Source organism: Neovison vison, chromosome 3 (genome assembly GCF_020171115.1).
Source record: "Neovison vison isolate M4711 chromosome 3, ASM_NN_V1, whole genome shotgun sequence".
Classification (NCBI taxonomy): Eukaryota; Metazoa; Chordata; class Mammalia; order Carnivora; family Mustelidae; genus Neogale; species Neogale vison.
In genome coordinates this window covers 107,252,908-107,397,086 of record NC_058093.1, presented here as the reverse complement: position 1 = coordinate 107,397,086, position 144,179 = coordinate 107,252,908, and the positions used below count along the sequence as shown (strand labels likewise).

At 36.5% G+C, this 144,179-nt stretch overlaps 1 pseudogene; it reads right to left on the bottom strand.

The window, feature by feature from the left end:
- Positions 1-71,660: 71,660 nt before the first annotated feature.
- LOC122903536 lies at positions 71,661-122,146 on the bottom strand (annotated as a pseudogene).
- Positions 122,147-144,179: the final 22,033 nt, after the last annotated feature.

The window sequence follows — 144,179 nt, the reverse complement described above, 5'->3', positions numbered from 1 at the left end:
TTGCTCAGTAGGGAGCCTGCTTTTCCACCTGCCTGCTGCTCCCCCTGCTTGTGCTCTCTTTCTCTTTTTCTAACAAATACATAAATAAAGTCTTAAAAAAAAAAAAAGAATAAGTAAGTGAGTGAATGAATGAAGGAATAAAGTTATCTTTTTTACTAATATATACAAATAATAACTGAAAATATATTGTGGAGTCACATGTAAGAACTATAATCCTGAAACTACATAAAGATAACACATAATAAATTATTTTTGGCCTTGAATTGGTTAAAGTTTTCTTTTTTTCTTTTTTTTTAAGATTTTATTTATTTATTTGTCAGAAAGAGAGAAAGCACAAGCAGGCAGAGTGACAGGCAGAGGCAAAGAGAGAAGCAGGCTCCCTGCTGAGCAGGGAGTCTGACACATAACTTGATTGCAGGACCCTGGGGTCATGACCTGAGCTGAAGGCAGCCCCTTAACCAACTGAACCACATAGGCGACCCAGATGACCCAGGTTAAAAATTTCTTAAATATGAGTTTAAAGCATAGCCCATGGAAGAAAAAATAATAATAAATAAATAACATTTGATAAGAAGGACTTCATCAAAATTAAAATAGTTTTCTATTCAAAGGTACCATTAAAATATAAAAACAAGTCACAGATGGGAGAAAAATATTTGCAACACATCTTGTGGTAGATAAGGAGCTTTTTTTACAGTCAATATATGAACCCTAAAAACTCAAAATTAAGCAAAATAATAATCCAATGAAAACTGGACAAAGATTTGAATCTATAGGTTACCAAAGAAGACATATAATTGTTTTAAAAATTTATAAAAAGATCTTTAATATCATTAATTAACAGAAAAACATAGATAAAAATCATCAAAGTTAGATACCACTACACTCCCACTGGAATGACTATCAAAAAGGACAGTAATAACAAATGTTAGCATGAATTATTACTTTGCAGTAGGGGAAGATTTCTTAAAGAAACTGCAAGAAGCATAAACCTGACCATACAACAAAAATATGGTGAACTGGACTTCAACAAAATTAAAAACATTAGCTCATTAGAAAATACTAGTACGAAAATAAACAGGCAAACCTAAGCCTAGGAAAAATTTTATAGACAACTCCTATAACTGAAAAATAAAAAAGTAACAATAAAAATGAGGAAATTTTTTAAAATATATTTTAATCAAAAAGAGCAAACTTTCTAAAATAAGAAACATTAGCTCACATTCCACTGGTTCATGTAAATTAAAACAACACTCACTAATATGCCTAAAACCAAAAAGACTGTCAATGTAAATTTTTCGAGAAATGTGGAACAACTAGAATGCACAGACATTGCTGTGGTTGCAAACTATGGTGGAACTATTTTGAAGAATTTAAGAAACAGAACAAACGAGCATGGTGGGTGAGGAGAAGAGAGGCAAACCAAGAAACAGTCTCTTTATAGAGAACAAACCAGAGGTTGATGGAGGGGAGTCTGGTTGGAAGATGGGCTAAATGCATGATGGATATTAAGGAGGGTACTTGTAATGATAACTAGGTGTTGTATGTAAACGATGAATCACTAAATTCTACACTTGAAACTAATATTACACTGTATGTTAATGAATAGAAATTTCAATGAAAACTTGAGAAAGAAAAACAAAGAAAAGAAAAAGAAGCTAATGGAAATAGTTGTACACCTAACTCATTAAAAATACACTGTGCATAAAAATATATATAACACAATATACTATGTTCACAGTGACTAATTTAAGATGTGCAGAATACATATTTTATTTAAAATTAGAAGAATAATTCAAGAACATTCGCTCTAATGATAGATTAATAGAAAACTACCTTAGTTATTGCAATACCCAAACTACCATGCAATATAAGTAAACATTCATTTGTGACATAAAATTATAACAAACAGAAATAGAAAGATTTCTTCGATATTAAAAAAAGCATTTAAAAAATATTAGTAAATGGGGCACCTAGGTGGCTCAGTTTGTTGAACGTCTAACTCTTGATTTCTGCTTAGGTCATGATCTCAGGGTTGTGGGATCGAGTCCCTTATTGAGCTCCATGCTCAGGTGGGGAATCTGTTGCAAAGTCTCTCTCTCTCTGTCTTCCTCTTCCCCTGCTCTTCCTCTAAAATAAATAAAACTTAAAAATATATATTAGTCAGGGCACCTGGGTGGCTCAGTGGGTTTAGCCTCTGCCTTTAGCTGAGGCTCAATCTCAGAGTCCAGGGATCAAGCCCCACAATGGGGACTTTCTGCTCAGTGGGGAGACAGCTTCCCCGCTCTCCCCCTGCCTACTTGTGCTCTGTCAAATAAATAAATTCATATATATATATATGAATTTTTACATATACATATATATGTAAAAACAACAACAAAAACATCTCCTCTGATACTCAAAATAAAAAAAAAGAATGACCACTACCACTGTAGTAGGCAGAAAAGTGTGCCTCTAAAGATTTTCATGCCCTAAGTACCTGAACTTTTGAATATTTTACTTCATATGGCAAAAGGGACTTTACAGAGTTGATTAAGTTTGAGAATCTTGATATAGGGAAATTATTCTGTAATATATGGCTAAACCCAAAATAATCAATAATGAATACTTATAACTAAAAGAGGAATGCAGAAGAGTGAGTCAGAGATACAACATGAAAACTGGACCTGTCTTTGTTGGCTTTAAAGATGGAGGAAGGGGACCTTAGACAACAAATGTAGAAGTCCCTAAAAGCTGAAAACTGGTCTCATTTTATGGCTTGTAAGAAAATGGAAACCAGTTCCAGAACCACAAGAAATTGAATTCTGTCAATAGCCCAAAGTAGATGTTAATAATCTCTAGAGATTCCAGAAGGGAACACAATCTTCCAAAACCATCATTTTAGCCCAAGGGAGATTTGCATAGGAAGATTGACCTACAGAAGTATAGGATGATAATTTTTTGCTGTTTTAAGCCACTATATTTGTGACAATTTGTTATAGGAGTAATAGAAAGTTAATGCAATCACTAATCTTATTCACCATCATTGAAAAGTTATGTGGTCTTATACAAAGAAACTCAAAATGAATTTAAAGATCATTTACTAGAAGGTAACATTTTGCAAGATACAAAATCAATATTAGTGATTACTGAGCTCTGACAGGTTAAGGGCCTGCAAGATATCTCTTATTTCCTCAAAGCCTAAAAAAGGAGGGGTGGTCTATTGAGAATCAACCACTTTTATTAGATCTATCAGAGAATGACTTACATTTCAAAATCTAAGGGGAAAGAAAATTGAGATTAGTTTACTTGAAACAGAAGTCAGTGGAGCCATAATGAACCACTGGAGGCTAAGTGCAGACTAGCTTGAGAGTGAAAAATTCCAAGAGTCTTAACAGGGTCCTCACAATTTCAGAATTATTCCAGATTCTTATAGTAAAATTCTGAGAAAAAAAAAATTATCTCATGCAGAAGAAAGGAAAAAATAACTATTAAAAATATTTCTGAAGTGTTTTCCATAACAATGGCCTGTTTTGCAAGAGAAAGTACTTTACAAGAGAAAGTCCTTTATCAGAGGTTATATATCTGAGAAAGGCAATTATCCAGCTCTCCCTACTTCCCCCGGCTGTCCTATCTCACCCATGAGGAGAAATGAAGACTGAGGATCACTTTTGAAGGACACAGTTGAAGGACTCAGGCTCACTAAAAGACCACTTTCCTTTTCTGAACACCTTAACCATCATATCAGTAGGACACCAGTATAATAACAATGGACTAAAACTAAAAGATCTATAAAACACAGACTTTATTTAAGGTGTTAAGGAAACCCAAAATAATAGGAAAGAGGGGGAAAAGGACACTACAGGAAAGTTAACTCTCTTGCATTCACAGCTACAGCAACCACTAACCCAGCTTCTAGCCAGATTCATATAAAATTCCATGTGATGATCTATTAGCCATTACTTCAATTACCCATTTCATCATATTTATATCCAAATGAGAATTACAAGGCAAGCTAAAGACAACAAAATATAGTCTGAAAGAGACAAAATGAGCATCAGAACCAGACTCAGATGGGACACAGACATTGGAATTGTTAGGAAATTTGAAATGCTATGATTCATACCTTAAAGACTATAATGGAAAAAGTAGATGATAGACAAAAACAGATGCATAATGTAAGCAGAAAAATGGCAAATAGGAAAGAATCAAGTGGAAATTCTAGAAATCAAACTAATGAAAATAGAAAATGCTATTTGTTGGCTCATTGGTAAACAGGACATGGGCAACGAAAAAATTACTAAGCTTGAGGAAGTGTCAATAGAAATGCCACCAACTAAAATGCAAGGAGAAAAAAAAATGAAAATTAAAACAGAACAAAATAACCCCAAACTGGGATAATTAGAAAAGATGTTATATATACATAATGGGAATAAAGAAGGATAAGAAAAAAGACGAAGAAGAAGAAGAAGAAGAAGAGCAGAAGATTTATTTGAAGTAATATTACCTGAGAACTTCTAAAATTAATGACAGACACCAGCCATAGATCTAGGAAGCCCAGAGAATACTAAGCAGGATAAATATTAAAGAACCTACACCTAGGACTATCATATTTAAATTTCAGAAAACCAAAGACAAACAGAAAATTGTCATAAAAGCCAGGGGTAGGGTGCAAGAGAATCACCATACACATAGGGGAAGAAGAAGAAGAATTACATTAAGTCTTCATGTCAATAACCATGCAAACAAGGAAATGAAGTAAAATATTTAAAGTTTGGAGAGAAGTAAAAACAAACAAACAAAAAAAAAAATAAGAATTCTGTATCCAGAAAAATTACTCTGTCAAAGTCAAAGAGAAAAAAATACTCTCATAGAGAAAGAAAGAGCAACAACAACAACAAAAAAACTCCTATAACTAATAATGATAGCAAGGTTGCACTTATGAGGTTAAATACAAAAACTTGTTGCTTTCATGTATACCAACAGTGAAAATTTTAAATTTAAGATTAAAAACACAATAGCTTTTACATTAGTATCTGGAAGAAAGAAAGAAATAAAGGAAAAAGGAAGAAAGAAATTTAAATGATTTACTGGTTCCATATGCAGACGCAGAGGAGCAAACACAGTACAGATTAAAACACAGTTGGAGGGGGGGCTGGGTAGCTCATTCATTAAGAATCTACCTTCAGCTCAGGTCATGATCCCAAGATTCGGGGTCTAGCCCTACATTGGGCTCCTTGCTCAGCAGGGAGCCTGCTTTTCCCTCTTCCATTCCTCCTGACTATGTTCCCTCTCTCACTGTCTCTCACTCTGTCAAATAAATAAATAAAATCTTTTTTAAAAATTTAAAAACCATAAGTGACTCTTAATTTCACGAAACAAACTGTTGGTTGCTTGGGGGAAGGGGGTTGGGAGAAGGGGGATAGGGTTATGGACATTGGGGAGGGTATGTGCTTTTGGGTAAATTGGAAGGGGAGGTGAACCATGAGAGACTATGGACTCTGAAAAACAATCTGAGGGGTTTGAAGTGGTGGGGGGGTGGGAGGTTGGGGTACCAGGTGGTGGGTATTATAGAGGGCATGGCTGGCATGGAGCACTGGGTGTGGTGAAAAAATAATGAATACTGTTTTTCTGAAAATAAATAAATTGGAAAAAAATGGGAAAAAAAATAAAATAAACACAGCTGGAGGGCTGACATCATCTGACTTCAATACTTACTATAAAGCCACAGTCATCAAGACAACATTGTATTGGTGAAAGAAACACATGGATTATGGGAATAGAATACAAAGTCCAGATAGAGTCACACAAATATTAAGTCTTCTTAGATTATGAAGCAAGGTAATTCAATGGAAAAAGAAGAGTTTGTTTTTTTTTTTTTTCAACAAGTCGGGGTGCAGGGAAAAAATGGACACTATATTCAAAATTTGCACAAAGAACTTATACATTTTTCAAAATTAACTCAAAATGGATTGTAGGCCTAAATGTGAAATACAAAACTTAAAACTTTTAGAAAAGAACAGAGAAAATGTAGGTGACTTTAGGTCTGGGGATGTATTTTTAGACATGATACCAAACCAAGACCTCTGAGTGAAGAAATTGATGTTAGATTTTGTTAAAAACTTTTACTAAAAACTTCTACTTCACAAAAGATGATAAAAGAATGAAAAGAAAAATCCATAGCATGGGAGAAAATCTTCCCAGAAAACATACCTGATAAGACTGGTATCCAAGATATACAATGGAATCCTAAAACCCAATAATAGAAAATCAAACACCTAAAAAAATGGGAAAATATCAGAGCAGATACTGAAACAAAGAAACCATACAGATGGTACATAAGCATAAAAAGAATAAAATAAAATAAAACACTCAATGGCATTTGACACCAGGAAATTACAAATTGAAACAATTACGAAATATACTACACAACTATTAGAATGGTTCAAACCCTCAAAGCTGATGTTATAAAGTTATGCTGAGAATGAAGAACAACAGAAGCTATAATCCATTGGTTATGGAAATGCAAAATGCAATATAGCCTATTATATCAGTTTCCTATGAATAATGTTACCATATGATATAACAATCACACTCCTAGGTATTTATTTATTTATTTGGTTGGAAATATACGTCTGACTAAAAATCTGCACATAAATGTTCACAGCAGCTTTATCTATAATCACCCAAAAAAATGGAAGCAACAAATATGGTCCTCAAGAGGACCATATGAATAAACAAACTGTGATACATCAATATGATGGAGTATTATTTAGCATTGAGATGAAAGCTATCAAAACATGAATAGACATAGAGTCAAATGCATATTTCGTCATGAAAGAAGTTAGGTCAAAAAGACTATATACTGTGCATGTACATATTTATATGCCATTCATATGTCATATATGTATATGTCATATTTCTTTTATATGTCACACACATATATACATATATGTGTATATATGCATTATATATATACATATATATATTAAAAATTCTGCAAAAGATGAAATTATAGAGATTAAAAAAATAATGAGTGGCCAGGTTTATGGAGATGACTTGAGGAAGAACAGTAGTACACATAGAATATTTTCTGAAAATACTTTGTATGATAATGAAAGACATGATACTATGCATTTCACAAATTCCATAGGACAGTAAAACAAAACAAGTAAAACTCAATATGTGAAAATTTTTAAAATAAAATTATCTGAGAGTTTATGGGATTCTAGTACAAAAATGTAAAATGTGGAAGAAAAAATCTAATGTTATCTACAAATTTATAAAGGGAATGATGGGAAAGAGTGCTGACCTAAATAACTTTGAAAATGAGTGGCATCTGCAAGACTAAAGACAAAAGAAAATGCTAAACATTGTAATCCAGTTGATAAAATTGCTCCCTATTAGAGTATGGATTAACAATTTGGTACTGCTATGCATATTTAGTGGAGTTGAATAATTAATGAAGATACCATGGTTGGCTGAAGCCAGATATGTCACTCTTGAAGAAGAGGGTTAGAGATTAGAAGTGAGAGAATGCTAGAACGATCCACATGGTGATGGGTTACAGTTGGTAATATTAATATGAACTCATCTTTACTTTAATGTACATACTATTCCTTACATGAGAAAATATTTATAAATAGGTATGAGTATACAAATTAGTACACATACATTTCTTTTCTCTGTCAACTGAGAGGGTAGAGAAGCAATGACATCTCAGTAACAATGAACACCTACCTCCTAGTACTTGGTTTCTAATCACACTCTAAAAAGTAACCAGAAGTCCTTAGAGAAATGGTTTATTTCAAGACTAGGTAAGGAAATATACAAGATGAACCTGTATCATCTTGTAGTACCCTGCTGGAAGAAAGCACTCTTAATAAAACCCCTACATGTCTATATAATGGAGGCATGTCAACAGCACACAGGAGCCAATTGGAAGAGCTCCCAGTGGACAAAGCTGCAAAAATTTGAGCAAGAAAATAAAGTATTATCAATTTATAACCCAAGGTACAAAATAAATATCCATGAGTCCATGTTAATACAAATAAATTATTAAACACAAAAAGTGAAAAGACAAATCTCTCAAACCAAAATATTCCAAACAATTTATATAGATAGTCTGGTCTCAGAGTTGGAGAATAACCCCCTATGCCTTAAGTGTAAGCTGTACATAGTTATACACAGTGATTTCCCTCCAGAGAGTTCTGTATGCAAAGCAGGGGAGAGGGGTGCCTGGATGACTCAGTCATTAAGTGTCTGTCTCCAGCTCATGTCATGACTTCAGTGTCCTGGGATGGAGCCCTGCATTGGACTCCCTGCTGAGCTGGAGGCCTGCTTCTTCCTTTCCCACTCGCCCTGCTTGTTTTCCCGTTCTCACTCTCTCTCTGTCAAATAAATAAATAAAATATTTAAAAAGCAGGGGGGGAGGGGTACAGGAAGGAGTAACCTATACTGGATAAACCTGAACAACTCTACTGATGATCAGGCTACCACAGTTTATGTCGGCAGTCATAAATTATATAAATACTATGTTCCCTTGATATGATGCAACAAAAATGGCACCTTATCTCTGGCATCTTCTTCCCAATAACTGATAACTCTGTCTAATAATGAGAAAAGCCAGACACATTGTCATAGAGGGACATCCTATAACATAGCTGACAAAGTTTTCTTCACAAATATCTAGGTCATAAACGAGGAGTCTGAAAAAATATCACGACTAGGAAGATATAACAATGAAGTTTAATAATGTATCTTGAGCAGGATCTTGGAACAGAAAAAAAGCCTTATGTGAGACCTAAGGAAATTCAAATAAAATCAACTTCAGTTAATAACAATCTATTTTTATTGGTTATTTAACTGTAACAAATGTAAATATGGTAGGTAAGGCATTAATATTGGAGAAAATGTGGACTCAGGAATACATAGGAACTCTACTATCTGCTCACTTTCTTTGTAATCCTGAAACTGTCTTAATAAATAAAATATATTTATAAGCAATCAATATCAAATCAAATATATTTTATTCACTATCAAATATACTTATGAAATAAAATGATGGCATCTATTTTAGTTTCCAATGCCTAAAGATACTTCCAATAGATCTGTGAAAAGCTATAAAGTGTAGCTACATGTAGGAAATAGGAATTAAGAAAACATTTATAAAATAAATGTTTATAAGATATTGTATCTATATAATATATAGGTTAGATGAGTCAATGTACAAAGATGTTGAATTTCCCCAAATACATATATAAACATTTAGTGAAATTCTAGTTTTTAAAAAAATACAATAGAGGTATGATGTCTGTGTGTGTGTGCAGGTATGTGCATGCATGTATGTATATAGGTCTGTGTATTTAACTTAACCAGTTGATTCTCTAATTTATGTGGATAGTCAGTGACAAAACAAACTGTGAACATATGTTTCAACATGCATGAAGTATAATTATTAAACTATCGTACTTAAGAGAGTAAGAAACTGGCACAAGAATAAACATAAAAAACCTATGAGGCATAACAGGAGATTCAGAAAAAAAAAAAAAAAATGTCCAGAAGTTTAACATTGTAGATCAGTTTGGAAAAATGGACATTTCATTGAATCATGCTTGGAAATCGATACACATATTTAAAAATAAAATATATTTCAACTGCTGTCTCACCCAAAAAATTCCTACATACAGTTTTTCAAATCAATCTAGCTGAGCTATGTACATACGTATTAAATTCAAATTTGAACAAAAATCTGTAGAAGAAAAATCCCATTGAACAAAAAGGTAACCAGCACAGTGACGAAAGATATTTGCAACATAATAACCAACAGAGGAATGGTACTGGAGATACATAGCAGAATCCCTATGAAGTGTTCGGAATTGCCTCACAACCCAAAAAAGAATAAGTACTTAAAACAAAATGGAAAAAAAAAATCACAGAGGAGCAAAAACCAATGGTTCATAAACATAAGGGAAAATGTTTGACTCTCAGCATGGAAGAATCCCAAAATCATTATGCTGAGTAAAACATTTAAGTTACAGGGGAATACATGCAGTGTTGTTCTATTTATATGAAATTAATAAATAGTTTAACTAAACTGAAAGTGTTTTAAGGATACCTACATACATGCGTATATGTAATTTGTTAACAAAAAGTTTATGTGTGGAATGGGAACTGCATGTTGATAGGGAGGAATGCAGATAACCATTTTCTTGGTTATTTTATTTTATTTATTGTTCTTGCATACAACATCTATTTTATGAAAAAATAGGTAAATAGGTAAATAGGTAAATAACATATTACTATGTGAGTTCCAAGTTTATCATCAATAAATATAAAACTAAAAAAAAAAACCACAGCTATATGCTAAAAATATTCACTAAAACCCAGTAGATCACACTAAAACAACAAAAAAACTTGACATAAGATGAAAATATAAGAAAAATGCACAAAAAAGATGAAACTATGTCATGAAGATCAACACTAATGATTTTGCTACATCAGTTAAGTCATTAAACCTATTTCAATTAAAAATTAGAAATAAGGGGTACCTAGGTGGCCTAGTCAGTTAAGTATCCAACACTTGATTTCAACTAGAGCATGACGTCAGGGTAGTGAGATCCAACCTTGCAATCAGCAGGGAGTCTGCTTGGGAATCTCTCTCTCCCTCTTCCTCTGCCCCCTCCCAGCTCACATGTTCCCTTTCTAAAATAAATAAATTAAAAAAAAAAAATTAAATAAATAAATAAATCTTTAAAAAAAATTAAGAATAAGGACATATAAAAATAGTTTAAAAATGTGAAAGAACATTAAAATAGGTGTTAAGGGAAGAACATCTCAACTAAAATAGGAAACTGAGGAGAAAATGGAATATACATATTTATGAAAAATAAAACTCTCCATGGCAAAATTTCTAGGGACAAAAAAAGAATATTTTGATAACACATATGTCTATAATCTTTGTGAGGTGTCACAAATTATTTCAAATAATCAGCTAAATTACAAAGCAATTTCTTTAAAATGAATAGAAATGTTATAGAAAACACTTAAATGACAAAAAAAATGAAGATATGTTAACGCCAACAAGGAAATGGTGATTTGTACTCATTTTTACAACCAACCTCTCATCTTCAATATAAATTCTGTGATTTCTTTTAATATTTTTGTGTCATGTTTTAAGTTTCAGAAGAGTCAACAATGTTCAGTTTAGATCAGATACCACAAATTAGAAAAACTATCAAAATTGTGTTTTGTTTCCATAGGCTTAATTGTTTTACCCCTTAACCACACAACACACTTATTGAATAATCCAAACACGGTCAAACTTGAGTGGACCTAGCATCATTCTACTTCTCCCATAACTTACCTCTTGTTGAAAACATTAAACAAGCATTTTTTTGTGGTCTTAGGGGTTGCAACCTGGGAGACACAGAGCTGATGGGAATCAAAGTGTGCTCCAAATTGCGGTAGGGAGCAGAGGCTTATAAAGCAAAATCTATAAGGTTATATAACTTACTTTGATAGGATTTTGACTGGTGCTAGCAGAGTTTAAACTGACTGTCCACTACAAGACTGACTATTTAGCTAACAGGTATTACCTCTATCGAGGAAGCAGTCCATTGGCAATTCAGAATAGTCAAAAGCTCATGATGTTCTGAGAATTGGAACAGAAGGGGTGCATAGGCCCTTCTCCCTCAGTGTCCTTTAGACCCACTTTTGAGTAACTTTCTTTGCAATGCTTACTTGATTTTGAATCTTCTTTCACAAAAGTGTGAGTATAGGCAATTTTTTTTTTTTTCTAAATCAGTGTTTTGCCATCTGAAAAAATTGTTTTTGAGAAGTAAGGTGACATAGAAAGTAATTCCATTTTGGGGAGCATCTGGGTGGCACAGTCGGTTAAGCATCTACCTTCAGCTCAGGTCATGATCCCAGGATCCTGGGATCGAGCCCTATGTTAGCCTCCCTGCTCAATGGGAGCCTGCTTCTTTCTCTCCCACTCCCACTGCTTGTGCTTTCTCTCTCTGTGTGTCAATGAATAAATAAAATCTCTTCATTTTTTTTTTTTTGTGTGTGTGTGTGTGTGTGATTATATGGACTGGGTTTGGTGTATACTCTATGATTTTTTGTTCTACATTTTCAGGTCATAAGAGTTTTTAAGTCAAAATGAAAAATGTCATTCTGAAAGAGCACAGTCCCTGTTAAGGAATCAAGAGCACTGAAACCTCTATTTCCAAAACTGCAGAAAACAGAGAAAGAAAAGAAAAATCAGTCATAAAAGAGAACAATGGATATCCAACAAGGCTGGACAGAATACACATAGTGTAGGGCTGAGAAATCACAGTAACACATCTCCAGTTTGTTAAAAACTTGGTTGAGATATGGGGGAGTGAGGAAGCACGTAAGTGGGGAAGATGCATGTGTAAAAAATGTGGTAGAAATGAGATTTAATGGGACACCCAAGTGGCTCAGTCAGTTGAGTGTCTGACTCTTGGTTGTGGCTCAGGTCGTGATCTCAGGGTCCACAGGATCCAGACCTATGTTGAGTCAGCTTGGGATTCTTATTTCCCTCTCCCTCTCCCTGCCCCCCCTCTTTCCCCCTCCCTCTCTCTCTCTCTCTGTCTTTCTCCCTGCTCTTGTGTGCATTCTCTAATAAACAAATGAATAAAGTCTTAAAAAAAAGAAATGAGATTTAATTCTCCTCCTGTCTTCATGTATAATTAAATATATTTTTCTTTTTTATGCTTTCAAGGAAATAAGGCAGTTTTAAACATTATATACATAAAACACATATTAATTATATATTAAATATATAAAATTTTGTATTAATATATATTAAACATATACAATTTCATATAAATATAAATTTATTTTATTTATTAATATAAATTAAATTAAATATAAATAATAATTTATATAGAAATATATTTATATTAAAATAAATTAAATATGAATAAATTGGTTATATATATCCTGTACTATTAGTAGCTTAGAGTATAGTTAAGAGATCCATACACGGGGATCACCTAAGTGGCTCAGTCATTTAAGTGTCTACTTTCAGCTCAGGTCATGATCTCAGGGTGCTGGGATCATGTCCTGCTTGGGGCTCCATGCTTATCAGGGAGTCTGATTCTTCTCTCCCTCTGCCTCTGCTTGCAGCTCCCCCTGATTGTGCTCTCTGTCTCTGTCTCTCTTTCTCTCTCTCTGTCAAGTATAAAGACAAAATCTTTAAAAAAAAGCATATTCACGGATCAGACCAACACAAATATGAAGCAGCATTCCATAGTGTCTAAAAGGTCATGAAATTGCAAGATGAGCATTTTGTGAACTAGTGTGTAAATGGCAGCTGTAAGGACAGAGGCCTGAGGTATTGATTAATATAAATAATTTCCATAGATATTAAGGCATTTTAGGAAGGGGGTGATGATGAGGTTTTCTTTTCTAGGCTAAAGTGCAACACATGAAATTATTAGGTAGGTCATTTGGTAACCCCAAAGTTTATGTAAGTTCTTTTATGATATCCATCTATATTAATACCAAATCCCTGAAGAAGACTTATTCATTTCTAATAAATGCTGGTTGGGAAATGAACAGTCCCCCATTGGAACCTTGGAAGAAGGAACAGCTGGGCTCTAATCGAAGCTCTGGGCATGACAAAGAGTCTTGGATTATTTTTTCTATTATGTTTATTGAGACATACCTTACATTGAGAAAAAAGCACCAGTTTTTCCTTGGATAGTTCAGTGAGCTTGGAATGTATTAGTAATATAAACACCATTGCTGGACTTCTGCCACCAGCCTCCATTGATGTGTTCATAGTTGTGACTGGCCCTTGAATCCACAGAAGTACGCACCAACACCCAGGATCCCCACAGCTGCTAGTACAATCACAGCTGGTCCTGGCTCCTGCTTCTGGCTCAGTCCTCACTGTTACATTATGTCTCATTATGTCTGCAGCTACTAGCCCCTGACACTACACAGGTACCTAAAGCCAGCTCCTGGAGTCAAGTGTGGTCTCTGGCTACTACTGCTGTCTGTTCTGGTCCCTAGTCACTGGAGCAAGAGATGACATTGAAGTCACCAGTGGTCTTTGCTGTTCCTGCAGACTCCCCCCGCCCCACAGCTCTTGACAAGAATCATGCAATTGATGTCATGGACCCCAGCAGCATGAGCCAATGAGACATCAAAGCCCTGTACCTACAGCTAGCAAATCCCCCCACACATGGTATCCCACATCACTAGCCTTGGGATTACAGTACACTCCAACATATCCCACCCACAGAAGAAGATCATTCCTTACTAAAGTCAGATCATAAAGTAAAAGAGGTGACTGGATCTTCAAATGCACAGATGCTTGCATAAGGCTTCAGGGTCCTGGGATCGTGTCCCGCATCGGGCTCTCTGCTCAGCAGGAGGGAGGGAGCCTGCTTCCCTCTCTCTCTCTGCCTGCCTGCCTCTCCGACTGCTTGTGATTTCTCTCTGTCAAATAAATAAATAAAATCTTAAAAAAAAAAAAAAAAGAACCAGGGAAACATAATACCACCTGTAACTGTCCCTCAGAACAACATACTGCTTAAAATATAACTTAGGAGAAATTATACTAGTTACCAAGCATGCTTAGATATAATCTTAAGAAAAATATGTTCTGGCAACAGGACTCATTGGGAGAGGAAATATACGTCCTTGAAGCCGAGCAGCTGGGGATGCCTGGCTCGCTCAGGGTGGAATACATCCTGCTTCATTTTTCTGTTATCTCCCCTTTCCTGGAGAGCATCAGGAGTTAGTCAGACAATCCTTTCATTTGAGCTTGCTCACTGTAGGTCACGTACTATGTGACAAGATGTTTTGCCTTTCTTCTTACTTATCTAAATGACTCATGGTCAATGTGTAATCTACTCTGGCTTTGTTGGTTGTTACTCACTTTCTAATATGAGACTAAGGAGTTATTCAGGGCAACAGTCTTTTCTGCTGTTGCCCCCTGCTCACATTCTCTTGCAGCTGACTTGTTTGTACCTTATTCTTCTCCCATGCACCATCAGGAGGCAGCAACCACCAAAGGAAACAGTAAGTTTCCAGTAACTAACCACAAAGGCATAGATATACCCAAATTGCCTGACAACTAATTCAAAGTAATTGTTATAAAGATAATCACAGAGCAACAGGAAAACACAGATAAAAATATATATATGATGAAATCTAGAAAACAATATACGAACAAAATGAGAAGTCAATAAAGAGATAGAAAATAATGAAGAAAAAGTTTTTGGAGCCGAAGATTACAATGATTAAACTGAATAATTCAGTAGAAAGTTTCAATATGTGACTGGATCAAGCAGAAGACAAAATCAATGAACTTAAAGACTGATCATTTGAAACTAACCAATTATAGGAGAAAAAAAATAAAAGAATAAAAAGGAATGAAGAAAACCTATGTGACTTATAGGATACCATTCAGAGAAAAAAAATCCGTACATTTTTTGAGTCCCAGAAAAAGAAAATAATCAGAAAGCTTATTTGATGACTTCCCAAATATAAGTAGCAATATGGTTATCTAACTTCATAAAGTTTGTAGGTCTCCAAACAAATTAAACTCAGAGATTTTCTCCAAGAAACAATATAACAAAAATGTAAATGTTCAAAGGCAAAGAAAGAATCCTGAAAGCATCAAGAGGAAAGAAGCAGAACCTTGTCACTTATAAGAGCTATGGGGTAATTTCTCAGCAGAAACTTTACAGGCCAGGAGAGAATGAATGATGCATTTGATGTGATGAAATGAAAACAAAAAACTGCCAACCAAGAATACTTTATCTGGAAAAGTTATTTTTCAGAAATAAAGGAGAAATAAAGACTTTCCCCAGACAAACAAAAGCTGAGGCAGTTCATCACCACTAAACCTGCCTTACAAGAAATGCTGAAAAGGAGTTTTTCAAGCCAAAGTGAAAGGATGGTAATCCATAACATGCAAACTAAAAATATGCAATGCATGGATAAAAGTAAATATATAGTAAAATTCAGAATACTCTTATACTGCAATATGGTATTGTATAAATCACTAATTCTATTATAAAAGACTGAAATATTAAAAAGAGCTATAGCTACAATCTGTTAATGAATACACAATATCAAAAGATGTGAATTGCAATACCAAGATCATAAAACATGGAGGGACTAAAAAGGTGGAGGTTCTGTGTGTGAATTCTGTGTGTTTAGATGAATAATAAACACTACAGGAGGTTGTTTCACACCTGGAAACTGACATCATCAAAGGGGAATTGAAATTCTTTTGTCAGTATTTTGGCCAGTTTCTGGATTTGATGTTGCTATAGTTACATTCAGCATACCACAGACTCCAAACATATCCAGGAGTGGGCTGCTGATATATAATTCCTAGGATGGGAAGTGAGATTCCATTATTTATATAAAAGTGCATTAGAATTTCAGTATCATTCTCAGCTTTCTCCAGACGTTACATGCCTGCCCCCTCGGTATTCCCTTCAGATGATTGTTCCTTTACTAGCGCCATCCTGCTTTTGGAGGAAGTGTTCTTGCTTGGCTCTAGAGGTCCAGTCTCAGTCTTACAGAGGCTTTGTGAACCAGAAATTCAGGAGTGAGAATTTTTCAGTGTTTCTTCCATTTGATCTCAGCCAAAGTCTGCCTTGTGTTTGGGAAGGGAAGAGAAGTTTTGAAGGGAGTTTTCTACCCCTCAGCCAGTGGTAGATTGTTGTTGACTTCTTCCTTATGTCATTTTGAATCATGTTCCCAATAGAACTTCTCATCCTGACTCCCAGTGCCAGAGATTTTTTTTTCTCTTTCTTTTCTTTAGTAGTTTATCTTCACCTATGCCCTGGGGTTACAAAAGTTTCCTGATTTTTCCTCCACCTGCTTGAGTCTTTCACTTATTATAAATGAAGGCCATGAGAATGGATGGGATTTTGGTTCTCTGAATCACCAAAGATGACTCTAAGTAATCTGCCCCATCCCCAGTTTTTCTCCTGACTACCCTGTGGAAGCCTCTGGAAAACAGTTCATGTGTGAATACTGACGACCCTTGGACTGGGAATTCTTAGTTATTTTAAAATATCATGCTAGCCTATACTTAACCTACAAGAGATCATTAGGATTGTAGCTATTTTATTCTTACTTAATTTTATAGTGGCCAAGGCTTTCTCTTGTGCTCTGCCACTAGGAAAACTATTGGATATCCCATTCTCCTTAGAAAGAGTCCTCGCTCTTTAAGAGTCAAATCAATTGGTTGCCCCACAGGCTCAACTTTCTAATAGACTTAAGAAAAATTAAGATTTTTATTATGGATAGGGTAGAAGCAATATTGTGGATTTCTAAATTATAGGCAGAACTGGAACTCTATACTAATGTGTTTTTTAATGTAAATTTCAGAATAATCTAAAATAGATAAACTTTTAAAATCTAAAATGAATACATTTATAAAAAACAAATGGAAGGGCGCCTGGGTGGCTCAGTGGGTTAAGCTGCTGCCTTCGGCTCAGGTCATGATCTCAGGGTCCTGGGATCGAGCCCCGCATCCGGCTCTCTGCTCAGCAGGGAGCCTGCTTCCTCCTCTCTCTCTCTCTGCCTGCCTCTCTGCCTACTTGTGATCTCTCTCTGTCAAATAAATAAATAAAATCTTTAAAAAAAAAATGGAAGTTTAAAAATACATGCTATTCATTTATTTTTAGATTTAGGTTTCAGTTTATCTGCTGCCTTTTGCAGTTACTGACATTAAAGGATAAGCATGACTGGCGTTTTTCTAAGGTAAAAGAACTGAGTTGGTTAAGCAACTGCCTTTGGCTCAGGTCATGATCCTGGAGTCCCAGGATCGAGTTCCACATCAGGAACTCACCTGCTGACCTCTCTCCTCACACACTCTCTCTCTCTCTCACAAATAAATGCATAAGTAAATAAATCTAAAAAAGAACTGAGAAGGAGAATTCCACTTGTTTCCCTGAAATTGCTTTTAAATACTAATCAGGTCCATTAACTTGCAAAGATAATAAGGAATACTTAAAAGATAACTATCTTGATTGTCATAGAATTTCTTGAAGGGAATGTTTTTCTTATGTGAATTTCTATTTTTAACTTTCTTTTTAGTGTGGTAAAAATACATAGAGACATCTACCCCTTAACAAAATTTTAAGTGTAAAGTACATTATTATTAACTATAAACATGTTGTTTTATAACAGATTTCTAGACTTTTATCTTGCATGATCAAAACTCTATACTCATTGAAAAGTAACTCCCTATAACCCGAAAATTGCACTACTAGGTATTTACCCCAAAGATACAGATGTAGTGAAAAGAAGGGGCACATGTACCCCAGTGTTCATGGCAGCAATGTCCACAATAGCCAAACTGTGGAAGGAGCTGAGGTGCCCTTCAAAAGATGAATGGATAAAGAAGATGTGGTCCGTATATACAATGGAATGCTTCTCGCCATCAGAAAGGGTGAATACCTGCCATTTGTATCAACGTGGATGGAATTAGAAGGAATTATGCTAAGTGAAATAAGTCAAGCAGAGAAAGGCAATTATCAAATGGTTTCACTCATATGTGGAACATAAGGAATAGAGCAGAAGACCACAGGGTAAGGAGGCAAAACCTGGAGTGGGAAGAAATCAGAGGGGGGGACAAAACATGAGAGACCCTGGACTTCAGGAAACAAACTGAGGATTACAGAAGGAGGTGGGAATGGGGTAACCAGGTCATGGGTATTAAGGAGAACACATGTGGTGATGAGCACTGGGTGTTGTATGCAACTGAAGATGTACTATATGTTGGCTAACTGAACATAATAATACACTTAAAAAACAAAAAAACCTAACTCCGTATTGCCCTTCATGTCCATCTCCAGGAAACTGCCTCTGTTTGCGAGTTTGACTACTTCTGATACCTCATGTAAGTGGATCATGTAGTATTTATCCTCCTGTAACTGGTTAATTTCACTTAACATAATGTCCTCAACATGGATGAAACTTGACATATTATATTTAACATTTGATCTCAATCCCTAATTCTAGTAATTATAAAATATCCATCTCTCTTATGTTAGAGGAAATTTGCTTGGTAAAACTAAATATTGCTTATTTTTTAAAGGTTTTATTTATTTATTTGAAAGAAAGAATGAGCAAGAGACTGAGAAAGAGAGAGAGAAAAAGAGAGAGAGAAGTAGCAGGGGGAGGAGTAGAAGCGGGCTCCCCTCTGAGCAGGGAGCTCTACATGGGCTCCATCCCATGACTCTGGGATCATGACCTGAGCCCAACACAGACAGTTAAGCGATTGAGCCACCCGGGTGCCCCCAAAATGAGAACAATTCTTAAACATCTCAACAAGATTAAAATCAGAGTAGAAGTTGTGGGCAATTTTAACAGTAGTTAAATTGGTGACCAAAAATAAAATTAAGTCAGTCAATTGAGGAAAGAATATGGGAAGAGAAAAATCCAACCTTCTAAAGTATTGAAGTTGATAGCATCAAAATACATCACGACTGGAACTAGTTATGGTTAAAACTTGTTGGTCTGACATCATCACCTGTTTCACATTACCATCTCTATCAAATAAGCAAATATACCAGATACTAGTCTGATGTAATATGACGTGAACAAGATTTGTAATCATCAACCCTGATTTAAATCCTGTATTCAGTTGTTAAATGACTTTAGATCAATTATTTACTCATCTGCATTATGGACACTAACACCCTAATTCCCAAGGTATAAAGATTAGAAAATAATAATCATTTATATAGAATATCTACTACATTTTCAATTGCATGAAAAAATCAAATTTCTTTGTCTATTTTAATTTAATTTTATTTTTTGTATTTTTTTTTTTAAAGATTTTATTTATTTATTTGACAGAGATCACAAGCAGGCAGAGAGGAGGAAGCAGGCTCCCTGCTGAGCAGAGAGCCCAACACGGGACTATTAAAAAAAAGTTTTCAAAGGCCTTTTGAGGTGCTTTATTATTCTGCCTGCTTTATTTCAAAAAGAGGCACCTGGCACAGGTTCACCTCTGGATTACTCAGGGTCATCAGATAACCTCTCCTTTCTTTGAAGTCCTCTATCAATTACTGTCAATGCAATTCAAGTAGCAATTAATCACTTCCCACCTTATGGCATCTCTTCTCTTGTTTTCCTATACTGCTAATCAGCAGCTTGATTTTCGAATTAACTGTTGATAACTTTCTTTACCTGTTAATTTGTAAGCACCTTGAAAGCTGGGATTGTCACTAAGATTTTGTCTATCCAGCAAAGTTTTAACAAATATAATAAACTGAAAGTTTACTGCTGAAAGTTGTTGCTATGTTTTAAAATAAACCGTACTTGTTCAAATCTGTATTCAGTAAGACACTAAAGTGCTCCAAATGTATACAAAACGTTTGTTTCTGCATTGAATATTAATCACTGAATTATGTTTATGCAATTTTTAATATTTCTGTCATTGTGCATTCTTTAATGTATCTGTCTCAGTTCTTCTAACTGAGTGATTTCTAAATTGTCTTCTATTACCATGGATTAGCTCAGATATCTCTAATTTATTTTATCACAACTTGCGTCTAGTAAACTGTCTAGTGAGACACAGTCTGCCACCAAACAAGTGCATATGCATTGTGAAAGTGATTTTTCTCAGTATACTTGGGCCTTGTATTACTGATTCCTTTTCTGGATGAGATTTATATTATTATTTTTCAAAATGCACTTTGGGGGCACCTGAGTGGCTCAGTCCTTAAGCATCTGACTTCGGCTTAGGTCAGGATCCCCCGGTCCTGTGATCAAGCCCCGTGTCAGGCCCCCTGCTTGGCGGGAAGCCTGCTTCTCTGTCTCCACTTCCCCTCCTTGTGTTCCCTCTTTCACTGTGTCTCTGTCTGTCAAATAAATAAATAAAATCTTTAAAAAAAGTGTAGTACTTTGGTGATCTGTATTGAATCATTTGGAAAAACTCTTAAAAATATAGATTCCTTGGTCATATCTAAATATTCTTTTTATTTTAAGATTTTATTTATTTATTTGACAGAGAGAGATCACAAGTAGGCAGAGCAGCAAGCAGAGAGAGAGAGGGAAAGCAGGCTCCCTGCTGAGCAGAAAGCCCTATACGGGGCTCGATTCCAGGACTCTGAGACTATGACCTGAGCCAAAAACAGAGGCTTAACCCACTGAGCCACCCAGGCACCCCATATCTAAATATTCTAATTAATGGAATAATGTAGTAATAATAAACTGCAACTGCTATCTGAGAAACCACAGGTAACTCAATGTTTAAAAAATTTCTCTGAACTTAACCAAGCTTATGGTGCTAATCTCCACTTCCCTAACCAATTCTCATGTGTTTCTTCTTCAATGCAATTTTTAGTGAGACATTCTTTGCATGGATGATAATGTTAATTGTGGAGTTTTGATTAGTGACATTCAAGGAAGAGTAAAAAAAAAGAAAAAAGAAAGAAAGAAAGAAAGAAAAAGAAAAAGTAGAGACATAGATTATACCAGAACAAGTTTCTGCTATTTCTCTTTGTAGGATGCTTCATTTATTTTTTTCACATTATTTTATGTATTTTATTTGTAGACATATTAAATTTTTCATTCTTTCTACATATATTTATTGATTTGTCAGGACCTATCCTGTGTTCCTCTCTATATTTTTCTACATTTCTTTCTGTCCTAAATATATTATGGTTAAGGATACATGTATGTGTGTGTATGCGCGCGCGCACACACACACACACACACACACAGCCCACAGTCTTTGAAGTCTTTACTACATACAGGTTTTAACCCAAAGGTTTCATATACCTTCATAATTCTATTCAAGTGTCACAAAAATTCTCATTTCAGATGGGAATTCAATATGGAAACTGAGATAAGTAAAATGAAATTACCCAATGTCACATAGCTAGAATTTATCAGAACAAAAATTTAAACTCAGGATAGCATAGCAAAGCCATGTTATTAACTTTTAACTCTTCAGAAAACCATTAGAGACTTCTACATTTCTCTTCCACACATTAAAAACAATTCCTAAACAATATTTTTTGTTATCTATGGCATCATTTACAAAAAAAATAAATTGTTATGTGTTAGCAAGGAACTAAAATGTTATCTGTTTCTGACAGCTACGGGCCTATATGTTGGAAGGAATAGGAACTAAATTCTTAAAAAACTAAGGCAGTTGCTAAAATATAGGTATAAAAATAAGATGTAACATTAATTAATAAATATAAATTTCTGAATTCATCAACCTTATACTTTCTTGCCACTTCTCACAAAATACTGCATGTATCCCAATGCTTATATTAATCCCATACCTCCACTTCTCAGGGTGGATCTAGTTTTGATTCTTGTCAGGTTGCCACATACTGTTTTCTTAGAGAAATAATTCCCTTTCCAGTTGATGTATAGAAGATGCAGGTTAAGTGATAAAGCAAAGAAGAAGCTTTCTTCGAAGGATTCTGAGAATCTTATGCTTTGACAGTCAAATTGAAAAGTGGATATGAACATAAATTGTGTTCCAACATGAGTGGGTTAGGACAAATTCAAAGATATAGAAACAAACATATATGCACACAGAAAGAGGCAAAAAGGCAAAGAGAGAGAGAGAGAGGACTAGCTATGTAAAAGCAAATTCAAAGATGATGTAACATTCCAGTGTTCTATGTATGCCAGGATCTTCATTCAAATTTGCCTATGCATGACATAACTCTCCCCTCACACATGTCTTACCCAATTTCCCTCCTCTGTCCCTCAAGGTACAGTTCTACAGCTCAATACTCAACTTTCTTTCAAGAGGATTTTCAAAATTCCTGTTTCTTCTCCCATGAGTCTGGATCACTAAGACGTATTTGCAGTCATTATTTGACTACTATTTCTGACAGTGACTGAGACAGGAATTCTGCACATCATATATTACCTGTTTTACACTGACCCATACGAAAGTGACTCATCGCGGTTTTTCATGTTTGACTATAAATTCTCAGAAGCTGGGGACCTTCCGATTCGACTAGGAATAGTATGCAAAATATGTATCCCTAACTCTTAGTTCAAAATAGATGAATATAAGGAGACCCATATGCTTATAGATATGAGTTTCAAAATATTTCCTGTATATAACTCATGTGCTATTGTGGTTAATTACACTTGATAGAACAAAAACATGTCCATCTTCCTATACAAATTTCAACTAGTGACAAACAAGTTTTAATCAAAACAAAAGCTGATTTAACAAGACTGAAGAGAAATTAGTGCATATGTATTAAGTGATATTGTTGGGTTTTTTTTAACCTTAAAACAATGTTCTACACATAAAATCACCGAAAAGTAGAGGTAAGTTTTTCATATAATAGTGTGAAAGGTAGAAACCAAGTCCATGAAGTTAATTAGTATATGCAAAACTATTATTAGTTACCTAATAATGGAAGAGATAGAAATATGATCAAACATACTTCTACAGCATTTCACCACCTGATAATGTACCTACTGACTCTTACATTGGTAGACAAATGTGCTATTTACTCTCTCTGGGTTATAAGAAACACAGCCAAAATAAACCCAAATACATATTTGTCCTTTTTGCTTTGTTCTGTTTTATGTTGGTTGTGACTGTTGTTATTGTCATGTTGTGGTATGTGGTGGTAAAATGTCTCTTTTCTGTGTACGGAGGCTAGATGATGTGGTTAGTGGAAATCCAATCCTCCTAGGACAGTAGAGAACTAAAATGTTGGACTATTGTCCTCTAGGAATAGATACCATTTCTATTTTTCTGTATGTGGGTGTATTTATGGGTGCTTGCTATTATATTTATTTTTCATTCCTTGGATCTCAACTTTGAGGGCTTTCATTAAATATGGGTGCCATGTGTGCCCCCAAAATTAGAGTGAAGCTCTCCTGTAGCATGATAATTATTTCTTTTCCTCATGGGAAATTCACAAATCTCTCTTCTAGTTAAAAGCACTACTTACACATTTAATGTCTATTAAAAATAAAGGACAGGAAACTGTTCCTACCCACCATCTGGAATTTAACATTCTAGAAGAAAGCAGGGAATGCCATATCTGAGTGTTTTATTTTTTTTCCCCCATTATTTTATTTGGGCTGAGAAGTTCAGAGAATCCATGGATAATGAAATTTTCTGGCTGGCATAAATAGAGATTTGAGATGATTTAAATCCAAATTTCCCTAATGATTTTGTCTCCAAAGCCCTTCTCACTGTGACATCTTATTTATAAATATCTCATGGATTTAACAATGTCATTATTATTGTGGGATACAGAAATGATTGAGTTTTTAAACCTCTCTTCTTTTTACAAACTGTAAAATGGGGCTAAACTGGTATCTCATGATATTGTTAGGTGTACTCAATTTGTTAAATTTCAAAGCATTTTATGTAGTATCTTTCACATAGAGTTAAATAAATACATATAATTTAGGCTAAATACATGACCAACAATGTTTCTAGAAAGTTCACTTAAATAAAATGATTTATAATATTCATAATGCAAAGAAAAAATACATGCTGCATTTTTAAAAAGTAGCACATGCTATTTAATTATAAGTACTACTTTAAATTTTTCTTTTTCTAAGGGCATACATTGTTAAGAAATAAATTTAACATAAAATGCTATTTTGCCATGCAGATCCAGAACTTATGTTAAAGTATAGATTAAACTTTTATCCAATAGGGCAAAAAAATACCTTTGGATTTTTTGTTGTTTTCTTTAAACTTTTTGAGTTCTTTTTATAAATAATGAATATTAAAAATAAATATTTTCTGATTAATATTTATAAACAGTTACTTAAAGGTAACATGTTATGGCTTTGAGCATTGTATTCTTGCTAAAAATTTAGCTATAGCTATCTGTATATGTTCACCATTTAGCAAAGGATTTTGTAGTACTAGAGTAGTAAATGACTTTGATCAAATGAATGAATCTAGTGTACATTTAGAATAACTTGAGGCAAGTTTGCACAATTATCAACTTTATGCTCATCTTTAATTTCTTGCATTTGTATTACTAATACTCCCCATCTTTTAACCACTGAACTCTGGTGAATTTCAGAGCAAATTTAGAACTGCAGATAAAAAAAAATTATAGAATAATAAAAATGACCTTAAATAATAAACTGCATTACCAGATATATGTCATACTAAATAGGCATATTCAATTGGTGGAAAAATACCAAATTCCAAGTGTTGAAGAATCATTTGAATGAATGAGTGATTGGTGCATCCCAGTTTAATTGCCCCAAGCTATGTACATCCGAACTACAGTTCTTGCTTCTTCATCACAGATGTGGCAATGGGAGACTCCATTCTCACCAAGGGTTATCTTTTCAGCACCTACCATAGTGCCTGATGGTGATCCCTGGGTAGTGCCCCAAAGCAAAGAGTACTTCATAGAACTACTGTCTTCCTTTTGTTACGTACATTCTTGGAGCCTAGAGACCCTACCTGTAGTAGTAGTTGATACAATCTGTTTGCAATATAGTGTGAAATTTTGGCATGCAGTGATTTAAAATATAACTGCATGACTGATCTAACTACAGATTGCAAATAGGTTACCATGCTGTTTTTAACTGGTAAGCCCTTCTCCACTTGCTTACCAAGCCCCAGCAATAGGAATCAGATGAAGACTGGGGAAGGAGAAATTAAGGCTAGCTTGGGACTCATTTAATTATTTGCCTAATCAGAGAAAATGGATTTAGATGATTTTCTACATGATCAAAAACTAGAGAAGTGAGGAAGTGAGTCATTTTCCATGTACAGCCAGGGATCCTGTTAAGGACTGAAATATGTGTCCCCCAAAATCCATGTACTGAAGCTCTAACCCCAGGTGGGACTGTATTTGGAGATAGGGCCATTGAAGTGGTAATTAAAGTTAAATGAGGTCACAAATTTGAAGACCTAATCCGATGGGATTGGTGTCATTATAAACAAAAGGAAGATCAACAGAGATTCTCTCTCTCCTCATGAAAGTCCTCATGAGGACAAAGCAAGGGGACAGCCATTTACAAACCAGGAATAGATCACCAGAAACCAACCTTCACTATACCTTCATGTTGAACATCCAGCCTTCAGAATTGTGAGAAATAAATTCTGTTGTTTAAGCCACAGAATGATATTTTGTTATGACAGTCTGAGCAGCTGACTAGTGCAGTTCACAAGAAGAGAGGATAGAAGTGATTCCAAGCACAGATCTTTAGAATGGCTAAATGACTACCCAGCCAGAGATTAAATTCTAACCTGGTCTTCTGCATGGGGGGTGGATTTTGCCTATGGCAGAAGACTTGACCTTCTATACCATGCGGTGAATGGTTCTAGCAGGAAATTGTAAAGCCTCTCCAGAATATTAACAAGTCTAAAAGAAACTAAAGAAACTTTCTACTTTGCTAATCCTGTGGGTTCAACTAGAGAATAGACTAAGGTTTATTTGCTGACAAAGTCTCATCGTTGCCAAAAACCTTGTCAAGATTAGGATTAACATTGGGAGGTCAGTTCTTTACTAGGGCATCTACAAATTGATGTGTGTTTTGTTTTGCTGTTTTCCTCAGTGCACCCATTCCTCTAACTAGAAAATAAATTCACTTTTTAGTTGAAAATTACCTTCAGTCCTATGTTGATACCATATTTTGTTTTTCTTTTGGAAGCCCATAGATTTGCTATGAGCTCTGCCAAATGATCAAGAGATAATACGGCCTTCCGCAGGAAAAGGAGATAATATAAAAATTAAAAGACTGAAGAGATTTTCCAAGGGAGCAGGATAGTCACACTGCCTCATAGCATGAAAAACAAAAACAAAACAAACAAAACAAACAAACAAAAAAACATGGTACCACATAGGAGTCCAGGCGAGAAAAAGGACAGTAAAGTAGTTATTAAAAAGGATTACCCAAAAGTCAATTTAATTTAGAGTAATATAGTTTATTTGGCAAAGATAACCTATCTAGTCATTGCCTTGATCTCACTGTTGAAGGTATGACAAAAATTCATCCAAATACAAAATGAATTTTAATATAGCATATCAGAATATGAACTTCAGCCCCACTTAATTTTAAAGCTTTTCTCCTGATTGGTTAGGGACTCATGAAGAACTAAAGCCTTATCCAACACCTATATCTTACAGTGTAGAAAGAAATATCATCTCCAATTGTCATTAATCTGAAGAGAATTGTTCTTTGAGAGGTTATAGTTACCCAACTTCCACCTCACAGTTTCAATAAATTCAGACAAGTTATAGCTAGAACATGATGGAGAATTCTATTGAGAGTAGGCAAAGAAACTACAAAAAGAATGCATTTATTTATCCAATTTTCAGTGTGTTCAAAGCTAGCTACAAGAGACAAGATTTTTGTTATTGTTGTTAGAATAGTGGCAAGTGAAGGCAGTAAAGTAGTCAATAGGAGTTAGTAGAGAAGCCAAGTTCGTGATGAAATCAAGTATTTATCTTAATCCATAGAAGTGGGTATTTTGGAATCAATAACTGTGACTGCCTAAGGGAGCAGGGCTTGAGGAAGCACAGTGGGAGCTCTGAAAATGCCATGACTTAGCCACAAGTAACACAAATCCAATTTACTGGATACTTGTCACCTGAGAGTTTTTCCAGTGCTGTCGCAAAGATGGCAATGTCAATGGTTAGGCCACCAGAAAAATGGAGAAGTCATGACAGTGGAAAAATTGGCTTTTCTTCTGTTAAATCAGTGGTAATAATTAGAGAAGAGAAATCTCGGGAAAATAGCCTATCAAACTGCTAAAAAAAGATTACTATGATTCCAAAAATCATATAAACTCTATAAACACAAAACTGTAGTGAAAGCACCTGCATATCTGAAAGAATAGATGTTTACATCCCAAGAACTGCCAACAAAATAAAAGATTATGAGTTTATTACACACATTTTATTGTGAAGTGTTAACGAACTAATCTGCGTTCATTTTTATCCAAGAGATTGTCTATTGTGCCCTCTACACAATGCAATAAGCTCTCAGGATTCTGATTAAACATGGTCATCTCTTTTTGCTTAAATGAACCATCCTTAAGTACCATATGAATGAAATATATTCTTACCTATTCATTATAGTTTAAATATGATATGTCTTTTCTATTCATACCCTAGAAAAATAATTACAGCTAATTTCTTCCTAAAATTTTTGGGGGTATTATTAAGTGTTACCTTTGGATGTATTACAGGTGTTTCATATAAATTAAACAAATTGTTTCTAATAAGACAAAGGTTTAGGGGTGTTATTCAGTACCTTAATGACCCTTCACATGTATTGATGCCATAGGCATTTTTATATCATAATCTCCCTCACATTTCAAAGTGCTGTTCCAGTCCTGAGCTCTTTATAAAGCATTTGGTTGTTACATGTTGTATTAAAGGCTGTCAAGACTGGTTTTATTTTTTCTAAAGTCTCCCTGCCCTTACAATAAATTTTACATACTCAAAAATTTGCTTTCTCACTTCAAGAATGACGATGCAAGTCTTTAGCAGACCTGCTTCCCAGTTAAGCAGCCATTTCATTGGTAACATAGAAAGTATATTTAAAAAAAAACAAATGTATCTGGAACTTTTCCTAAGAGCACATAGAAAATGAAGAATGCTTATTTAAGAAAATATATTAAATATTAGTAAGAACAGCAAGAAGTGTGTGTGTGTGTGTATGTGTATGTGGTATATGATCCATGATGTGTTCCTGCATCCGCCTTCATACCCACTCAATGTGAAGGAAACGCTACACTACATGTCTATGGCCAAGGTGATGGGTACATTTTTCTCCTAGTACCTAACCTAACGCCATGGTTTTAGTCTACTAGGTGTAGGCAACTGAAGTCTCTCATCCTCCTCCCCACCAATATGTTGCAGAAGTTCTACTCCAGGTAGCTGTGGCCAAGAGGATTGGAGTTTCCTTGTCTATCAAAACCCAGTCACAAAGTGTTGAGAATACTGAGAACTCATTGGCTTGCATATAGGTTGCTGGTTCCATGATGAAAGGGCCAAACCAAGATGATCAGGGGCTACCATCCCCATGTATTATCTAACCCATAATGTAGGTGTGTCCATCTGGAAGAAAGCCATTGTTTCAAGCCCAGTGTGATGACATAGAGGTTCTTTCCAGGGATGAGACACACTAAGAACAGAGATTTCTGCAACTTTCCCTAAGGGTACCAACTTTATTTGGTACAGAGCAAGCAAAGTTTATGCCCAAAGAACACCTTGGTGGAGGTTATTAGAACAATGATAGTTGTAGCAACAAGCAAACCAACAGACTGACTCAAAGTTTAGTAAAGAGAACTAAGGAAAGAGACAGCTAAGAAGCCCCTCCTAAGACTGGAGGAAGCATTGGAGATTGGCAATGCCTTGCCATTGCCAAGTTGTTCACTTGAAATTAATCACATTGTGGGGCAATTTGTGCCCCCAAGCTGTTGTTAAAAACAATAAAACAGTTAGCTAGCTGTTAGTGGAGGGAAATAGCTGGGTATGAGGCAGACCAGATAGAAGTTTAAGTTTGTTTGTTTGTTTACTTATAAATGCAAATTCTTTTTTTTTGATTATTTATTTATTTGACAGAGAGAGACCCAGTGAGAAAGGAAACACAAGCAGGGGGAGTGGGAGAGGGAGAAGCAGGCTCCCCACGGAGCAGGAGGCCAGATGGGGGGCTCAATCCCAGTACACTGGGATTGTGACCTGAGCCAAAGGCGGATGCTAAACCACTGAGCCACCCAGGTGCCCCCAGAAGCTTAAGTTTAACAGAAAGTTCAGGAAGAGATAATCTAAGAAACTGACAGACTACAGTAATCCTTCATGTTTAGAAACTGCCCAATCCCAGCCAGTGTCTCTGGGGAGTGACATCAAAGTTACACACTGTCAGGAAAATAGACCTTGCTGGATGAGTCCAGCCAAGTTACTACAAAAATCAACATCAACAGGCCCCTGGGGGTGGAGTATAGGGTGGGGTTGGGATGTGATACCCAGAGTGGCTATAATTTGTTTTCTAAAATGTCCAGTTTTTAATTGCTCCACTTGCTTATGTTTTTGAATGAAACAGGTAAGAACTAAATGCACATAGGTGAATATTTAAAAAATATACATTAAAAAAAGATAGCTGGGACAGTATGAGGATTGTGGTTTGTAACTAAAGTACATATATTTAAGAAATATTTAAAAGAAATTTAAATAAAGCATACTTTATTCCTAACAGGAAAAATTAAATACATAAATACATACATGCATACATACATAAAATGTCCAGTTTTTTTTTAAAGATTTTATTCATTCACTTGACAGACAGAGATCACAAGTAGGCAGAGAGGCAGGCAGAGAGAGAGAGAGGGAAACAGGCTCCCTGCTGAGCAGAGAGCTGGATGCAGGACTAGATCTCAGGACCCTAGGATCATGACCTGAGCCAAAAGCAGTGGCTTAACCCACTGAGCCACCCAGGTGCCCAAAATGTCCAGTTTTTAACAAAAAGTAAAATAGCATGAAAAGACCAGGAAAGTGTGATCCATACACAGGGGGAAAAAAAATGCACACAATAGAAACTTCCTTTGAGAGTATCCAAATGCAAGGCTCAGCAAAGGTGTCAAAGAACCTTTTATGATTATATTCAAGAAATTAAAAGACATTATATTTAAGGACTTAAGTGAAGATGATGATAATGTCTCATAAAAAAGAAAATAGTAAGAAAGATAAAAATTACAAATGAACCAAATGGAAAGACTGGAGTTGAAAGTATGATAACAAAAATGGAAAATTCACTAGGGAGGATCAGTAGATTTCAGCTAGAAAAGTCTATGAATTTGAAAACAGAGATTATGCAATCTAAAGAACAAATGAAGAAAAGTGAACAGAGCCTCAGAAATATATGGAAAACTATGTGAACCAAATTTTGCATAATGAGGGTACTAAAAAAGAATAAAAAGACAAAGAGGTCAAAAATGTATTTGAAGAAATAATGGCTGAACACCTCTGTGCATCCAAGAATCTCCACAAGCTTCAAAGAAATCTATCCTGAGACACATCATAGTTAAAACATTGAAAGAGAAAAAAAAAAATTGAAAGTGGCAAGAGAAAAAGCACTCATTATATATACATTAGAGCCCCAATAAGACTAACAGTTGACATCTCATCATGATTATATCCTTTCCCAAACGTGCATGAGTAATTTTAATAATAAATGACTATTTAAAATTAAAAGACCATGCAACAAAAGTTATACTTCTAGATGATAGTACAAAATTGCTTAACAACATTTTATAGAGTTTTGTACATTTATAAAACAACAAATATATAATCTGAATATATAAGACAATGGTCTTGATTTATGAAAGTGTTATTCTTGAATGAGTATAGAAAATAGAAGATGGTTTCAAAAATATTTATAACATATGATAGCATTTTAAGTGTTAAGTACTAGGTATACTGGTACAGAAAATATTCAAGTATATGAAATTTAATGGAATGGTAATCCTTCGTTAGATAAGAAATTTCCACAGAATCTGGAAGCAAAAGTCCCAGTTTGTTCATATGTTGGACTATACCTAAAGACTATACTGGATCTATTTCCCCCAAAATTGAAAGAGCTGCTGTGTTTTGGAATCCCAGATTAACTACATTCTCCTTCAGGCAATTCCAGAGTCTCTGCACACTCTTCCACTAATGCAAAGATACTTTATAAACTTTATAGTTCTAGCATATCCATAACTCCTATGCATAGGGCCCCTACTCCTTCATTACAAAATACAAGTAGACACTCAAAGTACAACATATATTTGAAGGAAATTACTAAAGACAAAATGTTAAGATCAATGAATGTAAAACTGGTACCAGAGGTTAGAGAGCAAGGAAGGAATGCATGAGTTTTAGAAAACATGACTATGGAAAGGATTTTTCGGGAGCTAGAACTCATCTGTATCATCTGGTAATTAGGAAAAGTAGGCTTACATATATTTGTACAGAGTTTGTAATTGTGAGTATCTGACATCATTCATTGGTCAACACCCTGTGAGCTAATTAGCACAATGAATGACATCTCTGTCCAAACACTACTTAAACACAAACTAAAGGGACAGAGATATTAGTGAGGACACACAACAAAGAACATTCTTTCCAAAAAATAGTTAGGGAAAAAAAGAAAGAGAATAGAACAGAATATGAGAGAAAAGGAAATATTCCAGAACCAGCAATGATTCCAGAACCAGCAATGATTCCAGCATGTGAATTTAAAGGAAAAGTGGTAACAGAAAAGAGAGAGAGAATAATTAATATGCAATAACAGTAATTCTTATGTGGTTAAAATAATTTACATGTAGTAATAATTTATATGTGGCTACAAGTAAGTTTTTCTTAACTAAAAGAGATATGGGAGGAGGAGTCAATATGGCAGAGAAGTAGCAGGCTGAGACTACTTTAGCTAGCAGAAGATCAGCTAGATAGCTTATCTAAAGATTGCAAACACAAATCCAATGGGAATCGAAGAGAAGAAGAACAGCAATTCTAGAAACAGAAAATCAACCACTTTCTGAAAGGTAGGACTGGCGGAGAAGTGAATCCAAAGTGATGGGAAGATAGAACGCGGGGAGAGGGGCTGGCTCCCGGCAAGCGGTGGAGCAACGGAGCACAAAATCAGGACTTTTAAAAGTCTGTTCTGCTGAGGGACATCGCTCCAGAGGCTAAACCAGGGTGAAGCCCACGCGGGGTTAGTGTGGCCTCAGACCCCGCAGGGTCACAGAAGGATCGGGGGTGTCTGAGTGTCACAGAGCTTGCAGGTATTGGAGCAAGAAAGCCGGATACAGAGACAGAGCCAACAGTGAGCTCCCAGCGTTGGGTTACCTTGAACAGGTTGCAGGCTCAGTGAGCTCGGAGCGCAGTCAGAGGTCAAGCAGATGGCAACTATTAGGCACTGTTCTCTGAGGGTGCACTGAGAAGCGGGGCCCCGGGCTCTTGGCTCCTCTGGGCCAGAGACCAGGAGGCCGCCATTTTCATTCCTGTCCTCCGGAACTCTACAGAAAGCGCTCAGAGAACAAAAGCTCCTGAAAACAAACCCGAGCGAATTACTCAGCCTGGTAAGGGTGGTGCAATTCTGCCTGGGGCAAAGACACTTGAAATCACTACAACAAGCCCCTCCCCCAGAAGATCAACAAATCCAGCCAAGACCAAGTTCACCTACCAAGGAGTGCAGTTTCAATACCAAGGAGAGCAGCAGAATTCCAGAAAAGGAGAAAGCAAAGCATGGAACTCATGGCTTTCTCCCCATGATTCTTTAGTCTTGCAGTTAATTTAATTTCTTTTTCTTTTTCAATTTTTATTTTCTATTCTTCTGTTAATTTTTTGTTAATTTTACCCTTTTCTTTTTTAATGTTTTTTAACTAGTTTACCTAATATATATATATTTTTTCTTTTTTATACTTTTTCTTTATTGGTTTTCTTTTTTTAATTGTTTCTTTTCTTTTTCTTTTTTTTTTTTTTTCCTTTCTGAACCTCTTTTTAACCCTTTCTCCCCCTCACAATTTGGGATCTCTTCTGATTTGGCTAAAGCATATTTTCCTGGGGTTGCTGCCACCCTTTTAGTATTTTATTTGCTCCTTCAGATACTCTTATCTGAACAAAATGACAAGGCAGAAAAATTCACCACAAAAAAAAGAACAAGAGGCAGTAACAAAGGCTAGGGACCTAAGCAATACAGACATTGGTAATATGTCAGATTTAGAGTTCAGAATGACAATTCTCAAGGTTCTAGCTGGGCTCAAAAGAAGCATGGAACATATTAGAGAAATCCTCTCAGGAGATATAAAAGCCCTTTCTGGAGAAATAAAAGAACTAAAATCTAACCATGTTGAAATAAAAAAAGCTATTAATGAGGTAAAATAAAAAATGGAGGCTCTCACCACTAGGATAAATGAGGCAGAAGAAAGAATTAGCAATATAGAAGATCAAATGACAGAGAATAAAGAAGCTGAGCAAAAGAGGGACAAATAGCTACTGGACCGTGAGGGGAGAATTTGAGAGATAAGTGACACCATAAGGCAAAAGAACATTAGAATAATTGGGATTCCAGAAGAAGAAGAAAGAGAGAGGGGAGCAGAAGGTATACTGGAGAGAATTATTGGGGAGAATTTCCCTAATATGGCAAAGGGAACAAGCATCAAACTCCAGGAGGTGCAGAGAATGCCCCTCAAAATCAATAAGAATAGGACCACACCCTGTCACCTAATAGTAAAATTTACAAATCTTAGTGACAAAGAGAAAATCCTGAAAGCAGCCCAGGAAAAGAAGTCTGTAACATACAATGGTAAAAATATTAGATTGGCAGCAGACTTATCCACAGAGACCCTGCAGGCCAGAAAGAGCTGGCATGATATATTCAGAGCACTAAATGAGAAAAACATGCAGCCAAGAATACTATATCCAGCTAGTCTATCATTGAAAATAGAAGGAGAGATTAAAAGCTTCCACTACAAACAAAAACTGAAAGTATTTGCAAACACCAAACCAGCTCTACAGGAAATATTGAAAGGGGTTTTCTAAGCAAAGAGAAAGCCTACAAGTGGTAGACCAGAAAGGAACAGAGACAATATACAGTAACAGTCACCTTACAGGCAATACAATGGCACTAAATTCATATCTCTCAATAGTTACCCTGAACATTAATGGGCTAAATGACCCAATCAGAAGACACAGGGTATCAGAATGGAAAAAAAAAAACAAAAAACAAAAAACAAAAAACAAAAAAACATCTATATGTTGCCTCCAAGAAACTCATTTTAAGCCCGAAGACACCTCCAGATTTAAACTGAGGGGGTGGAAAACAATTTACTAATGGACATGAGAAGAAAGCAGGGGTGGCAATCCTTATATCAGATCAATTAGATTTTAAGCCAAAGACTATAATAAGAGATGAGGAAGGACACTATATCATACTCAAAGGGTCTGTCCAACAAGAAGATCTAACAATTTTAAATATCTATGCCCCCAACGTGGGAGCAGCCACCTATGTAAACCAATTAATAACAAAATCAAAGAAACACATCAACAATAATACAATGAGAGTAGGAGACTTTAACACTCCCTTCACGGAAATGGACAGATCATCCAAGCAAAAGATCAACAAAGAAATAAAGGCCTTAAATGACACACTGGACCAGGTGTACATCACAGATATATTCAGAACATTTCATCCCAAAGCAACAGAAAACACATTCTTCTCTAGTGCACATGGAACATTCTTCAGAATAGATCACATCCTGGGTCACAAATCAGGTCTCAACCAGTATTAAAAGATTGGGATCATTCCTTGCATATTTTCAGACCACAATGCTATGAAGCTAGAACTCAATCACAAGAGGAAATTTGGAAGGAACACAAATACATGGAGACTAAACAGCATCCTTCTAAAGAATGAATGGGTCAACCAGGAAATTAAAGAAGAATTGAAAAAATTCATGGAAACAAATTATAATAAAAACACAATGGTTCAAAATCTGTGGGACACAACAAAAGCAGTCCTGAGAGGAAAATATATAGTGGTACAAGCCTTTCTCAAGAAACAAGAAAGGTCTCAAATACACAACCTAACCCTACACCTAAAGGAGCTGGAGAAAGAACAACAAAAAAACCCTAAACCCAGCAGGAGAAGAGAAATAATAAAGATCAGAGCAGAAATCAATGACACAGAAACCAGAAAAACACTAGAACAAATCAATGAAACTAGGAGCTGGTTCTTTGAAAGAATTAATAAGATTGATAAACCCCTGGCCAGACTTATCAAAAAGAAAAGAGAAAGGACCCAAATAAATAAAATCATGAATGAAAGAGGAGAGATCACAACGAACACCAAAGAAATACAAACAATTATAAGAACATACTATGAGCAACTCCATGCCAACAAATTTGACAATCTAGAAGAAATGGATGCATTCCTAGAGACATATAAACTACCACAACTGAACCAGGAAGAAATAGAAAACCTGAACAGACCCATAACCAGTAAGGAGATTGAAACAGTCATTAATAATCTCCAAACAAACAAAAGCCCAGGGCCAGACAGCGTTCCGGGGGAATGCTACCAAATATTTAAAGAAGAACTAATTCCTATTCTCCTGAAACTGTTCCAAAAAACAGAAATGGAAGGAAAACTTCCAATCTCATTTTATGAAGCCAACATCACCTTAATCCCAAAACCAGACAAGGATCCCATCAAAAAAGAGAGCTATAGACCAATATCCTGGATGAACACAGATGCAAAAATTCTCACCAAAATACTAGCCAATAAGATTCAACAATACATTAAAACAATTATTCACCACGACCAAGTGGGATTTATTCCAGGGCTGCAAGGTTGGTTCAACATCCTCAAATCAGTCAATGTGATACAACACATCAATAAAAGAAAGAACAAGAACCATATGATATTCTCAATAGATGCTGAAAAAGTATTTGACAAAGTACAGCATCCCTTCCTGATCAAAACTCTTCAAAGTGTAGGGATAGAAGGCACATACCACAATATTATCAAAGCCATCTATGAAAAACCACCGCAAATATCATTGTCAATGGAGAAAAACTGAAAGCTTTTCCCCTAAGGTCAGGAACACGGCAGGGATTTCCACTATCACCACTGCTATTCAACATAGTACTAGAAGTCCTAGCCTCAGCAATCAGACAACAAAAGGAAATTAAAGGCATCCAAATCAGCAAAGAAGAAGTCAAATTATCACTCTTCGCAGATGATATGATACTATATATGGAAAACCCAAAGACTCCACTCCAAAACTGCTAGACCTTGCATAGGAATTCAGTAAATTGTCAGGATATAAAATCAATGCACAGAAATCAGTTGCATTTCTCTACACCAACAACAAGACAGAAGAAAGAGAAATTAAGGAGTCAATCCCATTTACAATTGCACCCAAAATCATAAGATACCTAGGAATAACCTAACCAAAGAGGCTAAGAATCTATACTCAGAAAACGATAAAGTACTCATGAAAGAAATTGAGGAAGACACAAAGAAATGGAAAAATGTTCCATGCTCCTGGACTGGAAGAATAAATATTGTGAAAATGTCTATGCTACCTAAAGCAATCTACACATTAATGCAATTCCCTTCAAAGTACCATCTATCTTTTTCAAGGAAATGGAACAAATAATCCTAAAATTTATATGGAACCAGAAGAGACCTCGAATAGCCAAAGGAATATTGAAAAAGAAAGCCAAAGTTAGTGGCATTCCAATTCCGGACTTCAAGCTCTATTACAAAGCTGTCATCATCAAGACAGCATGGTACTGGCACAAAAACAGACACATAGATCAATGGAACAGAATAGAGAGCCCAGAAATAGACCCTCAACTCCATGGTCATCTAATCTTTGACAAAGCAGTAAAGAATGTCCAATAGAAAAAAGACAGCCTCTTCAATAAATGGTGTTGGGAAAATTGGATAACCACATGCAGAAAAATGAAATTGGACCATTTCCTTACACCACACATGAAAATAGACTCAAAATGGAAGAAGGACCTCAATGTGAGAAAGGAATCCATCAAAATCCTTAAGGAGAACACAGGCAGCAACCTCTTTGACCTCAGCAGCAGCAACATCTTCCTAGGAACATCGCCAAAGGCAAGGGAAGCAAAGGCAAGAATGAACTATTGGGATTTCATCAAGATCAAAAGCTTTTGCACAGCAAAGGAAACAGTTAACAAAACCAAAAGACAACTGACAGAATTGGAGAATATATTTGCAAAAGACATATCAGATAAAGGACTAGTGTCCAAAATCTATAAAGAACTTAGCAAACTCAACACGCGAAGAACAAATAATCCAATCAAGAAATGGGCAGAGGACATGAACAGACATTTCTGCTAAGAAGACATTCAGATGGCCAACAGACACATGAAAAAGTGCTCCACATCACTCGGCATCAGGGAAATACAAATCAAAACCACAATGAGATACCACCTCACACCAGTCAGAATGGCTAAAATTAACATGTCAGGAAATGACAGATACTGGCAAGGATGTGGAGAAAGGGGAACCCTCCTACAGTGTTGGTGGGAATGCAAGCTGGTGCAACCACTCTGGAAAATAGCATAGAGGTTCCTCAAAATGTTGAAAATAGAACAGCCCTATGACCCAGCAATTGCACTACTGGGTATTTACCCTAAAGATACAATTGTAGTGATCCGTAGGGGCACGTGCACCCGAATGTTTATAGCAGCAATGTCCACAATAGCCAAACTATGGAAAGAACCTAGATGTCCATCAACGGATGAATTGATAAAGAAGAGTGGTACATATACACAATGGAATACTATGCAGCCATCAAAAGATATGAAATTTTGCCATTTGCGACAATGTGGATGGAACTAGAGGGTATCATGTTTAGCGAAATAAGTCAAGCGGGGAAAAACAACTATCATATGATCTCCCTGATATGAGGAAGTGGAGATGCAACATGGGTTAAGGGGGTAGAAGAATAAATGAAACAAGATGGTATTGGGAGGGAGACAAACCATGAGTGACTCTTAATCTCACAAAGAAACTGAGGGTTGCTGGAGGGAGGGGTTTGGGGAGAAGTGGGGTGGGGTTATTGACATTGGGGAGGGTATGTGCTATGGTGAGTACTGTGAAGTGTGTAAACCTGGCGATTCACAGACTTGTACCTGGGGGGATAAAAATATATTATATGTTTATAAAAATTAAAAAATTAAAAAAAAAAACCCTAAAAAGATATGGCCCTTCAGACTGAAAAGCCTGAATACCAACCAATAAGGAGGTATTTTAAGGCTCATTTTAATGAGCTATACATAGACATACTGTTATGTAATTTAACAATAAAAAAATGTTCTACAGGCTTCTGGATAAAATAGAATAAGATAAGAACATGTGGGGAGGCTATTGCTTAAACATCCCAGGCACAGGTTAATCTTTTTGGCTCAGGTCATGATCTCAGAGTCACGAGATCCAGCCCTCAGCCCTTAGTGATCCACACTCAGCAGGGAATCTGCTTGAAGACTCTCTCTCACTCTCTTTCTGCCCCTCTCCCTGCTCACATGCATGTATTCTCTCTCTCTCTAAAATGAATAAATAAATCTTTAAAAAAGAGAGTGTCCATTATTTTCTCATGTCTAATCATTGACATTAAAGCTGGTATTAAGAGGATACTAAGAGTTAGCTAAAAGTTTCTTTCTCTACTTCCCATGACCCACCAGCAAAAAAGGGCACAGGAGATTTTAAGGAAAAATAGTTTTGAACATGTGCTTCAGCTTAAGTGTTACTAAAATAGTTATTCAAAATGTTGCCATTGCAAAGAAATCAATGTATTTCTGTTTCATACACACTTTCTGAGGAGGATACTTGAAGATGTACTTCAGCTAATAAGGAGTAGCTACCACAAAAGTGAAACACATGGGTTATAATAGTTCAGTGTAGAAATCTCAGGATGTCAATAATTCGGACAAGAACTTTATTTGGTTTGAATTAGAATACCAATTCAGGTGCTCGCTTCAGCAGCCCATATAGAATACCAATTCAGAGGCCTCCATGAAATGTGTTTTTCAGGATAAAAATAGAATAATGTCAATAATGTATATAACACAAAGAATGTTTTAAGATATCCTTAATATGGTGAGTACAGGAAAAATAATAAAAGTGAAAAACTATTTTTAAAAACCTCAGGGGGAACTAGCAAGCAAACAAAAAAAAAAGCACAAGAAGTTCTTCCACAAATAAAGTAAACCAAAGACTGCCATATTTTGAGTATTTGATGGAGTGAAAAGACATCTAAAATACTTGCAGTTGTTTCCACTGAATGTCCCAGGGTTTTTACAGTAGAATTCTAGGAAAGGAAATATAATCCTAGGAATCCACCTGCTTTATCCTGATCATTATAGATACAAAACTAACAATAAACTACAACTTAATGATTTCTATTAGTTATAAACAAAATATAGACTAATGTGAAGAAGACTTAATTATGATTACAGAGGAGAAGAATATGAATAATGTCATCCTTCTAAAAATGTAGATAACTGGGGTACCTGGGTTGCTTGATCTGTTAAACGTCTGCCTTCAGCTCAGGTCATGATCCCATGGTTCTGGGATCATGCCCCACATTGAGCTCCCTGCTTAGCAGGGATCCTGCTCATGCTCTCTTTCTCATTCATTTTCTCTGAAATAAATAAATAAAATCTTCAAAAATTGCAGATGTCAAGTGTTAACAGGTAGAAATGGAATGAGAATATTTTATGTAGGCCAGGATGTTAATATGTCAATTTATAATGGAAAGAGTAAAGATATATTATAAAATTGATGAAATAGGAAATATAGGCTTATGTATATTATGTGTACAGTTGGAGTGTGTGTGTATTTGCGTGTAATGAAGATAGCCAAAAGAAGAAAAGTAGAGAACAAGGTTGAAGATATTCAACTTTCATACAAAAAGTCGTAAGAATGACTAAAGTTAATGAATTTTAAGAAGGCATGCAAGATAACTATTTAATTATTTAAGGTAGTAAATAATTGTTAGTTAATTAAAAGGCTCCAATCCATTGCCCATGAACCACTAAAGAAGAATTCCAGGTTCTGCTAGGGACTTTGGTGAGCTCCATTTGAAACATTCCATTTGAATACACCTTCTCCCTGAATGACCCAGGACAATCCCAAGGAAGTGTATCCCCTAAAGAGAAGGGGCCCTCAATATCCTGGAAGGCTGGTGAAAGAAATATCCTTGGTACTGATAGGTATAAGAAATTAGAGGAAAATCAGTCCCTGTTGTGTTTGTGTCCTGTTACCAACAAAAATGCCTCTCTGATTCAAGAGAATTACAATTCAGTTCAAGAAAATTATTTTGCTCATACAAAAATGGCAAGCTGGCCTCTTGGAAGAAATGGAGACTAAGTGTTTAGATTTTTGCATAGCAATTTGACGGAGTGATTTCGTGTTTGTTGAATGAAACAATTAAATGTTTGTTTGTAAGGTTTATGTTTTTCATTCATCTTTCTAGTGCTATAGTGTATAGACATGTCAGTCTATGATGGATTGGGGGCAAAAGATCTTGTCCATCATCACAGGTAGCTTAAAAAGCACTGCTCTGCAGCATTCAGCTGCCATCTGTCTGGTTTATTTCAATTTCAAATCACTAGTGCCTAGAATGATGACTGCCATAGACCAGTGACTCAAGCAATATTTTAAGTGAATGAAGGAAGGAATGTTTCAAACATGGCATAGTTAATAAATATTTATTGAATGTTCAAAAATTTAAAACTGGCTTCCTCCAGGGGGAGGGAAGGGGAGAGCAGATGCATGAAAAAGGGGACTGCCTTTCATTATAGCTTTTTATTATTGCTTAATTTTTTACCATCAAACTGTGAGAAAGAAGGAACCTTTCAAATGGAGAAGAGAATTTCTCTCACTGTAGAAATGAAAAGGAGTCTGAGCTGGCTCTATAGGTGTAAGAAGACCTGGATCAGAGGGGAAGAGTGCTTTTTGTTTTTTGTTTTAACTTTTTTCAGTGTTCCAAGATTCATTGTTTATGCACCACACCCAGTGCTCCATACAATAAGGGTCCTCCATAATACCCACCACCAGGTTCTTCCAAGCCCCCACACTCCTCCCCTCCAAAACCCTCAGCTTGTTTCTCAGAGTCCAAAGAGTATTTTTGACTGTGATGTCCTTTTTAGGGACGGTTATGGTGAATGCATATGAAGGTAAGATATCTGAAATACAAATTAGGTATTACCATAAAAAAGGGGTCATTGTGACTTGTATTTTAGACAAGTTTCGTTTCCTTTCCACACAATAGTAAGTAGCACTCGGTAGAATGCCAGACATAGATGTGTGTGTATGTGTGTATGATACCATAGTATTACCAATGGATTTCCAAGATTTCATAATATCTATGAAATATCATCCTGGGCAGATGCCATGTCTTTTTTCTTTCATTATATTGTATGACAACTAACATTTCTGAAATGGAAACTTTCTTCACAGATCAGCTGTGGACAAATCCAGAAAAGAAAAAAAACTGCAGTCTCCATTCCTCTGTATGCTAATATGAGGGATTCCAGCATGGCAGCAGTAATTTTGTATTTTTAAAAAACAAAAGGATTACCCCTTCTCTAAAGGATATGAAGATAGGCTATTGAAGAAGTTATTTATTTGGTTCTAATCCCTTGCAAAACAGACTGAATGAAATACTACAGAGCATTTCTTTGTTATCTGCTGTTGTTGCTAGTTTTGTGGTTTGGGCTGATATGTATCAAAAGTCTACTAGGTGTAGGACTCCTTGGGTCTCATTCAAATGGAGAGAAAAAAGGAAACCACCTGTTTTTGAGCCTATTTTCAACAAGATGAGAATCATTTAGAAGAACCAGTAACCACCACATGAGTAAAAGAAAAACCAATCATCTTGCAGTGAGGGATTACAAACCATTGTAAATAGACCTTAGAAAATGCAAATTTGAATGTGGGGCTCTTCAGGCTTATTCCAATTTACCATTTTACCCTCTTCCTCTTTTTATGACACTCAGGAAAAAATTGCTTCCACTCTAAAAACTATTGTATTATACGTTTATGCAACATGAAAAATGTTAATTCTTCAGGGAGATTTTCCCTTAGGCCTTCAATTTGATTTTGAAATGGATGAAGTGAATGACAGTATTTCATTATTGAAACCCCCCTAGGAAGGTATTTTGGCTGCCTAGTAAATCGTGGATGTCATGTTGATTTTCTTTTTATTACTCCACTAAAGGATGGTATTGACTCCTTATGAAAATTGGGAATGAAGAAAAATAAACTATAAAATGTCTGTCCTTAATCTTTTCTCTTCTGAGTATTAAGAAGCAAAGAAGAACTAATAGAGTCACAGGATGATTGTTACTACGGTTGCTTACCTTAACTCCTGACATTTCAAAATACCTACATAGCAATATGGGCAAATAATAAGGCAACGTTTCAGTTACTCCTACTGAACTTTAAAAACTATTTTCATGTTCTTTACTATGTTTCACTATTCCTATAATCCCTAAATTGCATCTAACAACGAGTTTTCATTTATCATTGAAAGACTAGAGAGATCGAGCAACTTGTGCAAGACCACCCCATCGACAGGGTGGATATACGGACTCGGTAACTCAGCCTCAGTCTCTAAGCCCTAGCTTCTTCACAAAAGACATCAGGACGCACCCCCAGCAAGTTAAGCCTTCCTGTTACATCATTCATAAGAAAGTTATGCTTTCATATTGCAACGTTCATTTGTCATAGTTATTCTCTCTGGCTGTAGTGAGTTGCCAAGTCTGTGTGTTGGCAGTATTTCTGTAGTTCATATTTTTAAAGGATCATGTGTCACTTTTACTCTTCAATGAAGAACTACAGTCCTTCAAGCCCCTGGGCTTGCTTCAAACACCTCTTTCCTCTACTAGATCCCACAGCTGAATTTCAAATCAATGCCTTCCAGATGATGTCCAGTCCTATTTCTTTACATGGTACTTGATGAAAACAGGGCATTATCAACTGTCTCAACTCTGCCTTCCAGGTGGGTAAGACTGAACATTTATTTTACATTTTGGATGTCCTGTCCAAATCAAAGCCATGAGCATATTGACATCTTAGGATCTCGAGCATGCTCAGGAGTACATCATTGTCAGTCATTCTCACAGGACACCACCCAGACCATCATCAACTATAGTTGGAAACTTGTTAGAAATACAAATTCTTGGATCTGTCCCCAGACTTCAGCAAGTCTAGAGGTGTGGCTTGGTGATCTATGTTTTAGGAAGTCCCCAGTAGATTCTGATGTACAGTGAAGATTAAAAACCAATTTTCTCTTTTATTATGTGTTGGCTCATTCAGGGGAAATCAGTTTGAACTTCTGTCCATACAGTTTCCTCTTTTTTTTTTTTTTAAAAGATTTTATTTATTTATTTGACAGAGAGAGATCACAAGCAGGCAGAGAGAGAGGAGGAAGCAGGCTCCCTGCTGAGTAGAGAGCCCAATGTGGGACTCGATCCCAGGACTCTGAGATCATGACCTGAGCCAAAGGCAGTGGGTTTCAGATCAGGCTTTAATTATGGTTACTAGATCCAATCCTACATCTGGCTTTGCAGGCTCAGCATGAACTCTGCTTGAGATTCTCTCTCCCTCTCCCTCTGTCCCTCCCACTTGTGCTCTCTCTCTCTGAATTTCAATGTACATAGTTTCACAGCCTCTTGAATGTTGGTCTATTTTCTCTTGTTTCTCAATAGGAGTTCTGAAAGGTCAGTTTCTAAAAATATAGGTGTATATATACACTTCTGCACAGACACACATAAAAAATAGGCATTGAATTTAGTCATTTTATTAATGATGTTACTTTATAGAGCTACTCTAATCATAAAAAAGGGAAAAAATTGTTTCATTATGAGAACTGTTCACATAGGAATACAAATGTTTTTAGATGAGCAGGACTGAATGTGTTTATCTGGTATAATCCCTGACCTTTAATATATTTCTTTTTGTTTTTTGTTTACAAGTGCTGCCAGTGGTAGTTTTATAGGAGATAAAGAGAAAGATCCCCTAAAGGCATCTCTCCATCACTGTACCATAGAAAACAATCTGAACATTTGGCATTAAGAATATTCACCAAAGGTGAAGTAAATCCTATAATTTTCTTATTCATGGGCTTTAATTTCCTTGACAGAACTATGGCTTATAGAAATGGCCTTGATCCTGGAATAGCAAACATATAAATTATTTATAATTTAATATATCCTTGCTACCTGTTTATTGGAATGAAATGCTACAAACACAAATAGAAATAGGTGAGCTAGAAAGGAATCTCATATCTGGCCATATGATTGGATGAGACAAAGGATGGGATCCATTTATTCTCCAAATTAGAAAAAAACAGGACTATAATTGAAAGTCTAGTAAGTGTTATTCGGGTTACATTTGATGAAGAACTGAAATGCTAGGAAATTAGAGAATACACCAGAGCATTTTAGATATTATCTGGTTATGCCCCTCATTTCACAAATGAGGCAACTAAGACCTAAAAAGGAAGACATATTATACATTTAATTTTGTTCTTTCTAGGCTGTCCTATTTCTTAGGATTATACTCTCTAGTAATATCCTAGGACTGCCAGAAGGAATTACCCTAAGCTTTGTAGTTTAAAACAACAGAAAATTATCCTGGCATAATTCTGGAGGCTAGAAATCTGAAATCCACTTGTTGGCAGCCCTCAGAAGGCTCTAGGGAAGAATTACTTCTGTCTCTTCTAGCTTCTGAACAGAATGTTTCTAAGCTTCAGACATTTCTTAGTTCATGATGTGGGTTAGAAACATCAGTATTATTAACACATCCACTAAACTGTATGAAATCAAAATAAAAATCCAAGTGGGGATATTTGTTAAAAATTACAAACTAACTCTTAAACTTATATGAATGTGCAGAGGACCTCGTTTTGCCAAATTAATTTTGGGGAAAAAAAGAACAAATTTGGAGAACTATAAAACCTGATTTCCTTTTTTTAAAAAGTATTTTATTTATGTATTTGTCAGAGAGAAAAAGAGAGAGAGAACAAACAGGGGAACAGGAGAAGAAGAGAGAGTATCAACTTCTCTGCTGTGCAGGTAGCCAACGCGGGGCTCAATTCCAGAACCCCAGAATCATGACCTGACCAGAAAGACAGATGCCCAACCAACTGAGCCCCCCAGGGACCCCATCTGATTTCTATACCTATTATAGAGCTACAGTAATCAACACAACATAAGTTGCTTTAAAAACAAATAAATTAGTAGATCACTGCACATACCAGAGGACCTAGAAAGGACTCCACACTTAAATGGTTGGTTGTTTTTCATACAGTTGTGTCATGATTACATTTTAAAAGAATGGCTTTAGCTACTTGAGAAAGACACTCCTTACTGGTAGGAGACACATATATACCTCAGAGGGCAGAAGAAGAATTATCAATTGTAATTTTAGTAAATATTTTAGGAAAGGGAGGTCAGGAAGCTATTATCAGGTGTTGGCTAGAAGGAACAGAGAAATCTTTTGGAAGCAATGAACTTTCTCAGGCAGGTGTTCTATTGGGCAAGTAGGGTCATTTTGGGATGACTGCCTTCTGTTGCTTGAAGGCAGGCCAGAAGTTGGTCATCTCTTAATGCAATGGTTTGGATGGAATCATTGAGTCAAGAGTTCTACCGTTCTCAGCCATAAACTAGAAACAAAGTCTAAAGCAAGGGGGAATGGATACATAAACTCCTCAGCAGTGAAAAGGAGCCAACTTTTAATTATAACACATGACATAATTAAAGCTCAAAATCACAAAGCTCTGTAAAATAAGCCAGGCACCAGAGTGTATCCTGTATGGAAGACAACCTGTGTGTTTCTATTTGCATTGAAGTTCTACAACAGATAAAAGTAATCTGTGATGGTAAAACATCAGAAAAGGGGTTTTTCTGTGGAGGAAAAGGGGTTATTTTCTGTGCTGTTTTTACTGGTCTTCCACTTTTAACACTTCTTACACTGATCTGTGATTGTCTATTAACTAGCTTTTCTGAAGAACTGTTTGTGTCTTACCTTCCAATCCCCAGGAATTCTCTCCAGCTCTGGTGCAAGGTTGTTGACAAAGTTTTAGTGATGCCCTACTGTGTATAACAGTCTTTGATAACCATAAACAATTTAATTAAAAATAGAAAAATGTCTCTTCAAAATAACTCTGAAAAGTTTCCACAGGATGATATCCATTAGGTGCCATCACAATGAGGAAATGAAAGGAGGAGGGAAAAAAAAAAAAAAAAAAGATACTGCTTTACACTCTCAGCTTCAATTTATTTAGAGAGAAATTTATTTTGCAAATGATGCAAAAAGATGAATGCTCATTTGGTAAGAAGATATATAGAAATTCCAGAGCTAGCCACTTAAGGAACCTCTGACGAGAAAAGATTACAAAGCACTGCACATATGAATGGAAATATAAAACATACCACTTATTTCATAATTTTAACAGTCTGGCCAAGGTGAAGGTTTCCAGACCATTGCTTAGGCAAATGTTATCATTTTACTCCTTTCCTTCTTTATACCTGAATGAAGATTCAGATCAGGAACACACAACTGTTAAGTATTAGGACACAGCTAAAAAAGATACAAAACATAGTGTGGCTAATGAAAAATCATAAAAGTATACTTGTTTGTGAAGAGGCCATCAAAATCCATTCATTTTACCATCATACTCGGGGTTTTCTTTTTTTTCTTTTTTTTTTGTTTTCTTTTTTCTCTCTCTTTAGATGCTATTTCTAAACCATCTAAGGAAGTGAATGAACAACAAAATGCACTGAGTATTGATCTCACCTGTGCCTTTTCTTATAATCACTCTGAATGGACACTTTGGGTTCAACCTCTTTCCCAGTTGATATCATAGGAGGAAATGGAATCATTTGCCTTTTGAACTATAAATCATGAAGAATACTGGGTCTGGGTTTGTCTCTGATCCACGTCTCCCTGGGATGGATCTCAGCTTCCAATACTTGAGAGGCAGACACAGATACAGCCACCAACATCCTTCTCTCATTCATTTGCTTTTGTGTTAGCTTTGGACTGGATATTCTGATGGATGGGCAAGCTCTTGATCTCATACATCTTTTAATGCTTTGCCTTGCTTGGAATTCAAGAAGTCTGCACAGTTTCTTAGATGAGAATACAAGTCCTGCATTGCTTCAAAACCCTCAATTCAGAAGACCTAAATCAACAACAACAATGACAACTACAAAAATGTGCCACCATCTATTGAAGGGAGAAGCCCAGAGAAAATGCACATTGCACAAGTGGTATGTTGACTCTTTAGATAAATGGGAGCCCCTTAAAAGCAATAAATTAGAAGGGAACCCCAGTAGATTCTAAGAGATAAATATGGGATGTCAATTTTAAGGGATGTCAACTGTGAACTGGGATGTTCTATACCTCTACTTTCTCCCTGACAGATAAATAGACTGGATATTTAGAGAATTGTAATCTAACATAAAAGATAGTATTCTTTATAGTTCATGTATTCTAGTATTATAACTATTCTAAAGTGTACAAAATGTTACTGGTTAAAAACATTAGTAACCACCATTTAGAGAAGAACTAGTTGCAGAGGTCTTTAATAGCAAAGAGGTATTTAATAGCAAACAAAAAGTTATGAAATAATATAGATTATATCTATCAGACCATTGTATAAAATGGATATCCAGGTACCTGGATGGCTTGGTGGGTCGGTTAAGTGTCTGGCTGCAGCTCAGGTCATGATCCCAGGGTTCTGGGATCCAACCCCACATCTGGCTCCCTGCTCAGTGGGGAGTTTTCTTCTCTCTCTGCTCCCCCTCATCCCTGGCTCCTGTGTGCTCTCTCTCTCTCTCACTCATGAAATAAATAAATTCCTTTTAAAAAATAAGGTGGATATCCAAAGGTCCATGACAGGCTCTATACCTACATGTAACAGCAAGAGCTCCTGAATATAACTGAAAGGGGTTAGAGCAGTGACTCAATATCTAAGCAGAAGGCTGGTGCTTCTGTGAGTAGTCCCTCCCTTACTTCTTCTATTCTGCACATGCCTTATATCCCATTCATTTGACTTTTCTTACAGGCTGCTCACCCTTGGTTTATAGCACTGATTGGCATGAACTTTAGTGACCGTGGTTTATTTAAACAATATCAGTCTCCAATAGTTCAAATTCCAGTTACATTGTACTATTACATAGTAACAGTGATTAACCGCATGGAGTACAAACTTTGCTGCTAGCTCTTCAGTCCACAAATCACTGTATAAATACCACACCCATATCGCCATCAGTGATCAACCACGTACAATCCTTTAATGTCTGTGGTGATTAGTTGTTGTGCTTCTGCTCCTCAGTTCATACATGTACAACAAAGCATGTCATTGTGTCACCTCCTTGTCTCTCAGTGATAGCCTCATATGACATTATACAGAAATAGAAAATTGAAAGAAAAAACTGACCAACAAAGAAGAAGTGCAGAAAAAAAAAAACCCAAATGTCTTAATACTAGAATAGAAATTTGAAGCAAACATAAAATCCATTATAGAAGAAATAGCTGACCATAAAATTGTTGAGAGATTCTAGATATTCAGCTAGAGGAGTTTAGCAAAGATGTATTTGTCAACATAAATGAGGAAAGTGGTCTTAATGAAAAGCATGAAGATATCTCAAAGAAAGTGGTGGTGCCTAAAAACTTCACATTGAAGGGACTCTCACATAATTTCACAAAACTAAAGGAAGGAAGGATAAAATGTTTGAACCTGATGCAAACATAGAGGGTACATAACAGTTTGCATGGGCACAGAAAAGATGCTTATTCTATATCCTAAGTTATGTGATGGAAGAAGGCAAGTACTCTTTATTAAGATTTTATGAAGAAATAAACTTTTTATTTCTCAATGTTTCTAATATTTTAAATCAATGTACTAAATGAATATTAGTTTCACTATTTTGTTAAATCTCCCTTTACATTTATAACCAACAGTAAAGTTTACAGGGTTTTGACAAAACATTTAAGATTAGTAAATTGCCCCATTGAGTATTATGATCCTTTTGGATGGTGTCAGCTCCCAGGGTGATTTGTGTGATTCCCACTATAGTGCAGTAAGTGCTCCCTCTGCTCAGAGTTCATGTTAATGCATATGTGTTTTCTTCCCTTCTCGTCTACCCAACAAATGTTTTCTCTTGCTTCAAGACCCATCCCCAGAGTCACCTTAAGGACATTTTCATTAACTTCTAGATAATGCTAAATTCTTCCCAAATTTTGATTTTTTTTGACATGTTTTTCGGGTCCCTATGAGAGTATCTAATTTTATATTTTTACAGGTGTTTCTTCTCAACCTTGTGAATTTCAGAAATGTACATCTGTCTATCATTAACATATAGCAACTAACCTGAGATAATGGGCTCTTAGGAATTGTTTATAAAATTGAATGTCTTTGCCTTTTTCTTTTTATTATGCAACTCCAAAAATTATATATCTTATGTTAGCAGTTTTGTGTGTTCATAATGAGCCCTGTCGACAATGTGCTCTTGTGTTACACAACCTTAAGATCCAAAACTATGCCAGACTTACACTTCAGAAATGGGTCTAGCACATTAATGTCTTTGAAGGACATTATATTAACCCTTGGTTTTGGCAAGGTGAATGAATTTCTTTGGTAAGCTTGCAAAGTTGTGCAAGTGCAAATTTTGACAGAGTTGTAGGGATGAAAGCCTGCTTGGAGTACATAAGTGAACAACACACACAACCACAACAATAAAAAATAGAAGGAAGTCTCTTATTTAGAGACTATAGAAAGAAAACATTTATCTATAATCATAGTCTCCCAAAGCATCACTAATGGGAATAAGGGGACTTTTTTAAAAGACATAACCAAACAAAGATAAGAACTGAAAGAGAAGCAACAGGTCTGGAACAGCAGTTAATCTGAAAAGTAAAGGAATCTGTGGTAAAAGATTGAACAGATACATAAGAAATGGAACCCTAAACCCTTAGGTATAACTGAGAAATAACTTATGTGCCGTACTCTTTTGAAAAGGAAATGATACTCTGCCACATAATGCTAGAAGGATAGTAAAGATGTGGGCAAAAAGAAGGGGATTTTGTTGAAACGTTCCTTAATAACAATCCTTTCAGACACAGGTTCATCCCCTGAGAGTATACCCAGACGTATAACTCCATGTATGACTGAAGGTAGTGGTGATGTTCTGAAAGTCAGAGGACTAAATAGACATACATGTAAGACATGCTGAAAGCTGCAGTACTCTCTTTCAGTTAACTTCAGAATTTGGTTGGAGGGTCATGCCTTCACTTTCTAGCAGGAAGCTAGAAAATCGTCCTCTGTTGATTCTGACCAGTCCAGATCTCCGTGCTATTATGCTAAACATGTACCAATGTCAGTGATCTCGTGTTTTTATGTGTAAAACTTAATAATATATATAAAAAATGCCCTCCAATATGAAAAGTGAAAGTAATAAAATAAATATCATTCGATATCTAAGAGGAAGAAAACCTCTAAAAAAATTACTATTTTTAAATAGATAAGAAACAATATGAAGCCGTGTAAAATAAACCACTAAATAAGAAAATTAAATGTCCAGGAAACAGGAAAATAGGTTTTAAAATTTAAAAATGTGGTAGGATAAAATGAAAACAGCTTGGAGAATTGGAAGGTAAAGGTGAAATCCCTTAAAAATAAGGATTGATTCAAAAATGGAAAATAAGAGAGAAAAAGAAATGAGATTAAAAATATATATTTATGTAAACAAATACATATTCAAAGAAATCATCTGACTATCCAGGAAATCAAAATTCTATATAATAAGAGTTCTAGAAAGGAAGATCAGAAACAAAGAGCAGAATGGGTTATCAACACACTATTTCAAGATTGATAGATATGTTTCTGAACTAAAAAATATACAAAGTATTTAGCATGGTTGTTTAACAGACCCACACTAGTGATTATTATTCTGAAGTTTGTAACACTAGGTAGAAACAACAACAACACAAAAATCTGTTAATCTTTTCAGAAGGAAACAAAAGTAATATAAATACTAAATAACAGTTATATGATGGGGGAGGCACCTGGGTGGCTAGGTTGGTTAAGCATCTACCTTCTGCTCATGTCGTGATCTCAGGGTCTTGGGGTCCATTGAGCCCTGTGTGGGGCTCCCTGCTCAGCGGTGAGTCTGCTTTTTCCTCTAGCTCTGTCCCTTCAAACCTCCCCTACTTGTGCTCTCTCTCTCTCAAATAAATAAGTAAAATCTTTTTAAAAAATTATATCAGGAATTTTAACAGAAATTAGCTTGATCTCAATCATGCCAAAACTCTAGAATCTAGAGTTTTCCTTCAAAAATGAAGGGAGAAAATCTAGTCAGCAAGAAGGTATACTAGGAAGATCACTCAGGCATGATATATAAGCCTTTTCATTTGTTGAACTTAGTTTGTCTTTTGTTTAGGAGTTTTCCATCAATATTCATAGGGGTTATTGGGTTGTAGTTTTGTTTCTTTGTACACCTTTATCTTGCTCTGTTATCAGTGCAATGTTGGCCTCATGAATGAAATTGAAAGTGTTCCTTCCCTCTATTTTTTGGAAGAGCTTAAGAATAAGGGTTGATTTCTCTTTCAATGTTTGGTACAACATACGAACACAGAAACCTGGTCCTAGGCTTTTCTTTCTTGGGAAATAGTTGATTGCTAGTCTGATACTACTAGTTAAAGGTTTTAGTATGATTTTCTATTTCTTTATGATTCAGTCTTGACAGACTGTATGTTCCTAGAAATTTGTCCATTCATCTAAATTATTCAGTTTGTTGGCATAGAAATGTTTATTACATTACTCTCTTATAATCCTTTCCATTCTGTAAAATCAGTAGTATGGTTCCTTCTTTCATTTCTGATTTTAGTTATTTGAATCTTTAGTATTTTTCTTGGTCAGTCTAGATAATGATTTTCCCATTTTGTTGATCTTCTCAAAGCCATTCTTTTGTGTTTTTTTTATTGTTTTCTAGACTCTATTTTACTATTATAGACTCTATTTTACTATTAGAAACTCTGCTATAATTTTATTGTTACCTTTCGTCTGCTAACTTTAGGTTTAATTTGTTCTTTTTCAGGTTCCCTAATGTATAAAGTATACTCTTTGGTTTGAGACCTTTATTTTATTTTATTTTTATAATGTAAGCTTTTACAGCTATAAACTCTAAGCACTCCTTTTGCTTCATCTTGTATGTTTTTGTCTGTTGTGATCTCATTTGCATTTGGCTCAAGATGTTAGTATTTTCCCTTTTGATATGTTCTTTGATTCATTGGCTGTTTAAGAGTATGTTGTTCAATTTCTACATATTTGGAATTTTCTAGTTTCTTTTCTTCTGATTTCTATTATCATTCTGCTACAGAACCTGGACTGGATTCTGGCAGAAGATCCAAGTGGCACTCAGAGACCTTGAAGGATCAGAGGTTTATTCAACACCGGTGGTCTCAGAGGAGAGCAATCTCTCAAGGTATGAGTCCCGAGCAAAAACAAAGCAGGTAGTTTATGCACTTTTACTTCTGTATCTGTGCCATTCTTGTGCCCACAGCTAGTGGGGCAGGGGCTGAAAACCTGGAATGGCCCTGGGGCCAGGACTGGCATAGCCTGCTGGATTGGTGGGCCACTTTAGAATGCAGATTTCCCTTACCAATTTAAGTATATGTGCTGCCGAAGCGAGCACCAGATTTCCCTTACCAATTCCGTTATGGTTAGAAGTATATTCTATGAATTCAGGCTTTTTAAATGCATTTTGACTTATTTGGTAGCCTAACATATGAGCTATCCTGGAGAATTTCTATATGCACTTAGAAAAATGTGCATTACACTGTTATTTGGCACTGTTCTACATACAGTTGTTAGGTCCAATTTGTCTATAGAATTCTTCAAGTACTCTATTTCTTTACTGATCTCTGGTAGTTCCATCCATTATTCAAAGTGAGTCACCAAAGTCTCCTGCTATTATTGAGTAGCTATATCTCTTTCTCCCTTTAATTCTGTCAATATTTCATATGTTTTGAAATTCTGACATTTGGTACATATATATTTACAATTGTTATATCTTTTTGATGATGACTCTTTAATCATTATTTAACCATTTAATAAGGTTGTTTGATCTAAAGTCTATCTGATCTTAGTAAAGTCCCATATATATGTATACTAATTCTCTTTTGGTTACTGTTTTCTATTATTTGCATGAAATGTCTTTTTCCATCCTTCCACTTCCAACCTATGCATATCTTTAGATCTAAAGTGAGTCCTTTTAAACAGCTTACTTGGATCCTGTTTTCTTTTTCTTTTCTTTTCTTTTTTTTTTTTTTGATTCTGTCAGTGTTTTTTGTCTGTTTGGGAAGTTTAACCCATTTATGTTAAGTCATGACTGATAGGGAAATACAAACTTTGGACATTTTGTTGTTTGCTGTATATCTTATACTTTTTTTGGCCTGTCATTACCATTGTGTTACATTGCATTAGCTGTGTTTAGTTGATTTTTTTTGTAGTGACACATTTTGATCTCTCTCTCATTTCATTTTGTATACATATATAGATATATGTATATAAATCTATATCTTTCTTGGTGGTTACAGTGGAGATTACATCCAAAAGTTGTAATAATTCATCTTAAATTAATACCAATTTAACTTCAGTCATATGAAAAGCACAATACCTTTATGCTTTCTACTTATGTTATTAATGTCACAAATTGCATCTTTATATATTGTGTACATGTGAACATAAATTTATAATTCTTTTTATTCAATTATCTTTTAAATCTTATGCAATAAAAAGTGGATTTACCAATCAAAACTACAATGCTACATTTTTTTAATATTTGCCCATACATTTGCCTTTACCAGAGAACTTCAATAGACTTATCTTTAAAGACATATAAATTGACAATTAGCTCATGAAAAGATGTTCAAAGTCACTAATTATTAGGAAAATGCATACCAAACACACAACGAGAGGCCACTTCATACCCACTAGGATGGCTATGATGAAACAAAAAACACATAAACAAACAAAAAACAGAAATACATATTTTTGAGGATAAAGAGAAATTGGAGCCCTTGGGCACTGCTGATGGAAAGTCAAATGATGTAACCAGTATGGAAGCTTGCATGGCACTTTCTGAAAGAATTTAACCTTGGAATTGCTATATGATCCAGCAGTTCCACTTCTGGAAATATACCCAAAAGGAATGAAAGAAGGGATTTGGCAGATATTTGTCTGTCCATGTTCATAAAAACATTGTCCACAATAGTCAAAGTGTAGAAACAACCCAAGTTCTTATCCATAGATAAAGAGATAAACATAATTACGACATATGCTACATGGATGAACATTGAACACCTTCTCCTAAGTGAACTAAGACACTCAGAAAAGAACCAATGTTGCATATTTCCACTTATAAAAGGTGGCAATGAAATTTGTAGATACAGAGAGTAAAATGGAAGTTGCCAGAATCTGGGGAAACAAGCACGGGAGAGTTAATATTTAATGAGTGTAGAAGTAATGAATTGTGAAGTTCCAATAAATATAAAATTAACATGCAAGACAAAAACAAGCAAAAACAAAAACAATAAAACAAAAACTCTAATGCATTCTTTTCTAGCAAATCATTGGAGAGCGACTATTTTAAAAATGTTTAAAATGAGTAAACTAATAAAATGGGAGAAGTCCTGAGATGGAAGCTGGAGATCCAACATAGGCAGCAGAGAGAGGAAATTTGCAGGAGGGCAATGAAGACACATTTCTGCAAGCCTGCTATGGGCAAGGAGCAAAAGACCTGCTGCATAGTTGAAGAAGGTTAGAAGTTATGGGGCATATCTCTTCAGAAAGATAATGTGAATGTAATAGTTGAAGCATCTGAAAGTCCCTTGAGATTCTGATATGTGGCAAAGTAATCATGTTGAATTTGTGAATATAGAAATCAAAATGATAAAACAAAATAGAAGAAATCCACCACCATACAAATGAAATAAAGTGAATGCAATCATAGTTTAATTCTGAGCTTAGTAGTAAATAGAATATAATAGACATAAAATATTAAAATAGGAGTATTTACTTTTCTACCCAATTAGCAATATGACACTTAGGAGGTATGGGAATAAGCATAAACTATATGTATAATGAGAGAGAAAAAATATATATAGTTTTTCTTACTGGGAAGAAAACTGATGAATAAAACTTACAAATCAGTAACGGCAACATCAGTGTTATTTAGACACACGAAGATAAACACAACAAGTTGATGGGAAGACAGAGAACCTTAGCCTAGTGCACAAAGGTGGATGAACATGGTGATGGAAACTTGTGGTATTTCTCTGATCAGTTTCTGCTTTCGGAGAAATAGCAACCGACCCTCCCACTGAGAGGAAGGATTGAGGAAAAAAGGGCTGGTGAATTAGGACAGAGAAGAGATTCTGAAGTAATCATCTAAGGAAATGAGAGAGTGGTGGACTGGGTGGAACAATGATAAAACACTCATGTGCTTATACTTGTTTTTTTTTAAGTTCCCCTTTTATAGTATATCTAGGTGCGTTAGTTAACCGGAATGAAGTAAAATGGTTTACACTTTAACAATTTAAATTAACCATTTTAATTTCTATTTAAAATAGAAATTTTCCAGGGTGCCTAGGTGGCAGGGCTCAGGTCATGATCTCAAGGTCATCTGACTTTGGCTCAGGTCATGATCTCAAGGTCCTGGGATTAAGCCTCACATAGGCTCCCTGCTCAACGGGGAATCTGCTTCTCCCTCTGCCCCTCTCTTCTGCTCTTGCTCTCTCTCTCTTTCTGTGTCTCTCAAATGATAAATAAAATCTAAATAAATAAATATATTCCATGATGTGGAATTACTAAAAATGTCTCTATTCTCTCTTGCTCATATTGTTTGGTTGAAATTCAATTTTACACTTATAATGTCTGACCAAAAGAAGTTATACACAATGGTTGTCTAATTGCATTTTACATTTAAGGATGTGAATTTGAAAGGGATGTTTCTATTAAGTCCAAATAGGCTAACCAGTTCTCATGGACAGACAGACTGGGCCATCCTCCCCAGCCACCATGACTGGGAGGGCTTTCCTGTAAACTGGGTGCTATTTCCAAATGGGCTGAGGATTTCTTGGCTCTTCCTCCTCGTGTGCATCTCTTCTGTTTTTAATTTATGCATTTCCAGATTATTTTGCAAAGTTTAGCATATAAACATGCATCGTCTATTTTTTTCCCTTCCTTTGTTTTTAGAGTTAATCTGTGAAATTTACAAATGCAAAGGTAAAGCCTCATAAAACATTTCTCTTCCAGTCTTCAATTACAAAGCACAGATATCTCAAAAAACCAAGCACTGACTAATGAACAGGGTCATATTGACCTCTCCTCTCCTTATAAAGTGTTTGTTTATAAAATGTTGTTGCTAAGGGCAGGAAAATATCCCAAACTTAGTTAAGGGGGTGGGGAGAAATTCTCCTTTTAAAATCACGCACCACAAAACTTCTATTTAGCTATTCACAGCAGGAAACTCAGTAAAAATTATTTAAAGCACATTAATTCAAATCAGCACAGCCTACCTCCGTGAGAAAGTTGTTGCATAAAGGGAACAGTTCCTCTAATTAAATCTAAAAACTCTACAGCTGTGAAACTATAAATTTTTATCTATGCTAGCAGTAGCTGTAAAAGTGATTCTAAATTAAAATATTAACTTTTCCCCCCTACACACAATAAAAGACTTAAAGCTTCCATAAAATGAATCAGATTGTTTTGGCCTTTCTAAGTGGATGTCCTGACTTTGGCAGACTTTTCCTACCTCAGAATACAGCAATTACTATTTGCCAAAATGCTTTATGATTTCTTCATTTTTTGCAACTGTTTTATAGCATGGCTCAATTACAAAGGAGCTCACCATTTTGCCTGCCTTCCTTCCTTCCTTCTTTCCTTCTTTCTTTCTTTCTTTCTTTCAATCAGTTGTTACTCCTGATCTATCAGTTGAAACAAACAATAACATCTGGTCTGTTGCTGGGTGAATAGTTAATTCTCCTCTCTCCAGGATTGGAAAATCTGTTTTTAGAACCTGAAGTATGGACTTCACACATGTTCAAATGTGCATGTCCAAAACCTTGGCTGCTAAATCTCTACTAAAAAGGGAGGAGAACATCCCCCACAAGGACTGGTTTCCAGAAAGTCATCAGTGAGAATGGTAAATTACAGAGTCTGAACCATGGAAAGCTGACAGATAATTAAAAGTTACCATTTGCTCATCTGATACTAAGTTTCAGTTTGCTTGACACATTTTGTTATTTTGGTAAAGCTTCTTCCTTTACCTACACATCAGGGTATATTTGGAAAGTATCTGAAGATCTTTGCAGGCTTTACTGTGCCTTGTTAAAATAATCCCACCTGTGTAACATCTAGCCTTTTGAACTCCACTGACTCCAGACCTTCTATCCTCTGTGCCGCAAATTGGAAATTCTACTAATAGTGTCTGAGGAGCGTATATGTGTTGGGAGGAGGAGGTGGAAGCGTGCATTGGTATATCTATGCTCTAGTGCCTTCTGGCAACACATCCTCACCTCGAATCGATCAGTTTCTGAGAATCAGGGAGACCTTCCATAGATTAATTTTGAAGTCACTGTAGTTGGAAACGAGAGGCCTGGCAATCTAAAAGTGTTCCCCAGAGCCTCTTCCACTTGCCCTTTCTCTTGGCAGGAGGAGTAGGAGATAACCCCATATGTGAAAATGCATGTTTGGTTTTTTTTGGTTTTGGGTTGTTTTTTTTTTTTTTTTTCCTGATTAATGATAATGGTATTACATCTTTACAATCATTTGTTATCACACTTTCATCAAATTCTGGTCCTAAAGTAACTGAACTCCAGGATTATCTTATGAATTAAACTCCAAGTGCTCATCACTCCTTTATTCCCCTGCACTTGAGTCAGAGAACACTTTTTACTCTAATTACCGCTTATTTTATTTATTTTTTTTTTTACTAATGGTCTTAGGTCAATGATGTTCCACAATGTGGAATTTCCCATTCTAAGGTGTATTTTCATGTTTATATATTTTAAAATATATGGTGCCTCATACTGTCAATGGGCACATTTACCAACTCATTTATCTCCCACTGTAATGTTGCCAAATTATTGATAAGCTTTAAAACTAATAGCACTTCAGAACCAAGACTGTTCATGCTTCTCTTGTTTCTATTTTTTTATGTTCTACTCCATCATACTGATAGCAGGAATAATAGTGAATTGGTAAGGGCACAGGTTTTGAAATCAAAGAAAGCTTTGGTTGAATCCAGGTTTTATGTCCTTGTACATTATCCTTAAATCCATATGTAAGCTGTGAACGCGAGTTAACTAATTCAGGGCATCGCTTTGGGCATTGAACAATGTCATTTGCAAACATGATGATTCCCCTTCCTTTTCCTCAGAGGACAAATTAATCAGTCCCTTAAAGGCCCAGTGGATGTTTAGTACTTGTCTTTTGTCTTATGTTCCGTATTGTAGGTATCCAACAGTGATGATTACTAGCTACAATGTAAGTCTAATTATTTAATGGTTGTTTAAGCCTCAAACACATCTGAAAATACTGCAGAGAACAATGGTAGATAGGTGAATGACCTCTGAGAAATTATGTAAGATATAATTAATTTATATGCTAGTACCAACTCACTTTTCCAGTAGAAGATGTTTGAATACTTTCTCTTGTTTTTTTTTGTTGTTGTTGTTTTGTTTTGTTTTTAAGATCGTATTTATTTATTTGAGAGAGAGAGAGAATGAGCAGAGTTGTGCCAGAGGGAGAGAGAAAAGCAGGCTCCCTGCTAAGCAGGGAGCCTGATGTGGGGCTCGATCCTAAGACCCTGAGATCATGACTTGAGTGGAAGTTATATGCTTAACTTACTGAGCCACCCAGGTCCCCATCAAATACTTACTTCTTTAAAGTACAATACTAGCAACCCCACTGCCTTTATGTTATGTATTTCTAGTTCACTCTGTGGTAAGTACTTGGGAACTATGGATGACAGGATAGAGCTGAGATAGGTAAAGGGGATAACTGCCATTCAAAACTAAAGGAAGACAAAAAATTTTTGTTCTGTATTTTTATCCTACTATAGAATATATAAGAAACTTACCTGCAGTTCCTAAATATGGGAAGAAAGCAATCTTAAATACCCTAGTTACCCCTGGTAGTATCCCAGCATGACAAGTCAGAGCAAGCATAGAAATTATAGTCATCCCTGCCTTATCAAGAAAAGGTTATGTGGGTTTCATATACTCATTCAAGAGTCAGGAAGGTGTGGAGTATGTCTGAGAAAGACGTCTATTCAATGTGGTTAAAATAAATTTTGTACACTTCAACTTTCAGTCATCTGGAAAATTCTTTTATGTGGACTATCTTAGTCTTTGGTAAGGGCATATGAACAAGGTACTAGTTTGCTTACTTGATGAAGAAAAATGAATTAATTGCTTTAGAAAATTATTCTGACCATATGGGCATGAACAATACATGAGAGAAGCATTTGGATATAATAGAATGGTTCTGGCTTTTGAAATCCTGAGCTTTGTGCTTCAGCTATCTAGTATAAGCTGAATTCCTTAATATTTCAAAGCTTCGCTTATAGAATAGGAGCAAGAATCCCTAATTCATAAGCTATATTTTCTATGAGGAAAATATTTGAAATATATAACACACCTATCACAAAGAGTTCCACATTTTAAACTCTCATTAAATAAATGGTGGTTGTGCTGGTAGACTCAATTACTATTAATTATCATCATTTTTAATCTTATTCCAATCATTGTCAGCATAATGTAATTCCCAGTAAACATACCTTTAGAGTAACCAGATATTGAAAGAAATCTAATTTATCTGCCCCAGATTTCCCTGTTTCAACCCTATTGTACTATCCTATCACAACAAGGAAATTAAGGAAAGTAGAATGTTTGATGCTGGAGTATGGACACAAGCTATACCAAGCTTCACAAAAAGGCATTGCTACTGGAATGCTAAAATTTTCTTATAATTTTGGTATGTGGAAATTCCTAAAGGTTTAAGAACATTAATCTGCCAGGCCCAGTGAGTGAACTGTTTTGTTTTGTTTTTATATTAATTGCTGTTGCTTAAAGCCACTACTTTCCTTTTCTTTTTTCTTTTCTTTCTCTTATTTTTTGAAGATTTATTTATTTATTTGAGAGAGAGCAGTGGGGGCAGGGAGCAGAGGGAGAAAGAATCTCAAGCAGACTCTGCACTGAGTGCAGAGCCTGACAGGGGGCTCCACCTCATGATCCTGAGATCACCATCTGAACTGAAACCAAGAGTTGGACACTTAAATGGCTGTGCCACTGAGGTGGCCTTAAACCACTACTTTTCTGAGTGATTTGTTACACATCAGAAAATTAATACAACCTCTGGGATCTTTGACAAGTGGTTTATTTCTTTTTAAGCTCAGTGTCCTTACTCGCAAAATGAGAGATGTAATATCTAGCTCACAAGTTTTGCTTTATTTTGTTTTTGTTTTTGTTTTTATCAAGATTGAACATCGTGGGTATCAATAGGACCTGCTACATAGCCTTAAGTACTCAATAAATGCAAGTTGTCCTTACTTCCCCTAATTTATGGGATATGTCCTGCTCTTCCTAAAATAACTTCTACTTGGGTGCCTGGGTGGCTCAGTGGGTTAAGCTTCTGCCTTTGGCTCAAGTCATGGTCTCAGGGTCCTGGGATCGAGCCCCGCATTGGGATCTCTGCTCAGTGGGAACCTGCTTCCCTTCCTCTCTCTCTCTGCCTGCCTCTCTGCCTACTTGTGATCTCTGTCGGTTCCTAGTCCAGGGAGTAGGATAAGTGCATGTTCAGTTCCTATTCCAGGGAGTAGGATAAGTGCATGTATAATATAAAGGTTTGAGGTGCTATAGAAGAATAGGATTTTAAAATGGCCTGAAATGTCAGATGATTTCCTAAGGCAATAAAAAACCATTTGTCCAAATATCAAGGGCCAGTTGCAATGTAGGAGGAAAGCACTGGCAGCCTTTATATCATATCTTTGTAGGTTTGAAGACACAGAGGGAAAATAATAAAACAATATTTCATGAAAAAAAGCATGTTCAGGAAATAGAGTGAAAGATGAATATGTCACTAATGTGTCCTATGCAAATATAACACAGTATTACACAAAGACACACCCTAAAGGAAGCAATTAAGGTAGAGACAGTGACTGAGCTTCAGAGATCTGAATGTTCTGCTCCAAGATTCATTGTGAGAATTGGCCATTCCACTCATTGCTTCTCATTTACAAGATGGCTTCCACCATCCCCAACCCCCCAGCTGTTCTGTTTCATGTTAGCCAGAAATGGGAAGTGGGAAGGGTCAAGGAAGACAAAGAAGACCACTCCAGGATTTACCACCTACACTAATTATACAACTCAATCACATTGACCAGAAGTGTATTACATTTTACTATAGGTGCACTCACCTTTGAGGAAATGGGTTTCTTGAGATCAATACAAATGTATGCATATTACAGTTTTGCTATTAAGGAAGAAATGAATGTAAATATCACATGAGGCAGCCAAGGATGTCCACCATACTTGTCAAGGAGAACAAAAGTACATATGGTCAATCCTTATCTGTATTAGCTCTGTTCTACAAAGTTGCCATATACTGAATTAATGAAAACTGAAGCATTGCTCTTAAGGTAAAAACAGGGTTCCTATGAGCCGCTGGCCATGACATTTTCATCAACTGTTCAGTACAACCTTCCTTTACGTCTATGTATTTTTAAAGCACCTTATTTAGTATATACTGTGGTTACTTAACATTGAATTCATTTCCAAGAGTACTACAATGAATTCCTGAACAAAACTTAGCTAACACATGTATTTTTTTTTTCCAATAGACACATCACAGCTTTCTTGTGCTTAGATATATGAGGCAGTATAGGAATATGAGGCAGAATTCAGCACTAGGTAGGCTTGCAGGCTTTTTTAAACAGAAAAACCATTAACACAAAAATGTTGGGGAAAAAATATAGCACTAAATATGCTGAGAAAAGGATGCTTGTTTATAGTGTGAGATCTGAAATAAGAAGGCAGAGTATTACCCAGTTTGACCATCCTTGGGAATATTTTCATAGGATAGCTCAAATTTTTGAGGCTCTGCACATGTCTGAGAATGACCACAAAAGCAGCATGAGTTTTGAATTGGGGGATTACAAGTAAAACTTAGTGATTAGGTGAATTCACAAATATGGAATATGTGAATAATGAAGATCAAGTGTATTTATTGGGGTATGAGGAGAAAGATCAGAACTGCACAAAAATACCAATTTGCAAGTACTCAGTAGATACAAGCAAGCACTAAATACTTAATTACTCATGCTAAAACTGTGCAAAGGTGCTCTACAGAAGAGGACAGCCACAAAAAGTAGATGGATGTGTCATTTCTCTGTGAATCTTCTGATTCCATATATGATGAAAAAAATAATATTGGTGCACATAAAGGTTTCAGATAATTTTGAAATAAATATGTTGTGTATTGCCTTTTGGTTTTCAGGTGATCCTGTGGCTATTTTACTTTTTTACAATTCCATTCATTGAGACTAAATATTGGAAGGGATATAGTCTGTCAGAAATAAGATTAATGTGTGTGTGGTCTGTCCAAACATCCTCCAAGTTATCTATCAATGTCAAGGGAGCCTAACCTTGTCTGACCATCTCTGAACAAGTAAATGCAGATTTCAGTCCTGATTAAGGGGACAAATATCAGTTCTTGCTTTATTTGGCCAGCCAGAACATGGGACTGGTAGCAAAGAGATACTCAAATTCCTGGGCTGTGTTTGCATTATGTAGATATTACCATAATGACCTCTAAATCTCCTTCCAACTCCAAGACTTTGTTTTCTCAAAGATCTATCACACACTTGGTTAAGTGCTTTATACAGTATAGTACATCTATAATATAATAGATATCTCTTACACTCAAAGATGTTAATTATTATAAACAAAAAATAACTAGAGGGAAATCAAACAATCTACAATAACATTTTTTTTGTTACATGCAAATGAGACTAATGAAAATAATCTTTATGAAGGAGGTGAGCCTTGATTTCTGGCCTTAAAAAGAAACAACATTATTGGCTTAAAAATAATGACGATTTATTTTTTATTCAAAAAAATATATACTGTATCCACATTATGTACCAGTTACTCCTTGAGGTACTGGAGATGGAAGTGTGAACAAAGCAGAACTCATGGATAAAATAAAATAAGACATGTGGAGTCACTCATGTCTACAGAGTTACTGTAAGATACTTTGTACATAACCATTAATTCTTATAATAACAATGTAGATTAAATACTGTATTCAATGAATAGAAAGAAAATTACATTCAATGAATTATTTACCCATGGCCATAAACTATTAAGTTATTAAGTGGTAGTAAAGGCATGACTGTAAGTAGTACCTAGAGATCTTTGTCACTTTTTATTTATTTATTTATTTATTTGCTAACCAAATGCAGACCCGAAACCTAATGCTAATTGAAATGACTATGGGACACAACTAAGTTTATGTTAGTTGATTCCTAAGGTCCTAGAAAATCAGAGGGCTGGTGGGACAGATCTGTAGGACAAGGGTTCCAAGGGAGAATTGTAAGGTAAAATAAATGTTTTTGTTGAAATAAGGGAAAGTAGAATTATTTGATGATACATAGTTGGCATCCTCAGTATTGTTTAAATATTTATTTATTTATTTATTTATTTATTAAACATATAATGTATTATTAGCCCCAGGGACACAGGTCAGTGAATTGCCAGGTTTACACTTAACAGCACTCACCATAATGCATAACTTCCACAGTGTCCATAACCCAACCACCCTCACCCTACCCCCCTCCGCCCTGACAGCCCTCAGTTTGTTTTGTGAGATTAAGAGTCTCTTATGGTTTGTCTCTCTCCCAATCCCATCTTGTTTCTTTTATTCCTTTCCTACCCCCTAAAGCCCCCACATTGCCTCTCAACTTCCTCATATCAAGGGGATCACATGATAATTCTTTCTTTTTTTTTTTTTAGCACTTTTTTTTAAAAGATTTTATTTATTTATTTGACAGAGAGAAATCACAAGTAGATGGAGAGGCAGGCAGAGAGAGAGAGGGAAGCAGGCTCCCTGCTGAGCAGAGAGCCCGATGCGGGACTTGATCCCAGGACCCTGAGTTCATGACCTCAGCTGAAGGCAGCGGCTTAACCCACTGAGCCATCCAGGAGCCCCTGATAATTGTCTTTCTGATTTACTTATTTCGCTAAGCATAATGCCCTCTAGCTCATCCACGTCATTGCAAATGGCAAGATTTCATTTCTTTTGATGGCTGCATAGTACTCCATTGCATATATATGCCACTTCATTATCCATTCATTTGCTGATGGACATCTAGGTTCTTTCCATGTTTTGGTTCTTGTGACATTGCTGCTATAAACATTCAGGCGCACGTCCCCTTTGGATCACTACATTTGTATCTATAGGGTAAATGCCCATTTCTTATTATAGTATTTGGCTTAAAATCTAATTAATCTGATATAAGGATTGCCACCCCAGCTTTCTTTTGAAGTACATTAGCATGGTAAATTATTTTCTACCCCCTCACTTTAAGTCTGGAGGTGTCTTTGGGTCTAAAATGAGTTTCTTGTAGACAGCATAGGATGGGTTTTTTTCTTTTTTTTAATCCATTCTGATACCCTGTGTCTTTTGATAGGGGCATTTAGCCCATGAACATTCAGGGTAACTATTGAGAGATATGAATTTAGTGCCATTGTATTGCCTGTAAAGTGACTGTTACTGTACATTGCCTCTGTTCCTTTCTGGTCTACTACTTTTTGACTCTCTCTTTGCTTAGAGGACCTTTCAATATTTCCTGTAGGGCTGGTTTGGTGTTTGCAAATTCCTTCAGGTTTTGTTTGTCATGGAAGCTTTTTATCTCTCCTTCTATTTTCAATGATAGCCTAGCTGGATTGCATGTTTTTCTCATTTATTGCTCTGAATATTTCATGCCAGCTCTTTCTGGCCTGCCAGGTCTCTGTGGATAAGTCTGCTGCAGATCTAATATTTTTACTATTGTATGTTACAGACTTCTTTTCCTGGGCTGCTTTCAGGATTTTCTCTTTGTCACTAAGACTTGTAAGTTTTACTATTAGATGACAGGTTGTGGACCTGTTCTTATTCATTTTGAGAGGGGTTTTCTTTGCCTCCTGGATTTTGATACTTGTTTTCTTTGCCATATTAGGGAAATTCTCTACAATAATTCTCTCCAATATACCTTCTGCCCCCCTTTCTTCTTCTGGAATCCCAATTATTCTAATGTTCTTTCATCTTATGGTATCACTTATCTCTCAAATTCTCCCCTCGTGGTCCAGTAGTTGTTTGTCTCTCTTTTGCTCAGCTTCTTTATTCTCTGTCATTTGGTCTTCTATATAGCTAATTCTTTCTTTGCCTCATTTATTCTAGGAGTAAGTGCCTCCATTTTTTATTGCACCTCATTAACAATAATATAATAATATAATTTAATATAATATAATAAAATAATAAAATAATTTATTTTATTTCAGCTTGGTTAGATTTAGTTCTTTTATTTCTCCAGAAAGGACTCTTATTTCTCCAGATAGGGTTTCTCAAATATCTTCCATGCCTTTTTTGAGCCCAGCTATCACCAGAATCATCACTCTGAACTCTATATCTGACATATTACCATATCCATATTGATTATTCCCTAGCCTTCAGTAGTGCCTCTTGTTGTTGTTGTTGTTGTTGTTGTTTGTGGTGAGATTTTGTGCTCATCACATAAGATAAGAATGTATGAAAGATATATTCTTTCATATTCTTTTCAGATATATGAAAGAATATATGAAAGAGAGAATAAGATACTAAAAAGGTGGCAAAGACCCCAGAAAAATGTGAGTTAACCAAATAAGAGGATAACCCAAATTGTGGGGGGAAGATAGGGGGTAAAAAGAAGTTCAAAAAAAGAATTAAAAAAAAGAAAATATAGATATTATATTAGACGGGTGAATAGAAGAGAACCACCCACTTAATTTTGGGAGTACTTTGGTCTCTTAGAAGAACCTCCCAAAATTTTATAGAAAGAAAAACATATTTAAAATGTATATATATATATATATATATATATATATATATATACACACACACACACACACACACACACAAACACACACAAAAATAAGGGTAAACATGATGAAGGGATAGAATATGGCTGTAAAGATAAATTTTTTTAAAAAATTCTAAAAAAGGAGTTGATGAGATAAGTTGGTTAGGAAAAGAAAAGAAAAAAGAAAATGGATATAATTTGCTGAAGCTGGAGACTTGAAAAATGCCCTGTGCTAGATTTAGGGTATATTTTGATCTATTAGAAGAAATTGTAACCCAAAGTTTTTTAGAAGAAAAATCCCTGTCTGTATACAAAAAATTAAGTTAGATACAATGATGGATAAAATATGACTATAATAATGAAGGTTCAATAAGACCTTTTTTTATAAAAGGTATTGTTAAGATAAACTAGTTAAAAAAACGTTAAAAGAGGAAAGAGTAAAAATTTTAAAAATTAGAGTAAGAAAAAAATTAAATTAAAAAAATTAATTAACTTTGCAAGACTAAAGAATTATGGAGAGAAAGCCATGAACCCCATGATTTGCTTTTCCTCCTCTGGAATTCCGCTGTTCTACTTGATAAGTGAGCTTGGTCTGGGCAGGATTTCTTGCTGATCTTCTTGGGGAGGGACCTGTTATAGTGATTCTCAAGTGTCTTTGCCTGAGGCAAAATTGCACTGCTTTTGCCAGGGGCCAGGTTAAGTAATCTGCTCGTGTTCGCTTTCGGGAGCTTTTGTTCCCTGAATGCTTTCTATAGAGTTCTGGAGGATGGGAATAAAAATGGCTGCCTCCCAATTTCGGCCTGGAGGAGCAGAGAGCTCAGGGACCCACCACTCCTCAGTGCGCCCTCAGAGAAAAGCTCGCAATCACTCCCATCTGCCTGGCCTCCAGCTGTCCACCAAGCTTACCCGGCCTGTGACTGAGGGTCTCTGTGTCTGGCACACAGCCCCGCCTGGAGTCTCCAAACCCAGCAGATCACTGTTGCTCTTCCAGTGAGCTCTCCCTGTATCTGCCACTTGTGGGGTCCCTGCTCAAAGAACAGTGGTCTGACTATGCCCCAGATCACAGTTTAAGGTAATCCCGAGCTGAGAGCTCACTCCTCTGCTCCATCTCTTTAGCCAGCTTCCCTGCTCTAATACCTGTGAGCTCTGTGATATTCAGACACCCCCAATCCTTCTGTGACCTCACAGGACCCGAGACCATGCTGTCCTGCGAGGGCTCCAGCCCCACTTATCCTCTGGAGCCATGTCCTTCAGTGGAGCAGACTTTTAAAGATTTTTTTTTTTTAATTTATTTATTTGACAGACAGAGATCACAAGTAGGCAGAGAGGCAGGCAGAGAGAGAGAGGAGAAAGTAGGCTCTTGCCAAACAGAGAGCCTGATGTGGGGCTTGATCCCAGGACCCTGGGATCATGATCTGAGTTGAAGGCAAAGGCTTTAACCCACTGAGCCACCCAGGCACCCCTGAAGCCAACTTTTACAAGTTCAGATTTTGTGCTCCATTGCTCTGCTGCTTGCCAGGATCTGGTGACTCCCCCCGTGGGCTATCTTCCCATCACTTTGGATTCACTTCTCCATAGGTCCTACCTTTCAGAAATCGGTCAATTTTCTGTTTCTAGAGTTTCTCTTCTTCTCTTCGAACTCCTTTTGGATTTATAGGTGTTTGGAATGGTTTGATAAGCTATCTAGCTGATATCTGGCATCCTCAGCCTTAGGAGTGCACATGTTTTTTTTGTTTCTTCATTGGCAGATTCTCTCCTATCAAGCCTTCAGATGGATTAATGAGGGAACAAGAATGGTGATGAGGAAATAAAGCCTGTTTTAATATGTATCTGAGACTAAATAACTCATAAGTCAAAGCATAAGTAAATTCAACTGTTTAGGGAAGATGCAAGCAAAGAGGGTCTGACCAAAAGACAGGATTCAGAATAAACTACAGAGGCTTTCTTTATCTTCAGGGACTTCTCATCTCCATAACTCTAAACTTTTCTTTCAAGTGTTTAGTAAGTTTATAATTTCAAGGAATATCTTGTTGCTCAAATTTGGGTAAAGTGTATGAGTTAAAGTTGTATTAATTGATATCTTTTCTACTTAAATACAACTGGAAACACTGGTTATAAGTCTGAGGGTGGGCTCATTTGGAAAATTCTAATTCTGAATCTCTTATTGAAATTCAAGTAATAAATTATATCTGGGATTAGAGGACACATGGCTCCTATCATCTGGTAGCAAGACAGTCAATGAAGCAAAAATCAATAAACTCCTTAAGGTAATAATAACAAAGAAGTCAGATCTCATATTTTTAAAAAGATATCATTTGTCCATAACAGACAGTAAATATTTGATGATATATTCATATTTACTTGCCCATTAATAGTTTTTAATATAAAAGTAAATTATCTTATTGAACTTGAGATAGCTGCCAAGGCATTTACATGCTAAATGTTTAAGTAGACATGGGTTAAATAATAATAGAAGTAATCCAGGCCTGAGGGAATTGTAATTAAAAAACATTTTTTTTAAAGATTTTATTTATTTATTTGAGAGATACAGAGAATGAGAGAGAGAGCATGTGAGGGGGAAGGGTCAGAGGGAGAAGCAGACTCCCTGCTGAGCATGGAGCCTGATGCAGGACTGGATCCTGGGACTCCAGGATCATGAACTGAGCCAAAGAGAGTTGCTTAACCAACTGAGCCACCCAGGCTCCCGAAAAAGCATTTTAACGACTGTTATGGACTGAATTGTGTCTCATCCACAAAATCTATATGTTTAAGTTTTAACTGCCGATTTGAATTTGGAGACAGGGCCTTTAAAGAGGAATTCAGGTTAAATGAGTTTGTATGGATGGGCCTCTAATCCAATACGAGTGGTGTCCTTGGGAGAAAAGGAACAGATACCAGCGATGCCTACTCACAGAGGAAAATAAATGTGAGCACACACTGAGAAGGTGGCCATTTTTAAGCCAAAGATACAGACCTCAGAACAAACTAGACCTTCTGATACCTTGAACTTGGACTTCCAACCTCCAGAACTTGAAAAAATAAATATGTTAGTCAAGTCACCCAGACTGCGGTATTTTGTTATTGCAGCCTTTGTAGACTTATACCATTATATGTGGCTGCTATTTCTGATGGTATGAAAAAGTACAGATACAACTTCTGTCAGAAAATACTTAAAAATATTGGATAATATATAATCAAAATTTTTAAATTGCAATTTAAATGGGATAAGGCAATGGATACAGTAGAAGACCAGAAACTATAAGACAAAGCACCAGTTTGCCTGCCTGGGCCTTGGTTCTTAATGGAGAGCTAAGAAGTAAAACTCTTCCCTAGGATCATTTTTATTATGATTTATAGATGTGTAGTAGTATAAGGCCATAATTATACTATATATGTTATCTAAAGTATCTTTTTGACCTGATTTGGTTAAGCCCTGGTGCCTGAGGAGGAAAAAAAATTAATCTTGTATGAAAGAATACTCTTTAAATACAGACCTGATCCCAGGGAACAAGAGCAAATAATTAAAAAATCATTTAACTCTGGAAGGTTAAAAAAAAATCACAGATGTGGATTAATAAGAATAATCTACTGTAAACTCAGATCCACAAAAATTACAGGTTAAAACTATAGTATGAAATATTAAATAAAATAATTACAAAATAGATGGTAGCTTAATTTATGACAAAGACATAAGAAATAGCAAAATTTATACTCTGACTTGAAATAACAGAACTTCTCTAAATTAAAAAAAAGGAAAAATACATAAAAAATGTTTAAATCTGATAAAAATACACTGATCTTCAAGTAGTAAAGTCCAATAATCACAATTTGGAACACATTAAGGATAAGAAATACTTTGAGAGGAACCAGAAAAACAAAACAAAACAAAACAAATGGGGCTTTTGGTATTAGGGCTTGATAAAAGATACCAGCAATAGCTGTGGAACTCAAAGGAGAGTGGAATAATCTAATTTAACATAATCCAATATGTTAATTTATAATTTCATAGACAGTGAAACTATATTTCAAGATTGAATGTAAAAAAAAAAAAACCCAAAAAACAAACAAACAAAAACAACCCTGGGGCTAATAATACATTATATGTTTATAAAAAAATAAAAAATAAATTTAAAAAACCCACATTTATGAGAAATCAAAATCTGAGTTTGATATTACCTTCACTGCAATAAGCCTAGTCTGAAAAATTGATCTCATGTTGAAGAAATATGTTCATTTTGGAATAACCAGTTTTGTAGTACAAGAAGGAATGAAAGCTGAAGAGAGTCTTCCAAATGTTCTTAAAATTAATAAACAAAACAACATATAAATTTATTAAATTACTTATATTAGAAAAGAAATGATAGAGTCCACATACATAATAATATGTTATATAAGAAGGGAATAACTGGTTTTCTTTTAAGAAACTTTTATTGTTTAGGGAAAAAAATAAAGGTGGTAATTAACTTCAGAATTTGATGAACCACATATAATTGTTAAAATTAATTATAGCTCATAATTTACAAATTAGCAGAATACAAGAAATGGAATCATGAAAATTTGCAATAAAAAGAAAGGAAGTGTACATATGAATTCATATTTCAACATATTAGTATGCATATTAAATGTTAGAAGGAACATAGATATTTGTGTGACTCAAAAAGACAAACAAAGCCAAATAATTACAGTGACATATGCAAAAGAAACCCCAAAATTAAGAGAAATGTTGAGGAAAGTTATATACAAGTATTAACCACTTGAACATAGTATAGCTATAGAATTTTACCAATAAAAAACAAAGAATTAAGACAACACTAAGAGATAAAGATGATCATCAACTTATAATAAAAATGTTATTGCAATTGTAAACTTTTGTACATTTGGTAATATAGCCTCAAATATGAAACAAAACTAGGAAAAGGTAAATTTATTTATTTATTTATTTTGATATCTGATCTTATTTGTCACTATTAGAAAAACTCATTTTTAACTGGACTCTGACTTAGAGGTAATTCTCACAGAAGACAGCCTCTGTCTGCTGGCAATCTGTTCCTGACATTTTTCTTTGGCCTCCCTCATTTTCTTGGCCAAAAATTTAGCATAATCTGCAGCGTCTTCCTTATTTTTCTTAATTTGCTGTTTCTTCAAAGCAATACACCGACATCTGTGTTGGAAGACACATGGAGTAACAAGATGCTGAATCATGGGCACTTTGTTTCTAGGTTTCTTGTCTTCTTTGTTTAGGGGCTTTCTCACAACAAATGTGGACATCATCTTCTTTAGATGTGGACCCCCAACTCAATGTCAAATAATCTTTGACAAAGCAGGAAGACAGTCTCTTCAATAAATGGTGCAGGGAAAATTGGACAGCTATGTGTAGAAGAATGAAACTCGGCCATTCTCTTACACCATACACAAAGATAAACTCAAAATGGATAAAAGACCTCAATATGAGGCAGGAATCCATCAGAATCCTAGAGGAGAACATAGGCAGTAACCTCTTCAACATCAGCCACAGCAACTTCTTTCAAGATATGTCTCCAAAGGCAAAGGAAACAAAAGTGAAAATGAATTTTTGGGACTTCACCAAGATCAAAAGCTTCTGTACAGCAAAGGAAACAGTCAACAAAACAAAGAGGAAACCCACAGAATGGGAGAAGATATTTGCAAATGACAGTCCAGACAAAAGGCTGATATCCAGGATCTATAAAGAACTCCTCAAACTGAACACACACAAAACAGTTAACCATGTCCAAAAAATGGCCCGAAAATATGAGCAGACACTTCTCCAGTGAAAACATACAAATGGCTAACAGACACATGAAAACATGTTCATCATCACTAGCCATCAGGGAGATTCAAATCAAAACCTCATTGAGATACCACCTTACACCAGTTAGAATGGCCAAAATCAACAAAACAGTAAACAACATGTATTGGAGAGGATGTGGAGAAAGGGGAACCCTCTTACACTGTTGGTGGGAATGCAAGTTGGGGCAGAAACTTTGGAGAACAGTATGGAGATTCCTTAAGAAATTAAAAACAGTTTCCCTATGACTCTGCAATTGCACTACTGGGTATTTACCCCAAAGATACAGATGTAGGGAAAATAAGGGCCATCTGTACCCCAGTGTTCATAGCAGCAATGGCCACAGCCGCCAAACTGTGGAAAGAACCAAGATGCCCTTCAGTGGATGAATGGATAAGGAAGATGTGGTCTACATATACTATGGAGTATTATGCCTCCATCAGAAAGGATGAATACCCAATTTTTGTAGCAACATGGACGGGACTGGAAGAGATTATGCTGAGTGAAATAAGTCAAGCAGAGAGAGTCAATTATCATATGGTTTCACTTATTTGTGGAGCATAAGAAATATCATGGAGGACATGGGGAGATGGAGAGAAGGGACTTGGGGGAAATTGGAGGGGGAGGCAAACCATGAGAGACTGTAGACTCTGACAAATAATCTGAGGGTTTTGGAGGGAAGGGGTTTGGAGGGGTTGGGTGAGCCTGGTGGTGGGTATTAAGGGGGCACATATTTCATGGAGCACTGGGTGTGGTACATAAACAATGAATTCTGGAACATTGAAAATAAATTTAAAAAATAAATAAAAATTTAAAAAAAAAAAAAAGAGAGAGAGAGAGACTGAAAAGTTTGCAGATTCTGCTGGCTATTTTGGGCCCCAAGCGATGAGGCACAGTAGTATCAGTGAGTCCAGGTATATCCTTCTCCCCTTTTTTCACAATGACCATGTTGAGCACACTGAGATTGGCATCCACCATGCAACCCCGAACAGATTTGTACTTTCTCTCTTCAGTCCTCCTTGGTGTGTAGCAGGAATGCACTTTAGTCAGCAGCAGGACAACAGGGCCATGGGTCAAGACATCCTGCCTCATGGGGAGGACTTGTTTGTCATCACCACTACTGATTAGGACCACATAACCCTTCCACCCAGAATATCAGCAGTAACTTCTGTGGCCATAGGCTTCTCACAAAAGGTATGAAGTTTGCATTCATCATCCACTTCAATGAGTCTTTGGTAACCAGTAGCTGGGAAAGAGATGTCAGTTTCATCCTGAAGAAGCCCGCTTCCTACAAGGCACCACAAAAAAGAGTTGTAAATATATTTATCATCAGAGCTGAGGATTTTAACTACTCTTTGTTCATAAAAAATATACCTCATTTTCCAAGAACAATGTAAATTAGATGACAATTGACAGCTTTCCAAGATTTATGACAATTCTTCACAAATTTAAAGCCTTTGTAATGGGGCACCTGGGTGGTTCAGTTGGTTAAGCCTGCAACTATTGGTTTCGGTTCAGGTCTCAATCTCAGGGACATGGGTTGGAACGCAGTGTTGTGTGCCATGTTTGGCAGGGAGTCTGCTTGAGATTCTTTCTCTCCCTCTCCCTCTGCCCTGATCCCCCCTCGGTAAAAGAAGAAAGAAAGAAAAAGAAAAGATATGTTTTAGAAATAGATTATATTCTTAGATAACAAAGCGTAAACTGAATTTTCTGTATATGTTTGGAAAGTTCAAAACACAACAGACCATAACTTACTCTGGATATCTGAAAATTTTTTGAGCTTGAAAGTATACTTCTAACTTTAGGATTTTGACATTTCAGAACTTATATTAAGATAAAAGAAATACTGGAAATCAATGCAGGGAAAATTGAATTTTTTCAAAAAAATGGGAAAAATAACACATCAGGAGCAAGAAAGTAGAAACAAAGAGAAAATAAAGAAATTGAAAATAAGTATTAAATGCATTCAGGAAATTCAAAGCTGGTTCTTAAAAGAAACTTACAAAACTCTGGCAAAATTGTTCAAAAATAAAGATAAACTGAGATAAACAGTATTAGATATTGAAAACTAGCAATCTTTAGTGCTTTTTTAGCAGCACATATTCTAAGGATGTCACCGTTTAAAGAAAAAAGATAGATTTAAAAAAATTGTGCAAAAAATTAAAAACTTAGAAGAAAGGACAAATTTTCAGAATAATACCAAGGAGTAGAATTAGTCAAGAATATATTGAAATTATGTTATTATATTGCTAAATAAAATGATTTCTATAAAAATATATCAGAAATAGGTATTTTTATAGGGAAGGCTTAAACATGTTCAAGCAGTAGAAACAAATTTTAACCAAACTATTTTTTGATTGTGGCAAAATACACATAACATATCATTTACTATCTTATCTACATTTCAGTATACAGTGTCTTAAAATATAAGACATTATGATCAATATGGCTTATTCAAAAAAGGCAAATTTCTGTGGATATTAAAATACATGGTCACTTATCATATAATAGAAAAAGGGAAAACATGTGTAATTTTATGAATTGGTGCAGAAGGTAATATTAGATAAAATTTTACAACTATTCATGATGAAAATACAATACAACAAATGCCTATATAAACATTAAAGACCTTTCTTTTTTTTTAAGATTTTATTTATTTATTTGACAGACAGAGATCACAAGTAGGCAGAGAGGCAGGCAAGGAGAGAGAGAGAGAGGGAAGCAGGCTCCCTGCTGAGCAGAGAGCCCGATGGGGACTCGATCCCAGGACCCTGAGATCATGACCTGAGCCGAAGGCAGCAGCTTAACCCATGAGCCACACAGGCACCCCATTAAAGACCTTTCTTGATGAAGTTTATTATCAAAGACTATATCAGAAATTATTCTCAATAGTGAACCTCAATAGTGAAACTATTTAAACTATTCCCATAATAATGAATAACACACAGTGATGCCTGTAACATGTCCATCCATATTGTAACAGAGGCACTAGACTGTATAATAAAAAAGAAAAAAATTCTATAAGAATTAGAAGGCAAATGACATAAAGATGTCATTATTTTCTGATGATAAGATGGTTCATGTAGAAAAGGCAAAAAAAACCACAAAGAGTTGCAGTAATAGCTATTATTATCTAAGTAAACAAATATATTATTCATATATACAAGTTGGCTGCATTCCATGTATGCCAATAACAAATGCAAAGAAGAATAAATTTAAATAAAACATATAATTTATAATAGGAAGAATTTGATGTAAAAAAATTTAACAAATGTGTGCAAAAATTTCATTAGAAAATCATAAAAATTCTAAAAGACATTGAAGAAGAAGAGACATACAATGGGTAAGGATAGGGAGAATTAATATCTCCCCAGATATTTTTTATTAATTTTTTAATTTTTTTATAAACGTATAATGCATTTTTATCCCCAGGGCTACAGGTCTGTGAATCTCCAGGTTTACGCACTTCACAGCGATCACCATAGCACATACCCTCCCCAAAGTCCATAACCCCACCCCCCCTCCCGGCCCCCCCTCCCCCCAGCAACCCTCAGTTTCTTTTGGGAGGTTAAGAGTCACTTATGGTTTGTCTCCTTCCCGCTTCCATCTTGTTTTATTTAGTCTTTTCCTACCCCCCAAACCACCCATGTTGTATCATCACTTCCTCATATCAGGGAGATCATATGATAGTTGTCTTTCTCTGATTGACTTATTTCGCTAACCAAAATACTCTTTAGTTCCAACCATATCATCACAAATGGCAATATTTCATTTCTTTTGATGGCTGAATAGTATTCCATTGTGTATATATACCACTTCTTCTTTATCCATTCATCCGTTGATGGACATCTAGGTTATTTCCATAGTTTGTCTATTGTGGACATTGCTGCTATAAACATCTGGGTGCACGTGCCCCTTCGGATCACTACTCTTGTATCTTTAGGGTAAATACCCAGTAGTGCAATTGCTGGATCATAGGGTAGCTCTATTTTCAGCATTTTGAGGAAACTCCACACTGTTTTCCAGAGTGGTTGCACCAGGTTATATTCCCACCAAGAGTGTAGGAAGGTTCCCCTTTCTCCCCATCCTCGCCAGCATCTGTCATTTCCTGACTTGCTAATTTTAGCCATACTGACGGATGTGAGGTGGTATCTCATGGTGGTTTTGATTTGTATTTCCCTGATGCGGAGTGATGTGGAGCACTTTTTCATGTGTCTGTTGGCCATCTGGATGTCTTCTTTGCAGAAATGTCTGTTCATGTCCTCCGCCCATTTCTTGATTGGATTATTTGATCTTCAGGTGTTGAGTTTGCTAAGCTTTTTATAGATTTTGGATACTAGCCCCTTATCTGATATGTCATTTGCAAATATCTTCTCCCATTCTGTCAGTTGTCTTTTGGTTTTGTTAACTGTCTCCTTTGCTGTGCAAAAGCTTTTGATCTTGATGAAATCCCAATAGTTCATTTTTGCCCTTGCTTCCCTTGCCTTTGGCGATGTTCCCAGGAAGAAGTTGCTGTGACTGACGTCAAAGAGGTTGCTACCTGTGTTCTCCTCAAGGATTTTGATGGATTCCTTTCTCACATTGAGGTCATTCATCCATTTTGAGTATATTTTCATGTGTGGAGTAAGGAAATGGTCCAATTTCATTTTTCTGCATGTGGCTGTCCAATTTTCCCAACACATTTGTTGAACAGACTGTCTTTTTTCCATTGGACATTCTTTCCTGCTTTGTTGAAGATTAGTTGACCATAGAATTGAGGGTCTATTTCTGGGCTCTCTATTCTGTTCCATTGATCTATGTGTCTGTTTTTGTGCCAGTACCATGCTGTCTTGATGATGACAGCTTTGTAATAGAGCTTGAAGTCCGGAATTGTGATGCCACTAACTTTGGCTTTCTTTTTCAATATTCCTTTGGCTATTCGAGGTCTTTTCTGGTTCCATATAAATTTTAGGATTATTTGTTCCATTTCTTTGAAAAAGATGGATGGTACTTTGGTAGGAATTGTATTAAATGTGTAGATTGCTTTAGGTAGCATAGACATTTTCACAATATTTATTCTTCCAATCCAGGAGCATGGAACATGTTTCCATTTTCTTGTGTCTTCCTCAATTTCTTTCATGAGTACTTTATAGTTTTCTGAGTATAGATTCTTTGCCTCTTTGGTTAGGTTTATTCCTAGATATCTTATGGTTTGGGGTGCAACTATAAATGGGATTGACTCCTTAAATTCTCTTTTTTTCTGTCTTGTTGTTGGTGTAGAGAAATGCAACTGATTTCTGTGCATTGACTTTATATCCTGACACTTTACTGAATCCCTGTACAGTTCTAGCAGTTTTGGAGTGAAGTCTTTTGGGTTTTCCATATACAGTATCATATCATCTGCAAAAACTGTTAGTTTGACTTCTTGTTTGCCACTATGGATGCCTTTAATTTCCTTTTGTTGCCTGATTGCTGAGGCTAGGACTTCTAGTACTATGTTGAATAGCAGTGGTGATAATGGACATCCCTGCCGTGTTCCTAACCTTAGTGGAAAAGTTTTCAGTTTTTCTTTATTGAGAATGATATTTGCGGTGGGTTTTTCATAGATGGCTTTGATGATATTGAGGTATGTGCCCTCTATCCCTACACTTTGAAGAGTTTTAATAAGGAAGGGATGCTGCATTTTTCAAATGCTTTTTCAGCTTCTATTGAGAGTATCATTTGGTTCTTATTCTTTCTTTTATTAATGTAATGTATCACACTGGTTGATTTGCAGATGTTGAACCAACCTTGCAGCCCTGGAATAAATCCCACTTGGTCATGGTGTAGAATCCTTTTAATGTACTGTTGAATCTTATTGGCTAGTATTTTGGTAAGAATTTTCGCATCTGTGTTCATCAAGGGTATTGGTCTGTAGTTCTGTTTTTTTATGGGATCCTTGACTGGTTTGGGGATCAAGGTGATGCTGGCCTCATAAAACGAGTTTGGCAGTTTTCCTTCCATTTCTATTTTTTGGAACAGTTTCAGAATAGGTATTAATTCTTCTTTAAATGTTTGGTAGAATTCCCCTGGGAACCCAACTGGCCCTGAGCTTTTGTTTGTTTGGAGATTTTTGATGACTATTTCAGTCTCCTTACTGGTTATAGGTCTCTTCAGGTTTTCTGTTTCTTCCTGGTTCAGTTGTGGTAGTTTATATGTCTCCAGGAATGCATCCATTTCTTCCAGATTTTCAGATTTGTTGCCATAGAGTTGTTCATAATATGTTCTTATAATTGTTGTATTTCTTTGGTGTTGGTTGTGATCTCTCTTCTTTCATTCATGATTTTATTTATTTGGGCACTTTCTCTTTTCTTTTTAATAAGTCTGGCCAGGGGTTTCTCAATCTTATTAATTCTTTCAAAGACCCAGCTCCTAGTTTTGTTGATTTGTTCTATTGTTTTTTTTGGTTTCTATTTCATTGAATTCTGCTCTGATCTTTATGATTTCTCTTCTTCTGCTGGGTTTAGGCTTTCTTTGTTGTTCTTTCTCTTGCTCCTTTAGGTGTAGGGTTAGGTTGTGTATTTGAGACCTTTCTTGTTTCTTGAGAAAGGCTTGTAAGCTCGTAGTTTCGTTGATTTGTTCTATTGTTTTTTTTGGTGTCTATTTCATTGATTTCTGCTCTGATCTTTAGGATTTCTCTTCTCCTGCTGGGCTTAGGGTTTCTTTCTTGTTCTTTCTGTAGATCCTTTAGGTGTAGGGTTAGGTTGTGTACCTGAGACCTTTCTTGTTTCTTGAGAAAGGCTTGTACCATTATATATTTTCCTCTCAGGACTGCCTTTGTTGTGTCCCACAGATTTTGAGCAGTTGTGTTTTCATTATCATTTGTTTCCATGAATTTTTTCAATTTTTCCTTAATTTCTTGGTTGACCCATTCATTCTTTAGAAGGATGGTGTTTATTCTCCATGTATTTGGTTTTTTTTCCAAATTTCCTCTTGTGATTGAGTTCTAGCTTCAGAGCATTGTGGTCTGAAAATATGCAGGGAATGATCCCAATCTTTTGATTCCAGTTGAGACCTGATTTATGACCCAGGATGTGATCTATTCTGAAGAATGTTCCATGTGCACTAGAGAAGAATGTGTATTCTGTTGCTTTTGGATGAAATGTTCTGAATATATCTGTGATGTCCATCTGGTTCAGTGTGTCCTTTAAGGCCTTTATTTCCTTGTTGATCTTTTGCTTGGATGATCTGTCCATTTCAGTGAGGGGAGTGTTAACGTCCCCTACTATTATTGTATTATTGTCAATGTAGTTTTTTGATTTTGTCATTGTTTTATATAGTTGGCTTCTCCCATGTTTGGTGCATAGATATTTAAAATTGTTAGATCTTCTGTTGGACAGACCCTTTGAGTATGATATAGTGTCCTTCTTCATCTCTTATTATAGTCTTTGGCTTAAAGTCTAATTGATCTGATATAAGGATTGCCACTCCTGCTTTCTTCTGATGTCCATTAGCATGGTAAATTGTTTTCCACCCACTCACTTTAAATCTGGAGGTGTCTTTAGGTCTAAAATGAGTTTCTTGTAGGCAGCATATTGACAGGTTTTGCCCTTTTTATTCATTCTGATACCCTGTGTCTTTTGATTGGGGCATTTAGCCCATGAACATTCAGGGTAGCTATTGAGAGATATGAATTTAGTGCCATTGTATTGCCTGTAAGGTGACTGTTACTGTTACTTTCTGATGGACTACTTTTAGGCTCTCTCTTTGCTTAGAGGACCTCTTTCAATATTTCCTGTAGGGCTGGTTTGGTGTTTGCAAATTCTTTCAGGTTTTGTTTGTCCTGGAAGTTTTTTTATCTCTCCTTCTATTATCAATGATAGCCTAGCTGGATATAGTAATCTTGGCTGCATGTTTTTTCTCATTTATTGCTCTGAATATATCATGCCAGTTCTTTCTGGCCTGCCAGGTCTCTGTGGATAAGTCTGCTGCCAATCTAATATTTTTACAATTGTATGCTACAAACTTCTTTTCCTTGGCTGCTTTCAGGATTTTCTCTTTGTTGCTAAGACTTTTAATTTTACTATTATGTGATGTGTCATGGACCTATTCTTATTGACTTTGAGGGGGGTTCGCTGCACCTCCTCTATGTTGATGCTTGTTCCCTTTGCCATTTTAAGGAGATTCTCTACAATATTTCTCTCCAATATACCTTCTGCCCCCCTCTCTCTTTCTTCTTCTTCTGGAATCCCAATTATTCTAATGTTGTTTCATCTTATGGTGTCACTTATCTCTTGAATTCTCCCCTCGTGGTCCAGTATTTGTTTGTCTCTCTTTTGCTCAGCTTCTTCACTTTTGATTGCACCTCATTAATAGCTTTTTTTATTTCAACTTGTTTAGATTATAGTTCTTTTATTTATCCAGAAAGGGCTTTTATCTCTCCAGAGAGGGTTTTTCAAATATCTTCCATGCCTTTTTTGAGCCTGGCTAGAACCTTGAGAATCATCATTCTGAACTCTAGATCTGACATATTACCAATGTATGTATTGATTAGGTCCCTAGCCTTTGGTATTGCCTCTTGTTCTTTTTTTTGTGGGGAGTTTTTCCCCTTGTCATTTTGTCTAGATAAGAATATATGAAGGAGCAAATAAAGTACTAAAAGGGTGGCAAAGACCCCAGGAAAATGCGCTTTAGCCAAATCAGAAGATACCCCAAATCATGGGAGGGGGGAGAAAGGGGTTAAAAAGAAGTTCAGAAAAAAAAAATTTTAAAAAAAAGAAAACAAATTTAAAAAAATATAAAAAAGAAAAATATATATATATATATATTAGACTGGTGACTAGAACAGGGTTACCCACTTAATTTGGGGAGTATTTTGATCTCTTGGAAGAAACTACCTCTCAAAATTTTAAAGAATGAAAAACATATATAAGGTAAACACAATGAAGGGATGAAATATGCCTATAGAGATGAAAAAAAGTTTTTAATTTCTAAAAAAGAAGTTGATAAAGTAAGTTGGTTGGGAGAATAAAGAAAAAGAATGTGGAGTGATTTTGCTTGGGCTGGAGACTAGAACAAGCCCGGAGCTAGATTTAGGGCATATTTTGATCTATTAGAAGTAGTTGTAGCCCAAATTTTTTAGAAGAAAAAACCCTATATGTATACAAAAAATAAAGTTAGATACAATGAAGGATAAAATATGACTATATTGATATGACTAAAACAATATATGACTATGTATATATGATATGTGACTATAATGATAAATATGATTATAATAATAAAGATTATTATTTTTTCATGAAAGATGTTGTTAAGATAAACTAGTTAAAAAACTTTAAAAGAGGAAAGGGTAAAAGTTAAAAAAATTTAGAAGAAGAAAAAAAATTGAATTAAAAAAATTTAATTAACTGCAAGACTACGGAATCAAGGGAAGAAAGCCATGAACTCCATGCTTTGCTTTCTCCTTCTCTGGGATTCTACTGCTCTCCTTGGTACGTAAACTTGGTCTTGGCTGGATTTCTTGTTGATCTTCTGGGGGAGGGACCTGTTGTAGTGATTCTCACGTGTCTTTGCCCCAGGTGGAATTGAACCGCCCTTACCATGGGCCAGGCTAAGTAATCCGCTTGGGTTCACTTTTGGGAGATTTTGTTCCCTGAATGCTTCCCGTAGAGTTCCTGAGGACGGGAATGAAAATGGTGGCCTCCCAATCTCTGGCCCAGAGGAGCTGAGAGCTCAGGGCTCCACTCCTCAGTGCGCCCTCAGAGACAAGCACTCAATCACTCCTGTGTCCCTGGCCTCTGGCTGTGCTCCGAGCTCACCCAGCCTGCGACCGGTTCAAGGTAACCCCGAGCCTAGAGCTCACTTCTCCGCTCTGTCTCTGTAGCCAGCTTCCCTGCTCTAATACCTGCGAGCTTTGCGACACTCAGACACCCCGATCCTTCTGTGACCCTGTGGGACCTGGGGCCATGCTGACCCTGTGTGGGCTTCACCCCAGTTTAGCCTCAGGAGCGATGTCCCTCCTTGGAACAGACTTTTAAATGTCCTGATGTTGTGCTCCATTGCTCCGCGGCTTGCTGGGAGCCGGCGCCTCCCCCCCACGGTCTATCTTCCCGTCACTTTGAATTCACTTTTCCGCTGGTCCTACCTTTCAGAAAGTGGTTGATTTTCTGTTTCTAGAACTGTTGCTATTCCTCTCTTCAGTCTCCGGTTGGATTTGTAATTGTTCGCAATGGATTGATAAGCTATCTAGCTGATCTCCTGCTATCTGATGTAGTCTCAGCCTGCTACTTCTCTGCCATCTTGACTCCTCAAGTCTCCCTAGATTTTGTTAAGAAATGATGTTAAGAAATTTCAGATTTATTTAAATAGTCAAAGAAATTCCATACAATATCTTAAACTTGATAAGCCATTTTAAATATTATATTTCATTTTTTGTAACTTCAGATATAACTAAAGTACAATAAATTGAACATACGTAAGCTTTGACAAATGTGTATAACCATAGATCAATCATCACAATAAAAATAGCAAGCATTTCAATGGTTGCTAAAAGTTTTCATGCCTCTTTGTAACCAGCATTCCCTTTCATACTCAGGAAACCATAGATGTACTTTGTGTCACTATAAATTACTGTATTACTTTTTGATATTATAAACAGTATCACTGAACAGATTGTTCATTGGTCTGGTTTCTTTCATTACAGTATAATGATTTTTTTAAAAGATTTATTTATTTATTTATTTATTTGACGCATAGAGAGAGAGGCAGAAGCCTGCTGAGCAGAAAGCCTGATGCGGGGCTGGATCCCAGGACCCTGAGATCATGACCTGATTGGAAGGCAGAGGCTTAACCCACTGAGCCATCTAGGTGCCCCAGTATAATGATTGTCAAATCCATCTATGCTGTTGCATGTATCACTAGCTTTATCCTTCATATTGCTTAGTAATATTTCTGTTGTATGGATATAGCACAGTCTGTTTATCCATTCATATGTTGATGGAGATTTAAGTTGTTTCCAGTTAGGCTAATATAAAGAAAGCCACTATGAGCATTTACATACAAGTACTTGTGTGTACATGTTTTCATTTATTTTGGGTATCTTCCTATAGATGGAATTGATGGTCATATGGTCTTATGATGGGTACATTATTAGCTTTTTTAAGAAACTGAAAATTGTCTTCTAAAATGGTTATAAAATTTTACATTCCCACCAGCAATTATGAGAATTCTGGTTGCTCCACATCCTTTCTAATATGAAGTATGGTCATTTTATTCCTTAATGTTAGTCATTCAAATGTGTGTGTAGTGATATGTCATTATGATTTTAATATACGTTTTCTGTTCAGGAATCTTATGAATCTTTTCATGTGTTTATTGGTCATTTGTGTATTTGTTATCAATTATCTACTCAAATATTGTGAAATTCAAAAAGATATATTAGGTTGTTCATCTTTTAGTATTTCTAAGAGTTATTTATATCCCCTGGATACAAGTTGTCTTTTTAACATACATGTTGTCAATGTTTTCTCTCACTATGTGGCTCACATTTTTTTCATGATGCCTTTAAGAAAGCAAAATTTCTAATTTTGATTAAATACTATTTATTGGGTCCACAAAAAAAGTGGACCACATAATTTACTCAATTCCAAAATCTTACTAGTTTAACACAACCAAAGTTTATTTCTTACATAATTAGTATGCATTGGCTGGGGAATTTGCTCACTGCACTTACTCAGAAATCCAGAAGAAAGGAGTTTACCTTGACACATTCAACCATTATCCCTTCAGCAAGAGTAAGGGAGGATGGCAAATCATTTACTTGCTCTTCAAATTTCAACTGTGAAGTAACACAAGTTGTTTCTACATGTCATTCATTGCTCAAAACAAGTCATGTGGCCATACTTCAAAAGGTCTGGGAAATTTTGGTATTAGGTATATTGCCTATTGTGAGGTCACAATATTTCACATATGAAATCACATATGTGAAAATGGTATCATTGATCTCCATTTACAAAACTATATGTTGTCCCTGAAACCTTCCAACAATATGAACTTGATCTCTAGGTTATAACTATTTAGAACACTGTCCTTCACTCTGGAATAAGAATGAACACTCACTCTTTCTTCCTCTCTCTTTTATATACACACATATATACATAGTATATATCATATAAATCCATAAGGAAAAGATAAATAGCATGACAGAGAAAATGAACAAAAGAACAAATGGCATTTAATATAAGAAGAAATTTAAATGGCTTGCAAATAAGTAGGAACACACTCATCCTTTTTAGTAATGCTTTTTAGTAATAGATATCAAAGTTACCATTTTGAATAAGTGCATTACCTCCATCATAGCAACTTTTTCCCCAAGAATATATGTTAGAAAAACTCTTGCACCCATGAGCAAAGAAACATGCAAAGGCATGTGTATAGCAACAACATTCATAACAGCACCATTTGGTACTCAAATGTATACTCACAGAATAATAGCTAAATAAATTACTGTACTTTCATACAAACGATTATAACATTGCAATAGAGAAGGACTTTAGCAGTGAGTATCAATATGAATACATTTCTAACATATAATTGTGAGTAGAAATTATAATCTGAAATAAAATAGTGTAATTTCATTCCTGCAAAATTAAAAAAATAAAATAAAAGTATACGGCATTTAGGGATATGTAACAAAGAACCCAACAGTTAACTAAACAAGAAAATGTGTAAACTCAGGATAGTGTAGTACATGTACATGTAGTACATGTCCAAATAAGGGCACTTTAGGCTGGAGACTTAAACTGGTAACATAGTTTTCCTTAATTTTGTTAGTGCTTAAATGGATTTATTACATTTTTAATTTTATATTCAGATTATATACACTTTTTTGTTTGTACAAAATGTTTACCAACAATTTTCAGGAAAGAAATGTAAAATAAACATGCTTGTGCCTTAAGTTTTCCAGCACTATAGACTTGATTTCTGGATCGTAAATATTGGGCACTTTGTCCTTGACTCTGAAGGAAGAGATTACATGATGCAATGGGAAAGAACACAACTCTAGACATCAGGGGAGGTGAGCTCTGGAGTGGTTAGAACCTCTGAAGCAAATGTTATATTAGTTCCAACAAATGGCTTAATTCCTGTGATTTCCCTTATTTGCAAAATGAAGGAAATCAAAGGGGATTTTTAAGTACATTCCTACTATAATATCACACAACTGAACATATTTTCACGAGGAAAATGGAGATGGTGTGTTTTAAGAATCAGAGAATAAGCGTATGCTTCCCATTTTCCATTTGCTAGAACTTGCATAGTTGGGAGGTCACAAAGAACCTATGTGAAGAAAGCATTGTTTTCCTCATATTGACCTATAGGTTGACTTAACCATGAGTGTAAACTTAGTAGGGTCATAGCTGGGTCTCCAATTCAGATTATTCACCTGCTGCACTCCTATTTTTTTTGACTACACAAAAGTGTTCTTTATTTATGTACCTCAAAGAAGAAATACTAGAGCTTCAGAAGGAAAAAATGGAAGGAATGCTTTATAAATAGAAGAAAAGGAGATTATGACTTAACTAGGTTTCAGTAGGAAAAAGGATGGGAAGAAAAATAGATTAATCAAAAAGCCTATTACATTTTAGACATTATGCTAGGCATTGACTAATGTTATCTCACTTGATCTACATAACAATTTTAAGGGTAGTTATTTGTACCATTTATATTTTACAGATGGAAGAATTGAGGATTTGAGAGGTGATTTTCCTTGAGCTTGAGACTGACAGTTTGTATGACAAAATTTCCTAGCCTGATTCTGACACCATACCCATTTAACTTGAAGAACTAAGTTTATAACCTACCCTTGAAACTAAATTTATGAAGAATTCTAAAAATTATTGAGGTGAATGGATGGCAATCCAAAGAGTATGATTAAATGTGATCCGATGTTTTGGGTTTTTAATCCTGGAGAATAAATTTATCCTCAATAATTGCTTTTCAGCAAACCTATGAGAAGAGTCTGCCAGAAGCAGTGGCCTTGGGTCCAGACAGACAACAAACTCACAGAACATGATACACTTCATCCAACCCCCTTGATGACCAGCATAGTGGAATGAGTCCTCCTCATGGGGCAGTCACAAGTCATGAGGGATGAAGCTGAGTGTTTGTGTGCAACTTACCTCACTCTACGCAAGTCATCAGCTATGGGACCCCTGCAGTTTTCACTTAATGGTCTTGCTATACGTATTCTCTGATGAAGCTACATCTCATTAATGGTCAGTCCCTCATTGATTACCATTGTGAATTACTTAGTAAGCAATCTTGAAAAGAGGAACAGGTGCTGATTGGCCCAGTCTGCTTTGTTGCAGTCATCTGTAATTAGAAGTGTGTGGGCTCACATACCCTATGTGTGGGTCACAGTTCCTGTGGGTAACCAAATAGGGACCTCATTAATGTGATGGTATCATAAGCAGCATTTCTGAAACTGTAGCATTATCACATTCTCTTAACTGTCTGATTCTATGTCTTCCCCACAAGCTAGTGAGTTTTGTGAAGTTAGAAATGATCCTTCATGTTTGCAACTAGGATTTCTTCTCATCCTACACTTTCTTTCAGACCTCCCACCATTAAGCTAGTTACTTAAGTAAAATCGTTTAGGCTTAGTTTAAAAACATGTTTTACGTTTATTCCCCATACAAATTCTTACATGAATGAGTCTTGCTATATTTGTTGTACATTCCTTCTCTCATATTCTGCATGTCATTTCCTATTAGGACCCTGATCTCACATTCCCACCCGGAGCTCACATTGCTGTAACTTCAACAATCTTGTAACTGACTTCTCCATCTTCAGTATCTCCCTGTTCCAATCCATGCTTTGCTACCAGTGGAAGAAAAACAATTTAGACATTGTATCTAACAGGTTAATTTGCAACAAAATGACAGTAGATTCAGCTGAAGGCCAAGAGATGTGGAAACTGAGCCTTTAAGATCCCCAGTAGTATCACTGAGCTCACAGAGCACCGTAATGACTGACATGGATTCAATCACATTTCACCTGATTGGAGAGGAGCCTGTGGAATGAGCTTGGGAATTGTAGCCAGATGGACATGACTTTTAATATCACCATCTCCATTTATTTTTTCCACTCAGAGCAAATTACTTAACATCTCTTCATATTTGTAGTTCCTATAAAGTTAATATTATAATACTTACATTCCACATCTATTTTGAAGATTAATGCTAAAATTAGCATTTAATTATTCATTAAATACCTCCTGGTATCAGGAGGTATTTAATGAATAATTTTATTACTTATCTCAGTTAAATAGAATGGCCTTCTGGTCCCTATTAAATTAATAATCAATGTTTTAACTTTGTGATGTATCATAAACTGGTAAACACAAATTTGTGGATGAATCAGGCAAGTTTTTTAAAGATTATATTTATTTATTTGGGAGAGAGATTGAGTGAGTGAATGAATGGTAGAGAGCAAGAAAGCACAAACAGGGGGAGTGATGGAGGGAGAGGGAGATGAGGTGGGAGAGGGAGATATATCAATATCCCTATTGAGCAGGGAGCCTGCTGCAGGTTTTGATACCAGAACCCCAGGATCATGACCAAAGGCAAAGGCGGATACTTAATGGACTGAGCCACCCAGGCACCCCAGAAGTAGGCAAGATATTTAAATCTATTTTACTAATAAGTAAATCAAGGCTCATCGATGATAAGGTCATCCATGACGTAATAATACATGGATATCAATATTATGTCCCCAACTACACTGAAAGCTTCTCAGTGGCAGAATAATCTTTTTTTTTAAATCTTCAAATATATATGCTACTTATAGATTAAGCTATATTATGCAGTGCTTAAAAGCATGGATTTTAAGTGCTAAAAAACCTCTTTTATGATCATGGGTACACTTAATTAACTTCTTTAGAATTCAGTTGTCTTACAGTAAAAAAGGGACAATAACACCAATTTCCTTGATTTGATGAAAAAATCATGTAAAATATTAAGAATGGTTAGAATATAGGAAATATAAAGCAAATAGGAGCTATTTTATAAATAAGAAGAAATGGTTGAGTAATGTCACATGAATGTCAAACCATTCCCTATTTGATTAAATATAAATTAAAATATTTTATACATGGAAATTGAAAGAGTGTTTGGTATTCCATTGGAAATTTCAGCATGGGCTAGCAAAGGAAGAAACTCTTTTGAATTAATTTACTATCAGAATTGTAGCATAGGAAAAAAGTTAGCTGATTTAATTATCAAAATATTCTTAGAGATAGATAAACTGATGTCAGACCTTTCTATGTCCATTGCATCATTGTATGGGGAAATATTATAGATGGAAAAATGACAGAACTCGGTACTAAATCAAGTTTTGTATCAATACAGTAAGTTCTTCAGTTACATAGTTGGACCTTAAGAAGCTAGGAGGGAATTAGAAACATTTTTCTGAAATTCACATGATTATTGTTATCACTATGCCTATCATCCCTGTGTTTAGTAATATTAAAATTACTTGAATGATATAGTTTTTATGGAACTGAACTACAATTTATCTTAATATTAGGTATGCTTAAAATATTTACTTATAAAATGTAGATTTCACAAAAATTGTAGAACTTCTTACCCTAATCCAGAAATCAGACTATCTTCAAATAAACCAAAGGAAGTTTTACAGCATTTATAAATTACTTGTAAATAAACTCAATTTTAATAATTTCCTATGATTTTTACATAAATAAAAAGAAACATGATTTCAATATTTCCTTTAAACAACCCATATTTAATATGAAGTATAAGATTTCATTTAAATGCATATCATCTTCAAGTCTGTTTCTAAATTTCCCTGATTTAACAAGCTACAATTTGATCAATAACAGTTTTATCTCACTTTTCTTTTTTTTCCCCAAACTAATCTATGATGAGTTATTTTCTTTTAAGATATCTTTATTTATTAGAGAGAGAGAAGGAGAGAGCATGAGCGGGAGGAGCAGAGGGCAAGGGAGAAAAAGTCTTGAGCAGACTCCACGCTGAGCACGGAGCCCGACACGGTTCGCTCTCATGACCCTGAGATCACAACCTGATGAGTCAGGTGCTTAACCAACTGCACCACCCAGGTGCACCCATGATGAGTTATTTATTTATTTATTTAAGATTTTATTTATTTATTTGAAAGACAGAGATCACAAGTAGGCAGAGAGGCAGACAGAGAGAGAGGAGGAAGCAGGCTCCCTGCTGAGCAGAGAACCTGATGAGGGGCTTGATCCCAGGACCTGGGATCATCACCCAAGCCGAAGGCAGAGGCTTTAATCCACTGAACCACCCAGGCACCCCAATGAGTTATTTCTTTAAATGTAAAATCTGCATATGATAAAAGTCACCATTTTACAGTGTACAATTCAGTGGCAGTAAGTACATTCACAATGTTATACAATGCTTCTAGTTTTAAAACATTTTTGTCACTCAAAAAGAAAACTGCATAAGCATGAAGTGGTTATTCCCTATTTCACCCTCTTCCCAGCCCCTAGTATCCACCAATATTTCTGTCTCTATGAATTTACTTATTCTGGATGTTCCATTCCATTCCATTCCAGGTGGAGTCGTACATTATGTGACATTTTGTGTCGGGCTTCTTTCATTCAGTATAATTTTTTGAAAGTCACCAATGTTGTAGTATGGTATCCATGCATCATTTTCTGACTGATAATATTCCATTATAGGTACACACCACAATTTGTTTACTCCTTCATGCTTTGGTGAGCATTTAGGTAATTTGTACCTTTGACTCTTCAGAATAAGGCTACTATGAATATTTGTGTATAGATATGTGTTTCAGTACCTATTTTCATTTCTTTTGGATATATATCTGGGAATAGAATATTGGGTCATATGGTAAATCTATGCTTAACCTTTTAAAAATAGGATTTATTTTTTTGTAGCAGTTTTAGGTTCAAAATGAAGCAGAAAACACAGAGAGAGTTCCCACATATGCACTATCCCCACACGTGTTGCTCACCCCACTATGAACATCCTGCTGTAGTGCAGTATCTTTATACAATGATAAACCTATATTGACATAGGCTTATCACCCCAAGTTCATAGTTTACATTGGGGTTCACTCTTGGTATTGCACATTTGTGGATTTTGACAAATGTATGTGATATGCTTCTACCATCATAATATTATACAGAGTAGTTTCATTGCCCTAAAAATCCTGTTGGCTCCAACTATTCATCTCTCCTTCCACCCTGTTTTCACTTTCCAAGCAGGCACCAAACTGTTTTCCACAGTGTTTGAACCAATATATATATTTCCATCAGTGTGTAAGAGCTCCAATTTTTTTCACATCCATAACACTTGTTATTTTCTGGTTATTTGTCTATAGCTATCCCAGTGTGTAAGAAACTGTATCTTATGATTTTGCTTTGCATTTTCCTAATGCCTAAGAATATTAAGATTTTCTCCAGGTGCCTGTTGAGCACTGGTACCAAATGCCCCAAACTTTGTGATTGCCCCCCAGAGACACCACTTAATTGCCTATCTCTGACACCTCGAGGGGCTTATATTCCTGGGTCCCATGGGATTGTAACAAGTGGAGAAAAAAATTCTTAACTGGCAACCCCTGGGCACAAGGGAGAGGCAGATGACTGAAACACACAGTCTTTCTATGAAAAGGTCCTATTAGCTTAACTCATAAGCTAATTGAACACAAATTAAACACAATTAAACACAAATCCTAGGACCAGGTATAATCCTACTCAGACATCTGAGGGAATAAGCACTATCTTTCTGGCTTTCTCTCTGTCCCACCCTAGGTTGCTAATGTCCCTAAGAAAGGATGTTGTATATGTATCTGAGACCCCAGCTACTGCGGCACTGTTCCCAGAAAAGATCAACTGATACCTGGCTTTGGTGGCCAGTGGGGCTTACAATGGAACAATAGCAAACAAAGAAAGAGTTCTCAGCTGAATCAGTATACAGGGTACTGACATAAATGACGATCTTCCAGTCTTAACCCTGGAAGAAGTATATTTGCCTGCTTTAATTACTGCTGCCTGAAGGTCTGGCTTCCAATCAGGCTGAATCTAGCTGTGGACTGAGATCCTCTGCTCCTGTGACACTGACAGGTATTGGCACACCCTCAACCGTGGAGGACCATTACACATAAAGAAGGCTGATTGGACAATCACAAAGGTTTGAAAGACAAGCAAGAGTTAGAGCAAGGTTGACTGGCAATTTTATCCCCTACATGATGCCATTCCTTCAGGACTGGGAAACATGGTTATTTTATCTAATGATTAGAAACCAATATAGAGAACCAAAGAAAATGAACAAATAGAGAAATACGTTCCAAACAAAAGAACATAAAACCTCGAAAGACTTTAATGACACAGATAAGAATTTACCTGAAAAATGGATAAAAATTATGATCACTAAATTCAGAACAATTCATGAACAAGGCAAGGATTAAAAAAAAGAAAGAAAAAAAGACAGAAAATACAAGGAAGTTCCAAACAGAAGCCACAGAGCTGATGAATGCAATAACTGAACCAAAAAATATAATAGAGGGGTTCAACAGCAGATGAGATGAGTTGGGAGTCTGTACTTTTATTTTTTGTGCTACCTTTGTTTGGCTTTGGTGCCGAGGAAAGCTGACCTCATGAAATGAGTTAGAAAGTGGTCCCTCATATGTTTCCTTCTCGAGATAGCAGATGTTTTTAACGGAGGTTAATCTGAAGAAAGGTAGGTAGGGGTAAGAGGCCCTTGTCCTAAGAGGATTATTCTATACCACCTTGGAAGGAGCCCTACACCCTTTCCCACAAGAACAATTATCTGATAGGTAGATGAACATGTGGACAAAAACCTGATTGGACAGCAGGTTTATGGTTAATCAGGTTAAATTAGCCTGCCAAGAGATCCATAAAAACCGCTAGATTCAAATGCCAAAACGGAAACCCTCCAGGGTCCCCTTTCTCTTTGGAATCTTTGTACTATCTCTCAATAAACTTTTCTTTGCTGTGCACCGCTCTTTGTCTGGTCTATCTTTTCAGTCTTTGAAGTGGCATGACTCGGAACCATGGGCATTAAAGGAAAAAAAAAATCATGAAACATTTTCAGTCATTATCTCTTCAATTAAATTTCCTACCCCGTTCCCTCCCTCTTCTTCCTGGGATCCCTATAACTTGTGTGTTAGTTGGTTTGCTGTTGTCCCATAAGTCCCTTAAGCTATCTTTACTTTCGTTCATTCTTTTGTCTTGTTGCTGCTCTGATTGGGTAAGTTCTACTACTTTGTCTTTGAATTTACTGATCCTTTCTCCCTCTTCATCTAGATTTTCAATGGCATACTATACATGTTTTAGAGATTCTGTATTCTGCTAACTTTCTCTAACAAGTAATTTTGTGGATGTTGTTCTACAAGGTGACTGAAGTGACTTGATTCAAATTCCAAACTCTATATTACCTGAAGTGTCTTCAGTTCTGATCTTTTTCTAGTCTTTGCACTCTCCAGATGCCTCTTTGTGTTGGGTTCTGAGGGGTCATCCCAGTACAGTCATATCTTAAAATCAGCAAAGGATTGAGGTGGATTTTATAAGTGGAATTTGGGGGCTCAACCTTTGTATAGCTCATTCCCTTCTAAGATTTCTCCCTGACTTTCTTACTGTTCTGAAATCCTTGAACTTTGTTCTCAGGTACTTCCAATCCATGAAGGAAAAAAAAAAAAGCAAGTAAAAGCCACAGAGTTGTAAATCTTACCTGTTAAATTTCTTCTTTATGCCTATTGTGGTTACACTCCAGTTTAATCAAATAGGGCTTAAAAATTCTTTGTCCAGGTTTTATAATTACTATATGTGAGAAGATAATCTAATCTACTCCATATTTACAGTTCATGTATGTTAACAAAATTTAAATTAAAAAATCTTAATTTTAATTATGTTTTCAGTTCATTTCTAATAGTTACATGGGTTATTTCTCCAACCAACTTCTCTATTATTTATAGTTTCTTGTTGCAAATTCTTTCCCGTTCAATTTTTTAAATTACATGTATTTAACAGATCCATATCTGGTCTTTATGGTTCTACTTGTCTTTTCTTTGTGTGGGTTCTTGTTCATGATATCCTAGTTTATTGTTGAGTGTAACTACTTTTTACTGTGTGCTATTTTCTAATATCCCCCCCCTTTTTTTTTACATGGGTTGAAGTTATTTTGATCCATAATATGTCTGTATTTACTTCTTATTAGTCTCTGGGGAGACACTACTAATTTAGGTGGCTGTAAATTAAATTCTCAGCTTGGAAATTTTTGAACCATCTGAGTTGTAAACATAATCTGATGGTTGAACTTTTTTCAAATGCTCAGTCAGATCCCAGCTTCCCTTCGTTATCAAAATATTACATTTTCTATGTTGCTTGCTTTCATCAAGGGACATACTTAGTTCTTTATTTCAATGACCTGTAACTCCTTGTCATCACTATTGTATGTGAGAGGATTTCCTATTAGACAATTACCTCATACAGGATCCAGACTTTGTCATCTATTCACTCATTTCCATATGAATCTACAAAGATCAAAGCTCAGGTCCACCTGGTAACTAAAACGAAATGCTCTAAAGTGAAAGCCAACTGCTGAATTCAGGTTGTTATAGTGGATTTCTGCCTTCATATGGTCCTTGTTCTGATAGTATCTTACTTAATCACCTAATCACCTGTATATTTAAGATGTTTTAAAATAGCTTTATCCAGAGAACTTTTAAGTTACTTTGAGGAGGAGGATCCTTAACTTTCTGGGGGAGGAGGGGAAAAATAAAATTATTAGATAATAAAAGCACCTTTTTTTTCCTTAATCCTCAAAAATTCTGTATTGTTGGGCAATTATATTAGTTATTAATATTTCCATTTTTGAGGCAAGGAACTTAACCTCATAGAATTTAAATAACACAACCATAACTCCTTTAGTAAGTGGTGAAACTAGAACTGGAATTCAACTCTGTGAGATACACAAGCCTGTATTCTTTCCAGCACCAACCTAGGTAGGGATATTGGCTTCATAAGTGATTTACTATGGAATTTGTGAGCTTTCTCACTTACAAAATTGGGACCATACATCTATCATGTAATGTTTAATTTTTAAGTTAAAGAGGTAATGAGATAATATATGTTTGAAGTATATGTACTAATATATATGAATCATTTACCAGATAACATGACACTGATAAATTAGTATACATAATAGCTTGAAAAGTAGGTGTTATATATTTATAACATTACATGTGTATGTATATATTTGTAATTTAGCTCATAATTGTGCCATTGGTTGCTAAATAAAGTGTTTGCGGAATTGACACATGAAAACACGATGGATGAATGAATTAACCTACCAACTTATTTACATGAGTAGCCATCTTAGTTAAATATAGCAGCCATCAATCTGCCTTTACTATTTCCATGTTTGTCAGGCATCTGGAAAGTATATTCTGACCCAGAACATAGTTCAGAATGTTTATATTCCAAAGAGCAGTTAAAACCATTTTCCAAACATTTGTGTTCTGCTTAGAGTTGTGGTCGAGTAGTCTAAGCAATCAAACACCGATGCTGGAAGTCTGATCTTGACACCGGCTCCCAGTGCTGCTGCAAGCAAGTCACTTAACCTTGGGTTTCAAGTTTCTCATCTGTAAAATTGGGATAAAAACACTTACCTGCCCCTCAGGAAAATGTGAAGATTTCTGAAAGTAAATGTGTTAGAAAGTGCTTTGAATGTGAATATGATACCCGAAATAGCAAAAACAAATTCCTTTCTTTTTCCTTTCTATTCCCACTAGTCCATCCTCCTTCTGTTAGGGAATTAAGTTTTGTAGGCTCAGAGGTGTTCAAAAAGCAAGAAAACAGGCTTCTTAGGAAAATTTTGCTGTTAACCTCGTGGGAAACTTGTTGGTCCCCTCTTCAGTTCACTGCCAATTAAATAGAAAGTTAAAGCAACATTTTGAATGAAGGAGGCCCTATGCTCTTTATAGGGTTCCCTGGGATCAGCCTACTAGGTCTCTTCTAATAATAATTTTACCAAAATGTTCAGAATTTTCCCCTTGGAATGTGTTTGACCTGGGAAAATATCATGGCATTTTGGAAGTTTGAAAACGACCATAACAATAAATCTGCTGAAACTGAAGTTTATCCCTTGGAGTTCCCTGTGAGGAAAAGCTAAAATAAAAAAAAAAAAAAAAAAACATGGAGTTTCTATAGCTCAATCTGCTTAGGGTGATTTTTTGTTCCTTATCACAAGCCCTGGAGATACAGCCGCCCTCCCACAGGTTAATACACTTGCATCAAACACTCCGTTGCATCAACGGAGTGCATCGACCACAACATTGCATCAACCATTTGCATCAACCACTCTGTCTTGTCTGACCCACAACGCTGTGAAAATCCAGGAAGCTTCTGGGTGAACAATTAGAATGCGTTAGACAGAGGTGGAGGAGTAACTACATCAAAACGTGGAAATCACGACTGAGGGAATACTGGGTATGTGGCACCAGTTGCAGTTTGGGGGAGTTTCCAGCACTGAAGAGGTTGCTACAGAAATCATGTTAGATAAGGAGAAAGTTGACACAACTTGCATACATTCTAGAACTTGGAACTTTGGTGCCACTTTATATGCAGAAGTTGAATACTGTGTCAGTTGTTCTCTACTATCTCCATGCCTTAGAGTTAGTAAATACTCGGAACCTCTGGTTCAATGTGGTTTTGTTTGTTTGTTTTGTTTTGTTTTCAGATAGCATGGTCCACAATCCAGCAAACAGCAACAGGAGAGAACAGGGGGAAGAGGTTTAATACCTTCCCAAACATTTTATCTTTATTGTCCTGAGTCCTTGCTGCAAATAGGATTTGAAGAAAAGAGCTCATCAAAACACTTAGGCCAATGCTTTCTTCTGACACGGCCTTTAAATTCAATCAGTGAGCACAATGCAATCCAGATGGAGTGATTCTTGCCTCCCCTCTGCTGTGATCTGCATCTCTTGGGACTTTATAGATGGAGTGACAACTGGAGTCTGTGACTCTGCCTTAGATACTGGAGCTACTCTAACCAGCCTTCCTATGGACACATTCACATTGAATAGAATCCCAATAAATGTGTCTAGTTCATTGTTGATTGATTTCTCCTCCCATTTGATATCTGTCCTTTTACTTCTACTATTTAAAGAGACATAACCTTTGGCATGAAAATATCGACAGGTATTGCAAAGACATTCCAAGAGTGAAGGTAGCAATGGATGTGATACATAATGCTTAAAAAAACAAGTGTCAGCTAGAGCTGGAATTGCTGTAATGTATACCTTATGTTTGATAATTTTTATTATCTTGAATATATTATAAATACATATATATTAGTAGCTATCCTTTATTCAATATTGCTGCATATACCCATACATGAGTGTATGTGTATTGTTAGATCCTTTGTAATATGAAGGAGTATATCAAAATGCATGTAAAAGCAGGATCACAGCCCTTTTGGTACACAAGTCTACAGTTGGCGGTCTATAGCACTCTACTCTTTTTTTTTTTTTTAAGATTTTATTTATTTATTTGACAGAGAACACAAGTAGGCAGAGAGGCAGGCAGAGAGAGAGAGAGAGAGAAGCAGGCTCTGCACTGAGCAGAGAGCCCGATGCGGGGCTCCATCCCAGGACCCTGGGATCATGACCTGGGCCGAAGGCAGAGGCTTTAACCTGCTGAGCCACCCAGGCGCCCCAATAGAGCACTCTACTCTTAATGTCACTAACGAGGCCCCGTAAACACTAAAATTCCTTTAATTTGAGTAAAGAAAATAGCTACAAGCATAACAATGTTTATGAGTGGTTATTTTAAAAATGTACAATAACCACAATTCAGAAAGATCAACTGCAAAATTTAAAAAAAAAAGGGGGGGTCCTGCTTATTAAAACAATTCAACAAACATTGAACAACAAAACACTTTGGATGGGAGCTCTGCCTTCTCTGCCCCTTGTGATTCAGAAGGATGTGGAATAATTGGAGAAGAAAAATTAATTATGGAAATATTACTTCTTAGTTTGCATGTGATAGTAAACTCATAGTGGAAAGAAAGAGGAAGAAAACTTATTGATGGTGAGGACTTCAAATACTGGGTCTTCATGATAATATGTCTTAAGGTAAGTGAATAAATTAGCATCCTACTTTTTAATATTTGGATGAAACTTGTTAAAACATTATCTACTCCTTTTTTTTTCTCTTTTTTAAAAATATTCATTTATTTGTTAGAGAGAGAGAGAGAGAGAGAGAGAGCACAAGCTGGGGGAGAGACACAGGGAGAGGAAGACTTCCCGGTCAGCAGGGAACTAGAAGTGAAGCTTGATTCCAGGACCCTGGGGTCACCACCTGAGCTGATGGCAGACACTTAACTGGTGTCTCACAATGTATCTACTCTGAGAGCTGGATTCCTTTCTTACAGTTTGATACAATATGCACCAACACAGAGTAGAGGAAGGCGGGAGATACAGGGAAAATCACCCAAAGGATGAATACTTCCCAAAGGATTCTTAGTTTGAAATGCTGCCCCTCTGGTTTCATGATGATGATATTTAGGTCTTTTTTGTGATGGAGACATACTGATTTCACGTTTTTCAGCATCTATTTTATATCTTTGGGGACAAACTGTGTTGAGTGGATTAAAGGTACAGGTGGGTATACACTGTTTTAGAGATCAGGTGGAGATTCTGATGAGGTCTTTCTCTCAGGTGTCGAATGTATGACTGCAGAAAAAGCTTATAAACAAGATACGAATCTTATATGGCAGAAAAAAAATAAAAAGCGTCCTATTCTTCATGAAATAAGAGCAGGATAGAAAGAACCATCCTTTGCCTAAGGAGAGAGATGAGAAATTGTGTTTCACCAAGGAGGCTGGCACTTCGAGGGCATGCCATTTCCCATAGGAGATGGGACTACAGGGTAGAGAAACTTTATGAATTACGGAAGAAATTCCCTTCTTTGATTTTGTGAACTGAGTAAGAGGGCCAGGTTTGCAGTACTCAGGCTGTGAGCACCAGGATGTTTATGTGATCACAGCCAGCACTGCATGGTCCTCTCTTCACTTCTTATAGGAAATGTCAGTCAGAGCCCCAGCTTTAGGCTTGGCCCTGCGCTGGTTTGTTTTACCTAAGTTTTCTCCCATTATAGCCTTACAATAATCCTGTGAGATCACTGCTATCCCCATTTTAGAGATGAGGATCCTGAAGTCAGAGGGCACAATGAATTTATCTTTAATGATTTTGTTTATTAGGGTGCCTGGGTGGCTCAGTTGGTTAAGCATCTGCCTTGGGCTCTGGTCATGATCTCAGGGTCCTGGGATTAAGCCCCATGTTGTGTTCCCTGATCAGCAGGGAGTCTGTTTCTCCCTCTCCCTTTACCTGCCGCTCCCAGTGCTTGTACGTTCTTGCTCTCTGTTTCTCTGTCTCTTATTTATTTATTCGAGAGAAACAGAGACAGAGATCACGACAGAGAGCATGAACGTGGGGGAGGGGAGGTGCGTAGAGGGAGAGGGAGAAGCAGGCTCCCCAGCTGAGCAGGGAGCTCATCCCTGGGCCAAATCCCAGGACTGTGAAATCATGACCTGAACCAAAGACAGACGCTTAACTGACTGAGCCAATCAGGGGCCCCAAGAGGGCTCAAGGAATTTGTCCAAGGTTACACATTTAATAAGAGTTGAAACTGGGATTGGCACTAAGGTCAGCTTTTTCCAAAGCACATGCTCTTTAGATCATGCACTCTTGCTTTGAATTGCAAGTCACCATCTGGCTTAGCAGCAAGAAGAGAGGTTGGCACAATTAAAACTGGAGTTTAAACATTATTTATTCGTTTGCCATTGAAGGCTGCGTTGATGACTTAGGCCTGATGAGACAAAGCATGGCAATGACAACAATAAAGGGCAATGACATAAAACACAAAGAAACACCTTCTTCCCATCTGTTTCTACATTATTTATTCCTGATTCTGATACTACGTGCAAAATTATTTTATAGATGTTTGTTTATAAGAAAATTTACAACTAGAGAATTCCATGTTCCACTTTGTTACAAAGGAGCCGGCCATGTAATTTCATTCTAATTTCAATGTAAATTCCAAGTGTGCAGTACGACTTGTTATGATTTTAATAATATTTATATATTTGGTTTTCCATTGGTGGTTACCTTGTAATACTCAGTGTTTCAACTGCCGTAAAATAATGTAATTGTGTTGTAAAACTACCTTCCTGTGTTAAAACAATTTTTTTACATTTTACTGTACAAAGTGTATCATTTTCAAATATATGTCTTTCATGTCTGTTTAATGCGGGGGGAAAAATGTCTCTGCCTCATTTGGCTGGCTTATAAATATCTATTTGAAAGTGGATATTTTCATGAAAACTTAGAATTAAAATGTCTTTAGTGGGAATAGAATCACCCGGTCAATCTGAAAGGCTCAGGCATTGGGTTATCTTAGAACCTGATTCCCTCACTGTTGGATTTACTGTCTTATCTCACATCAGCACATCAGCACAGAAGCTCTGACAAATCACTCCCTGGCTGGAGGTAGCTCGAGTCAGAAACAACAACCAATCTAACCAAAAGGTGGCTGGGACCTTGTGCAGTGTCTAATTTTGCCCTCACTCCAGCCTTGAAATAGGACTGGAATTAAGTGCATCTTTAAAAGGGACAAATATTGGGGCACCTGTGTGGCTCAGTGGGTTAAACCTCTGCCTTCGGCTCAGGTCATGATCTCAGGGACCTGGGATGGAGCCCTGCATCAGGCTCTCTGCTTGGCGGGGAGCCTGCTTCCTTCTCCCCCTCTGCCTGCCTCTCTGCCTAATTGTGATATCTCTCTCTGTGTCAAATAAATAAATAAAATCTTTTTTTAAAAAGTGACAAATATTATTCATCAAAAACTAGCGATAAAGATCAAACAAAAATAAGGAACACTGGAGATATATTAAATTAAGAAATAAGACCTAAGTAAGCACCGAGTCAGCAGGCTGGTGATAAGTGCACGGAGATTGTCCTTTGGGGGTTTACACAGGCTCATAGCTCTGACTCCGGCTCTTCTGCAGATGAGTAAGACCAGTTTCAAAATTCATCTTCCCTGAACCTTATGCCATCACCAGTAGTTATTTTCAGGATTGGTAGCAAGACCTGCAAAAGCCTTATCAGCTGCCACAGCTCTGAGCTGGCTTTTCCTGATGACCTTCCCCCAAAGAGTGAATGGATTCAATTTGTGTCAGCAACCACTTTATGATAGGCACGAAAATGTGAACGTTGAAAACCTGAACCAGATTTCCAATTACTATCACCTCATTTTCTGTCATTTGAGAAAGGTCATAGGCATATCACTTTTAGTTTTGACCATTGATTTAGGGAGGCACACTCCTCTTATCTCTTAGAGTTCTATGTGTTTCTGCTTTGGCAGTTCTGAAAAATCCTACGTATGTTTCCTTTTAGGTTCAGCAAAGGAGAGGAAACAGTGGTTACATCCATATAGTCAAACCGATAGAAGGTGGCTAAAGGTTGAATATGTGGAAAAAAAAATCCTTTCATTTGTAGCATTTCTTTTAAAAAAATTGTTTAAATTACATTTGGCAAATATGTAAAGAGTATTAGCGTGTTCCTTAACTGTACTGGAGCTGGAACAAGGAGGTGAAGATAGTAGAAAGTATTTAGAAAAGAGATCGTAAACAATAATAAATGGATTCTAAAATGTACCAAGAGCTTTGCATAAACTATCATACATAACCTTCAGAATCACTGGCTCAAATTATTGTTTCCATTTTACAGTGGAGGAAACCAAGGCTCAGCAGGATGAGTTAATTTGCTTAGCTCTCCCTGAATATTGGTAGATCCAGGATTTTAGTCTGGTTAGTTGATGCCAAAGACTATATTTGTTACATTTTATGGTGTGGTCTTTTCAAGTAGGCACGAAATAATGCAGAGTTACCATTTATCTTTAAAAGTAATATTTCCTTTTGATAAATCAGCTCTTGAACATTTATCAGAACAGGAGTTAAGCAGTGTTTGTACCCTGGCCTGTATGACAAGGGGCTGCCTGCTTTTTGCTTATACTTTGGAAATTGTTAGGAGACGATTCCAGGGTTAGCACTGGAAGGAACAGTGACCCACATTCGGCCTTTAATGCAACTGGACAGCAAATCTGAGAGGGGAGAATATGATATATTTCATGTTGCAAAATTTCTGGACCATTTAATAAGAGAAATTAGTGGATATATTATAAGATTTTCACTACTGAAACGAGACTAAATAAATTAGTAACAAGAGTCAAAGCAGTCATATATTTTAATAGATTTGTACACTGCAATTATACAAATTCCAGTAAGAATCTTGGACCAGTGGAGGATAGTTGTAATTGAGAAGTATAAAATTATAACTATCTCCAAAATTGCAAATACTTTTTTTAAGAACTGCAATTCAGTTGAAGTCAGTCTGACACAGTTTAGGGATGAGGCTTGGGAGCAGATAGGGGCGGAATCAAATTCCAGATATATAAGCTACTAGCTTTGTGACATGGAGTTACTCAAAAATCTCTTAGATCATTTATGTAATCTTCTGAAAAACTGGGGTTAATTGCACTGGTAAGGCAAAATATTTGAAATCATCGGGAATAGTGTATGGCCAGTAAGATCTCAATAAATGTTCATTTCTCTCTGTGTAATTAAGTGAGGCTTATATCACTGGTAATATCCTGGATATAAGTATTAAGCCAATCTCTTTATAGTGAATCTGGTACACAATTAATCCAAAGCAAAAAAGAGAATTTCTGCTTCCTTTACAAATGTGATTCTTTATTACAAATATCTATTTAATGGAATTTGCATTGGCTTTTAACAGAGAATTTCTTTATTGTGTTTCTTTTCTATTATAAATTTCTTCAACCCTTGTCATCTCTCCCCATAACGAGCTTTCTTGCTAACCCAAAGAAAAGCTGCTGAAATCCTAAGCCATCGGCCAAAAGACCAGACACTTCCCCAGAAACCCAGAAATACTAAAAGAACAATGCACATTTAAATTACATCTGCCTTCTCCTCGCTGGTTCAAAACATCTGCAGAATTTACAGATGGATAATGTGTCATTTAACGAGTATGCAAAAGACCCTTAAAACGTGTAGGTTTTAATGGTAGGTTCAATGGGTTTGATTATAATGAGTTTACTACTACAAAACAGATTCTCTTTTATTTTTCTATTATTGGTGAAATTTTAAAAATCTACCCAAATACTTCTGAACTTATCTGGAAGAAAAATCTGTATTCATCAGACTTTATTAATCTGAACTGGAAAGCAAAATCCCCATGTCCCCAAGCATACCACAGAAACAGTTGCTTGTAAGAAAAAAGAATTTAGAAGTAGAATTAGCTCCATTGTAACCACAGGGAAGGAAACAACCAGACAAATGTTATACTTTGGTCAAAATTTCTTCAAGCAGTAGGAATATCTTGACAATAAAGAAGAGTTCATGGAAAGTAAATATTGATTACATTGCCAGTTATTTTTCTCTCTTGGTGAAAAATAATCAGAGTGACATAGAAATTAGTTGCCTATAGCAGATATGCTGAGGATAAATCTAGTGTTTCAGAACACAGTATACTATGGAGAGTATTAGATTCTAGTTATGTGTTAAAATGAATGCTTGTGACAAATTATACCATTTAAACAGACAACATCTATCTTATCAGCTAGGATGATTCTAAGAAACTGACAGAGAGTTTACTTCTGTCTCTTTCGGTTTCCCATCTCACTTTCTCATTCTTTCCCTCCTCTGGTTGCTTCCCGATCTACTCAGTGAAAACAGAGCTACTCTCAAAGGAATGAATATGATACTGTCAGAAACACAATTTGCTGAGGTCTTTGGAAGTCTTATGATCTTTTTTGCATGCATTTATATTTTTCTTTTATGATCAGAAGGTAAATGAGGTAGTTTGAAAATTTATATAACAATAAACTTATTATATAGCATATAAAAATATATTAGAATATAAAGATATATTCTAAAAATATATTTACATATGCAAATATATAATTGGTTTTAATTATATATTATACAAGTATATTATACAAACATACATAGAGGATTAAATTGGATCATAATAAAATGAAGAAAGATACAAAGAAAAAAATTACAATATTATAATGGGATCAGGGGAGATTTGTAGCATTGCCTATCTACAGTGGGTTAATAACTGTCTTAACCTTTCCAACAACCAAAGCAAACAGTAAAATACGTGTCACAATATCTATTAAGAAAAGCAGATGCAGGGCGCCTGGGTGGCTCAGTCTTTAAGCATCTGCCTTCAGCTCAGGTCATGATCCCAGAGTCCTTCTCTGTGGGGAGCCTGCTTCTTCCTCTCCCACTCCCCCTGCTTGTGTTCCCTCTCTCGCTGTCTCTCTCTGTGTCAAATAAATAAATAAAATCTTTTTTAAAAAGTAGTTGAAAACTTGATTACTTGAAATCTGACTCTGATAACTTCTGGAAAGTTCTTCAGTAGTCTTAATTTCACTAAAACAAATAAAATCTTCAATTTCTTTTAGCTGTTTCATCATATCACTTAATGTAGGCTAAAAGAAGAAAGGAAAAAAATATATAATCTGTTACAGGGGGTCCCAAACTTGTTAGATAGGTGACAAAACAAGCTTACTATACATACTGACCCCTGGGTTCTATGTTCCTGTGGAATCAAGTCTGGAATTCCTTATATTTTGTTTAGCTTTTTTTTTTTTTTTAAATCATCTTATTGCAATTACCAGTCTTTTGTTTTTTATTTTATTTTCAAATTCTGTGGGGCAAAATTATATTTTATTTCAGATCAAACCCAATTCTATTTTGACTTTTGAATATGACCTGGTTGGCCTTAGACTATTTAACCTTGCTTAGATTTATTTAATAAGTAATGAGAAATATCTATAAAAATAATAATAAATATGTGTGTAAATCTTGATATGTAGTTCGTAAATTTGTTGAACGTTGACTGAAATGCAGAAGATACCACTCGGGTACATAGTAAATACTCTACATTTTAGCTGCTGCTCTTCTCTCTATTTCAGGAAAGTTTTGTTTCCTGTTAAAGAAATATTTGGTATTGGGGCACCTGGTTAAGCTTCTGCCTTTGGCTTAGGTCATGATCCCAGAATCCTGGGATGGAGCCCCACATCGGACTCTCTGCTCAGCAGGGAGCCTGCTTCCTCCTCTCTCTGCCTGCCTCTCTGCCTACTTCTGATTCTGTCAAATGAATACATAAAATCCTTAAAAAAAAAACAAAAGAAATGTTTGGTATTGGTAAAGATAACTATAGGATCAGTCTGTTCTTCTGGTCCTTCAAATTATACCATGTAAACAAATGGATTATTTGCCAATGAAGGTAGCAATAATCGGTTCTGGATTAGGGGGCACTTGCCGTTATTTAAAGCTTCCCTATGACCCTGCAATTGCACTCCTGGGTATTTACCCCAAAGACACAGATATCGTGAAAAGAAGGGCCATCTGTACCCCAATGTTTATAGCAGCAATGGCCACAGTCGCCAAACTATGGAAAGAACAAAGATGCCCTTCAACGGATGAATGGATAAGGAAGATGTGGTCCATATACACTATGGAGTATTATGCCTCCATCAGAAAGGACGAATACCCAACTTTTGTAGCAACATGGATGGGACTGGAAGAGATTATGCTGAGTGAAATAAGTCAAGCAGAGAGAGTCAATTATCATATGGTTTCACTTATTTGTGGAGCATAACAAATAGCATGGAGGACAAGGGGTGTTAGAAAGGAGTAGGGAATTTGGGTAAATTGGAAGGGGAGGTGAACCATGAGAGACTATGGACTCTGAAAAACAACCTGAGGGGTTTGAAGTGGCGGGGGGGGTGGGAGGTTGGGGTACCAGGTGGCGGGTATTATAGAGGGCACGGCTTGCATGGAGCACTGGGTGTGGTGAAAAAATAATGAATACTGTTTTTCTGAAAATAAATAAATTGAAAAAAAAATACGCTGTCATTTTCATTCACAATTTTCAGATATGCTTTCCAAATAGTTGGGCCAGATGCATCATTACTGTGAGTGTCTGCTGAAGTTGGAGTCCGAATTTCAAATCCTCTGTGTTTTAATCCATTTGCTTTCTTTCTTTCCTCTAGTGGATGGACCATGGGTCCTCCTTTTGTGTTAACACACACACACACACACACACACACACACACACACAAAATCATTTAGTTATTAATACAGCCCCATGATGCAGATATGTTTTTTCTGTATCCTTTTTACATATAAAGAATGAAGGTACAGCAACTTTGAGAGATCCACCCATAGTCACAGAGCTGGCGGTGACGGAGCTATAACTGAGGAATCTGTTTATTTGACTCTGACTCGATGTCCTTTTCCAAGGACATGCCCTCAGGAACCATGTGTCTGGTGGGAATGGGAATTTCCCTCTGCACAGAATTTAGGCTCCGTGGTATTACACGGGTTTGACAACCAGTTCTCTAATGTACCAGCATCTGTAAGGTGTTTTCTAGTTTCCCCCCCCCCCAGGCTTTTGAGTTATAATTGATGAATTAAAAGTTATTTAAGGTACACAAAGTGAAAATTTCCTATACCTGTACCCTGTGAAATGATGACCACAATCAAGCTAATTAATACATCCATTATCTCACGGTTATCTTTCTCTGTGGGTGAGAACACAAGATCTATTCTCCTCGCAGGTTTCAGTCATGCAGGATAGTATTATTTTTTTTTAAAGATTTTATTTATTTATTTGACAGAGATCACAAGTAGGCAGAGAGGCAGGCAGAGAGAGGAGGAAGCAGGCTCCCCGCCGAGCAGAGAGCCCCATGTGGGGCTCGATCCCACGACCCTGAGATCATGACCTGAGCCAAAGGCAGAGGCTTAACCCACTGAGCCACCCAGGTGCCCTGCAGGGTAGTATTATTAACTACAACCATGATGCTATATATCAGATCTCCAAACCTTATTCATTTTATAACTGAAAGTTTTGTACCCCTCGACCAATCTCTCCCCATTTCTTCCACTCCCAGCCCTTAGTAACCAGCACTTTACTCTCTGATTTCAAGAGCTTAGCATTTTGTTAGATCCCACATATAGGTGACATCATATAGTATTTATTCCTTTTTCTCTTTCTGACTTACATTACTCAGAATAATGTTCTCCAGATCCATCCACACTGACAGGATTTCCTTCTTTTTATGGCGGAATAATACTCCATTGTGTATATATACTAAATTTTTAAATCAATTCTTAGTCACTGGGCACTTAGGCTGTATCCACATCTTGGCTGTTGTGAATAACACTGCAATAAACATGGGGGCACCGCTACATCTTTGAGGTAGTGATTTCATTTCCTTTGGACATATACCCAGAAGTGGGATTGCAGGAGCATATGGCAGTTCTATTTTTAATTTTTTTAAGAAACTCTGTACTGTTTCCCATAATAGTTGTTCCAATTTACATTCCCACCAACAGCACAGGAGGGTTTAGTTTTCTTCACACCATCACCAATACTTCTTCTCTCTTGTCTTTTTGATAATAGCTATCCTAACAGGTGTAAGGTGATACCTCATTGTGGTTTCGATTTGTGTTTCCCTGATGTTTAAAAATGTTGAGCACATTTTCTTACACCTGTTGGCCAATAGTATATCTTCTTTGGAAATATATCTATTCATATTCTTAGCCCATTTTTAATCAGATTATTTGGGTTTTATGTTGTTGAGTTGTATGAGTTCTTTATATGCTTTGGCAATCAACCTGTTATTGGATAGAGGGTTTGCAAGTATTTTCTCTCATTCTGTAGCTTGCCTTTTCGTTTTGTTGATTATTTCCTCTGTTGTGCAGAAGTTTTTAGTTTGATGTAGTCCCACTTATTTACTTTTGCCTTTGTTTCCTGGGCTTTTGGTGTCATATCCAAAAAAATGACCAAAATTAATGTCAAGGAACTTTCCCCCTATGTTTTCTTTAGAATTTTATGGGTTTAGGTTAAAAAAGATAAGAGAGAGAGAGAGAGAGACATTTCTTTGTTCAAATATATTTGGAAAACACTTGGTAAGACAAGTTAACCTAATGAAACTTTAATTAACATTTAAAAATTTTTGAATAGTTCTATTTATCACCGAACTCTGAACCATTGATTTGCCAGAGTATAAGATGTAGTCCGCCTTTGCTCTCTGCCTCAAATCTCAATCCCCCTCAAACCCTATCTCTACACATCTGTCAGAGATATTTCATTCAAGTACAAATCCTCAAATCTTAGTATTGTGGCCCTCAGAGGCTCTACCTCAGCCTTGGAATTAAACCCATGTCCCTCAGGTTGGTGTGAAAAGCCCTCAAGACCTCTGTGTGGTGGACCTTCCTGGCCTCTGGCACACTCATTACTTTATGGAGAGCTTCTTGAATGCATTTTTCTTTTTCTTTTAGCTTTGAGCCCTTGCTTGGGCTACTCCATCTGTCTAGCATGGTTGTTTATCTCTTCTTCGTCTGACTGACTTAATTCAGGTGCTCTCTCCTCCAGGAAGACTGTGGGCCAGCTTACTATTTTTGGTAACCTTCCTCCTTGTACACCCTATACCATCACTTCTCATAGTAGTTAATTTACTGTAGTGTAAAAATGTGTGTCCTCCCGATTTTTCCAATAATTTGAAAGGGCCTTTTTATCCCAGGGTATGGGATAAGGCCAAGAGGATAGAGTGCACACTATAAAGATTTATTAAACTGAGCCCCAAACTATCTTTCAATCTTTGTGTGTATTCTCTCTCTCTCCCTCTCTCTCTCTTTCTCTCTCTCTCTCACACACACGTCTTTTTCTTATGCTGTCACTATGAGCATAGACACAGTCATGTAAATAAGATAATTGTTTTACAACTAGACCAGGATGCACTGACGTGGAATGGCAGTTTTCGCCACATCCTATATTTTTTTATTGGCGATCTTTATACTTTATGCTCCAATAGCAGGATATAGTCACAACCAGCTCTCTGCACCCCTCAGACATCAATCTTCTCAAATCTAATTGAATCAAAGCACAAGTAGTTATAAATGGAGTGCAGCCTGACAAATAGAAAAAAGAGAGAGAGAGAGAAACAGAGAGAGAAGAGACACACATCCGACCAATATTTTCCCCCTAAGAGATCCCCTTGTGAGAATACTTAATTTCCTAAAAATTTCTCTCTGTTGTTTCCAGCCTCTTTATTATCATAATTTGCATTTTTCTCAGAAACACATATCCATCCCCAACATTGCTTCTGATTCGGCACAAACTAAATACTTCCCAGAGTAGGAACTGCACACGCGACTCGGTGATATAAAATTGTCTATGTTTCTGTGGGAGGCTAGCCTTGGGTGGGAGTTTAGGATTTATGACAGTGCTGAGGGAGGTCAGGGAACACACCACAGCATGCACATCAACTTGTGGCCCCACAACGAGGCTCTTTTAGACTTGGGCTATGTGCAGCTTGCAAAATTTCCAAATAATATCCCTAAAAAGTATCTGTGTCTCTGTGCTCTGTGGGGTGTGCAATGGCTCTTGTGTCATCTACTTAGCCAAGGATTGTCCCCTGAGATGATTACTGCTGGATTCTACCTGCATTATACTATCTGTGGAAAGCCTTTCTGTCCAAAGTCTCTCTCAACACTGGGTTGCTTTGTTCTCCAAAACTGATTTCACTATAACCATCCTCCTTCTCAGGGTAAAGGGGTTACCCATGGATTGGGGGACTAGAAGGAAGTATGATAGGGACTTTCAGGGTACTAGTCACAGCCTTTTCTTGATCCAGATGTTGGTTATGGTGGTGGTGGTATTCATTTTGCAGAAGTTCATTGAGACTGGAAATTATTTCTCACTATGTAGTATGATTTAATAAAAAAGGATACTTTCTTAAAGAACCATGTACACTTTAACCAGGTGAAGGCATTTTGTCTGGTCTTGGTAATTTCACCCTACAGTCTAGTATAAAAAGAGTGGGCTTTGGGTCTGACAAATCCCCATGAGGAAACCATGTCCGCTCCTTCTCTCTGTGTGTTCTTCCCTCCTTTTGTTTCCCCACCTGCTAAATGGAAATTGTACTGCTTATTTAATAGGGTAATTGAGAGAATTGAATTGAATAAATAATAAAAAAGCCCTTAGTACAAAAAGAAGCCAGTATATAGTGGCTGCTATTATTAACAGTAGCAATACGGCTGCTGATTTCAGAGTGGATAAAGAAGCATGAAAGGCTTTTCTGGGGTGGCTGAGCTGTGGTGCAGCAGCCCTATCAAACTTTGTTAGGAGGAAGGAAAGCAGGAAACCTATGTGAAATCTGTGCCACTGTATACAGGAAGAAGCTGTGAAATGCATACGATTTCCAAAAAATGCAGATTTACCACCAGGAGTGGTCTGGTATAGAGGAGGTCTTTTTTTTTTTTTTTTAAAGATTTTATTTATTTATTTGACAGACAGAGATCACAAGTAGGCAGAGAGGCAGGCAGAGAGAGAGGAGGAAGCAGGCTTCCCACTGAGCAGAGAGCCCGATGTGGGGCTTGATCCCAGGACCCTGAGATCATGACCCGAGCCGAAGGCAGAGGCTTTAACCCACTGAGCCACCCAGGCACCCCTAAAGAAGGTCTTAATTGCCCCTTGCAGTATGAATATCCACCAGAAAACTTGTCAAACAGCTCCCCTACCCCTGAGGGCATGTTTTCACTTTCCCTTCGGTAAGCTTATTTTCTGCAGGAACATAAGCTCCAAAGTGGGAGAGTATTTTCCTTTAACCTAGGTCCCCTGAGTCTCTAGAGCCATGCCCAGGACACAGCAATGGGGGTTAAAGACGCCTACAGTTCCTGATGGGTTAATCATGTATTCTGCTATATCAAAACAGCCTGACATTTGGACAGCCGTGCACTCTTGAGCAACAACCATGGTTGCTTGGATATAATGAATTCTCATTTATAAATAATTTGAAATAGGTGAGCCCATGCCTATAGATTTAGGATGGCTGTTGGTGTGGTAAGCTTTGCCTTTAGGAGCACTCAAATTGAGTCCTCACATCTCCACTTATCCATTTGGGTTAAAAAGAGTAAGTAGTAGTGGTTCTGTTTTCATCTATAGGCTGGAGAGAAGAAAATCCACATCAGAGAACTGGTGAAGATTCGTACCTGAGAAGAGTAGCATAAAAGGTATTTAAAGAGCTCTTTAGAGGGAAGCCAACCATAAGAGACTCTTAACTCTAGGAGACAAACTGAGGGTTGCTGGAGGGGAGGTGGTAGGAGAATGGGTTAACTGGGTGATGGTCATTAAAGAGATCACTTGATGTAATGAGCACTGGGTGTTGTATGCAACTGATGAATCACTAAATTCTACCTTATAATGCAATATATGTTATCTAAATTGAATTTTAATAAAAAAATTAAAAAACAAACAAACATAAAGAGCTCTTTAGCTTAACAGTTGACTGGTTGGAATTTTCCATCAATAGGCAAGGAGAAGACCTTCCTCAGAAGATATAATGTTTATTTATAAAGGAAACTTTAAGAATTAAGGTCAAGCAGAACAAGGAAGTGGACTTCTCCTTTCCCTAGGAGATGAAAAGTATTTGTGGATGTGAAGAAGATGAAACATTTGTCCCTGATATGGGAGAAAGGTGGAGAACAGATATATTCCAGTTATATCAGATCACATTTTGATTAAGTGTCTCAAGGACTGAAAATTTTAAAATATTCTTTATGGCTATTCAAAATAAAAGCAAGAATACGTTATGATACAAGTGTGAGAAAATGCAATAATTCTCACATTTTTCCCCTAATGACAACTTCAGAGCTTAAAAATGAGTCAGTTAGCCAAATACCATATTCTTTTTTTTTTTTTTAAAGATTTTATTTATTTATTTGACAGAGCGAGATCACAAGCAGGCAGAGAGGCAGGCAGAGAGAGAGGAGGAAGCAGGCTCCCTGCTGAGCAGAGAGCCCGATGTGGGCCTCAATCCCAGGACCCTGAGATCATGACCTGAGCCGAAGGCAGTGGCTTAACCCACTGAGCCACCCAGGCGTCCAAAATACCATATTCTTATAAAATGTGTGTGTGTCTATGAGAAAAAAATGTAAAACAATCAAATGACAGATTTTGTTTAATAATAAATCATGGACTAAATAGTTTGTCTCATGACATTATATTAAAAGCTTAGAAAACAAAGTACAGATGGACTCAAATCTTAGAATAAAGAAATTCTTCAAGAACAGTGGTTAAATCAAGAAAGAAAATGATGGAAAAATTCTTCAGATGATGAAAGAATGAGTAAATATAACAAGGATAAAATGGGAAGTATTCACAAATATAATAAACATTTTATTATAAATATTTTCTATATAAAAAATCATATAGGGGCACCTGGGTGGCTCAGTCAGTTGAGTGTTGGACTCTTGGTTTCTACTAGGTCCTGAAGTCAGAGTCCTGAGATCAAGCTCCATGGGCAGCAGTTTGAGTTTGGTTTTCAAAATCATTTTTAAAATATTTTATTACACGATACCATTAGTATGTATTTTCAGGTTCATCAAGTAGTTTCAAACATTCAGAACATTTACTTTTCTCCATCATCTTTCTTATTCCAAAAAATATTAATGTTACTTCTCAATGAGGTTTGTCCTTAATGAAGTTCCAAATCTAATGACTTCCTTTTAAATATACTTACCTAACTTTTTACTGTATTTTAAAAAATGTACTAAGTTTTATTCTGTGATTTGATAAAGCCCTGGCAGATGTTATATAGACAAAACAATTCTGTGATTTTTTTAACCCCCTGGCAATTTTTAAAAAATATTTTATTTTTGAGAAAGAGATCACAAGCTGGCAGAGAGGTAGGCAAAGAGAGATGGGGAAGCAGGCTCTCTGCTGAGCAGAGAGCCCCATGCGGGTTTTGATCCCAGGACCCTGGGACCATGACCTGAGCCAAAGACAGAGGCTCAACCCAGTGAGCCACCTAGGTGGCCCCCCATGGCAATTTTTAATGCAAAGTATGGTCTATTAAACATACTGAGAAACCTGTTCAATGTAGTCATAGCTAGTATTTCTCAAAATTACTTAACTAAGAGATACATTATTAATTTTAATCTTAGTATTTCCCTAATTGTCAAAGGAAATTTTGTTTCAATTTAATTCTGTTCTAAAAAGCTCAAAGTGCTAAAACATGAAATTACCAAGTTAATAGATCTTAAATGAAATATATGCAAAGCTATTTAAAACTTTCAAAAATTTTGAAGTATAATATCTTATCAGATTGATCATTTAGGTTTTGTACAAAAACAACAACAAAAAATAACATTGAATTTCTTAGCCTACTACTTGTAAACTTGAAGGCTTGAAAAATTTCCCAACTTGCTCGGAAGATATGAGGAAATGCTTTCCAAGTAACTTGGAAAAATTACAAATTGTAATTACTATATAAATGGACAGAACTTGATCATAGCTAAACTTGTTTTCAAATACAACTTCAAGGCATGGTACATCATTGGTCATGTGAAACATCCTCTTCATTTTTATGCCAGACATTTATTTACGACTTTTATGGAAGTGTCACAACTGAATCCGTATGGTAGTAAATAAACTAGAATTCACGTTAAATGTTAATAGGATGAAGATGATACAATGGGAAATTTCCACCATGAGACACTGCTATATTAGTTTGAGATTCTAATGGACTCATTACCCATCCAAGTCGTGGCTCTCTATACTTAATTGCATCTTTGCATTTTATAGATATATATGTTTAAACATTTCTGTGGCTTAAGAAAGTCAAAAACTGTTTAAATGTTGAAATATACAACATCCTCTCCAGAATATACTAGTGCTCATCAAATAAATAAAGCTAAAATGTATTTTATGAGCAGAACACAATACAGACTGCTGCAAAGCTACATGGATGTTTTAGTTAAGAGCATATTAATAGATTCTCAGTTAAATGGCATTGCATTTGAAGGAGAATGTAGTGTGATGTGTATAGGCCCTTCATCATATGCCCTTCACACTTCTCTAACATTTTCTACACCTGACCACCACAGGTATGCTCTATGGAGCTAAGCATAAGTACTTAACCAATTGTATTATGTTCTCTCACCCTTCCCTCCCGACATGAGATACCCCTTAATTTAGACCATATTCCTTTCTGCTTTGTTAATGTCAATGTGTTATTCAAGAGTCAGATAATTTAATCAGAATGTTTGCCAACCAATTTTTGATAGTCTATTTTCAGCACCATGCTGAGATGTCACCTTTCCATGGACTCCTAGTTCTCTAAACTCTCACTTAGCATATACCATCATGTACTGCAATTCTTGTACAACTTTCCTACCTTTTTAGGAGTCTATAATCTGAATTTAGGTAATATGCCATCTCTGTGTCTCAAGTAAATAGTACAACATCCAGCACTCTGTAGAATCCATTATATTCACAAAAGAAAAATAGGAAGAAAGAGAAGACAGGAGAATATGCACTAAGCATGAATAAAAAGGCAGACAAGTGAAAGAAAGATGAAAGAAGAAGTAATCTTTACCCAAATCATCCAATGACTCCCATCTCACTGAGAGTAACTGAGAGTAACCCATTAACTGATTTCTTGGTCTACAAAGCCCTACATAACATGGCCCATTTAGTTTAGGTTCTGCTCCTTCTTTTTTTTTTTTTTTTTTTTTTTTTTTTTGGTGAGAGATATAGTGTACCCATGCATTCATGTGCAGCAGTATGGGGGGAAGGGAAGAAGAAGAGGAAGGGGAAGAGGTAGAGGAAGAGAAGAAAGAGAATCTTAAGCAAACTCCATGCTCAGCACAGACCACCCTAGGGCTCCATCTCACAACCCTGAGATCACAACCTGAGCCAAAATCAAGAGTAGGACACTAAACTGACTGAGCCATCCAGTGCCCCTCTCTTCCTTCACTTCTTAAGACTTTTTCCTCCCTTTAACACTGTTTCAGCTGCATTATTTTGCATTTCATCAAACCTTACAGCTCTTCTCCATGGCAGGCCTCATAAGTTCTTTCCCCAGTTACTCACATGGTCTGCTATCTCATCTCTTTCAAGATTTGGCTCAAATTTCACCTTGAAGCCCACACCTCAACAGATCCCATCTCCCTTATATGCTTTTTATCATTTATCACTATAAAATAAGCTATCTATTTTATTTAGCTTCTACATTTTCTGCCTTCTATCACTGGAGTGTAAATGCCATGGAAGTAGGTATCCTTCTCTAATTTTTCTCCCAATGTATCCCAGTCCTGGAAGAATAATTCATTGATTCTGAGATCCTCACATGTATCACTTGGAGAAATGTTAACTCTATTTCTAAGAGGGAAGTATGACTTAGACCAGAGGTTGACAACTTCTGTCTGCCACCAGTTTTTGTAAAAAACTGGAACACACCCACACCCATTCCTGTATTATTTATGTCTGTTTTGTCCTACAGTAGAAGATTTGGGTAGTTGTGGCAGAAACCAGATGGCCTGAAAAGCCAAAAATATTCACCATTTGGCCCTTTATAAAAAATATTTGCCAAAGTTTGATTTACATTGTCCATTAAAATTTGCCTGATATAAAAACTTTTGTGGCTGCATATCTATGGTTTCAAATGATATCCTATTCCCAATGGCAGCTCAATGCAAATTTTGATCTATACAGTGTCATCAAAATCTATTGGGATGATTAGAGGTCTTATCACAGTTGGAATTTGGTATCTACAAACCTGTTTGATGCACTTGGAGTTTCTCACTGAGATCCAAAATGTGGAAATGGACATGGAAGTCACTGACAGAGTGTTCAAGGTCCAAATACTGGAAGAAAACAATATAAGCATTCTGTGACTAGCAAAATTAGATAGTTAGATAGACAGAAAGACAGAAAGACAAATAGGTAAATGATACATCAAGAGAGAGATATAGATGTGGATATAGATAAAGATATAGGGAGATAGAAATTAATGATTCTGCTATGAGATTGCTAAAACAAAGGTAAGACATGTGAAGAAAGAAACATCTTTCTGCCACCCAGGACATTGAGGTGCACCCTGAGATGGCCAGGTGAGAAGGCTGATAAAGAATTCCTATATGCAGTAGCAGAAAGAGAAGCTGTGCCAAGGGTCTCAGTGTGAAAAGAACAGAGAGAGCGACAGTGACAGTGGGAGACCAGCAAGCAGGCTATAAACACCAACTAGAGAAAGATGGGATCATGGCCCAGGGGCACTGGGACAAGAGCACCCAGAGGGGCAGGAAGGCAGAAACATCAGGATCAGTGCAGAGACATGGGAAATTCTTCCCCTTGGGACCTCTTGAGAGGTACTAGAAAGGGGAAGAGCTGAGCTCACTGCGCTGGGGGGAGGCAGTGGTGGGGGTATTGTCCTAGCTGACTTGAGGCTAAACCTTGGCCCAAGCTACTTTATTTTTCTTCATACATATAATGTGCTTCTGCTTTCATAAATAAATTTGTATCAAACACAAAACCTCTAGGATATTTCAGACAGATAAGTTGCGGGTAAGTAAAACTATTGTGATTTTATATATATATATATATATATATATGTACAGAATTCATATGATGTGTTAAGTATGACATGTAGTGAGAGAGTAGAGCATGTGTATCAAACAAGGGAAGGGATGAGGACTCAGAGATATTTATGAACTAAATAGTCATGATATAGAAATATATAAGGATCACTAAATGTTCAGGGTACACTCAATAGGCATGGGTTCTTAATTTTCATGAAATTTTAATTTAACCACATGTCAGTAAGACCCATTCTGGCCCCATAGGTTCTCTGCTCACTAAAACACAAATCCCATGACTTTTCACTGAGCTGATTGCCAAGCTACTGCGGTGCCAAGCTACTTGACCCTGTGTGTCTCAAATAGAGCAAGTACGTTATTAGCCCGGGGCACTTTCTCTCTGTGGGTCCCACGGTTTGAACCTAAGGTCTGTCCTTGTATCCACACCATCAATAGGAAGGCTGATGTGGCAGACCAGGTGTCTGGACATGTGAGCATTGTAGTGCCCAGAATTCTGGTAGCGAGGATCTTCCATCTCATGTGCACCCTATCCCGAGTGTCTGGACATCTGCCAGAGTGCTTGTCACTCTGTGATGTGACTTGATCAGCTGTGTGATTTTAAAAGTTGTGTGATTTGAGCATTTTAATCTGGGTGACTTGCTGCATGGTGCCGACTGGGAAAGCATGCCTGGTATTGAGCTTCAAGGGCACTAATGCATTCAGACAATTTCCCACACAGGAGTGTCAACCATCATTTTTCACATAATATATTCATTTGTTTAGTTTTAAGACCTATACAAGTTCATGGAGAATGAAAGTTACTCTGAAAGTATTTGTAGAATGAAAGAATAATACTTTTAAAGTGTTCTGACTTGGACCCACCCCTGTTGTGACGCTGGGAATATTCGCACAACATACAGATGAACCTTGAACAGGAATTTCAAGCACCTACAAAACAAAGGTTCTTATATTAATCCTTGTATTCTCCTAAATGCTAGAAACAATTCTCAGATCATATAATTCAACTTAATAGTTATAATAGTGAAAGATAAAGGTTATATAGCACCTACTGCATAAGGTGTAACTCTAAATAACATATGATGGATGAGTCCCAGGGAGGGTACGTAACTTTTGCAAGGTCATGAAAGATTCAAATCTTAAAGTCCCACTTGTTGATTTTAAATAATTGATTTAAGGTCATGTGGTTTGGAAGTGATGGAATTAATACCAGAAGGTAAATACTCTGATGTTCATTCAAACTTCCTTCCAATAAAACTCTGCTGACACCAAGTATTTATAAACTCCTGAATATGCAATAGTGAAAAATTAATACAATATTAATAATACATTGTAATAAAGTATTATAATTTTATATAACATATAAAATAAAAATTTTAAAATGGAGTGTTAAATAAATAATTATAAAACAATTATTAATGAACTTTTAGAAATATTTCCTTTATCAAGGATGTTTTTGGTTTATATATTTTTATTTATTATTTTTTTATTTTTTATAAACATATAATGTATTTTTATCCCCAGGGGTACAGGTCTGTGAATCACCAGGTTTACACACTTCACAGCACTCACCATAGCACATACCCTCCCCAATGTCCATAACCCCACACCCCTCTCCCAAACCCCTCCCCCCAGCAACCCTCAGTTTGTTTTGTGAGATTAAGACTCACTTATGGTTTGTCTCCCTCCCAATCCCATCTTGCTTCATTCATTCTTCTCCTACCCCCTTAACCCCCCATGTTACATCTCCACTTCCTCATATCAGGGAAATCACATGATAGTTGTCTTTCTCCGATTGATTTATTTCGCTAAGCATAATACCCTCTAGTTCCATCCACGTTATCACAGATGGCAAGATTTCATTTCTTTTGCTGGCTGCATAGTATTCCATTGTGTATATATGCCACATAGGGAATCTTTTTCTAAATGAACTTATATTTTTAATTTTGGTGCCCATGTTGTTCATCACCAGTATATAGAAGTACAGTTGATTTTTGTGTTTATCTTGTGATATCTTGTGTTATCTTGTGATATCTTGTGAACTTTCTGAACTGACTTCCTCTTAGACTCATAGTATTTAGATGTATTTCTTTTAGTTTTTAAGTATTTGGAGATTTTTCAGTTATATTTATACCTTGATTTTTAGTATGATTCCACTGTGGTAGGAGAACACACTCTGCATGATTTCAATTCTTTTGAATTTGTTGAGATTGGTCCTACGACCCAAGTTATGATTTATCCTCCTGTATGTTCCATGGAACTTGAAAAAATTTATCGTGCTGTTATTGAGGTGAAATATCCTATAAATATCAATTAGATACTGTTCGTTAACAGTATTGTCCTAGTCTTCTACAGCCTTGTTGATTTTCTGTCTTGGTATGATATTCATTGTTGACACAAGCATGTTGATATAAATGTGTTATCATGTATTTGTCTATTTCCCACTTCAATTCTATCAGTTTCGGTTTCATAGATTTTTTGGCTCGTTGTTTAGTATATGCACATGTAGGATGGCTATATCTTCTTGATAGGTTGACCCTTTAACCATTATACATTTCTGTCTCTGTCTCTTCATTCTGAAGTTTACTTTATCTGATATTAATATAGTCACTCCTACTTTCTTTTCTTTTCTTTCTTTTTTTTTTTAAGATTTTTAAAATCTATTTGAGAGACAACTTCAGGGAAATACAAATCAAAACCACAATGAGATACCACCTCACACCAGTCAGAATGGCTAAAATTAACAAGTCAGGAAATGACGGATGCTGGCAAGGACGCAGAGAAAGGGGAACCCTCCTACACTGTTGCTGGGAATGCAAGCTGGTGCAACCACTCTGGAAAACAGCATGAAGGTTCCCCAAAAAGCTGAAAATAGAGCTACCCTATGACCCAGCGATTGCACTACTGGGTATTTACCCTAAAGATACAAACGTGGTGCTCCGAAGGGGTACATACACCTGAATGTTTATAACAACAATGTCCACAATAGCCAAACTATGGAAAGAACCTAGATGTCCATCAACAGATGAATGGATAAAGAAGAAGTGGTATATATACACAATGGAATACCATGCAGCCATCAAAAGAAATGAAATCTTGCCATTTACAATGACATGGATGGAACTAGAGTGTATCATGCTTAGCGAAATAAGTCAAGCAGAGAAAGACAACTATCATATGATCTCCCTGATACGAGGAAGTGGACATGCAATGTGGGGGGCTTGGAGGGCAGGAAAAGAATAAATGAAACAAGATAGGATCAGGAGGGAGACGAACCATAAGAGACTCTTAATCTTGCAAAACAAACTGAGGGTTGCTGGGGGGAGAGGGGTCAGGAGAGGGTGGTGGGATTATGGACATTGGAGAGGGTATATGCTATGGTGAGTGCTGTGAAGTGTGTAAACCTGGCGATTCACAGACCTGTACCCCTGTGGCTAATAATACAGTATATGTTTATAAAAAATTTTTTTTAAATAAAAAAAAATCTATTTGAGAGAGAGAGATTGAGGGAGAGAGAGCATAAGCAGGAAGGAGCAATAGAAGTAGAGAGAGAAGCAGACACCTCTGTGAGCAGGGAGCCAGACATGGGACTCAGTGCCAAGATCCTGAGATTAGGACCTGAGTTGAAGGCAGAGGCTTAACGAATTGAGCCACTCAAGCACCCCTCAAACAATCTATATTGATATATTTGAAATGAGCTTCTTATGGCAATCTATATTTTGGTTCATGTTTTATAATCTATCCCTCCAAACTCTGTATTTTAATGATGTACTTAGATCATTTAAATGTAAGGGTATTTATCAAAAAGCCAGGGCATAAGTCTGCAGTTTTATTTATTGTTTTCTGTTTTGCTGTTGTTATCATTTCCTTTCGTTTTCTTTTTCCAGTTTGCCTGTGGCTTACTGGAACACTTTTTAGAATCCCATTTTAATTCATAAAGAGAGTTCTTGAGTACAGAATTGTAGATTTTTTTTCTAGGCTACATTCAGTGTAATACAATTTACCATGCTCTACTTCTGTCATTATTTAGAAAAGTTCAAGTAAAAAATAATGATAAAAAGTAAAAGTTCAAATGAGCTATAGTATTCCTGTCCCCTTTATATCACATTAGCTGCTTGTCTTCTCCACCTATAGTGTAATTGTCTTAAATATTTTCTCTACATTAATTTAGAACCACATCAGATAGTGTTATAATTTTTGTTTCCATGGTCCAACATAACTTAGAAAACTCAAGATTCATAAGAAAATCAATTATTTTTACCCATTTTTTTCTTTACTGTGTCCTTTTTTTCTTCCTGATATTCCAGAATTTCATTTCTTTCTTGTTAGAAAAGTTTCTTTAGCCATTTTTTAGAGTACTTCTGCTAGAAATAAGTTTTTCCTCATCTGCTATTTCCTAGTTTTTCATTTTTGTTTTTCACTGAAGGATAATTTGACTGGATGTAGGATTCTGGTTTGATCTAATTACTGGCATGTAGGGGAAGAAGTTCAGATTCTCCATTCAGCCTCCATTGGCACCTGAGTTCGGGAACTCCCTGTTACTGTTGGGCATGAATGTGAGTCCCACCTCCCTAACAGGCCTTCACTGATACCTTTCTGGATGTATGGAACACAGCTGCTTTTTACTGCTCCCCACGTGGTATCCACTGACACCAGAAAGGGGGAGGAAGCTAGTTGTTACTGCTCCATAGAGTTAAAATCCTGGCTTTCTACTTAGCCATCTGGGGAGTTTGGGCACCTTATTTACCTGGCATGAGTGGAAATCTAGGCTCTCTCTACTCAGCACTGCTGACATGGGCAAGGGTAGAACTTACACTTTTTCTGTAGTGTTTGGTGGAAGTGCAGTGGCTGCTGTCTAAACATTTTCAAGTCTTGTTCAAGTGCAAATCTCCTGGTCTTCTGTCTTAAAATAGCAGAATTTGGGGGAAGAGCTTCTATTGTCTGCACCTATTGAAGCTATTGGGTTGTCAGATTCTTTAGCTCCAAGTCCAGGATATATAAGGGAAAAAGAAAACCCAGGGATTGCACCACCGTGTCATTTCCCAGTTTCCTGGGTGGTCAACCACCTCTTCTTCATCTTTTTTTTTTTTTTTTAAAGATTTTATTTATTCAAGAAAGAACAAAAGTGGGAGAACAGAGGTGGAGGGAGAAGCAGAATCCTTGCTGATCAGGAACCCGAGACGGGGCTTGACCCCAAGACCCTAAGATAATGACCTGAGCTGAAGGCAGACACTTAACCCTCTGTGACACCCAGGTGCCCCTGCTCTCCATCTTCTAGAACTTCTTATGCTTTTAAAAAAAAATTACTTTATTTTATTCTATTTTCAGTGTTCCAGAATTTACTGTTTATGCACCATAGCCATTGCTCCATGCAATACGTGCCATCTTTAATACCCACCACCAGGCTCATCCAACACCCCCTCCCGCAAAACCCTCAGTTAATTTCTCAGAGTCCACAGTCTCTCATGGTTTGTCTCCCCCTCCAATTTCTCCTTTTGTTGCTTCTTTTGTTTTGTTGGTTTGTTTTAATATAATTTCCTGGGATTTTAGTTGTTCTTTGTTACAAGAATAGGGAAATAATGTCTATTTTCACAGGAGAGGGAATTTCTGACTACTTATTCTCTAAACCTCTCTTCATTATGACAGTAAGTTTACAATATCCTCTATAGCAACAATGTAGCTAATTCAGTCTTTCCTCTAACATGGTTGATTCAATTTTTTAAAAAGTTATCATTATTGATAGTATTATTAAAGTTTCCTACAGCTTCAACGCTCAGTTTTGGTAATGTCACATTTGAGCTACCTCCATAGTTTCTTGCTCAGAGAGGCTTCTTTCTAAGAGACAAGTCCTCAGGGGACTGCAGGGCTTTGATCTTAGTTGATTGGCACTGGAGGGCCTTTGCCACAGAAGAGGGTCAGCAGCGTGAGCTGGGGTCCTGTTCTCCCCAGCCACACCTGACCCCCACCACAGGCTGGTCAAAGTGCCTCATGTCAATTTTAAGTTTCAAGGTCTTCTCCTTGGGAACAAGGAGAGGTGATAGATACTGAGCACTGTTCTTGGGTGGTCCTTGCACTGGGGGATTATCCAACTGGGGCAGCAAGCTAGGCCTCTGATACACAAGGGCCATTGCAAATGCGGAACTGCAACCTTAAGCTTTTTAAGCTATAAAACAAAATCCAAAGGAACAGCAAATGAAGTTGAAATTTGTTTATCCAGATCTCACTAATTCAGTTTTTGATAATCCAACTTCTGTTGAGGTAAAATCTCTCTATTTATTCTTTTGAAGAAGTGATATTTTTTAACAAACTTTACAGTAAATGCTATTGCAAGGTACTTGATTAATAAAAAGAAATTAAAAAAAAAACTGTATCCAAAGGCTTTAAGCATTATTTGCAGATGAATGTGGCTAGTTATATAATAACATATTTTATTGGTAATGGGTTTGATCGTGTTTATTGTGCTTTTACATCAGTCGGGTTATTTGAACCTTTAAAAGGAATATATGAGAAACATAATAAATATCATCAGATGCAATTTCGTCCTGACTTTCTCAGTCCCATCCCCAGAGCCCTCCATTAGCTGACATCCCCACATTCAGAGCCACCCTGTCCTTGGAAGGAGCTGTAAACAGTACCATTATCAACATCCCTAACACATCGTGCTAAGCTGTTTTACATGTTTATCTCATTTTATATTCTCAACACCTCTCTGAGGCTGTCACTCACATGGCAGAAGAGGAATCGTGCTTCGAGAAGCTGTACTTTGTGTTCAAACTCCCAGAGCTGATGAGTGACAGAGCTGAGAGCCAAACTCAGACTGTTTGATTTCAGAATGTGTGCCCTAGAGAGGGGTCCAAATCCCTTCCCCCACACAGTGTGCTCTCATCCCAGAATAGTGATCCCAAATTCCTGGGTCTGAAGTTTACTTCTTTCCAGTTTCAGCCCGCATTCCTATTGGCACCTCGTATCTCCTCAGGGAATCCTACCTCCTACCTCCTGACAGCCCCACCACTTCCACATTCCTCACGTAGGCACAGAGGAGGAACTTGATGGAGGAAACCGGAATTTATGCAGGTTGATGACCTGGTTCAAGGGGACGAGTGAATCCCTCTCAGACTGCTTTTCTGAAAACTCTGCTTTCCCACTATTTATGCTGACTTCTGAAGTTGTCTTCTTTGAACTCGGTCAAGTGGGCTGCATAATTGCAGAAGAATTTAGAATTAGAATGAACTTGTGTTTGAAAATCATGAAACAGTATTATTTTAAGGCACTCTAGAACTCAAAGTTTCTCACACATTCACACTCAGCTCTCTACTCTGTGAATTACTTGGCAAAATAGTGAAGCTGTCTGGTACTGCAAACATAAATGGGGAATGGGAAGGTGTAGAGCCATTTCCAAACTCAAAGCATCTTCCTCTGTCTCAGAAGTTAAAGAATTTTCTTCAAGGCCATGAAGGGGAGTTACCTCTGAAGTCTCTGAACTCCCCATTCACAAAGATTTCTTGTACTGCTTTGAAAACAGATATTTATTAATATATTTCTATATTCCATACAGAGCATTCAGAAGATTCTTATTTAACTCTCCAAAATGACAGTGAGAGCAAGGAGTGAAGGCTTGTCCGTCTGAGTTGTAACACATGAGGGTGGCTGATATGCAGGGGTAATGCCTGTTTACAACATCTTAGTGGCTTAGTCTGGCTCTGAGTGTAGTCATTGGGCAGGCCATTCAGTCACCAGAATCATTTCATGGATCGTATTTTATTGGAGAAGCTCTTGAGGAAGCTGAACTTACGACTTTCTGCTTGCCTCAGGCATTCAAGATTATCAGGCTTGTCGAACAGCTGGGTTATATCTAAAGATGATTCTTTGGGACATGGATTCCAAGATCTGTTTAGTAGATCTATACTAAATCACATTTAATATTTATTTACATTTTACAGTATTCATATACTATTGAGACTTTTTATATCAAGGAATTAATTAAAGTGCATCAATGAATTTTAATATTTAGCAAGATGAGCGTATAGTTATTTTTCCCTTTTGTCCAATGTCCATGGTAGAATGTGATAACAAAGTGCCAAAAAAGGGAAACAGTACCCTCTTGAAAAAAGCACATTATTCTCTAAATATGCCACTAAATTATGTCTATTAATATTTTCTTTAGGATTTTTTCACCAAATCAAAATATGGGGAGCATCATAAGATATATTAAAGAGAATTCTTTCTTTTTTACACTTCTGAAACTTTAACAGGCTCTGAGGTCATCTATTTCCAAACATTTGAAAGAACACCCCTTGAGGCATCAGTGGCTCAGTCAGTTAAGTGTCTGATCTCAGCTCAGGTCATGATCCTGTGATCCTGGGTTAGATTCCCCAGTGAGGCTCCCTGCTTCTCCCTCTACCTCTGTGTGTTGCCCCCCTTCCGCCGCTTGCACTCTCTCTCTCTTTCTCTAATAAATAAAATAAAATAAAATAAAATAAAATAAAATAAAATAAAAACACCTCTGTGAATCTTCTGAGCATGGTGTTTTGGGAAGTGTTTGACTTAAAAAACTCTCTTTTTCATACATGGTAATTATTCCACTTACACCTTTTTTATTAATTTTGCTAATTTATTTTTCTATAAACTTATATTATTTCATTTAACCCAGTATTTTTTATTTTAATTCATTTGATTAGAATATATTTATAATTGATTTAATTTCTTCACCTTTCTGATTATTTCTTATGTTTTTAATTTATACACTTGATTTTACTTCTTTATTTGCTCCTTGGTGTCTTCTTTGAGCTCTTATATAGCTGTGTTGGGATCTTCTTTTAAAAAGTTAGCTGTATCATTATGATTTCTTATCTCAATGGAAATTTACTTAATATCATTTTATTTATTTAATAGCACATTTAATGGTGGACATTAAATATTTTCCACAGATATCACTTGGATGCTTTAAATATAAATTTCTATTTCTGTTCCTCATTTTCCTTTTTGGGTTAGTTGATCACTTAGAAAAAAGGAAGCGTCGGTACTTTCATTCTGTCATCTTGAACAGTAACTCTATGATTAGAAACAGGTTAAAGATATAGTAGAGACCTTTACTAAACACTGTTATTTGTGTAACTAGTGATACATGTTAAGTTGTAGTACTTTCTTGCCTCCACAACTTTAAATAGCCCAAGAACTAAAACCACCTACCTCCAAACTCAGCCTGGACAAAGAAAATGTTAGCACACTTTATTGTTCAGAGTAATATGACATTATGCTCCTTCCCTGTTCTCATTACCATGATTTCAGTTCTCCTGCCCAGGTAAATCATTTACTTTTTCATTGCAGAAACCTCCCCAAACCCCCACCAACTCTTCAATGGAAAATATCAACAGATAGTTTGGCCCTGAGATTCTCTGTTTCCCTCATCTCAAAATCCTTCCCATGAGGTTTTCACCAGATTTGGGTTCCTGCACCCTCGTGTTTTTACCCAATCCTAATCAAAGCCACTGCTCCTCACTCCCAATAGACACTGCTAAAGTTTTGCAAGGTAGTGTTCTCCATTACCAAGGTAGAAATGTACTCAGTTTGGTGTCATCAGTTGTTTGAGTTGATAACATCTGGGGAATCAGGTTTGTTTTTTTGTTTGTTTGTTTAAGATTTTATTTATTCATTTGACAGAGATCACAAGCAGGCAGAGAGGCAGGTAGAGAGAGAAAGCAAAGCAGGCTCCCCACTGAGCAGAGAGCCTGATGCGGGGCTTGATCCTAGGACTCTGGGATCATGACCTGAGCCGAAGGCAGAGGTTTTAACCCACTGAGCCACCCAGGTGCCCAGGAAATCAGTTTTTGAATACTCCATTGCCCTAACAAATGTTTCTTGCTTGCCTAGGCCCAGGCTTATAACTACAACACCAACTATGCTCATAATGCGTAGCACATTTCTTCAAGTTTTTTTTTTTTTTAATTTTATTTATTTATTTGATAGAAATCACAAGTAGGCAAAGAGGCAGGCAGAGGGGGTGAGGGAGAAGCAGGCTCCTTGCTGAGCAGAGAGCCTGACGCGGGACTCCATCCCAGAACCCTGGGATCATGACTTGAGCCAAAGGCAGCGGCTTAACCCACTGAGTCACCCAGGCGCCCCTCTTCTATACAAGTTTTAATACACTATAATATCTTTACTAGACAGTTGTTTAACAGTGTAGAAATTGTGATACATTAGACAAAGTCTAATAGGGCATGCCACAGAATTTATCCCCAGTACACTGCAAAACCATCAAGGGGCCCCTGGGTGGCTCAGTGGGTTGGGCCGCTGCCTTCGGCTCGGGTCATGATCTCAGGGTCCTGGGATCGAGTCCCGCATCGGGCTCTCTGCTCAGCAGGGAGCCTGCTTCCCTCTCTCTCTCTCTGCCTGCCTCTCTGCCTACTTGTGATCTCTGTCAAATAAATAAATAAAATCTTAAAAAAAAAAAAAAAGTCATTAAATATAAGGAAAGTCTGACAAAGTGCCGTAGCCAAGAGGAACCTAAAGAGAAATGTCAACTTAATGTCAAGAGGTTTTCTGGGTGGGATCTTAGAATAGTGAAAAGACTTAAGTAAAAACTAAGAAAATTGAGTAATCTACATAGACTATGAAATTTATCTAATAATGTATCAATATTGTCTCATTAATAGTAACAAATGTATTGTGCCAGTGTAAGATATTACTAATCAGGAAAACTGGGTGTGGTATACATGGGAAATCTCTGTACTATCTTTTCAAACATTCTATAATTGCTAAAGTGTCCTGAAAAAGAAAATTGACTAAAAGTTAAAGAGAAAAAAAAGTTTCTTTCTGCACCACCTTCTTATCTGTCCAGATAGTTTTCCTTCAAGTAAACATTATCGTTTCATCTTAATTAAGAACTTCTTCTTTTATCCTCTGTTGATGGAAAACTTAATGCCTCAAACACCAATTTTTCATGTCCACACCAGTGGCACAAGTCCATCTGGAATTTCTCCAACAAACTTACCCACCTCCATAAATCCTGTCCTATATTGAAGTCTACCTCAAGTTCTGTTTTCCTTCACGAAACCTTCTTTGTTAATCCCTGGGGTCAGGATTAACTCTTTTCTCATTGTGTTCAATTACCTAGAATTTTCATTCCCACAACAAGAGAAAAAAAATCTTAGGCACAGAAAAATTGTGTTGTTATTTGAAAGACAGGCAGGCAGAAACAGAGGTGAAGTGATACAATTCAAAGACCATGGGTTTGGAGGTAGAATAATTGTTATAACAATGCTTTCTTGTGCAACATAATTAACATCCCTGAGCCTCAGTTTCCTTTTTATATAAAACAATAATAACAAAAATTGCAGAATTATTGTAACAGTTAATCAAATGACATAATAGCTGTCATGAATGATCAACACCAGCACTGATGGGTGGCAAATTGTCCAACTGAAAAAAAAAAAGTAAATAGTGATCATATACTAAATAGGAAAGTACGTGGAGAACCATTAAAAATAAAAGGGTAAGAAAGACACAATTCTTGTCCTCCATTAACAATTGGTTGAGGCAAACAGTTAAATATTTTTAAGTAAAAATTTAAGAGTAGATTAGCATAAAGGAGAAATGCTCTGTGAGTATAGGAAAAAAAAAATTATCTCAATCTGAATTTTGAGGTTTAAAGTTCTCTGAGGAAAAAGACACTTGAACTGAACTAAAGTTATTAAGTTTAAGTTCATTAAACAGGAGACAGGGCTCATTAAAGGCAAATAGAACAAGACAAGCCAGTGAATAGAATCATGAAACAGCATAGAACGCTGGGAACATTTATGTAGTTCACCATTGTTAGAGTATGAATTGCAAATAGGTAAGTGTCAGGAGGTGACATTTGGGAAGAAAGCAGGTGACAGAAGACCTTGTAGGTCATGCTGAAATGCTTGAACTTATCTTGTACAGACCATGAAGAGCTAATAAAAAAATCAAGGAAGAGAAGATAAGAGGGAATGTTTTTATGGAAGAAATTCAAAGAAATAAGAATTATGGAGAGATGAAGTATTTTGGATGTCATGTTGAAAGAAATGTAGTACTTTTTTTTCTTTTAAATAATCCATTAGTGTGGGGATTAGCAGATGATACCATAAAGGGAGCTATTTAATCTGGATCATACTAGACACTTTTTGAGGATTGATTGGCATTTCTTTGCAGTTAAAAGTTGAAAATGAATTAAACAAAGTCTCAAGCTAAGTATGCCACACTCCTTAACAAATATTTGCTTTTGGGTAAATTGGAAGGGGAGATGAACCATGAGAGACTATGGACTCTGAAAAACAGTCTGAGGGGTTTGAAGTGGTGGGGGGGTGGGAGGTTGGGGTACCAGGTGGTGGGTATTATAGAGGGCACAGCTTGCATGGAGCACTGGGTGTGGTGAAAAAATAATGAATACTGTTTTTCTGAAAATAAATAAATTGGGAAAAAAAATAATAAATATTTGTTGAACAGTCTCCCTTGTATCAACATATTAGGAAGTATAATCCCTCTGATTTCTTCTAATTCATCTTCATGTGATAACTTGTCCTATAAATCTGAATCCAGGGTAATATTTTAGTTAGAAGAAGTTAAGAGACACAAAAATTCCCACAATCATCATAATTCAAAAAAGATCTAGGTTGTGGCAAATAGTTTTCCTGAGAGTGGGAACTCTGGGCAGATTAATTAAAAACCAGTAAATATTTTGAGGGTAAACTGGACTTCATCTGGCAAAGCAATAAATGAATTTCTGTTTTTTTGTGGCTTTTTTTTTTTTTGTATTGTTTAGAAAGACAGGGAAGAGGGTTATGGAAAACAGAAATAAAAAGGAAAGAAACTAAATTTGTTTCAAAATTATCAGTTGCCTGGTGGATTAAATAGTTACCATAGCTTCATATTAAGGGGGAAAAAAAAATATATATATATATATATATATATCAGTTTTTTCAAAGTTGGACAAATTGTCAATGTCATTCAGATTTTGAGTTTGACTTTAAATCCAGATATTTCTGACTCCTAGCATCTAACATCCTCTGTAATCTGAATGGACATGAACTAGAACGGGGGTACATAAATGGTAATTATAGGGTTCTCTGTGGTCTGAATGTGGACTTAGAGAAGAGAAAGGTAAACTTTATTTCATATTACAGTCAGTTTTCTCTTAAAAATCCAGAGTAAATATTAGCACATTGGGCAAATTAGACAAATCATATTCCTCACATATTCCCCCAAATCCCTTTGGCCAGAATTCATTTGGCTCAGAAACCCTTTTTTAACCTGCATTATTCAGATACAATACATATTTGCTGTGGCAAACTTTGCCTGTGTTTAATTATTTTGTGTTACAAAATTTCATGAGGATAAATTTATCAAGTATAAATTACCTGTCAGTATGATTTTCTGATTCCTATTATCCATTCATCTAAGAAGCTCACTGAATTTTGTATGAGGCAAAATCCAAATTTAACCAAGAATGTGCACCAAGTATTCCTACATTTTATTTTCCCAAAAAGCATTGTAAACTATGCCAATGCAGAATCAGTCTTGACTAAAAGGAAGTTTTGGTAATTAACACTTCAAAAAGTGTTTCAATTAAAAAAATAACTTATTGAAGGATCTTTAGACAAAATTGATTGTAAATAATGAATTTCTAAAAATGTTCTTTCTGATCTAATGTCCAAGAAGGGACAGGCCTGGTAAGAAATGAAAATGGGGACGTGCCATGTACCAATTTTTCTTACTGTGAATTACTATGCATTTGATTTTTTAAATAAGCATTTTATTTTATAATAACTTTAGATTTCTAAAACAGTTGTGAGGGGTGATACATATACATATATACAGTGTTCTGTATATATGACAGGCAGTTTTCCTTATTATTAGCATCTAAGATTACTGTGATGTGTGACTCAGCTATGACACTTGATATTGATACATTATGATGGATCAACTTCCCCATCTCATTTGGATTTCCTTAATTTCTACATAATGTCCTTTTTCTGCCCCAAGAGCCCATCCAGAATACAATACTATGCTCCTCTAAACAGTGGCTGTTTCTCAGATCTTCCTAAGGGTTGTTTTTTTGTTTTGTTTTGTTTTTATTTCATTTTTTATTTTTTCAGAGTTCCCAGATTCATTGTTTATGTACCACACCCAGTGTTCCATGCAATACGTGCCCTCCATAATACCCTCACTAGGCTCACCTAACCCCCCACCTCCTCCCTTCTAAAACTCTCAGTGTATTTCTCAGAGTCCACAGTCTCTCATGGTTTGTCTCCCCCTCTCATTTCTCTCAATTCACGTTTCCTTTCCTTCTGCTAATGTCCTCCATGTTACTCCTTATGCTCCACAAGTAAGTGAAACCATATGATAATTGACTCTCTCTACTTGAGTTATTCTATCTGTACCCCAATGTTCATAGCAGCAATGGCCACAATCGCCTAAGGGTTTTTTGACGACTTTCACAATTTTGAGATATATTTTGTAGAATGTTCCTCAGCTTGGTTCATTCTGCTGTTTCTCCCATGGCTAAACTGCCATTGTGGTTTGGGGGAAGCAAGATAACAGGTAAAGTGTCATTTTCAACACATCATGTCAAGATCCATGCCATCAAGATGACTTCACTGGCTCGAGGTAGTGTTTATCAGGTTTCTTCACCGTCAATATTCTCCCCTCCTCCTTTTCCACACTGTTGTCTTGGCAAGGAAGTCACTAAGCACAGTCCCCACTTAAGAGGACTTATGGGGGCGCCTCCGTGGCTCAGTTGGTTAAGCGTGTGATTCTTGATTTCAGCTCATGTCATGATCTCAGGGTTATGAGATCTAATCCCGTTTTGGGTTCTGTGCTGAGTGTGCAGGAGTCTGCTTGAGAGTCTCTCTTTGTCTCCCTCTGCTCCTTCCCCTGCTTCCTCTCTCACACTCTCAATAAATAAATGAAACCTTAAGAAAAACAAAAAACTAAAATAAAAAATAAAATATATTAAAAAAATAAAATAAGATAAAATACATTGCATACAAAAAAAAAAGGAAAGGAAAATAAATCCTTTTTAAAAAATAGAGGATTTATATTTTCGAGAGGCAGAATTTATCTAAGTTATTTGCAAAAAGATAAGCCCTGAGGCCAGGATTGACCTGGAGATACTGCTGTGTGATCGAGATTAAGTCACACTTATACTTCATGAAACATGAAGTGCAACATATATAAAGTAAGAAGTTTTATATATATCCTATTCTCTTACATCTTTATAGGTATAGGTATAGGTAAGGAGAGTGAGATTATACAAGTCAATTAAGTGTAAAGTAACAAAACTTTTAAAAATAAAGTGATAGGGCGCCTGGGTGGCTCAGTGGGTTAAGCCTCTGCCTTCGGCTTAAGTCATAATCTCAGCGTCCTGGGATCGAGCCCCACATCGGGCTCTCTGCTCAGCAGGGAGCCTGCTTCCCCCCTCTCTGCCTGACTCTCTGCCTACTTGTGATCTCTGTCTGTCAAATAAATAAAGAAAAATCTTTGAGAAAAAAAAAAAGAAATAAAGTGATAATTTCAATTTAGCTGTGTTTGACTCCAAATCTGTAATTTTTCTATCACTTTCTAAAGAAAAGGGCCCTGAGAAAGTTGAGTCTTTCTTTTAAGCCAGTTGCTTGATTTGGTTTTTGTCCAAATTTGCTAATTCCCTGGCACTCCTTTGGTTCTCCAGATGGCTCTGGGGTGTCGTGGGACCCCCTGAGCTAACACAGTTATCACATGCTGCACACAGGTGCACTGCTCTCCTTGGCAGGCGGCAGGAACCCAGCTGCGGCGGTAGGGAAGAGAAGGAGATAGAGCACTCTCCTGCAGCCAGACTGTGTCCCTGTTGCCTCCTGCCATCATTTCTTCTGGGTGAGTCCCAGAGCATACCCGCTGGTTGTGGAAATACACCTCAAGGAACAAAATGATCAACAGCTTTAGAAACATTAGGTGTATTTCCTACCATGCCTGTAAACCCGTCACGAGCACGAGAACAGACGCTGGCTATGTGAGTTTTGATGTGTTTCAAGAAGGTAACAAACAGCCCAGAAGAGGATGGATTGTTGAGATGGTAAGAATAGGTAAGAAGTGTTCCTGAAAACAAAGTGTGGTTATTTCAGGGAAGTTCATGACTTGAGTACATGGAGAACATAAATGAGAGGAGATTATGAGAAGTCCAGTGATGCTGATGCTCTTTATTTTTAAAAACAAAAACAAAAACAAAACAAGGCAAAGCAAAATAAAATAAAATAATAAAATAGAGCTATTTTATTGGATTCTGTGCAGTGTTTTAAAATCAGTGAAGGCAGTATTCAGTGTCAAGTAACGTTCTATTAAGAATTAGAAAGGCTCTTTATAAACTAATAGGGGCATGTAATCTTTATGTTTTCATTTGCACTACTGTAAAAAAGTAATTAAAAATGTAACCAATAATTAATTACAGACAATAAATCAAAAGTCCCTGGTGTTCTTCTCTTTACATCATAGCCTTTATTCTTTTTTTTTTTTAAGATTCTATTTATTTATTTGACAGACAGAGATCACAAGTAGGCAGAGAGGCAGGCACAGAGAGGGAGAAGCAGGCTCCCCACCTAGCAGAGAGCCTGACACGGGGCTTGATCCTAGAACCCCGAGCCAAAGGCAGAGGACCAACCCACTGAGCCACCCAGGGGCCCCATAGCTCTATATCCTTTTAAAACTGGGCTTGTTTACTTTGTATATGGCTTCATAAATGGCTAAAATTTTGTATTTCCTTGCGCCTTGCATAGAACCTGCATTGTGAGTACCTTATGCATCGCAAAGAAGCAAAAAATGCTTTGCCTCAAGCAAAACTGATGAGGATTTTGCTCCAACCACATACTATTAGGTAAGGCAGAAGATGGAGAAGGTGGTTTGGTCTCCTTGCCCTTCACCAGTTATCTTACTTTAGAAAATTCATTTAACTGTTATCTAATTTCCCTTATCTGTAAATGGAACTAAATGTATCTATTTGCATGAACTGATTAAAGATCAGACCTGTACATGTGAATCTATCACAATGCCTGACACATAATAAATGGGGAATAAAGGGATACTTAGTAAATCCTTCCTTAGCATGTAGCTTTGCCCAACCACACAATTTTCTTTCACGTTATCAGCTGCATTTTAATTTACCTAAGACTTTGAAGTCAACTTTTAAGCTGTTCTTACATACTTTTACATTCACTAGCATGAAAAGAAAAGCAGTATCACTTGATTTGCTAGTTGTAATTTTCTTATATACTCATTAACTATTAAAAAATGAGTAATTGAATATAATCATGGTTATTGAAATCTAAATAAAGGAACAAAACTTTATCCTTACAACTTCTTGGGGAAAGCCCACTCTAGGAACATGACCTCCACCATTTTGTCATATGCCACCATTCCATGGCTTCAGGTTACAACAGAATTCAGCTAAAAACTTTTGTTTACCTACAGCACTGATGATTCCAGAAAGTTCCACGTTATAGAGGAGGACAACCGTAATCTTTGCCATAAAAATGTGGGTCAGAATTTTCTGTGAATTCCCTTACATCCGTGTGAAGTTGGATAAATTACTTACCTTTATTTAGACTCAAATGCCACAGGAAAAACAAAAAGAAAACGTGAGTCATTGTTAATTCTATGGAAAATAAAAACTGAATGAAGAATTATAGCAGTATATTAGTTATTGATGAAGAATATTTATACTCTTCATCAATAAAACCAACAATAGCTATTTAATTGTACAAAACTATGATTTAAAAACTGTCTTAGATAATGTAGGTGGGAATGTAAGAAAGTTTATATGAATGGAATTGGTAGGTAGACTGAGGATGAGCACGGGACGATGAATTTCATTATAAGCTTTTTATTACTAGTGCATTTCAAATCATGTACTTGTGAAGCACCTGGGTGGCTCAGTCACTTAAGCCTCTGCCTTCAGCTTAGGTCATGATCCCAGGGTCCTGGGATGGAGTTCTGTATTGGGCTCCCTGTTCAGCAGGGAATGTTCTTTCCATCTCCCTCTGCTTTCAGCTCCCCCTGCTTTGTGCACTCTCTTTCTTTCTCTCTCAAATACATAAATAAAAACTTAAAAAAAAAAACAACTATGTACTAGTATAGAGCTGCTAAAAATAAAAATGTATTCCCAATTAGGATTTAGAAGTGATGATTTAATAAGTGTGTTTATTATACATGTTTATTTGTCTAACTCAATTTTGCCCTCTAATTTTGAGCCGTTTAGGGCAAGTGCCACTGCTCTCTGATCAGCCATCTGTATGTCTGTACTTAATGCCTGATCCTGCTAGAAAGATGGACAGATCAATGAAAATGAGATATATAGTCACTGAAGTCCTTTCCAGATGTAAAATGATCTATGTCACAGTATTATGAACTTGCTAACTGCGCTTGGTGAGCAAACAGTGAGAGTCACCCTTGAGCAATATAGTCCTCTAGGAAAAGAGAATTCGGGAAAGGCTCATATTGAGCTGTAATGGGGGAGCCGGTTAAACTACCCACCAAAATTTGTCCTCCATGTCCATGAGAGTTGAGTCATATTTGTGAGGTGGAAATGCAGCTGCTGGATTAATTAGACTTCCCATTCCTTGAGGTGCAGCTGTGTAACTCAGTTCTGGCAAGGACTTGAGAGTAAAGTGTCCGCTTCCAGGGATAATTAAACTTTCACTGTAATCTCCATGCTTGAACCTGTAACCACCCCTCTTGGGTCCATACATAATTAGAAAGCAAGAAGATATTCTAAACTAGTAGCATGGATACAGCAAAATTATGTCAATAATTAAAGTCAAGGCAAAACATTATTGGATAAATGAAAACCTATTTCTGAGATTTCCTGGTTTCTGAAGCTTGTAATATAAGAAGATCCTTTGGAAAGGATCTTTTGCTAGTAATTTTTTTTAAGATTTTATTTATTTATTTGACAGACAGAGATCACAAGTAAGCAGAGACATAGTTAGAGAAAAGAAGGAAAGCAGGTTTCCCAATGAGCAGACAACCCGATGTAGGGCTCAATCCCAGGACCCTGGGATCAGCACCAGAGCAGAAGGCAGAGGCTTTAACCCACTGAACCACCCAGGTGTCCCTGCTAGTAATTTTTTAAATGTGTTTCTATGTGTGTGTGTAGAAAATTAATATACTTAATTCTTTGATGTTGACTAAGTTGGTTAGTTAATTTGGGTTTGATCATTATTTTCCTTACCACATTGAGAATTTAGTATTTTTGTGATTCCATTTTTGCTGGCTGGTTGGGTGCTACTGTTCTGAGTTCTGTATGTTAGAAAATAATCTGTGTTTTCTGTTGGGCTGATTTAAAACCCTGCTGTCTCTGATTTTTCTTTTCTCCATAGTGTACTCAGGCTGTGTATTTCTTTTAGCTTTCCTGTATGAATGTTTTATTATTTCTAAATCTGAGAATTAGTTTTTTCTTCTTTAAATCTGGATTGTTTCTAAGCATTATTTTCTTTCAATTTTTCTCACCCTCTTTTCATGATATTTCTCTCTCTGGATTAGTGTTGTTATAAACTTTCTATTTTTACTTACAGTAGCTTCTACTCTTTTTTTTTTTTTTCCTTCTCTTTGTCTCTTTGTTTCCATTTCAGGTAATTTATGTAAATATGCTTTCTTTTTCTTTTTTAAAAATTTTTATTTATTTATTTGATGGAGAGAGAGAGAGAGTACACAAGCTGAGGGTGCAGCAGGCAGAGGGAGACAGAGAAGTGACCCACCCCCATGGATCTGGGAGCCTGATTTGGGGCTTGAACCCAGAACCCCGAGATCATGACCTGAGCAGAAAGCAGATGCTTAACCAAGTGAGTCACTCAGGTGCCCTTAGATCTACTTTCATTCTCACACACTCTTATTTTTTCTAAATTTATTTCACACTTCCAATTGTAATTGTAAGATTTATGATCATGCAATTTTTTTATATTTTTTTAATTCTTAATTTTTTATAAACATATATTTTTATCCCCAGGGGTACAGGTCTGTGAATCACCAGGTTTACACACTTCACCACACTCACCAAAGCACATACCCTCCCCAATGTCCATAACCCCACTCCCCTTCTCCCAACCCCCCTCCCCCCAGCAACCCTCAGTTTGTTTTGTGAGATTAAGAGTCACTTATGGTTTGTCTCCCTCCCAATCCCATCTTGTTTCCCCATGTTGCATCACCACTATGATCATGCAATTTAAAAATTTTTAAGATTTGCCCGTTTTGTGTTACTTATTTCTGGCACCACCTTTATAAATCTCACTTTTACATTTCTAAATACTTTGAACACCTGCATTATCCAATGTCTGTATTCCTCTGAGCTTTTTTGATATGAGCCCCTTTGTATTTCATAATTTTGGGTTTTATATTCAATTTCAAAAGGCAGAAGTTATGGGAATACTGTAAGAAGGCACATCAGTGGAGATTATTTGCACTTATTCTTCCAGGAGCTCTAGGATGGTCTCAGCCTTTAACAATCTGGAATTAACTTGTTGAGGTTAAATTAAATTCAACTCAACTGGTTTTCTTCTATGTCCTACTTTTCCTGAAGGGTATAGACTTTTGAAGATTCTGTCTTTCTTCTCTTTCCTTGTATATTTGTTATGCCTCTCCTTTGCTAAAACCTTTGATATATTTTTAATTTTAAAAGACAAAGTATGTGTTTCAAAGAAATAATAAAATTTTGAAGTGGGAGGCATTTTGTTTTTTCCCACCCGAGTACATTCAGACTCAATATGTCCAAATAACTGAGAGGAGCAAATGCCTTGAATGCAGCCATAGCTGTGAAGCCTACACGTCAGTAAAATTTCCTCCTCTCTCTTCATTTTGGTGCCTAGGGATTTAGTTTAATATTTTATGAAAGTCAACTATCCTTATAAAATTACCCCTGCTATATCAACCCATAATTTCTATCAGAAATTTATTTTTAATCAATATATATTTTTAAAGATAAATTCTACAGCCCCAGAAATGAAAGTTCTTCAGTGCTTTTCCCCCTTATTGATTGGAAGGACAGAAACATTGGTGATGCAGGAAATGTGAGACTATTTATAGGAGGATATTTTTGAATCATCAAGAGCCAGTGGAGTACAGTATACAAATGGAAGTTTGGACCCGAGGTGAGCACAGAGATAGTACATGCATTGCAGCAGGGAGAACATGTGTGTCTGTGTGTGTGTAGGTAGTTTGCTATAACTGGTAGTGGGAAGATGGCACATATTTATCTGATGGCTTCTATTTTTCCAGTGAAATATATATAAAGCATCAGTGAGACTGTGCAAGGCAGAAGGTGTATTTAATTTCAGAGATGAAACAGAAGTGTGTAAAACAGTCGTTTTAGGTTATTACAAATGGAAAAAAATAGAAAAAATATTGAGACATCACCAGGCAGTGTTGAAGGCATACTTGAAGTTTCTTATTATAATAGCTCAGTCAGAAAATATAATGATACAGGGGTGCCTGGATGGCTCAGTTGGTTGAGTGTTGGACTCTTGTTTTGGGGGTTGTGATCTCAGGGTTGTGAGATCAAGCCTGGTGTTGGGCTCCATGCTCAGCACAGAGTCTAATGAAGATTCTTCCCTTTCCCCTTCTGCTCATTCTCTCTCTCTAAAACATAACTGTGTTATACACTTTTATAATTTACTATGTATACAATTGTATGCCATATATATATATATATATATATATATATATATGATTTTATTTATTTATTTGAGAGAGAGAGAGAGAGCCAGAGAGAGAAAGCACAAGCCAGAGAGAGAGGCAGAGGGAGAAGCAGACTCCCCACTGAGCAGGGAGCCTGATGGCATCATGACCTCAGCTAAAAAAAGACTCACAACCAACTGAGCCACCCAGGCTCCTCCCAAAAAAATGTATTTGTATAAAATATAGTGTGCATATGCATGTACATATATAGAGTGTATTGTATATATATGTAAAACCCTATTCAATCATCCAGCTAAATTTGTAAATATGGATTATTAAATCTGTAAATGTGTTGCTTTTAATGGGCTTGATATTGGTCAGGGGTTTGTGACAAATGGGGAAAATTCAAGGGAGTTGAGAATCTGTAAAAAAAAAAAAAAATTCCGTGTCAGACTACTAAATCTAAATTGAGATAGCAAGGCAATGACAACACAAAGTGATGACAGCAGTGAAAAACCAGTTGGTTCATACAGAGGATGTCCCAGTGTGGCTGAATACTTGTTGGAGATGAGATAAAATAATAATTGAGATTTAAATATAGAGTGTGATATTCAGAATGGAAGATAATGGAAATTAGAGTTTCGGAGGTGGTAAAGTGGACCAGAGAAATAAGAGTACTGGATGGGACGTCATGAATATCATAATCATTAAAAAAGAAAAAGAAAAAAGAAAAAGAAAAAGAAATGTTGAAGTTAGTTACAAGTAAGAGAGTGAAAAAAATAGAGTAAGATTCTGAAGTCTCTTGTGAATAAAGGAAAATCACTGAAATATCTGTAACATACTGCAATATGGAATGATATACATCTGATGGCAGCAGTCTGATGGCAGACCAGAGGAATTAGCCCTTTAAGTGAGTGAAAAGAAATTCCTAGAAAGAGAGACGAAGTTTTACAATTAGTCATTGTGGTAACAAAGACAATATATTTAAAGTGAAATTTATATGGTAAAATTAAACATTCATGGGGTTTCTGTTTAGATGTTACTTTTACAAATTACAAAGTCAGCCCGTACACACCTCAGTTAAGTATATCATCACTACTTTTTGGGGAGGTTTGAACACCCAGTGTCTATTTTTCATAAGCAAAATCAGGGCTCAAGCAGGATTAAATATTTTGAGCCCCTAAATAAGGATAGATACCACAGTTCCATTAAATAACCCTCACATACCCTGTGGGCTTCCAGCATCTGTTCCACACCTCAGCAGAGCATGTTAAGTACCTTTCAAATACTCAGAACCTCTGGGATCTTAGCCGATGCAGGATTCTTCTCTGGGGACCCACCAGATTTCCATTACCAGCTGTGTCTCAATACTGAAACTCCTACTCTTGGATGGGTATGAAGTTTTTGAGCCCTTTTACCAACCTACCCACATTAAGAAGGCTGAAATTTATTTCTGGTTTCTTTCAAATGTGAAAGGAAGTCAACACTTAGGAGTAAAAAACTGAGAACACAGAAAGAAAGTGCCCCTAATATCACAGGAAAAAAATTATACTATGTGCATCAGAAACTCAGAATTGAGCCTTGCGTGTTAAAATTTGAGCAGTTGGAATCACTGGAGAGTTAAAAAATGATACTAATAATGATGCAATTGGGATTGAAAGGCATCTGGTAGTACACAAAATATGTAATGTTTTCAAAATATTTCTACTTAGAAATTCCGGTCATGAAAACAATAATACTTAAGCAAAAACAATATTTGACTATAGCAACAGCTTCCAGCTTTCCTCAGTAGTCAAGATTATGTCCCAATGCAATCACCTTGCTATTGAGAAATCTCAGTCTCTTACACCTGTTGTCCCTTCCCAGACCTATTCAAGTAGCCTGAAAAGCAAATCTACACAAGGCATGAAGCCCATCTTCATCTTGGTATGTAGTAATTTTCCACAAGTGATAAAATCTCCTTTTATTTAAGAAGTCATTGCCAAAAGAGGAGGTGCTTCTTGGTTCTCATTTCATTTACCTATATTGGTATGATTCTCATATAGGTGTGGTTTTGTTTTGTATTTTAAGGTCACCTGTTGAATGGTGTGTCTGTGTGAGTATGTTTGTGTGTGTGTTTACGGTGTTTTTTTTACTCATTCTGATCCTGGCCAGACAACCATTCTTTCTGAGAAGTGATTTCAAGGTCAGTGTTCAGAAGGCCCTAATAATTTCACATGCCCAACTTGTTCTAAGCAAGCATCCTATGAGGCACTGTTTATGTGGCATAACAGTACTCTGCAACTTCACCACTGATGCTTCACCCCGTTCTCATCTTTTTTTTTTTTTTTACAAAACAGTTATAATTTATTGCATTTGAAATGTATCATCATATATTTGCTCTCATTTTATTTTATGTTTTATGTTTTTTTTTTCCCAATTTATTTATTTTCAGAAAAACAGTATTCATTATTTTTTCACCACACCCAGTGCTCCATGCAAGCTGTGCCCTCTATAATACCCACCACCTGGTACCCCAACCTCCCACCCCCCCGCCACTTCAAACCCCTCAGACTGTTTTTCAGAGTCCATAGTCTCTCATGGTTCACCTCCCCTTCCAATTTACCCAAATTCCCTACTACTCTCTAACGCCCCTTGTCCTCCATGCTATTGGTTATGCTCCACAAATGAGTGAAACCATATGATAATTGACTCTCTCTGCTTGACTTATTTCACTCAGCATAATCTCTTCCAGTCCCGTCCATGTTGCTACAAAAGTTGGATATTCGTCCTTTCTGATGGAGGCATAATACTCCATAGTGTATATGGACCACATCTTCCTTATCCATTCATCCGTTGAAGGGCATCTTGGTTCTTTCCATAGTTTGGCGACTGTGGCCATTGCTGCTATAAACATTGGGGTACAGATGGCCCTTCTTTTCACGACATCTGTATCTTTGGGGTAAATACCCAGGAGTGCAATTGCAGGGTCGTAGGGAAGCTCTATTTTTAATTTCTTGAGGAATCTCCACACTGTTCTCCAAAGAGGCTGCACCAACTTGCATTCCCACCAACAGTGTAAGAGGGTTCCCCTTTCTCCACATCCTCTCCAACACATGTTGTTTCCTGTTTTGTTAATTTTGGCCATTCTAACTGGTGTAAGGTGATATCTCAATGTGGTTTTAATTTGAATCTCCCTGAGGGCTAATGATGATGAGCATTTTTTCATGTGTCTGATAGCCATTTGTATTTCTTGATTGGAGAAGTGTCTGTTCATATCTTCTGCCCATTTTTTGATGTGTTTGTCTGTTTCGTGTGGGTTGAGTTTGAGGAGTTCATTATAGATCCTGGATATCAACCTTTTGTCTGTACTGTCATTTGCAAATATCTTCTCCCATTCCGTGGGTTGCCTCTTTGTTTTTTTGACTGTTTCCTTTGCTGTGCAGAAGCTTTTGATTTTGATGAAGTCCCAGAAGTTTATTTTCGCTTTTGTTTCCTTTGCCTTTGGAGACGTATCTTGAAAGAAGTTGCTGTGGCTGATATCGGAGAGATTACTGCCTATGTTCTCCTCTAAGATTCTGATAGATTCCTGTCTCACGTTGAGGTCTTTTATCCATTTTGAGTTGATCTTTGTGTACGGTGTAAGAGAATGGATCGGAAGAATAAACATTGTTAAAATGTCTATACTGCCTAGAGCAATCTATACTTTTAATGCCATTCCGATCAAAATTCCACCGGCATTCTTCAAAGAGCTGGAGCAAATAATCCTAAAATTTGTATGGAATCAGAAGAAACCCCGAATCGCTAAGGAAATGTTGAAAAACAAAAATAAAGCTGGCGGCATCACCTTACCTGATTTCAAGCTTTATTACAAAGCTGTGATCACCAAGACAGCATGGTACTGGCATAAAAACAGACACATAGACCAGTGGAACAGAGTAGAGAGCCCTGATATGGACCCTCAACTCTATGGTCAATTAATCTTCGACAAAACAGGAAAAAATATACAGTGGAAAAAAGACAGTCTCTTCAATAAATGGTGCTGGGAAAACTGGACAGCTATATGTAGAAGAATGAAACCCCGTTCTCATCTTAACTGAGCTGTTGGGTATTAGATTTTGTTTGTTTTGTTTGTAGCAAACTAATGTATCAAAGTTTTTCCATAAAATGTGTTCAATACATTCAAGGCTGAGACTGCTTTTCCTGTGGGTATTCCACTGTAAAGAATTATGTAGCTTCAAGAAGTTGGTGTGTGAACCAATACTTTCAAGCTCAATCAGAAATCCCAGATACATGGGGAGGCTAAGGCAGAAAAAGACTGAAGGAAAAAGAAAGACACATGTCAGGACATCTTGAAAGGTAGCCACAATTCCCACTGGGGTACTCTGGGAGACTTTTGAGGAAAGACCTGCATTATGGCTAAAATTCCAGTGTTGTCATGATCAGACAAAAGTAAGCTGGGGTGCCTAGGTGGCTCAATGGGTTAAGCCTCTGCCTTCGGCTCAGGTCATGATCCCAGGGTCCTGGGATTGAGCCCCGCATCGGGCTCTCTGCTTGGCAGGGATCCTGCTTCCCCCTCTCTCTCTGCCTGCCTCTCTGCCTACTGTGATCTCCTCTGTCAAATAAATTAAAAAAAAAATTAAAAAAAAAAAAAAAGTAAGCTTGAGTGGGATGCCTGCATGGCTCAGTGGGTTTAGCATCCAACTCTTGGTTTCAGGTCAGGTCATGATCTCAGGGTGGTGGGATGAGCCCCACATTGATCTCTGTGCTGAGCATGGAGTCTACTTGAAGACTCTCTCTCTCTCTCTGCCCCCCTCTCACCCCTCTCTCTCTCATTATCAAATAAATAAATAAATCTTTTTAAAAAGAAGCTTGAGTTATTTCTTATAGTAAATCTAGCTCTTCCCATTTCTCATTTCATTCTGGTAAGATAAATGTACATTTTATTATTCCCATTTTATAGGTGAAGAAACAGTCTTAAGTAGGGAAAAGTAACCTGGGTTTCAAAGTCACTGAGTGGCAGTCTAGATTTACATATAAATCCATCCAATGCTAAGCCCTTGTCACTGCACCAATTAATTCTTGAGAGGAAAATGTAAAATAAACTCTCAATGATCACAATCACAGTAACAAAAATTTGTCTACTTACTGAATATTGAAATACAAATACATTGAATGGGAATAGGGAGCACAGGAGCTTGGAGGGACATTTATTTTTCACCTCAATATATAACCTGAAGGTATAAACAACCTGCAACCTAAAATATTTGAAAGATGACCTATCTGAATAAATAAGATGTACTTATGAGGATAAAACTTGATCAGGTCCACAAGAATCAAATTGCCTGGCAATAAAATTGAAGAGTGAGAAAAGGAAGTCCTGAGGGCAACCAAAGAGTCTGCAAAAGCAATCTCTAGGGGTTCTCTTTTAGGGAAGGAGTTTAAAAGCTTTTGGTACTGCCTAGGAAGGTAAGCACCTTTGATGTTTCTAGATGCGCTCCTTGCAGAGGCACCTTCTCTGTATAATCAGAAGCTGTGAAATGGAGTGCTCTGATGCTAGTTCATTAAAGAAACCAGATGTGTCCCAAGAAAGGAAAGGGTAATGCTGTATCTCACTTGATAAAACAGAATGTATTACAGGAGTAATTTCTTCTCTTTCTCAAGTTGGTATTCAATTTATTATCTATTTGTCCATAATCAAATTACTTATCATCTCCCAAATGAATTGCCTTTTCTATAAAATATAGATAATGGTTATCACACATAGTCATAATTTTGTTGTGAGGATTTGGTGAATGTGTGCGATGCTCCCAATACAATGTCTAGAATTCAAGAATATCCAGAACTTGGTAATGATAATTAATAAAGAGAATGACATTAGTGATCATAATGTCAATAGTGATGGGGAATAGTATAATCCAGGGGGTTGGTAGCAATGATGAGAGGAACCATGCTCATGGTACTGACACAATGATAAACAATATACTTGGCTTCTTGGAGATCATAGATACTGAAAGTAAAGGATGTTGATGAAGTGAGTTGTTTTAAATTATTCAATCAGGGCCACCTGTATAGCTCAGTCAGTTAAGCATCTGCCTTCAGGTCAGGTCATGATCCCAGGGTCCTAGGATCAAGCCCCATGGAGCCTGCTTCTACCCCTTCTGTCCACTCCTGGCCTTGCTCTCTGTTCCTTTAGTGCTCTCCCTCTCTCTCTCAAATAAAAAAAAAAAAAATCTTTAAAAGTGAATAAACAAATTCTTCAATCAAATATACCAGAGGTAGAAAGAACTTTTGGTTTTTTTGTTTTTTTGAAGATTGTATTTATTTATTTGACAGAGAGAGAGACAGCAAGAGAGGAAATACAAGCAGGGGAAGTGGGAGAGGGAGAAAACAGTAAATCTAGACTGTTTTCCCATCAAGTAGGGAGACTGATGCGGGGCTCAATCCCAGGCCCCTATGATCATGACCTGAGCCAAAGGCAGATGCTTAAAGACTGAGCCACCCAGGCACCCCAGAAAGCACTTTCTATGT